At 37.7% G+C, this 144,179-nt stretch overlaps 6 protein-coding genes and 4 pseudogenes across 7 annotated transcripts; 6 read left to right on the forward strand and 4 right to left on the reverse strand.

Moving 5' to 3' along the window:
- Positions 1–11,198: 11,198 nt before the first annotated feature.
- Positions 11,199–11,711, reverse strand: LOC143534834 (monothiol glutaredoxin-S1 pseudogene; annotated as a pseudogene).
- Positions 11,712–12,330: 619 nt separating this feature from the next.
- LOC143534835 (monothiol glutaredoxin-S1 pseudogene) lies at positions 12,331–12,882 on the reverse strand (annotated as a pseudogene).
- A 24,796-nt stretch (positions 12,883–37,678) lies between these two features.
- Positions 37,679–40,935, forward strand: LOC143534859 (serine/threonine-protein kinase 12-like). Its single transcript, XM_077029236.1, has 12 exons — positions 37,679–38,142; positions 38,778–38,852; positions 38,931–39,026; positions 39,145–39,230; positions 39,327–39,447; positions 39,519–39,598; positions 39,673–39,735; positions 39,823–39,941; positions 40,011–40,096; positions 40,202–40,323; positions 40,422–40,533; positions 40,609–40,935. Exons 1-12 carry the CDS (start codon positions 37,951–37,953, stop codon positions 40,699–40,701), a joined length of 1,245 nt encoding a protein of 414 aa, XP_076885351.1. The 5' UTR covers positions 37,679–37,950; the 3' UTR covers positions 40,702–40,935.
- A 3,394-nt stretch (positions 40,936–44,329) lies between these two features.
- On the forward strand, positions 44,330–47,310 carry LOC143534860 (floral homeotic protein AGAMOUS-like). Its single transcript, XM_077029237.1, has 7 exons — positions 44,330–44,616; positions 46,049–46,130; positions 46,297–46,358; positions 46,450–46,561; positions 46,640–46,681; positions 47,069–47,110; positions 47,191–47,310. The coding sequence occupies exons 1-7, from the start codon at positions 44,330–44,332 to the stop codon at positions 47,308–47,310; spliced, it is 747 nt and encodes a 248-aa protein (XP_076885352.1).
- Positions 47,311–49,686: 2,376 nt separating this feature from the next.
- Positions 49,687–52,438, reverse strand: LOC143534836 (GDSL esterase/lipase At5g45950-like). Its single transcript, XM_077029226.1, has 5 exons — positions 52,183–52,438; positions 51,627–51,757; positions 51,304–51,537; positions 50,162–50,408; positions 49,687–50,088 (listed from the first exon to the last, which is right to left on the reverse strand). Exons 1-5 carry the CDS (start codon positions 52,436–52,438, stop codon positions 49,904–49,906), a joined length of 1,053 nt encoding a protein of 350 aa, XP_076885341.1. The 3' UTR covers positions 49,687–49,903.
- An 8,657-nt stretch (positions 52,439–61,095) lies between these two features.
- Positions 61,096–78,296, forward strand: LOC143534837 (alpha,alpha-trehalose-phosphate synthase [UDP-forming] 1-like; annotated as a pseudogene). Its single transcript, XR_013135614.1, has 18 exons — positions 61,096–61,146; positions 61,380–61,779; positions 61,842–61,939; positions 62,013–62,401; positions 62,488–62,602; positions 62,683–62,784; positions 62,885–63,035; positions 63,117–63,205; positions 75,546–75,594; positions 75,675–75,775; positions 75,873–76,060; positions 76,142–76,259; positions 76,423–76,596; positions 76,679–76,801; positions 76,906–76,993; positions 77,084–77,214; positions 77,309–77,407; positions 77,783–78,296. The product of XR_013135614.1 is annotated as an alpha,alpha-trehalose-phosphate synthase [UDP-forming] 1-like (transcript).
- An 8,779-nt stretch (positions 78,297–87,075) lies between these two features.
- On the forward strand, positions 87,076–92,395 carry LOC143534861 (subtilisin-like protease SBT5.6). The gene is made up of 9 exons (XM_077029238.1): positions 87,076–87,321; positions 87,391–87,592; positions 88,228–88,407; positions 88,726–88,837; positions 90,321–90,882; positions 90,972–91,072; positions 91,160–91,517; positions 91,592–91,805; positions 91,876–92,395. The coding sequence occupies exons 1-9, from the start codon at positions 87,247–87,249 to the stop codon at positions 92,388–92,390; spliced, it is 2,319 nt and encodes a 772-aa protein (XP_076885353.1). The 5' UTR covers positions 87,076–87,246; the 3' UTR covers positions 92,391–92,395.
- Positions 92,396–98,239: 5,844 nt separating this feature from the next.
- Positions 98,240–98,620, forward strand: LOC143534882 (protein S40-3 pseudogene; annotated as a pseudogene).
- A 34,446-nt stretch (positions 98,621–133,066) lies between these two features.
- LOC143534884 (exonuclease 1-like) lies at positions 133,067–138,178 on the reverse strand. Its single transcript, XM_077029259.1, has 11 exons — positions 138,018–138,178; positions 136,848–136,967; positions 136,430–136,553; positions 136,221–136,358; positions 135,918–136,127; positions 134,774–134,949; positions 134,564–134,636; positions 134,353–134,476; positions 133,770–134,254; positions 133,603–133,654; positions 133,067–133,526 (listed from the first exon to the last, which is right to left on the reverse strand). The coding sequence occupies exons 1-11, from the start codon at positions 138,176–138,178 to the stop codon at positions 133,234–133,236; spliced, it is 1,956 nt and encodes a 651-aa protein (XP_076885374.1). The 3' UTR covers positions 133,067–133,233.
- A 1,530-nt stretch (positions 138,179–139,708) lies between these two features.
- LOC143534862 (protein TORMOZ EMBRYO DEFECTIVE-like) lies at positions 139,709–143,877 on the forward strand. The gene is made up of 13 exons (XM_077029239.1): positions 139,709–140,049; positions 140,532–140,717; positions 140,798–140,947; positions 141,024–141,223; positions 141,327–141,615; positions 141,700–141,834; positions 141,925–142,043; positions 142,137–142,540; positions 142,686–142,762; positions 142,858–142,977; positions 143,064–143,194; positions 143,282–143,456; positions 143,541–143,877. The coding sequence occupies exons 1-13, from the start codon at positions 139,747–139,749 to the stop codon at positions 143,865–143,867; spliced, it is 2,616 nt and encodes an 871-aa protein (XP_076885354.1). The 5' UTR covers positions 139,709–139,746; the 3' UTR covers positions 143,868–143,877.
- Positions 143,878–144,179: the final 302 nt, after the last annotated feature.

Below are 144,179 nucleotides of genomic sequence, written 5' to 3' on the forward strand. Positions count from 1 at the left end.
TAATCACATAATTTACAAGCATTATGATATGAAACAAATACATACGAGACATATATGTGAATTTTGGTTGACAACATGAAACATGAAACATGAAAATAAAAATTTGTAACGTGCTACACCCCAAAACGTGTAAAAGTAAAAAGGGGTTATGAAAACTCACTTGGTGATGATGTCGAGATCGAGAAAAAAACAATAGAATGTTTAAGTGAGTCGCACGAAGCGGAAAACCCGATGAATTATCCTATTGTGTAAGAATGCTAAATTAATAAAGATATAATTTTAAAAACAATAAATAAACGATAAACGAAATTTAGAGTTCGCGTTTAAACTTGGGGTTTTATGCAATTGAAATAAACAATAAACGAGCTTAGGTCCAATAATAATAATAATAATAATAATAAATGAGACTTTGGAAAATAAGCAGTTCGGAAAAAAAAGAATCTCTCTTTAGGAAGGGTTTATTTATTATAATAATATTTGTAGTTATTTAAATACGGTGAGTTTGTTTGCCTTTTTCTTTTTTTTTTCTTTTTTTACGAGTTGTAAGAAAGGTTCGGCTTTTCGAAAAAAACTCAATTATAACTTTAATATATTTACAAAGGCACTCAATTTTTAAGTTGGCTCAAAAACGTTTGATAGTAAATCTATATGTGTTAAAAGAATGAATAACGAGTTTAATGTGGGTGAGTGCGGGACTTGAACCCAAGTGGTCGGTCCACACTCACATATGTTAATTGGAAGTTTCAAGTTATGATATTGATTAATAAAGCTATTGAGTTTGTATTAATAAAAATCCCCAATTTTAAACTTATAAATCACCCATGATAAAAGTAACATAGTAGGTTGTGCTTACCTTGATGCAGAAAAAAAATAAACACAGAAAAATCATAATCTTGATGTTACAACTAGGGAGCCTCTTGTAGAACACATATTGATTTGAGTGTTTGAGGCCGGAGGCTTGAACCAAATGACTAGATGGAATTTATATATATATATATATATATATATATATATATATAAAATGTGAAATACGCATCACATCTAAAATTTTATTATTACTCATAATTGTCACCAATAAGCATTAATGTGAAATTGCAAATAATTAGAAATTACGCTATATAAAATGAAACGTAAAAGGAATTGGTTGTAGGTTCCAATTGGAGGGTTGACCACATAAAATTTGTACTAATTTCTATATCACTACAAAACTTATTAAATTAACATTTACCTTCAAACAATAAAAGAGGTATTATAATATTTCTAAATACATAACGGATTTGTCATTCTCTATTAAATAGTTTTTATCATTGTTAAAACTTCCTATAAATTTGCAAACACTATTTTGATTACCGACAGTTACTAAAACAAGTAAAAGAGGTTCACACATTGGCAACTCAATTTTAATTTAGTTTAGCCTCCATTAAAAACTAATAATAAAAAAAATTCATCATTTGTGTTAAATAACGAATATTTGGAAATTTATAATGGGTTGGATTTTCGGGTTTGAAAATTAACGAATGTTACATCAGTGATATATCGTGATATATCGACCATATACAACGAACCCATTTTCTTTCCACGAGCAACCACAATATTCCCTTTTACTACCTTCCACTGCCCATTCCCGAACTTAACATCGTGCCCCTGGTCATCTAACTGCCCAACTGAAATCAAACGTTTCTTCAAACTTGGAATAATACTCACGTTTTCAAAGTCCAAGAAGTACCGGCTGAAGTTATCAAATCAACATCTCCCATACCCGTAACCTCTAAAATATCATCTTTCGCTAGTCGAAGCTTTCCAAAATCCCCAAACTTTAGATTCTTCATCGTTTCACTACAGTGAGTGGCATGAAACGATGCACCGGAATCCAGCACCCAAGAATCAACGTTACTCTCAACACTAAGAACTAAATACTCATCACTACTGACCCAGTTATGTGTGTCGTCTTCTGTAACGTTCAACTCTTTCTTACCATTCGGACACTGATTCCTGAAGTGTCCCTTCTCTTTACAACCACAACATTCAATATCTTTACGAGTCTTAGACTGACTCCTCTTCCTGCTCCCATTGCCTCGTTGTTTTCCCCTACCTCTGCCTTCTTTGACTAATATATTTGTCACACCCCCTTCCAGGGCCTAGGAGTGTGACCCACAACTTGGTATCGTGTTTGTAAATAAATCAGAGTTGCGTTAGTTTGCGGAAGTCTCATATAACTTTAAGGATCGAAAATGTAACATTTATATATATTCAAAAGAAGGGATTATAAACACCCGTTTAAGTTAACAAAAGGTTATTTGTTTATATTTACAAAACCACCACCTTAAAATATTAAGTTCACAAAAAGAATCCGAGCCATCGGATATCATAGTACTTCGTCATGCCAAGCTCTAACTTTGTTCACCTGCAAAATGTAATAGAATACGTTAGCAACGAATGATGGTGAACACGCTGACGCAAAAATATTTCTTTTACTTTATTACCCCTCGAGACTACGCCTGCCTCGGCCCTACGTGGCTTAGGAATAATAAAGTCAAATAACACATTATAAATATGAGCCTCTATGCTAGGTCACCTCAGCAAACACCGCAACGTTCGACTTAGTTAAGTACCCGTAAATATACACATAAGGTCGTACTCCCTGCAGGAGAGCATCCTACGACCAAGGGTGGTGAGATCATGCCCATACATCGCATAGTACCACCTATGTAAGGATCCAGACATACGTATACCACAGCCTGAGAGCTAGGTTTATACCCTTATTCATAACGGTTTTAGGAACACATAGTTCCTTGTAAACAATTTCAAATAACAAGTTTGACTCATTTTAAATAAGTAAAAGTTTGGGGGCGTATTCACCTTGTCTCTTTAGGATCGGCTTCACTCACCGTCCAAGGGTCTTTCCCTTTTCTTTATCTCGCACCTTAAGTGGCGTATAGAAACCCGAGAGAATTGAGCAGCACTCCGACGCCGCTTTACTTTTCTCGATCAACTTTGATATGCCAACTTCAACACACGTCGGCACGTCTTTCGGGACCCATTTCCATAACAACCCCTTCTTGATGATTGAGGGTGGAGGGTGTCACAAACTTCGAGGAAACGGTGTACACAAACAAAGGATCGGGGCACGCTTATCGAGGCAAATCGTTTATATGATTGTCGGGACTTAGAGAGATGTTAGAGAGAGAGTGGAATACTGAATTTGGATGTGAGAAAATGAAATCCCGGATTTGCTATTTATAGACTTGGAATTGGTTCCTATCGCGATACGCGATAGGTTCCTCAGCAGACCTATCGCGTATCGCGATATAGGTCTGCTGATTCACAGCGCAGACCTGCCACGTGTTGACACGTGGCAGGCACCGCTACACGTGGCAGCAGTGTTGCCACGTGGTGACGCGTGGCGATAACCAGTGCCACCGTGTGCCATGTGGCACACGTGTCACGTTGTGTCAGGTACCCCATCGCGATACGCGATGGGGCTCTCCTCTGACTCATCGCGTAGCGCGATGGGTCAGGAAATCAGAATCTTCAAATTAAACCCTCAACTTTGGAATTTGGCAATTTTAGTCCCTAGACTTTGGAAAGTTGATACTTTGAACTCGAAATTTTCACGTTGTTACATCCCCCCACCTTGAAACAAATCTCGTCCTCGAGATTGCTTTACTCGAACAAGTGGGGGTATTTCTTTCTCATTTCCGATTCGAGTTCCCAAGTATATTCGGGCCCTCTACGCGAGTCCCATTTTACTTTCACAATTTTCAGCGTTCTTTTCTTTAGCTTCTTTGTTTTCGAATCTTCAATTTGAATTGGACGTTCTATGAATTTTAAGTTCTCATTTATTTCAACGTCTTTTAATGGCATAGCCAACGATTCATCGGTCAAACACTTACGCAGATTCGAGACGTGGAATACATCGTGTATCCCTTGCATTTCCTCAGGCAGTCGCAACCGGTATGCAACAGTGCCGATTCGTTCGAGTACCTCAAAAGGTCCAACGAATCGAGGACTTAATTTTCCTTTCTTACCGAAGCGAACAACGCCTTTCCAAGGCGAGACTTTCAATAACACTTTGTCGCCGACATTGAACTCTAACGGCTTACGACGGACATCGGCGTAACTCTTTTGGCGATCACGTGCCGTCTTAAGTCGTTCTCGGATTTAAATGACTTTGTCGGTTGTTTCTTGAACTATCTCGGGTCCAGACAATTGATTATCTCCGGTTTCAGACCAACACACGGGCGTTCTACACTTTCGACCATATAACGCCTCGAACGGTGCGGTTTGAATACTTTCGTGATAACTATTATTGTATGAAAATTCCATTAGGGGCAAGTGGTCGTCCCAACTTCCACCTAGATCAATCACACAAGCACGAAGCATATCTCCCAATGTTTGAATCGTCCTTTCGCTTTGTCCATCGGTTTGCGGATGATAGGCAGTGCTAAGGTTACATCCACACGTTCATAACATAAAAATTAGTGAATGTCGCTTCTCATTTATCATCAACTCTCTCTGCCAGTAATGTTATTCTTTTAGCACTACATAATCATTGGGGTGATATTATTAAGGGATGTGTTATTCAGACATCCTTTATAGGGTGTATATAAAGATAATATGTGTGTTAAAAGGGTGTGTGAATATCCAAAAAGGGTGTATGAATAACCAAGCCATTATTAAGTTTCTATTTCTCATAGAACGAATAAATGTTTATGGTTGAAATCCTCTAAAATTTTACTAATAGAAGTCCAATGATGATGTTGCGTGCACCTTTCATTAGAAGTTGCGAATTTAGTAGACTCCAAGCTAACAGTTTAATTACTATTTTTTCCCGCCCCATTTAACTTGACCCGTTATAACCTAACTCATTTTGATTTGACCGTTCAAGGGTGACACGTATTTTTGCCTCAGTGATGAAAAATCCTAGATTTGCCTTCGAACATAATTCTCTATATACATGTACTAATTCAATCTCATAAACGGTTATAAACAGTTAGAAGCATAATGTAAGACTAACAAGAGAACTAACCTCTAATATCTCTAATTTATGGGAAACTTAAATATCTTATATCTCAACACTAACTTTCCTCTAGAGATTTAACCAAATCCGGTACTTTCACGCTCGCGATTGATCTGTGAGAAGATGAACCCTTTTATTTCGATATTAATGATATTACGCACTTGTTTATTTATATGAATTCACTTGTAAAATTATGTAAGACTCTTGGTGACCTGTGGGGATTAATGGGGAACCTTTGTTTGACATTTTAAGATGCCTTATAGTTATCCACATACCAATTATTTCCAAAAACTGAATAAAAAGTGGAACTGCAATCTAAACAGGATTCTTATCATGTTTTCTTTCTGTATGCCTTTTGAGAGTGGCTGATATTCGTATCTTAAAAGATATGAAACGGCATGCAGCAAGCCATGCACTGGATTCCATGTGGGTATATATGTCTACTAAATTGGTAGGAGTTAGATATGAAATTTGGGAATTGTTTGGGATCGAGTTTGAAAACAAGTTATTGACTTTGTGGTTTTAAAAAGCTAGGATTTATGGCTTTTGAAATCAACTACTTAACCTTATCAAAAACTTAAAATAAAAAACATTTGTGATTGCCAAATATTTTTTTTAAATCATCGCCTTTTGCAAAAAACAATAAGTCAATAAGTTGTTTTTAAACTCAGTCTTAACTATGTAGCTATCTGTTTTGGACCTGGAATATATGCTCATGGTATGATGAGCATTCATTCGTTTTGTTTTTGTTCCAAAGGCTAGTCGCCTTTTTAAGCATCATTTGATGTATTAAATAAATAGAATCGATATGGTAGTGTTTGACACGCAAAAATGACAAACAAAATGGAATGGGTCATGATGAAGGAATGGAAAAAAAAATGTATTTTGTTGGTCAACTGAATAGAATAATCAATTATATAAGCAATCGCATTCTATTAAAATCATTTCTTTACACCGTCCCCCTGGTTTTTCCATTTCATTCATCTTTCATCATACTTGCTTGACCCCACCACCTGGAGGACCACCATCTACATCGCCACCTAACCACCATTGTCATCACCGCCGCTACCACCACCATCGTTGGTCCGTTGCCACCGCCGCCGCCGCCATCGTCCCCGTCAAGTCCATTGTCGCCATTGCCATTTTTTTTCTAATAATTTTTCTTTATTTTGAGGTAGTGGTATTTTTGTCATTTCTATTTCCATATATTAACCAAACAAGAAAATGAAATGGTCATGATCTGTTTCATTCCCCTTTTCATTTCATCCCATTCCATTACATCATGCCAACAAACACTATGTGTTGTAGACGATATAATGTAAAGAGATAGAATCAATGCGTTGTAGATACAATGTTATAGATTAATCAATGTGTTGTATTTATATCATCAATAAACTAAGACATGACACTTCTGTTTATAGAAGGGTTATTCGTAAGTTTAACAACGTTTTGATTCGAATGTGCAGTTTAAATCTAGGACTAACGAACTTAGTAGAGGACAATATTTTGAGAAGGATTTCTACAAGTTGATGTGGGATCGTAAAGTCACAGGCAAACATACCCTTTAGAGAGAGGTCATTCGTCCACCTTTTTTTTAGTGTATTCGTATTTGAAAATGATCACCCCTCTTAAAATTAGTTTTAGGCCCTATTATCGCCCCCATAAAAGAAATTATTGAATGCAATTCTAAGATAGAAAATGTTACATTTAAGTTAAAATATATATACCAATTAAAATGTATCAATCTTGCCATCTCAAAGAGTAGATTCTAAGGATGATATAGTAGTATCTAAAAGTGATGCACTATCATCGAGTGCTTTGTCTACTGTTGTATTTTGTTTTGTGTTGTCCAAGAATACTAGGGCGTCGTCTTTTTTATGGTGATTTTATACTGTTTTTTATATTTTATTCCGTTATATCTACAACCACAAGTGTTAATAGATTCGTTCCTCGTACGTAATTACGTACAAACATATGTAAAATGTAAATGACTCTTCATAGTTTCAATGGTTAGGTTCTCTATATTATTCTGTTTGTCTTTATCTTCAAGGCTAATTTGGTTTGGTTGTTTCTTCTATAAATATAACCTTTCTTAACAGTCAAACGGCAAGTAGAAATTATTCTACGCTAGTTGTGAATATTTAATCAACAAAGAATTGCAATATATACTTTTTGCCTTCTTAATCAAAAGAAAATGCTTTAACTTTATATGAACATTAGCAAAGAAACGTAATAAAAACGGATTTTATGTAGGGTAATATGTGCAACAATTCTTGACATACAAGATACGAACACATCACAAATAAATAGGTTTACGGTCGGTCAATATAACATGTTTTATTAAATGTGCATGTTAACCTGAGTACAACCGGTTTAATTAATAAATGGATTAAACAAAACAAGACTTGTTTAACAAGTGAGTTAACCTATTAACCCATTAGAAGTTTTAGTTTATAGAAAGTGTCATTTATAAATGTTAAAAGTTTTTATTTACTTGATTTCCCTTTAATAATGATAATATTTTTCAAGAGTGAAATTAGTTTCCTGTTTTAAAATCTTGAACAACTTAGTTTTCAAAAACTTTATTTGTTATTAGTGTTAAGTGTGAATTCTCCAATCATGTTCCTTTTAGTTTTTCCAATCTCAAGCTAAATATATAAAGTTGAGTTTGTTGATTATCAATGCGAAATGCAAAACTAAAAACAATTGAAATGACTCCAATTATAAAAAACAAAAAAGTTTGATTGATACATATTACGCGTATTCATAAATATATATTAACATAGTCGATCTAATACACAGCCAAAACTCCAAATCTGAAACAAATAAATTAAATAAGTCAAGTTCGTGTTGATTGAACCCGCTAACTTGTTAACCTGAAACCATCATCGACACAATTGACAAATGTATACTATTAATATCCGATTTTTAAAAGGAAACAGTTTACTATGCATTATCAATTCTACCGAGAGACCACAATTGTTACGAGTAAACACTTAAATGATGAGAAAAGTGTTTTTTTATACTACTAGTACTTGTTCTTGCTCTGTTATTTTGCCCTATCCTGACATAGGAAAAGTTACGAGTGCCTAAAACATAAAAATACGCTGATAAGAGACGGACATACAATAAACCTTACCAACCCTTGACATATGAACAAGAGAACATGTCCTTGAGACTCAAATTAGTAATTTTAAGTTAAATAAAACATTAAGATATTTAACAAATCATTGGTGAATTTAAATACATAAACGTTTAGAGTTATCTTAACTCATCATTACTGAAATCGTGACATTTGTTTTCCTTTTCATTTTATATTCATCACAATACATACCGATGTTAGTTTATATAAGCATCAAACAACACCCAAATTAACGACTTACGAAGAAATGAATTGTCTTATTTTTATGAGAAATCATAAACGTAATTATATGCCATTTAAAAAACCATTAAAAATCATAAGATGCATTCTTTTAAGAGGAAAAATCAAATCAAATAGTACAATAAAGTGTCATGAGAAGCTAAGATAAAGGATTCTCGTTTTCATGTTGCCGCGACATGTGTAGTATCTTCCCCAAATTCCTTTGATGTACGGTATGACTTTTCAATGAAATATATATAATTATGAATATATTTTTATGGTTGTACCTAGCACACATGTACGTGCTGTTTAACATAATAACATATACATTAACTTTTAAAAAAACAAGAAAACTAACGTGCTATTATTAAAATATCAGTTTATAAAATTTAGAGTGATGTATGGTCCAATAATATTAGTTTATAGTTTATGACATTTAATAGTTTATTGTATATTCCAAAAATTAGCTATCATTAATCCAAAACCCATTTTTGTTTTGTAAGTTTTTAATCATCACTTCATTTATAACTAATTTTAGAAATAATAAATGTGGCCTATATAATGCTTTTTTCTGAAAATTGGGAGAATTATTGCACTAAAATTAGATGTGTTATTGTTATATTAATATATAGAAATTAATATCAATGTGTGTAGATGTATGTCATGAAAAGTAAAGTTTTTTTAAAAAAATTTGATATATATGTCGTGCTCTAATAAAAACAAGTGTTTTAATCACTTAAATATATATAACTAATACGAGTAAGTAAAGTCGTCTCCACAGGGAATCAGTGGAAAGTGCAATTTTGACTGATTACTTAAAAACTAATTAACTAGACGAACAGACGATGTCAAGCAATTTCAAAAGAAGATTTAATGCAACACGTTTACTTTTATGATTTGTAAGCAATTTAGAAAAAGAGTGACACACTTCAAGTTTCGGGTTGTGCAATCCGCTGAACACTATGAATCCTATCATTTGAATAAACACATAGACATGTATCTTTAGTTAAGATTGGTATGCAATTACTAGACACAATAGTTTGATCGTGCTGATACACATAACCTAATCCGATTAATTGACATAATTGAACGTGATTTACCTGATTACCAGTTTATTAATATAAGATTTTAGGTAAATTAATGATCGATGGTAATAGCTCAATGCCCATAAAAAAAATTAATCGTAGTAGTTGATGAACACACTATATCGATTGATGATAAACCCTAGACCCAGATAAACAACTGTTTAAACAATCACAACTAACATAAAGAAAGATCAATTATCATTAATCAAACTTCAATCCAATCAAGATCAATAGAAAACAAAGTTAATATTATGTTTCATACAAAACCCTATACCAAAAATGATCACAATGGGTTTAGCCTAGCATCTGCATGATGATTTGCTCGCTTATCTGTTGAATGGATGAGAACATGGATTGATTTAACAAACTGGGAGCTCTGAGATGATGCAAAATCGCCATCTAGGTCGTTTATGGTTGCTGAAAGAGAAGATATGTTGATTGGGGGCTGAAAACTGATTTTATCATAATTAGGTTTAATTTGTCGTCTTGGTATTTCTTTGCGTCGCGCGAAGATCTCCATCTAGGTCCTTCGCGTAGCGCGGAGGACGATATAGTCAGGTTTTTAACTTTGGTTCCTTCAAGTAGCGTGAAGGAACACTTTTCCACCCGTCACGTAGCGCGATGTGCCTTCTTGGCAGGAAATTTTGATTTTATTTTATGCATGGGAACGTGTGTCGATCAATTCCACTCCTCTCAAACGTCAATCCAAGCTCGTATATTGCATCAATAAACATCCTTAGCATCCAACGTACTGAAATACAGAAACATGCTTGATATACCAAAGTTCATAGTATAATTTAATTAAAACTAACTACTTAATACGCTAAAATATACGTAATCTACCCGACCATCAGATGAATTTCATGAATAGTAAAGTTTTCTTTAAAAATTTTATCTATTAAATTTGTCCATATAGAGTTTTTTTTTCAAAAAAATTATTAGTTTTCAATTTATTATAAATTGTTCACAAAATTTTTGTGTTTTGAAATTTGTTCATGTGTAGATTCAATAAAAACTTTGAAATAGTATAATTTTAATTTTCTATAACTTGATTACAAAATTTTTGTACTTTGATGTTTAGTTAAAAAGTGTTTGTTCATTTTCTTTATTTATTTTTTTTTAAAAAAAAGCTAGATACATATGTGTGTTTTTTTCTTGATGTTATGGTATAAATTTTGCAACCAACCGAAGCGATATCGGCCGGCATTTGTATCGGTATTCGTTTTTATGGTTTTGATATATTTTAAAACATGTGTTGGTATTCATTTGATTATATAACAACATTATTTGTTTATATGATTTTCGATCGTTGTAAAACGTGCGTCAGTATCTTTTTAGACATATCACAACTAGATTTATTTGGTTTTTTCATTTGGTTGTTAAAACTGAATTCCAGCCGCATATCACAGGGGTATTCAACTACTTAACCTCAAATTATTAAAACCAAAGGGTTTCCATAGAATGTCATAATGGATTCACATAGTTCACTCTGTAGGCTAAACTAATATTATTCAAGATTGTATATAATGAAAGAGTATAAATACACGCATATATTTTACACCATGGATTCACATAGTTCACTCTGTAGGCTAAACTAATATTATTCAAGATTGTATATAATAAAGAAAGAGTATGAATACAAGCATATATTTTACACCATGGCATGTGCTGCCTTGTTTGATCTACTATATATATGTTAAGACTCAATGGTTAACCTTGCTTATTACTTTGAGGGCTTCAAACTAGCTAGAACCATATAGCTTTAGCCTCTTTTAACTAGAGCCAAATTGCCTTAGCTTCAATCAGCATTGGCTTTAACATGCTTCTCATATTGAGGCTCATCACCTCATTAGAACCACCAACGAGTTTCTTCCCTATATAAACAGCCGGCACACTCGGACTACAACCTAACTCTTTTAACTCCCTTTCCACCACTTCCCCATTCGAAATCTCGTCAAGTTCGTATACAGTCGGGTTAGCCCCAAAGTTTCTTATGAGTGATTTGATGGAATGACTTATTGAGCAAGACGTTTTGCTAAAGATCACCAACGGGTTATCGGCTACCAGTGTTGTCACCGTGCTCATTGCTGTGTTTAGGGTTTTGTTTTTGGAGATCTTTGCACTCTTTTTCATGGTATATATACAGACAAAAGTGGACTTCTAAAGAGATTCCGACCAAGGGCTTCAAAACACGTGGAATTGCAATACTTAGGGTGTGTGGTTTTAAAGAAATGAAAATTTTCAAGGATTTGGAATTTAAATTTGCCAAAAAGAAGTAAAAATATTTTAAATAATTTGTAGTAAATGATGTCACAATGACTGTCAAGTAACCGTCAATGATATGGTTTTCAAAGGGAACGGTCAAGCCAAACTCTGAAACCCAGATGAGCCTGGTTAAGACTACATAGTCTGATCAGATTGGGAGCAGCGGGGCTCTTAAAATTTAAAGAGTGCGATAGTATCTTTTTAGACATATCACAACTAGATTTATTTGGTTTTTTCATTTGGTTGTTAAAACTGAATTCCAGCCGCATATCACAGGGGTATTCAACTACTTAACCTCAAATTATTAAAACCAAAGGGTTTCCATAGAATGTCATAATGGATTCACATAGTTCACTCTGTAGGCTAAACTAATATTATTCAAGATTGTATATAATGAAAGAGTATAAATACACGCATATATTTTACACCATGGATTCACATAGTTCACTCTGTAGGCTAAACTAATATTATTCAAGATTGTATATAATAAAGAAAGAGTATGAATACAAGCATATATTTTACACCATGGCATGTGCTGCCTTGTTTGATCTACTATATATATGTTAAGACTCAATGGTTAACCTTGCTTATTACTTTGAGGGCTTCAAACTAGCTAGAACCATATAGCTTTAGCCTCTTTTAACTAGAGCCAAATTGCCTTAGCTTCAATCAGCATTGGCTTTAACATGCTTCTCATATTGAGGCTCATCACCTCATTAGAACCACCAACGAGTTTCTTCCCTATATAAACAGCCGGCACACTCGGACTACAACCTAACTCTTTTAACTCCCTTTCCACCACTTCCCCATTCGAAATCTCGTCAAGTTCGTATACAGTCGGGTTAGCCCCAAAGTTTCTTATGAGTGATTTGATGGAATGACTTATTGAGCAAGACGTTTTGCTAAAGATCACCAACGGGTTATCGGCTACCAGTGTTGTCACCGTGCTCATTGCTGTGTTTAGGGTTTTGTTTTTGGAGATCTTTGCACTCTTTTTCATGGTATATATACAGACAAAAGTGGACTTCTAAAGAGATTCCGACCAAGGGCTTCAAAACACGTGGAATTGCAATACTTAGGGTGTGTGGTTTTAAAGAAATGAAAATTTTCAAGGATTTGGAATTTAAATTTGCCAAAAAGAAGTAAAAATATTTTAAATAATTTGTAGTAAATGATGTCACAATGACTGTCAAGTAACCGTCAATGATATGGTTTTCAAAGGGAACGGTCAAGCCAAACTCTGAAACCCAGATGAGCCTGGTTAAGACTACATAGTCTGATCAGATTGGGAGCAGCGGGGCTCTTAAAATTTAAAGAGTGCGATAGCCTAAATACAAGAAAGTTGTCGTTCTAAAAAGGTAATTTGTAGTAAGTACGACTAATAAAACAAAAGGAGAGGAATTTAAAATGCATGTGGGTCCATCACCTTATACTACCGCGCCATGGCCTTGTTAAGATATGGAATTCAGATTTCAAATCCATTGATTCCGTGAACAGGTGCATGAATTCATCATGGTGTAACTTATGGCATATGTGTTGTTAAGCGACATATATACGTTTTAGTCACATAGAATATTGATTTGATATGTCGAATAAAGGCAAAGTGAAGTATCTTATAGTACGGTCAATGTTGTTCTATACAAGCATTTAGTTGAAATTCTGATGGTTTATGATTTCTAACTCTTCTAGGTATTCCTAGTTTTGATTGAATGCATATGCCACGTAAACTCGTCTATATGCATGGCCAGGTTGTACACACTTATTAACAAGACTTAATTAACAGCCTCATCAAAACAAGTATACATTCACATATTAACAAGCTATGTACATATATGGGAAGTTTAGCGCACAAATGAATTTAGCATGCTAAACGTGAGAATCAAGTAGAGTAACTATATATAAGTAGAGTAATTATGTAATTACTCTATGATATAATTTAATAATTATTCTATTTGATTCTCACGTTTAACACGTTAATTTCATTTGTATATTTGATCGAAACCCATATATTATTGAAATCATAAACAATATTATCTTGTAGTTTAAGTGTCGGTTAATTATCAGCAAACTTAGTTTGCTTTTGTATCAATATTTATATCATAAAACTAGTTCGTTACATAATGGTTTTGAATTTATATATCTATTTTAAAACCATCATGTAATTAACTAGTTTTATGATATATATATATATATATATATATTTTGATACAAAAGGAAACCAAGTTTGCATAGTATATGAAAAGAGCATGCATATTTGAGTGGAATATTGGATTAATATTAAGATTTCATGAATATAAATGTTTGTGAATTGGATGCCATAATGATATATTTGATTTTTTTTAACAATCAAAGTTCTTTTCCACTTATTTTACTGCATGTCTCAAGTAAAAGTAAAACTCACAACTATTTGGTTGTTGTCATATATCTAATATCTATGTCATTAGACCAAGCAAGTGTCATATCTTAAAGAACTTTTTATTTAGGTAAAATTACCAAAATACCCATTTTTTACCAAGTCTTTCAATTCTAGCTCAAGACCAAAACTAATTCCCCAAATAACCAGATTATACAGTCGAAACCGACGGAAATAATTCTTGATCCGACTGAATTTTTAGCATATCCGGACGCGCCACGTAGAATGCTAGTCCGTAGGAACCGACGTTTTAAGGTTTTGGTCGACCGATTAGCCGGACGAACCGTCAGATGAAAAGACAGTCGGATCTGACAGTTCAGTTTATGCTTCCGTCGGATCCGTCTATATAATTTTTTTCGATGATCCCTAGATTTTTCAATTCGAGGGTTTTTTATTTTGAGTTATAGAGTGAAATTGAACACCATGATTGTGTTCTTCTCAAAAAAACTAAGTGATTTGCACTATTAATTTGCTTGCTTTTGTGAAAAAGTAAAAAAGATGGAGATAAAGGTTGATTATGAAGGTTAGGGTTTAAGAGGTAGAAGATGAAGAATTCAGTTGGACCCACTAAAATTTAATCGGATCCGACGGAATTGGAATTTTAAGGAATTCTGTTGGATCCATTAAAACGTTGACATGTGGCGCGATTTTAAATATTCAAAAATTTCGTCTGACTTCATTAATATTCAGCCGGATCCTAAGAAAAAAATTAGTTATTTTTGGGATATTTGTAAACCTAAACTATATTTGAAATAAATTGATTAAATATGGCTATTTTGAGAAATTTTCATTTTATTTAACTACCAAATAAAGTGTGTGTATAATATAATTGCATTTTTTTATAACAAGAAATCTATCTTATAAAATCCTTCAAACCTTAAATTTGTAAGGAGTTAAACTCACCACCTTATTTATGAAAACACTATTTAACTAAACCAATGCATCTTTAGAAGAATATAGTAATTATCAGAAACTAGTGTTTACCCGGCACGTTACGTTGGGCAGGTTGGTAAAACCTATGTGGTGATAAAACCCAAGCGTTGTCGGTCTCGACTTTAAGACGGTAAGTTGACGCAAATTCACTCAGTTTTGATTACGTGAGTTATGGTATAAGATCTAAAGAACAAAAAATAAGACAAAAACAATATAAAAACTGAGGTTGGCCAATAGGGTGGCGTCGGTCAGTAAAACTCGGACGTTAGTAACAACTCAAACGGTGTCGATCCCAAGCGTTGAGGCGATGAGTATATGCAAATTTGGTCGGTTTCTGTCATGTTTGTTATGGTACCGAAACTAAAATACAAACAAAACAAAATTGACATTCAGTCGATTTTCGTTACGATACCGAAAATAAAACAAAAAATACGGTGATCTACGCGAATTCGGTCAATTTCATTTAACAACAAAACTATCCAGCCCACACCAAAGTTAATGTTGAAAAACAAGCATTTTCACATATAAAAAAACATAATTAATATGCTTAACAATAAAACACCAAATGTTTGAAACGTCCAAGATTCAAACTCGGGTCCCAAACAATTACCTTTATCAACAAAACCATCAAGCCAACACTTATATTTATGATAAAAAAAGGCAAAATCATTATTTATATAATAATAAAAGTGGGAAAAACATGCATTAGTGTTTTATACATTATGCATCCAAGTTTGTATAATGTAATATTCATGTTTATAAAACTTTCATTTTTTTATTTTTGGTCCTTACATTTTTTCATAGTTTACAAGTATGTCACAAAATATATTTTTCCAATTTCAACTTTGGTGCCCTATACTTTACATCTTTTACATTTTTTTTTGTTTAATGTTTACGTTTGAATTTAACGAGTTAACGCGCTGCAACACATGTGTGTGGTTGAACTTTATGTCTATTTTTCCGTTTAATAGCCCCATCGCAACGCGTAGATGTTAAGTTGACATAGTTATTTTTTTATATTTTATGTTTCGGTCTAATTTTTGTGTGTTAACACGATGCAATGAGCGTGTGTGGTTTAACGTTCTTACGTCTACTTTTTATTTAGTTTTCTTAATGGTTAACGTTAGTTACTGACTGCGGGAGAGGAGATGGCGAACGAAGGCGGTGGTGGTGATAACTTCATGCTTTCGAGTTGAGTGGATAATAAATACAAGGTTTTACACCTCCGCCGCAACGCGGGGCTGTAAATACTAATTACATATAAAAAACAAAAATAACACTTTGTAACACCAAAAATTGAATTATACTAATTGAAGAAACACGGATCCAATCCCCGGGTATGGGTCCTGGATCCAATGAGTCCACAGGGTAAGACACGATAATTGCGACTAATGATATGAGTATAATTCCCCAAAGTCCAATGACCGGAACCTGCAAAACAGACACCGTGAGTCTCGTTACAAGAAGGACAAGAGGGGGGGTCTTCCTGTAACCACCCTCCGGCGTGAGAATCAGTAACGTTCGTAAATGGAGAAAGTACTGAAGTAAACGGACTAAGTATAGTCAGAATGCAAGTGAGTGAATGAATACCTCATACCGTTTGACAAGGTATTTATAGCCGAAGGACGTAGGAAGGTGATTGAGCCAACTGTCCTCTTCTAGAAGATCTTCAATAACCGTCTGGACGCGTGTCCTTTTATGACAGGTTGAGCTATACGTCCCATGTGCATGGGTATAACAACCTGGACACGTGTCGCCCAATGATAGGATAGGTCGCACCCTGGCCATGTGCACGGTTATAACAACCTGGCCAGGTGTCCTTTATTCATTGGTCGGTAAGTCACGTATTCCTCAAGTAACAATCGTGGATATCCTTCTAGATGGTAATTGGTTGGTGACAGCTGTCCCGCTGGCATTTCCTCTCGGTCGTTTGGGCGGACTGATGTCTTATCCTGCGGACGACTTTCGAGGGTGCAAGGATGCTTCCGCGCGTGTTATGAGGACGTTCTTCCTCTACCGTGATATGCGGGTGATCCGTATGTCTCGCGGGTGGTCTATTGGAGGTTCCTCTGTGACCCGCAGGTGGTACTTAAGAGTATTTGGGTCTTTTTGGTACACTACCTCTATAAGTCCCCCCAGTCCAGTGTTTCTTCTGCGTGAAGTCTTTATGCGGGTGAAATTTTGGACTCTAATGAGTTTTGGGGATATTTGAATTTTGAAGTTTAAAAAATATCTTCTGTTGGTATGGATAATCATGAAAGAATGACAAGTTGACCACTCGCAGGCGCATGAATAGATGATGGGACGTTTTTGACGGCTGTCACTGTACCCGACTGTGCAACTTTTTCTCTTTTTCGAATTTCCCGCGTGACGTGGTAATCGCTAATTGGGGGATGATTTTCTCTCTCCACTGTTCATATCCCATCGCATTAATTGCGATGGGTATAAATAGAGAGAGATATCTTCTAGTTGAAGTTTTATCGCCTTTATTCCCTGATCATCCTTTTGCTTTTTCTCTGATAAAGCACTGAACTTTCTTATAATCCTTTTACTAAATTCGTCTGTAATGTCGAATGTTCAGACTGAAGTTGATGAGATAGAAATTTCTTGGGACCATTCAGAATATGAGAAGCTGCTAAAGACGTATGGCATTCCACCGGAATGGGAACCAGAGTTTCCTTCACCGGGTTCGATAGCCAGTCTATCTCCACCTGGGAAAATGGCTGTCTATGCCGATTACTTTACCTGCGGGAATTTCCGTCTTCCTTTGACGAAATTCCTTATGACTTTTTAACCGCTTATGGGATTCATTTATCCCAACTACATCCTCGTGCTATGATGCGAATTCGACACTATGAATTTTCTGTATAGCACGGGACCTGGTGCCACATGTTGACCGATTCCCGGTTTTCTACCGTCTTGCCATCCGCGATGGTTGGTATTCCTGCCAGGGATTTTCTGACCGAAGTATTGGATATGAGGTCGAGAAGGTGCCTTCCGACTGGCGTTGTAAATTTTTTTGGATTTCTGAGGACGTGGTACCCGTTGCCATGGTCCGTCTTCCAGTCAACCCTCGTCTTCCGGACGTTTCTACAGCTGCTCACGAAGGTCGTGACTGTTTCCGTACTCTAACGATGGAACCAACATCGATGCAGGCACTACCAGAAGAAGCCTTGGTGTGGGCAGGCATGAGTAACTTATGGGCCTCAGAATTTATGGAGCCTATTTTTGTTGACTTATATGAACGTAAGTGATCCTTACTGTTTTTTCCTTCTTTTGCGATGTATTAAATTCTTTATCTCTTCAGGTCGAGGTTCTATGTTCAATGCCCTTTTTGAGTACAGAGGTTGTGTCCGTCATGGAATCCGGGATGCCGGTGACACGCCTATTCTTGAGAAGACTAAGTCCCGCTTCCTTTTTCCAAAGAAGGTGCGGGCTGAACCTATTGTCTCGAACGCCACCTTTGAGACAGGTGCGTATGTTCTAAACCCTCATCCGCTTTTTGCTATTACTTCTGACGGGACGATCGCCACTTTATTGTTGAGTGATGATGACGGCGATGGTTCTGACTTCTCGATCTCCCAAGGGGAGAGGGAATCTGATGACGATATACCTGAACTTTCTTCTATCTCCCATTTGTTGGCAGAGTTAGAAAAGAAGAGAGCTTTTATGGCATTTCAAGCAGGACAAGCGGGCGTCAAGACTGCGGATGTTGAGGTGGGACCTTTGAAGAAGAAACGAAAAACCCATCGTCCTAAGAAGCCACAGTACAGTCTTGCCAATCGTATTGACACGGTGGAAGGTATGTATTAATCTTTTAAAGTATTATACTTTCATAAGATGTGTAGCTAAAAATAGTTTTTGTTTTTGTAGATCCACTAATCTTTGGTGAAGATGTCTCTGAGAAGTTGCCTACACCAACTCCTCAAACTGAACAGCAACCATCTCCTTCTCTAGAGAAGAATGTGGAGAATAAGCCTCCGACTCCTCCTAGCAATATTAACACGGAGGATCAACCATCCTCACCTTTGGTTGAGGTTGTCGTAGAAGAAAGAGTGTCATCCCCTCCGATTGATACTGCCACTGTGGAGGGAGCTAACGTCCAGTCTGAAACTGATACTCGCTTTGACTATCTTTTCCAGGCTGGGGGTGGTACTGGTGGTCAGCAGGACAACCCTGCTGTTAATGAAGAAGGTTTTAGGAATGCGGAATCTCCTCCTCGTCCTCCTCCACAACAACCTTTTTCTACCCCGTTTCGCCATAAGCCTTCGAGTTCCCGCTATTTTGGAGATATGAACCTGGGTGACAGTCATGATTTGTTTGTCCCTTCATGGGACATTACAAATGGGTCCCGGTTTTCTCACCCTAGGACTTGCATGGATTTTGTTGAACATTGTACGCCATCTACTGAGATGGCATATCAACATGTAACATCCCAAATTTTAAAGAATAATATTTTACATATTATGTTAGGGAAAAGTTTACTTGGGTTAGTAAATAATAATAATAAGAGAGAGAGATAAGTAAGTAGATTAAATGGATTAACCATGGACTAAAAGAGAAAGATGGGCCTTAGGTCCATGGGCTTAAGGGAGTATAAATACCCCTTAAACCCTAAATCTTTCCATTTCCATCCATAACATCCATCTTATTCTCTCTCTAAGCCTAAAACCCTCACCCAACCTTTCCTTAATCGGCCGCCATATAGATCAAAGAAACAAGACTGAAATCCAACCTCTTTTTAGTAGATCCTTGGAATACAAGCTAGATACAAGACCAATACTCCATAATCAAGCTTGCCGTGACCTTAGAACCATCAAAAGGTATGTTCTTCAACCTTAAAGGTTACATTTTTACGAACCATTTCCCATGAAACTTGACCCTAGAGAAGATTGGATCTAGATACATCATAAAAATACAAACTTGATGATTAAAATTGAACCTAATGGCCTTATGATAGTATCCGACTCAAAGATAAACCCTAGATCTAGCTTAGAACGTTTTAAACTTATAAAGGTCCAAACTTTATGCCTAAAACGGGATAGATCTTGAAGCCATGATAGTAATGGGTGTAATCTAGTATGAACGATCATCATCATCATCATCATCGTACTCAGTATATCCCACCAATAGCAAAGCTATGGTAGGGTCTGAGGAGGGTAAGATGTAGACAGCCTTACCTCTACCCCATGGGGATAGAGAGGCTGCTTCTGGTGAGACCCCCGGCTCGATAGTAGTTTTGCATCAAGCCGTGGACATATTACATAAGGCACATAGCACTCAATCATCGGGACGCCGGCTGATTGGTGCATGTACCCTTGTCTTTCGGCTATCAACGCCACCACATGATGCCTGATTAACCTTCCATCACTTTTAACGTTATTTTCACAAAATTAGTAAAATAACGTCAAAATTAGTGCAATTTTACTTTTGCCCACCCGAGGGTTCACACATATATACATTATATGCACGCACCGCAAGCAGGGCACCTAGTATGAACGATGATGATATAGAAATTGAAAGTGCATGAATTAACCTTAGAACAGTTACTTGGCTGTGATAGAAATGAAAAGGATAAAAGGATGAACTGAGCTGAGGGTTTTCGGCCAAGATTGAGAATTCTTGGTCAAATCCCATGGTTCTCGGCCAAAGGAGAGTTCTCGGCCAGGACCAGTTCTCGGCTAGGACCAGTTCTCGGTTAGACCTGAGAGTTCTCGGTCAAACTGATGTTCCCGGTCAACATGATGTTCTTGGTAAACCCAGTGTTCTCGGCTAGTTCTCTATTTGGACTTGGACCTGAGTTCAGTTGGACCACTTCTGAATAATAAGGAATCCTATCTCCTTTTTTATTTTTACCAGAAAAATACGAACTAAAAAATTTGTGTCTCGCTTGATTATTAGTTACTGAGGGGTTAGAAATGTATTTTCGCTTAACAAAAAGAAAATAAGCGTTCATTTGATCTTGATCCTTGTGGATCGAACAGGGGCCTAGACTAGCTCTCCAGGGCTCCCCTAATAATATCCATAAATGACTTGTTTTTGGTAAGAGATGAATATTACCATATGTAAATTCAGGGGCATGGTACACATCAGTATTCCAGTGCATTTCGCCCTCTAAGTCAGAATAAATATGTTTTCGAACCTTCTCTTTCAAATTCAAAGTGTCAGTTGGGCCTGAGCAGTAGGCCTGATCTGACTAATTGGCCCATATGTAAGAGTTAAGACAAATAAGCCCAACTTAGAAAATAACTAAAAATGTTAATGAGAAATGTGTTAAGACAGTTAATGAAAATAATATTTTTCCAAGCTGACCTGGCAGCTTAACCCCAGCCAGGGGCTGCCGCCCCTAGAAACCCGCTTCCAGGGGCGCTGCCCCCAGACCCCCGTTCGTTGTGGGTTATATAAAGATAGATGTGCGATATGAGTAACAATAGTTAATTGATGCATGTAATTATTATACAGTTAGCCGTGTCCAACTGAAGAAAGGAATAACTATTAACGGTGAACATAACCGCATTCAGGTGAGTTTCTAGCCCCATTTTCTTGTTATGTTTTCGGGGCTGTGTGCATACTCGATGTGATTAGTTAATACACTTACCTTGAGTGTTAAGTGTATGTCTTATGTGATTTATGTATGAATGAATGCTTGACGATGCATGAACGATCTTCGGATATTGCATGTGTCGTCAAAGGATAGTATAAAGTTATGACTGACATATATATGATGTATAGATAATGTATGGACGTATGAAAGTTATAACTATGAATGTATAGAAAGGTACAAAAGGTATAGATAGAACAAGGGAACCGACCCTAATAATGTCGGCGAATGTAGGGAACCGACCCTAATAATGTCGGCGAATTTAGGGAACCGACCCTAATAATGTCGGCGAATGTAGGGAACCGACCCTAATAATATCGGCGAATGTAGGGAACCGACCCTAATAATGTCGGTGAATGTAGGGAACCGACCCTAATAATATCGGCGAATGTAGGGAACCGACCCTAATAATATCGTCGAATGTAGGGAACCGACCCTAATAGTACCGACGAAGGTTATAGGGCGGAAGGCTCTTTAAAATGTATGTGTATGAATGAGAGTATGTATGTTAATACAAAAGAAAGAATGAAAGTACGTAAGTATGTAAGACAATAGAAAGGTAAGTACCCTCGGGTGCATATGTGAATGTGTGAATGTATTGTACGTCGCCTGATTAACTAGAACTCACTCAACGTAGCTGACTTTTAGTATGCACGCAGGCTAATCGACCGAGACAGCTGGCTTGAGGGAGACACATGGCAATACTGAAGAGGCTGGCATATGAAGATTTTTCGTGATGTTTTGACACTATGTTTTATGTTATGTTTTAAAAAGACAAATTATGGATGATTGTATCGAATGGTTGACTATTTTATTATTCCGCGAAAATTTTTAATTAACTCTGATTTTAGAACTGCGTTTAAAAGTAAATCCAACACCAAAGTAGGGCTACCGGTAACGGGGCCTTACACAACGTGATCTTTCCCGCCATGACCTGCATACCAACGTGGCCTACCACCTAGCTAATGCTTTAGCCGGTAGCCAAGAAGTCCTAAGTGAGTGGCGTACCTTAGGCGGGAAAGTGGGAGAGGCCCGGCAGGCCACTGAGGCTGCCAAGAAAGAGGCTGAGGAGCATCGTATTGCTGCCTAAACTGCTAAGTGGAAGCAGACTGATGCGGAAAATGCCCTCAAGAGTGAGCAAGATCGTAATGCTAGTGGAGCACGCCGATGTAAAGAAGCTTGTGAGAGGCAAAATGCCATTCGTGAAGCTGATCGGGCAAAGGCTCAAAAGGATAAAGACGATTTAGCCCGTGCTCAAGAAGTCAATTCCTCGTTGGAAAATCAAGTGTCCCTTCAGGGTGCCCGAATTCATGATCTTGAAGCGGAGCTAAAGTTGCAGAAGGAGCGAGGCGAACTCAAAGACCATAGTGCTGCTGAAATTCAGACTGCCTATAACTCTCTCCTTCAAGCCCATGAGGAAACCACCACGGAATCAAAGGAGTTCCGAGCGCGGGCAGAACGTGCGGAGCAGGACCGTCAATGGTTCCTTACTCGGGGCGTTGATGTTGTAAGTTATTCTTTATTACTTTATCTTTTACTCTCACTGTTTTGTTACTGGGAACTTATGTTTTTGTCCTAACAGGTCGTCAGCCATATCAAAGGAAGTAAGGAGCTGAATGACAGTTTTGCCAATGTGATGGCTGCTTCTTCATCACTTGGGCGTGTTATGGGTTTTCACGAAGGAATGAGTTATGCTCGAAGCGACCGCACATTTAAAGATCATCCGCTTCATGGTGTGAATGTTAAACAAGATCGGGCTAACCGAGTTAGAGAGCATAATACCTTGGCCTTTCCTTTGCAAGATATGCTTCCGGAGTTTGCTTCCGGAGTTTGCTTCCGCAGGCGACGGCTTACAACTTTTGAAGAACTATCTTGGTGAAGAATCCGAGGACGATTCTTCGAAAGATACGTCATTGAAGGCTTCGGAAGACCCATCGGCCTCAAATCCTTAGGATATACTTAAATGTTTTATAACTTGTAATTTTTTCTTTCTCCTTTTGTAATTATTGTTTGGATGATTAATGAGAAAGATCTCCTTGTCTTTTGTGAATAATCTTTTTTTCAAAGAAAATATCTTTTAGGAGATATTTTTGAAATTTACAACATTTTGAAATGTTTAATAGTTTGGATAACTATGATGACGTGGTGGAGAGAGAAGCTCGTTGAGGACAACTGATAAGACGTGTCTGGCGCCTTTTGACAGACAGTTTTCATTATCTTGAATTTCCCGCCTGACGTGTCAGCCATCTAGCGGTCTGCGTTTCTCTCTCCTCTTACACTTTATTTATCACATTAATTGCGATGAGTATAAATAGAACCCTTGTGACTTCCATTTAAGCTTTATTACTTTCAGATTTCTCTTAGACATTTGAGATTTTTCAATACTCTCCGAGATTTCTTACCCTTTCTGAAATATCTTTATCTTTCTGTTATTCACATGGCTAAAGAAAAGAAAAGTACCCCCACCATCGATGAGGTTGTCGTCTTCCTTAAAGAAGAAGATTATAATGATGTTGTCAACGTATACGGATTGACAACGGAGTGGGAACCGGAACGCCCTGCTAGTGGTTCTATTGCTACGAGTCCGCCTCCGAAGAAAATGGATGTATATATAGACCACTTTACAACAGGGAACTTCCGGATTCCGGTGACCAAGTTTGTCGAATCGATCTTAACGAATTATGGGATCCATCTCTCCCAGATCCATCCTTTTGGGATGTTAAGGATTCGGCATTTCGAGTTCTGTTGCCAATCTCGCAACCTTGAACCGACTGTTGGCATGTTTGCCGTGTTTTATAAGATGACCTTTCGTGATGGGTGGTGCAGTTTTGCATCCATCTAAAAGAGGACCATTGGTACGGAGTGGCTCCGTAGTCTTCATGGCTGGAAACCAAAATTCTTCTGGATCCGAGAAGACGTCATTCCTTTCAGGATGACGAAACGTAAGTCGGATGCTCCCATGCCCGTGGTTCTTGCCAGTGCTCATGAGGGTCAGGCGTGGTATAAAACGCTAATTTCCACGCCAACTCCTCTACACCCAATTCATGAAGGGGCGATGGTAAGCGCCAAGATGAGCCGTCTATAGGCATTCCCCAAGTTAGAACCGTACTACGAAATGACCAACAAAAGTAAGCTTCGTGTTATATCTCTTTTTTTTTTTATAAACGCCCAATTTCTGACTTGTTCTATTGTTTATATAGGTGAGGGTTCCGCCTTCAGCACGTTGTTGGATCATGAAGGGGGGATGATGGTGCGTCGTCCTATCGATAAAAGGGATGCACCCTTTCTTGAACGCACCGGTTCTAACTTTGTGTTTCACACGGCGTTTCGTTCGGAACCCAAAGTTTCCAAAGCGATGTATGCCAAAGGTGAGGCATACGTTAAAGATTGCATCCAAAAAGGTGAGGGCATTTTGAAACCCCGACCTGTGACTGCCGTTACTTCTAGCGGAGTGATCGTACTCTTTTCTTCTAGCGAGGAGTCATCACTTTGTGAAGAAGTTTGTTCAACTGATGCTAATAGAACTGCAGGTTCAACTGCAGGTCTTACCCGTCAACGAGCCACTTCTAGCCAGGCGGCGGGTCAAGATGACGTTGATACTGCTGCGGACGTTAAGGGTCCGGAAACTGATGATGTTACCGCTGAGGGTACACGTCCGGTCGTTGATGCTGGCACTTCTAAGGTGGCGGGCAAGCGTACGGTTAACCCGGTAAATATTTTCTTAAAGAAGAAAAAATCCAAAAAGACAAATCCAAACGCCTTGGAAGCGCGTTTGGAGCAACTTGATGCTAAAGACCCTTCGTTAGGTATGCAAAACCTTTCTTTACTTTGTTATCTTATTTGGATTGGAGTATTCCTAACCCTCCATTAATGGTTTTCAGTGAACCTGGATAATCTTTCAGAAGGTAATTCGGGTTTGAAAGACTCTCCACTTCGTCCGCCACCACCGCCTCCTAACACTGCCAAGGACCCGGTCATTGTGGCGGATGATTCTCCCTTGAAGGATAAGGGGGTCGACACAACTGATCATGCCAAGGTGTCGCCCTCTTATAATGTTTACCGTTTCAGGGATCAAGGGGGGTGTGAGCACGTTCCCTTATGCTCCCCAAACTTCTCCTACTCCTGAAGAGGAAGACCCTACCCCGCATCAGCCAAATTGGTCCTTACGTCGGGATTCGACATTCCGTAACGTGGACGTATGTTATGAATTTCTGCGGGAGAGTCTTACGCACGGTGAAAAGGAGAGACGTCGCCTCAGTATCTGCCAGGAATTGCTGAACTCCCACTCTTACTATGTGGCAAATTCTATTTCCACTACCCGGGAAATAACCAGAGACTGGCTGGCGATGAATGAGGAATGGGACGAACTGGCAGCCTCTGCTTCTGATGCCAAAGAAGAAGCCCTTAGGGCTATCAACGATGCTAGGGAAGCCAACCAGACCCTGGAGGCGGAGAGGGTTGCTCGATCCGCTGCTGAGGAAGCGAGGGGTGTTCTCCAGAAACAATTGGACGAACAAGCCAAATTGATGAATGAACAAGCCAAGTCGATGGAGACCCTTCAAGCTGAATCAGCTTCTAAGGACAAGCGTTTACTTGACCTTAATGCCAAGAACCGTGCGCAGGCCTTGGAATGCGCTGGTCATAAATTGGAACTTGTCCAAGCCAAAGCGGATCGAAAATGGCTACTGTCGGAAGCCATCCCCAAGGTATATATTTTATTCTTATCACAAATAATCTAAGTGTTTTGGAGTTACTCATGTATGATTGTTTCAACAGGTCATCGCCGATGTTCGGGCTAGTGATGAGCTTGGACACTGCGTTGCTATCCTTCTGAAAGCTTCTAAACAAGTTGGTCGCCAACTGGGTTTCCAAGAAGGTTACCATTTTGGCTCAACTTCCAAGCGTCCGGAAGAGTATGTCTTAGCTGGTCAAGACACTGTTGCCATCTTTAAGCAGAAATCAAAGGATTTCGATTAGTTGAAATTCTCTTTGACGGATCAAATATTCGAGCTTGCTGATAAGGAAGATAGCATTCAGCAGTTAAAGACTCTTCTTGAGCTTGATGGAGAAGATGAAGAAGAGGAAGGTGCGGGAGACAACGAAGCGGAACACGAAGATGCATAGATAGATCTTTTTCTTTCTTTTTAATTAGGCTTCTCCACATCTTGTAATCCCTTTTTGTATAAATAAAGAAGGCTTATTATTATATCTAGCACACTTTGTTTATTTTTTATAATATAAGTGTCTTCCGAGGATCTTCTTTGTGTACGAATAAAGGATTATATAATAGTACAAGTCTCAAATGACTGAAATGAAAATTTTTCATAACTGAGGCATAAGCCGAATTACAAGAAATGAAATTACAAAGGTTTTCAACATCTAGTTAGACGCGCAGGCCAAATGAAAAACCAACTAAATATAGCATTTCCTCAGTTGGGCCCCATTCCAGGTTCTAGAGATCTCTGCCCCGTCCAACCTTTCTAATTTGTAAGCACCTTTAGATAGAACTTTCTGAATTTTATAAGGTCCTTCCCAAGTAGGGGCCAACTTGCCCGGAGGCTTCATTACTGCGAAAGACGAAGTCTCCTGCGTCGAATTCACATCTTTGGATCCGCGAGTTATAATATTTTTGCAACTGGCGTTTATAATTATGCTCGCGGATCGATGCCAATTCCCTTCTTTCCTCAAGGAGGTCAAGGTTCATCCAAAGTTCATGATTAGTATCCTTAATCATAAGGACTCTGGCGGATGGGATACCAATCTCGGCGGGAATCATGGCTTCTGTGCAATATGTCAAACTGAAGGGGGTTTCGGAATTACTGGAATTCTTTTGAGTGCGGAAGGCCCATAGCACATGGGGCAATTCGTCCACCCATCCCGTTCATTTCATTCCTAATCTCGTTTTGATTCCTTCTTTGATCGTCCGGTTGGTACTTTCGACTTGAACATTCTCTTGCGGGTGAGCTACAGAGGTAAAGATTTGAGAAATGTGTAATTCTTTTAACCATTCTTGTAACCCACTGTCCGCAAATTGTGTTCCGTTGTCACTGATGAGCTCTAGGGGGAGGCCAAAACGACATATGATGAATTCCCACAAGAATTTTTTAACGCTAGCTGCTGTTATAGAAGCAACTGGTTTGGCCTCCACCCATTTTGTAAAGTAATCGATGGCTATTATTAAGAATTTGACCCGTCCAGGGGCTTCAGGGAAAGGTCCCATGATATCAATAGCCCATTTTTGGAATGGCCAAGCTGAAGTGACTAGAACTAACGGTCGTAACGTGTTAGGGGCATGCCGTTGATAAGAATCGCACTTTCTGATTTCATTCGCAGCATCCAAGTGCATCCCCGGCCAATAGTATCCAGCATTCATTAATTTCGCCATGACCATGCGCGGGCCAGCATGAAGACCACAAATGCCTTTGTGAACCTCTCTGATTAGGTAGTTCGCGTCCTCGGCGTCCACACATCGTAATAATGGTCCGAGGAAGGAACGTCGGTACAAAACACCGTCAAGTATCTGATAGTTCAAGGCTTTGTGCTTTATCTTCCGGGCCACTACATTTCCTTCCGGAAGTGCTCCGGATGACAAGTATGTTATAATGGGTGTCATCTAAGATTCTACTCCCGTTTGGATCACTAAAACTTGATGCTGCGGAACAGACGAGGGTCTAATATTTCGATGCGGATGTCTTTGGCAAAATGTTCAAAGTTTGTTGAAGCCAATTTACTGAGAGCATCCGTTGATTTGTTCTCGCTTCTTTTTATATGAATGACTTTGCAACAAGAGAATTGGAGCATCAGATTGTGACACATATGAAGCCATGATATCATTTTTTGCTTCGTACGTGCTATTGATATGTCCCGCGATCAACATGGAATCCACTCGGGCTTCCAAATGTTTAACCCCAAGCTTTTTGGCTATCCGTAAGCCCGCCAAGAAAGCTTCATATTCTGCCTCGTTATTGGTACTTTTGAAGTCCAACTTTATAGCATATGTAAACTCATGGCCTTCGGGATTGACTAGCCTGAGGCCTGCGCCACATCCCTCACCGCTTGAAGCTCCATCCATAAATAAGGACCAAATCTGTCCTGATTCCGGAGGTGCTTGGGGTTGTTGCTCGATCAAACATTCTTTTTCTTTGTGATGCGGGACCTCAGTCACGAAGTCCGCCAACATTTGCCCTTTGATTGCTGGCCTAGGTTTGTATTCTATTGCGTGTTCACCTAGCTCGATGGCCCATTTAGCCAATCGCCCAGATAATTCTGGTTTACTGAGAACGTTTTTGAGCTTGTATCCAGTTAAAACATTGATGGGGTGCCTTTGAAAGTACCTACGAAGGCGTCGGGAAGCATAGACCAGTGCTAAAACAAGTTTCTCAAGAATGGAGTATCTCGTTTCCGGGTCCGATAACGTTCTGCTGACATAATAGATCGGCGTTTGGACGTTCTTTCGATCTGTCAGAAGGACAGCTCCGATGGCAATGTCTGAAGCCGATAGGTATAACGTTAAAGGTTCTCCCGCTTGGGGTGCTGTTAACGTGGGCAATTCCATCAAACATTTTTTAACCTCCACAAAAGCTTGCTCAGCTTCCGCAGTCCAATTGAAACGTACTTTCTTAAGGCAATTTCTTAGTGTTGAGATAAAAGGATGAGATTTGGCTGCATGGTTTGCCAAGAAATGATTCAAAGCAACCAATCGACCATTGAGTGTTTGAACTTCCTTGAGGGAAGAAGGAGAAGGCATAAGAGCTATAGCTTGAACTTTATCCGGATTAGCTTTGAAGCCCGCATCCGTGACAATCACTCCAAGAAACTTTCCTTCTTTCATTCCGAATTAGCACTTAGCAGGATTCAGCTTCATGTTAATACCTTTCAAGGTTTCGAAAGTCTCTTCAATATCTCTCAACATCTGGTCTTCCTCAACACTTTTAATTACGATATCATCCATATACACCTCTAAATTCCGACCAATTTGATCTTTGAACGCTATGTCCATTAATCGTTGATATGTGGCTCTCGCATTCTTTAGTCCGAAAGGCATCATTTTGTAGCAAAAGGTGCCTTGATCAGTACGGAATGTTGTTTTGTCTTCATCGCCCGCTGCCATGCAGATCTGATGGTAGCCCTTGTAGGCATCCAGGAAGGATTTGAATTTGAATGGTGCCACAACATCAACCTTGAGGTCTATTTCGGGTAATGGATAACAATCTTTGGGACATGCTTTATTTAGATCTTTGAAATCAATACACATCCGCCATGACCCATTTCTTTTGGGGACAATAACTGGATTAGCAACCCAGGTCTGATAACGAATTGGTCGGATGATTCCAGCTTATAAGAAGTCCTGGACTTGCTCGTTCATTGCTTTTGTTTGTTCTGGACCCATCTTACGTTGTTTCTGAACAATTTGTGTAAACAACAGGTTTACCCTTAATTTGTGTTCCGCAATGTTCCGCGGGACACCGGTCATATCCGTGGGTTGCCACGCGAAAACATCAATATTCTTCGATAATAACTGTTTCAAGAAGGTTCGTACTATCTCGGAAATAGCAGGTCCTATTGTTACAGTTTGATCAGGAAATTTTTTGTTCAAAACCCATTTCTCTGGTTCAGTCTTCACAGTTTGTTTTTGAATCTTGCTAGGTTTTGAGCTCTCGGTTGCAAAGCAGTGCCGATTAACATGAATTATTGCTATGCCAGTGCAAGTTGGAACTCCTACTTCACCGTGTGCCGTGGACGGATGAGCATTAAAGTCACCAATCGCTTCTCGTCCAAGAATAATGTCATGTTTTGATGTTGTTGGCAGAACCAAAAATTCGACCTCTTCGGTCCTAGAATGAATTCCGTCACTTAAGGTGACTAGAAATGAAATTACACCTCCCGGATGCATTATTTCCCCTCCGAACCCCGACACTGGAGCGTGGATGGGTTTTAATCTTTCTTATCTTCCTCGTCAAACTGTTCAAAACATTGTTCATACATAATGTCCGAAGTACTACTGGTGTCGAAAAAGACGTATTGGGAACGGTAGTGTCCGAATAGGGCAGTGATGATCAAAGGATTTTTGTTATTCGGGCCCCCCTTGATTCGAGGAAAGATCACTGGCTCATTATTCCATTCCTCATCATCAGATTCCTTCCTCTTTTTCCCTGTATCGTATCCGCTTTGTATCATATGGGCGTTTAAATCTCTGACTTGCTTTTTACTCGGACCCTGGATATCCCGTGCGGGAGCTTTACCATTGTCAGGTTTCCCTCCTTGTACCAGGTGTCCAAGTTTTCTAGACTTTACAGCCGCTTCAATTTCATTTTTTAATGTTCTGCACTCATTCGTATTATGACCAATGTCATCATGATACGAACAACGCTTTTTCGGGTCAAGGAATGACCTTCTCGTCAGTGGCTGAGGTTTTCTAAAATTCACATTCTCCGTGGTGAGAATTTCGGCGGGAGTCTTTGAAAGAGGATTCCAATTATTGGGACCTCGGTTCGAGGTCCCGCTTTGTTTTTGTTACCTATGAGGGATCGTGCATCAAATGGTTTTGGTGCTTCCGTACTTGGCTAAAGTCTTGACCAGATAGGGCCTTTCGCCTGTCTATTTGGTCTCGGGTTTTGAAACTCGACTTTAAATTTTTGCTTTGAGTTACCACTTCTCAATGTTTTCTCAGTGTTCGCATACACCTTTGCTGCAGTCATGAGATCGTCCCACTCTTTTGGCATTCCATCTCTACCGGTAAGTGTGCGGACTAAATCATCACATTTGACATTTTTGCGGAAGGCACCACGAAGCATGTCTGTACTAATTCCACCGATGTCCAAGCTCTCCTCATTGAACCTGGTGATAAAATCTTCTATAGACTCGTTATCGCGACGAACGACATCTAAAATTTCTGATTGGTCTCGCGTATGTTTCTTCTGCTGACTGAACTGTTGAGAAAATTTTTTCACCAAATCGTCCCAGCTAGAAATTTCACCGTCAGGTAACTTTTCAAACCACTCTCTTGCTGCCCCTGTAAGTGTCAACGTGAACATGTGACACCAATAGGGAAGCGTCCAACCACTAACACCACCTACCGCCACAAAGTTCTGGAGATGATCACTTGGATCAGTCATACCATTGTATTTACCTACCGATTTAGGTATTTTAGCATTAACAGGAAAGGGTGCTGTGGCAATGCTTGCTATGAACTTTGATTTTTCGGCGAAAGCCGCGGGGCGATATGGTTTGGTGAAGTCTCGTTCAGCATTGCTATGGTACTCGGTGTGGCGGACTATGTCATGCGGACGACTACTTCTCGCATGTGAGCTCATCCTACTATCCCCGGTAAACATACTGTAATCTCCCGGGTGATAAGATGATCGTAACTATCAAACTCGTCCAAATAAGATGGTATCCGCATGTCTATGCGAGGACGAGGGCGTAGCCTCGGTAATTCGCCAAACTCTGGCTCCGCCTGTTGGCTGTAACGAATCTGACTTCCTCTCACTATTGGTAGAGGGGAAGGAGATCCCCTAGGGGATTCCTCATAATCCAAAGTGCGAGCGTGAAGTCGTTCGTTACGTTTTCTACGCTCGTATTCAGCCACCAAACTTTGTTGTTGCACGTGGAGCCACTCTTCAGGAGTTAATGCTCCTCTGGATCTAGAATTACGTTAATGAGATCTCGCCATATCAGAATCACCTGAATCATTTTCCAGATCCAATTCTGGCCGTTTCCGGCGAGTCTCTTCCTAATTTGTTTTTGATTACCCAAATTGGAACCTTCCGGTGCTGTAACATTTTCTAGGGTAAAACCCCCAGGTGTTACCTCAGTGATTCGTGACCCTGGAGCAGTGACACGTTCAAGAGCATGGCCACTTGGAGTCGTGATACGTGCAAAAACACTAAGACCCGGAGGTGCTTCTGTGTTAGTTACACGTGAATCGGGTGCAGGAGTTCCCGTCGGCCCTTCAGGAAGTTTACTCATATCAAATGAACAAAAAAACCAACGGAGACAAAATTATGCAGTTCTAACACCAACATGGATGGCGCCAATGAAGAAACATGGATCCAATCCCCGGGTATGGGTCCTGGATCCAATGAGTCCACATGGTAAGATACGATAATTGCGACTAATGATATGAGTATAATTCCCCAAATTCTAATGACCGGAACCTGCAAAGCAGACACTGTGAGTCTCGTTACAGGAAGGACAAGAGGGGGGGTTCTTCCTGTAACCACCCTCCGGCGTGAGAATTTTTCAATGATAATAAAAAAAGAAGAATGTTATCAGAACCTTAAACTTATGTCTTTGTATACATTTTATTTTTTCACATGTAAATTGGTTAGAAATTAGACTGTTCTTATAAATGAACAGTGACCATATTGAAACACGCTGATTATTTGAATCCAAATCAATAAGAAATTAGACGGTTCTCAAATGAAAATATTATTATAGAAACACACTAATAATTTGAATCCAAATCAATATTTACATGTGAAACGTTGGTAGTAGTTCGTTGGAAAGATGGATGTAAGAGCATTACCAATACGTATCTTATTCTCATATCAATAATTATTCTCCCATTCAATGTTCTAAAAGTAGGTCTACAAGGCCGAGGACTCCCCGAGTATTCGTTACAAGGCATGACATCGAGGCGAGTTTCTTTTGCTCCGCCTAGTTGCTAAGAATTGGTCAAAGTTGGTCAACCGTAGCCAGAATCATATATAGTCGGTCAACTTTGGCCGATTTTTTGACTTAAATAAATAAAACATAATTCGTATTTCTATATTATTAAATAAATGAAATCATTTTTCAATAAATAATTAGCAATTTTAAGAATTATTTAATATTTAAAAATATATTTCTCTTATTTATATTAATATTCACTTATTTTGTTATAAATATTAGTAAACTTATGGTATTTGACATATATATAATATTCAATAGATTATTTGCTTTATATTTACAATTTCTGAGTACTCCCCAAGTACTCCGAGTACACCCAACTCCCTCGTCGGCCGCCTAGGGTCCGCCTAGTGACTTTTGTAACCTTGCTCTAATTTATTTGAATAATAATTTTTATATATTATCATTATAGTTTCTCTCTCATATTTTGTTTTGTCTAAATCAGGTCACTCAACTTTCAGTTTGTTTCAAATAGATCACTTAAAATTCAATTTTTGTTCTAAATTGAGAGGAACAACTGCAATATTATCGTAAGTGATATATTATTTGATAAAAAAATGAAAAAATGTTGGTTTTGATGAGATTTTAGTTATTTATGAACATATAATATGAAGGTAAAAAAAGATAGTATTAGAACATTTATTGAAAGTTAAGTGACCTAATTGAGCTAAAATTGAAAGTTGAGTGACCTAATTAAAACACATTGAAAGTTGAGTGACCTAATTGAAACAAAATTTAAAGTTAAGTGACCTAATTGAGATAAAATAAAATATGAGTGACTTAATTGGAACAAATTTGAAAATTGGTTATTATTTCACAGAGTTGCCCCAAAAATAAATGATGGTAAACAACATTTTCCCAAATTTACCAAAAATCATTAATTTTCTCTCTACTTCACTCCCAATCACTCTTAAACTTATCCTATAATTTACAAAAACCGACTATCTTTTTGACTTACGAAATTTCCGGATTTTAAAATACAAAGAATACCTTTTACCGGATAATTAAAAATTTAATTTTCTCACATATTTCTCTTGTTCTAGTTGTTTTGGTTAAAAATTACTTAAGATAATCTAGTAATCAAACTTGATTGTGAGGTGGGATGCTTGTAAAGTATGAAGGAAAGTAATGAAACTGACACGACAATATGGCAAGGAAAAAACCATGATCCATTAAGAATCTCTGACAAAAAAAAATCGGGAGGAAAAACTATCCCACTACCTCATAATTTATTAAGTAAAAATGATTATACAATGTTGGAAGTCTTTATGATCACTGCTCTAGTTACAAGTGTGAGTAATTGGTTAGTGAAGATGTGTTCTATGCGATCATATCACCTCTATATATAGTAACAATAGTCACAATGCATAATAAATGCACTGTGAGGATCCTGGAACCGTTACTGAATATCATATCATCATTAATAGCTTGTGGTAATTGCCCTCAACGTCCTAATATTCATTGATTGAGCGGGTCTGTAGCTGGTAAAGAAACACTATTTAATCCTCGGCCCTAATCATTTAGTAGTCCTTAGGTTAATGTTTTAGTATTTCCTACGGGGGTTGAGTGTACTCCGGCAAATCCGAGTAGCTTCACTCTAAAAACAGAACACCGTGAGCTCGTTATGAGAAGGAAATGGACGGTATTATCATAACCACCCTCTAACATAAATCAGTCTACCTTGACATGCTTTGAGGTGTTAGAATTAAGTACATTCATTTTTTTAAATAACTATTGGTTTTGGGATCTAACGCTAACATGTGCTTTTGATTACCTAAGTTCAATGTCAGATTCACATGAGCGTACTCAATGTGCTATGTGATGGTCCACAATGCGACCTTATCAAATTTAACAAACATATAATTAACTCTATACGAAATTTAACTTCTTATTGTTATTGTAAACAAATTTCACTTACTCACACGTCAACTAGCCATAATTCTAATTCTATACCACTATTATCTATCATACTCGAACCGTTCACTTCATAGAAATAGACACACACAAAAAAAGAACTGCAACACAGGCAGTGACGGATTTAGACCAAAATCTAAGAGGTAACGTTCAAAAAATATTTTTAACCATATTTCATACAATGTAAACAAATTTTTATTTCTGCCGTATTTTATACAATGACCGATTTTTTTTATCTTATCTCATACAATAAATTCTTTTTTTTTTGAACGAAATTGGTGTTGGACCAATATCATCATTTTCTTGGAATGTTTATTTAAAAAAATTGCTAATATGTCTTGTCGTTTTATATTCCAAGTTCTCTAATTTTAGAAAAACCAAAATTTAAACCTTAGATCCATAATCAATTTCAATTCACACACAAACCCTAAATTCCTAATCAATTTCAATTTAAACATAAACCCTAAATCCTTAATCAATTATCATTTTCAATTTACATTATCCAAATATCCAATAAAACATAACCAATCATTCAAGCTTAGCAGTAGGAGGCTTGGGTTCTCGTATGGAGACTCAAGTTCGAACCTCACTTGTTGCATTTTGGGTGGAAATTGGCAATAAAGGATTTGAGCTAGGCCTTGTGAGGTTGTCAGTTCGAATTCTGAGCCCACCTGAGTTTTAGTCCCACCATGTGTTACGCTAGAGAGTTCTGCACTTGTGGTGACACAACGACTGTCAAGTGACAGCCGGTAGTATGGTTTCCCTTGGGGAACGCCTAAGCCAAACTCTGAAACTAGCATGAGCATGGTTAAAACAATATAGTCTGGCTAGAGTGGAGTCAACATGAATCTCCAAATTGGATAGTGTGGTGGTCTACCACACAAGAAAGTCGTTGTTCGAAAAAAATACATTCAATTACTCATAAACAATTCCAAATTAATAATTTATATAAACAACTTAATTAACAATTACAACTTCAGATAAAAATAGAATAATACCTCAATTGAACAAGTAGAAGCCAAACAGTGGAGGAGGGACTGAGGAAACACCGGCCATTAGCAATTTGGTTGCAGCGTGGCGTTGACCCCAGGAAAAACGAATAATAGTTTTATTTTGTTTGGGCTTTAATTTGGTTGTGCTTTATATTTTTGTTGGACTTTAATTGGTTTTAGCTTTTAATTTGGTTGGACTTTAAACAAATAGGGGTAACGTTATATTTTTTCAGGGGTAACGAAATAAAAAAACGACCAAATAAAAGTAAATTTGCACTACTGATCCGCTACCCCTAGTAACTAAGTATGTCCGCCCCTGAACACAGGATTGATGACTTATTTATTAGCCATAAGAACACGACTTCTTTGATCATCTCCATCATTCTAACGTCTCGCCCTATTTTGTAACGAGAAATAAAATCATTTATGCATCTCCAAATATTCCAAAGGATTACCATAAACATCAGTTGAACTACATTTCCTCTTTCTTTACCAGCTGATCGAGCACCATAATCCAACATGACTCTCAACGACTCGATATCCCCCAGGAGGGGAATCTTAGGTCACATGCAGACTTAGTTCAAGATTATTTTCACCACCGAGCACTTAATCTGTAGATGGTTAACCTCAACATCATAAATATTTTGGTTGGTCAACTCCTCTATACATCAATGCTTCCCTTGTAGGGATTCTATCCAACACCGTTATCCACTCAAAATAATTAACCTTAATGGGCACACAATAATTCCACGGGAATATCTATAATGATTGTGTTGCCATTTGAGATTTCCAAGTCTAACCTCAACGCTTTGTGTTAAATCCGTTCTCCTTATCATTTCTAACCTATCACCAAGTATCCTCACCTTATTCAAACATGTAATTATCGCACCCGTCTCCAACCACTCTTGTGCTGAGATTGGATCTCTAGTCTCTACACCACATCCACGACCATTATCTAATAGAGTCAGATTTCACATAACAATCCTATACTTTTACCAAAGGGAAAGACACACACTAACCCATGCCCGAACCAATTACCAACCATCAACTCACAGTATAACCATCACCCACATTATTTCAATTTGTTATGAATATTTACTTTTTGTATCGTCGACACCTTTTTCATTCTATAAATATCTTTCAACAAAAACCCTCTTGATAAGGTAACATAGCTTGTTCAACGATTCTAGATGGCTTTACCTTATAAGTTTTTAGTCGTCGAAAATTAAATTCAATGTGAATAGACCCAATGTTGAAAAGTACGTTTATTAATTATTAATATATTAAATATTATTTCGACTTTTGAGACTATACTTACAAGTTACAAGGGACCAAATATGTCAACTTCCCATTTCTATATTTCATCTCTATATACTCGCGACCATTTCGTCACTAATAACTCAACTTCTTCATACAATACACGACGAAACAAAACCCCTAATACCCAAATAAATTCTCATCGTGCATTCAACAATTCACTCAACAAACCCAATAATCAAACACCCTTTTGACCCAATTGCACGTAACTGATCACCAATCGGGCCAATTTCGGGTCAAACCAAAAATGGATTCACCCCCTCAAGTTCGGTTTACGTTAGGAAGACAATCATCAATGGCACCGGATCGGGTATCCGGGTAGGATTCTGAAGACGAAGAGGTTGATGGGTTGGATCTGATTGACCCAAGAGTGAGGTTAATGTTCTTTTCAAGTGAAGGTAATATTGATGGGATTAAGGAGTTGTTGGATTCAGGAACTGATGTGAATTTTAAGGATATTGATAATCGGACTGCGTTACATGTGGCTGCTTGCCAAGGGTTTTGTGATGTTGCTGAGCTGTTATTGCAAGCCGGTGCTGAAGTTGATCCCAAAGATCGGTGGGGTAGCACGGTACGATTCGTTTAATAATAATAATAATATTGTTTGTTTAGTCTCGGGTTTAGTGATTGCGTTGATGATGGTTATTGATCGTTTTTAGATATTTTAGTGTAATTGGATTGAATTATTGACCGATGTGAATCATAATATTCAATTAGACAAGTCATGATGTGCGGGCCCCTGGCTGCGGTTGAAAATTGGGCACGTTTCTTAATGCAATTCAAAATTCGAATGAATCTCGGGTTCACAAAATCACACAAATTGACATACTTGTGGTTGCGGGATTAGTTTTCGAACACTAATTCCGTACATACGATTTCGTCAACGTTTTTGGTCGTTTATAAAAATTTATGCTTCGCGAATACAACACAAATTCACATGAAAGATTCGGGAGACCAACAAATCATTTCCATCTGATAGTGTCACGACTCTCGGATTATGCAAGCGTTGGATTTTACGAATTCCAAGCACATATTTCTTCTTTTCTATATTAGTGTTTGGATTTGTAATTTTTAAGTGGTTAGTGCTATTAGAGCAATTGAAACTGGATAATTGTTTAATTAGATGATCAATATGTAATAAAGGAATCCTAATAAAGTATATGTTATGATATTCTATAATATTGTAAGTTTATTTCTTTTGAACAGCCTCTTGCAGATGCAATCCATTACAAGAACCATGATATGATCAAACTTTTGGAGAAAAATGGTGCCAAACCTCTTGTAAGTTGTTATGTTTAATATGCATTATATAAACTTCATATTGTCGGCTATTAATTCTCTTGATTTTTTGTATTTTAGATGGCTCCAATGCATGTAAAAAATGCCCGTGAAGTTCCAGAATATGAAATTGATGCTAAAGAGCTTGATTTTACCAACAGTGTGGACATTACTAAGGTAAATTATTATTATTTAGTTATTTACAAATGTGGAGACATTTTGTTAATTCATGATACTTCTTAATTTTTGTTGGAATGTTAAGAAATTTTTAAATTTTTTTTGTTGAATGTTGCAGGGTACGTTCACAATAGCTTCATGGCGTGGAACTAAAGTCGCGGTGAAAAAACTTGGAGACGAGCTTTTTACCGATAAGGAAAAAGTGTGGGTTGTTTGATTCCCGACAATATGTTATTATCTGGTTTTCAGTTAATAGTATAATACGTTATTTACTTTTTTTAATTCTTGGGTTATAAACAGGAGGGCGTTTAGAGGTGAACTTGAATTACTGCAGAAGATACGACATCCGAATGTGGTTCAGTTTCTTGGTGCTGTTACTCAAAGTAGTCCAATGATGATAATAACTGAGTATCTACCAAAGGTGGTTACTTTCTACTTTAATGTCCTAATTTGACATTATCTTTATTTATATAAGTTTTGTGTTTTTTTCAGGGGGATTTTCGATTATTTTTAAAGAGGAAAGGAGCATTAAAGCCGATAACAGCTTTGAAATTTGCCATGGATATAGCAAGGTACTTATAAATTCTCATGTTTACTTAGTATCTAGACAGAATTAGAATTGAACTCACGAGTCTTATTTTGGTAGGGGAATGAACTATTTGCATGAGAATAAACCAGAACCAATTATTCACAGGGATCTAGAGCCTTCGTAAGTTCTACAAAATTTGAAGTAGTGAACTCCGTATATTCATCATATTATTAACTGTTTTCTTTTGTTATGCGAGTAAGAAAACAGGAATATTTTGCGGGCTGATTCTGGACATCTAAAAGTTGCGGACTTTGGAATTAGCGAGCTGCTGAAGGTGACCAAGAAAGTCAAACAAGAAAAACTCATGTCCTATCATGACACCACGTGTAAGTGTTATAACGTCACTTAGTATTAAACTAGTTTTCACAATTTGAATATGTCGTTTGATGGAACAGGGAGATACGTTGCTCCTGAGGTGTTTAGAAATGAAGATTATGATACAAAAGTGGATGTTTTCTCATTTGCTCTGATTTTACAAGAGGTATGACTTTAAAATGATAATCTTTTTGAGTTTTTTCATATTAATTAAACATGCTTGTAATTTGGCCCGGCCTGTGACCCGTGTTATCTACTTTTGCTTTGTTAGATGATTGAAGGCCAACAACCATTTTTTAATAAGAATGAAGATGATGTTCCAAAAGCATATGTTTCAAAAGAACGCCCTCCGTTTAATGCTCCATCAAAGAGTTACGCACATGGGCTTAAGGAGTATGTGCTTTGTTTTGTTTTAATTTTGGATATATCTTTATAGTTATATGTTAATGTATTAAGTTATCTCTAATCTTTATGATTGATTTATCTCACAGATTGATTGAAGAGTGTTGGGATGCGGATCCAGCCAAGAGACCGACATTCAGAAAGATAATCTCTCGGTTGGAATCAATTTATAATTCTTTTAATAGAAGGAGGCGTTGGAAGGTAACACTTTTCTTTTTCGTTAGCAAACTTGTTCATCTGTAGAACTCACATTCATGGTGTAAAATTGTCGTTCAGGTTAAGCCATTGAAGTTGTTTAAGAAAATGGAGACAATATGGAAGAAAGAAGATTCTGTAAGAAGCAGCTGTGACCGGTCATCTCACATCTAAGATGATCAACGGCATAAAATGATGCACGTCTTTTTCGGCTCTAAGTCACCTTCACAGATGGTTAAAAAAGCTGGAGAAGGCAGTTTCTTGTTCAATAGGTGTTGTGAAAACACATTATTGTCTACATATCATTTTTCTGCTGTTAATTTCTAGTGTCATCTTTACCTTTTGATTTGTTGTTTCAAAACTTCATGCTGGTATAATGCTCAAATATGTCACAAGTTGTCAGATTCATATATAGTACCTGAGGTTCATTGTCGAACGTGTGATATTATATTATAAAAACCACTTCGATCATCTAGACCACAATTTTACGCCATGTTCATATGTTAATACAAGTACTTTAAGCTAATGAATTAGTCACACATGTCGATATTTGTGGTTTTTATAAGGTATAAATGAGTCTCATTTGACAAGAAAAATAAGAAACACCCTCCTGTTATTAATTAACTGTGGTCAGTTCTTTGTTACAACTAACATTCAACTGACATGTTCTCACTGATTGGGTTGGTGAGCTAATTGGAATTCAATAATACTTCAAAGTGATGTCTTAATAGGAACTCAGATTAGTCAAACCTAATGAAGTTGTGGTCTCAAAGGGTTCCTATGACCTTTCAAAATTTGTGGATGAAATGATGAGTGATGAGCCATCCATTTGACACTAGAAAAGGCCTAGAAGCTTTGTCCACGTACACCAACCTTACTTATAATAAAAGCTCTTGTTTATCGTTAACAACAAGCAACCTTAACTTCCTTTCATATAGTTATTGTACAAGAGTGCGAACTCTTTTGACTATATGGTCAAAGGCTAACTTTAGCGGTTGCTTTAATTGTGGTTTGATCATAAATTGATTTTATAGTATTGAGGCAACTTGAATTTTATAGTCGTCGCTTTCCAGTGTTAATATTCTCGTTCACCGGATGGGTAAAGCACTAGTTTTATAATTAGGATGAGTAAATATTATATTGTTGCCACTCCTTTATAATTATCTTTATATTACTCATATATATTGTTCATTATAGATACATAATCATCACGGAATTTTCATTGTGACACATATTAGACCATGCGTAGTCAAATGTTACCCTTGGGCGTTATGCGTCACGTGACGTCCGGTCAGAGTTATGATTTTTTTTTTACAAAAAGAGGGTGTAATCATAATGCCCCATCCCTAGGAGTTATGCGCCACGTGGCGCCCAATCACTTTTACACTTTTTTTGTTTTTTAAATAATAATTCATTACATTTTTAAATATATAATTAAATTAAAATAACATAAACCCTCAAAACGCGCGTTATATAGGAAACACCTTGTTTAAAAAGCCATCCATAATGCCTAGGGGGCGGTGTTCTCGGACATTATGACACCAAAACGCCACCATAAAGCCACCACTATGGATGGTCTTATAATAGTTTTTGGCCACCGCGTACATATATACGCTCTCTCTCTTTAGAAAGAACCAGTCATGTACGTTCTATCACGCATTACTCACCTAGACCTAGATCCACCACGAATCCGTTTACACCACCACGTCCAAAACACTCTTAGTCTAGTTCTTGTGATCATAGACGTGGCTTTTGTTTTCATCATCAAATCAGCCTTTACATGACGCATCTCCTTTTCCTTTTTTTCATAGTCAACTGCTTCGTTTGACTCACAAATTAAGTAATGTGGTTTCATTTTGTATTAGGGCTGTCATAACATGTCGGACACGACACGATAAGACACAACACGATAAAACATGATGACCTGTTGTATTAAACACGAACACGACACGATAACTAATCGTGTCATTTTTTCCAAACACGAACACGGACCTGTTTAATAACAGGTTAACCTGTTAACACCGGTTAAGAGACATGTTTAAACATACAATAAATAATACATGTGTAATGAAAACAAAATTTTTAAAACAAGCATAAAAGTCTTAGTTATTACAAAATACATAGCATATTTGAAACAAAAAACCACAATCCTTAACATATATGAAACAAAAAACCACAAATCCATGACATACTTGAAACAAAAAACCATATAACCAAATCATAACATCTATTAAAAATATAATAGCGGGTCCTAACATACATAAGTGAAATGCCGTATATAAGTATGACTTTAGGTTTAGGACTTTAGGAGTGTATATTTAATATATTATTTTAAATTAAAAATCTACACAGGTTACTAACATGTTAACTAGTCTTTAATCTGTTAGGACACGAATTTTAACATGTATTAAACAGGTCGACCTGTTTAAGACACGAAACCTGTTAAGCTCAAATCCAAACATATTAAAACCCGTGTCGTGTCGTGTCGTGTTAACAGGTTCGTATCATAAATTGACAGCCCTATTTTTTATATCTTATTTTATTTTGTTTTTTGTATTTCATTCTACTTTAAAAAAATATCTTATTTATTTGGTATTATTGAAACAAATGACGCCAAGTCGTAGCTCTTGTCACCATTCCAAGCCGTCGCTAGCTTATTTGCATGTGTTGCCTGCGGTAGCTTTTATCACCATGCCTAGGTGCCTAACCACGGTCAAGCTATTGTCATCAATGATTTTTTGAAATTGCACCAATCATGTATTTTTACAACCTTTTGTTTCAGCTTAAGCGTCCAATTTCCTCCCATTTCGACCGCAAAGGAATATTAAAGAATGTATTATTAATTACGTTTAGTGTTACTCCGTACATTTTTGTCATAATCTTCACAAGGTTTTCATTGTACTACAAAAATAATTCCTTTAAAAATTAATTAAAATAAGAAAGCTTGTTTAATATTTTGCATTTACAAACTCAAGATATTTGAATTGAACTATTTAACCTAACTTTCGCGAACAAAAATAGTATTTATAACTCAAACATGTTGCCTATTAGGCATTGTGTAGTGGGGCGATATGGACAAAAATCGTCCCTATGTTATCCCTCCACACCGCCCAGACGATTTGGGGGGGGGGGGCTGACAAATACATGTCGCCCAACCTTTTTTTTAAGTATTATGTGTGTAATATACACACACACACGTGTGTGTGTATATATGATGAGGCAATATTGGGCTACAAAACACTACACCCTCAAATGAAAATCATTCCCCAAGTGATACCACGTGTTAATTGTTTTCCGGTGTAGCTCTTTCATTACATATAACCTTCTTTCAAAAAAAGTATAGATTGAGTGTTATTTTAAACAAAGTTCATTCACCCATCATAGATTAACTTCAGGGTTCAAAGGTCTCTCTCTCTCTCTCTCCTTATAATAGTTATAGCACATGAGTGATTCTCAAAGATTGAAGATGATCAAGCAAAAACATATATAGAAATAATTATAGTTTTCTTGTAATAAATCCACAACTATAATATACCAAAATTATGAACAAGATTTTTGGTATTTTGAGGAGTGATCAAGATTAAATGAGTTTGTTAATTTCATGATAAAGGGTCATTATCCACTTTATAAAAACCCATCTTCAACTCTACCCACATCCCCTTCCAATTTTTGTATCTTTCCTGTTTAGGTTTGTAGGAAGGCCCTCAAAAGGCAAGAAAAAGAAACAAATTTTTGAAACTTAATTGATTAGTTTCATCCCTCAACATCACCCATTATTTCTTTTGAGTTTGATCTAGAATTCATGGAAAATTCTGATGCTTTTGAGCTTGATTTCAGCTGTGCCGACCGATCCATGTCGTTTCCAAATGACTCGGGAGACATATCTCCTCCACATGAGAATAAGCTTGGGAAGGGAATTAAGACCGAGATCAAGCGGATCGAGAACACCACAAACCGACAGGTGACTTTTTGTAAGCGTCGCAATGGGTTGCTCAAAAAGGCGTATGAGTTGTCCGTTCTTTGTGACGCCGAGGTTGCTCTTGTCGTGTTTTCAAGCCGCGGTCGTCTTTATGAGTATGGTAACAGCAGGTATAAGTACTTTTGCTGATTAATTAATTTGAATGTCATTGAGGGTGTTGTTTTATTTAAAAGATGCAAAAAGTAGGTCAAATTTTATTAATCTTTTAGGGTTTGAAGAAAAAGTATATAAATAAATTGTGACTTTGGAGAAGATTGAGAACAAAGTGAACAAAAGCTTTTATTATTATAAGTTATTTGTGAGATTTTTAGTTTTCTTGAGGGTTTTATAGCTTCTTGTAACAAAGATTTACTTGTCTTTTACATTTTGTATTTGTTTCTTTTCCTCAAAGAGATTATGTTTATTTTATCTTCTTACATATCATGGTACCTATTGTTAAAGATGTCAATATAGAAGTCACAAGTGGACATGTTGAAAGCCAGTAGGCAGAGATTTAGGAAGTTTATTTGCAGGCCTCTTAGATCAGCTTACTTTCATTGATGTTTTACCTCTCTCTCTCTCTCACACACACACACACACACACACACAAACACAATATGTTGTCAAGTTCCTATTTGCTCAACACTTCCATCATATTGGCACTTCCTTAATAAGCATACGTCAGTTAAGCATCATAAAAGCAAAGTGAAAGAACTCTGAAAATAGATGTCTTGTAAAGAATAATATAAAAAATAATAAGAGATCAAATTTCAAATTTTTTAAAGTTGTTTTGATCACTTGTTCTTGTTTTTCTAGCTAGTTGCTACAATATTTTATGTCAAGATGAACCAAATTAGACCAAATTAAGTTTATATAAGAAAGAATTCATTAGTTCATTTTTCATTTGTATTCTTAGAAATTAGGGTTTTCACTCTCTAGATTATCTCATAGTGGCATGAAATGGACGGCTCTGATTTACTCATAGATTACAGTGTAATGAGATCCATGACACGTGGCAGCAATGCACGCCTTAGGAATAGATGTGTTGACAACGTGGCAGAGAGAACCAGTCAGTAGCTTCGACCAAATTGAGGTGATATATATACAGTGTGTGTATATATTTGGTTTCCTTAAGATCTCCGAGAAAAGTGAGATTTTATTCAATTAGTACATGTTCTGTTTCCTTAAAATCATAGACATGTCATACTGTTTCAAAGGCTTTAAGAATTAAGATTGCGTGTGGAAAATATCCACTTCTTTGTGTCTGAACATCAATTTATCCTATAGGCAAAACCAAGAAACATATTTATAACAAAAGCAAAAAATGTTATTTTCCGTCTTGGTTAATAACATTTTTCGACCTAGTAATATCAAATAATTACTGTTACTTATAGATTAGGATTTAGTCCTATGTTTCTAATTATGTTTAATTTTCTTTATAACATATAAGTTGAACCTAGAATGGTTCATCCCTAAGTCCCAAAAATAAACGATAAAAGTTAATAATGTTGTTACACAAATCTACGTACGTTGATGGTCTAATTTGTTTTCTTGCTGTTTCAGTGTTAAAGGGACGATCGATAGGTACAAAAAAACATGTTTAGACCCATCTAGCAATGGTTCGGTTGCTGAAGCCAATGCTCAGGTACTCTTTCATATTTTATGCTACTAATTAATTAAACCCACAACAACAAACAACTTAAAATAAATGTTCACATTTTCGTCCGATGTTTTTATAACACGTTAATTTTTGAGCGTTTGATATGCATTATTCATGTGTTCTAATGAAACATGTCGGTGTGAAACTACAGTTTTATCAACAGGAAGCTACGAAACTGCGTCATCAAATTGCAAACCTTCAGAACCAAAACAAGTAGCTAGCTCAAGAACCTTGAAACTTCATAATTAAATATATACTTATGAAAACACATTAATAACTTCTATTTTTTTTTTTGTATATAAAGGCAATTTTACAGGAACATAATGGGTGAATCTTTGACAGACATGCCTGTGAAGGACCTCAAGAACCTTGAAACTAAGTTAGAGAAAGCAATTAGCCGAATTCGGTCGAAAAAGGTAGCTTCTTTATATCTCCACAATTTTCATTTTCATTGATTTGGATACTATTTTCCTCTCTATGTTTAAAAACTGCAGAATGAACTTTTATTTGCTGAAGTTGAGTACATGCAAAAAAGGGTAAGCAATTAAGTACCTCTATTTCACTTTTAAACTATGGAAAAAATTTACATCAGGGTCCATTTTATTGCTAAATCTTCGAAATCTAATACCGTTAATTGATGAAATTAAAAAGCATAAATGAACACATAAATATAGACAAGTATTTGTTTTCGTGTTTTTATAAAAAACGGAATCATTGGAAATTGCAAATTTTGGTGAAATCTTGAGTGATAAAAACCAGAATCCAAAATAATGGAATTCGTGTTCGGAAACTGGGGATATGCGCGCATATGGCTCGTTAAAACATTTCTGGCCAATATGCTTATGGGCTCAGTAGCTTCACTCATAGCCCAAGTTATGTCCTTTTTTATATATATGTTAATTCATGTTAACGGTCTAACGCAGGAACTTGAGCTGCACAACAACAATCGATTCCTTAGAGCAAAGGTATACTTATATATCCATTTCAAGCTCTAAAAAAACAATCCATTTTTATAAATTTATACGTTTAAATGTTTAATATTTAGATAGCTGAAAACGAAAGAGCTCAGCAGCAGCAACACATGAGCTTGATGCCTGGAAGTTCTGATTACCAGCTCGCACCACATCAGTCCTTCGATGGTCGATACTTCCATTCAAACAATTGAGTTGCAACCTAATAGTAATTACTCTTGCCATGATCAAACCCCCCTCAAGTTGGTGTAAGTAAACACATACGCATACGTATTCATGAATTTGCTTGTTGATTAGTAGCTTATTTGTGATTATGTGCTTTTGCAGGTAGTAATGATGACAGGCGTGGTGTGTTATTCGATTCGTCATTTCAACTAGATCAAGCTGTGATAAACTTATAATTATTAATTAACTAGGACTACCAGGATATGTGCTTGCTATAAAATTGATTAACTAGTTATTTAAAAACGAATAACTCTAGATGAACACGATATATAATTGTCTTATGTACGTATGCAGTCTATTATGTTGTGACGCAGCTTATGTGTTACTTGGAATAATCATTTCTTCTATGTGTTGAGATTAGGCCCCTTAGATTAATTGAATAATGAAAACTAATAAACGGTATAGAGACTGATTTGGTGTTATTTTATATTTCTTGATGATAATACAAAGCACTTCTTTACAATTTATACATGAAGGAAATAACTTAAGCAAGGAAACAAAATCAATCTTGGCTGTAATTGTGATTGTGGTTGTAAGCTTGAAAAGCTAAAATACAAATGGAGACAAAAATAAGAAGTGTCGGAAAAATTTATGATCACATAAAAAACTCCTTAAAAATAAATTTAAAATAATAATAAAAAAATCATAGCTCAAAATATAAATAAAAGACAAAAAAAATTGAAAAACTAAAATGTTTCCCCCGTCATTCCGTTCAAAAAAAATCAACGAAAAGACATAATGTCAAGATCAAATACATAATGACGAAAATGAACAAAAGACACAATTTTAACTAATAAAAAACATAATAAATCATAAACTATAACACAATGCCGAACAAAATGTAACACAATGGTGAGTAATATAACACAATATCAAAAAAGAAAAAAAAACAATGTCAATGGAAAAAGATATAATAAATGACGAAAATAAACACGATATACAATGATAAATAAAAAGACAAAATGATCTTTTTCACTCACTACTGTTTCTTTTTTTTTGTTTTTTGTTATTTTTTTTTTGAACGAGAAAGACGGTGGAAACATTTTGTGTTTTTTACTTTTATTTGTTTTTTTATTAAATTTTTGAGTTATGATTTTGTTATTAATTTTTTTTTTTGGTGGCTACAAATCATTTTCGTCCTTCTCATTCTTGTTCCCATTTGTTGAATAACTTAACCTTGTGTTACTAATCTCGTTTATTTTTCTGTGTTAAAAACCATCTATTCACTAGCCACTGGGGATTTTCTCTTGGATCCAGTAAAAGCCTAGAGGTGCACAAATCGGGTTTTTCCTAATACCCGGGTTCGGGTATAAACTGGTTTCAGGTATGATCGGGTATTGGAAAATCGGGTATTGAGATAAATCGGGTAGGGTATTGAGGAGAAAAACTCAACCTTATGTACCCGGGTAGGGTATGATCGGGTTCAGATATTGGAACCGGGTATGACCGGGTATTAATACCCGGTTTTGAATTTTTAATTTTTTTATACATTTTTTAATTTGTTTAAAATTTAAATTTGCTTTGTAATGAATTAAACTACATTACAAAAACAATAAATCCACTTAATTACAAATTATTTACTTAGTAATATGCATTTTACAAAAAACTTAAACATAAAAGTTGTGAGTAAACATATAAAAACTCATGTATTAGAAAATTGGTATCGGGTATAACTGGTATCGGGTATAGGGTACGACCGGGTCCGAGTATTTACGGGTATAAATTGGGTACGGTTCCGGGTACGGGTATTGACCTCAAAATGCATACCCTATCCATACCCTACGGGTAGGGTCCGTTCCGGTTTCGGTTATAGAATACCCGGGTATAATAAAAACCGGTTTCGAGTATTTTTTTCGGGTCCGGTTCCAGGCTACGGGTTTTTTTTCACCTCTATAAAAGCCTACTATAATACTAATTCACTTACTTTGAATCTCGTTCTCAGCCCACAAATTAATTCGATGGGCCTTCTTTTTCCAAATTATATTAGCTTTGATTTGACCTTGTTTGCCCGTAAACATACTCTCTTTTTTAATCTCATGTTAATTTCATCTCGTTTAAGCTCGCAAATACAGATTAAAGTATTATAATTCGTAATTATATTGGCAAGAATGACCTATTCATGAGTTTACGTGGGCCAAAGGCCCAAAAATGAGTCAGGTAAAACATGTAGGGTCAGGATAAGAAAAAAAAAACTAAATAATGATAAAACACAATGAAAAATTTTGATAAAACCTAAGTTAGTTTTATTAAATATGATAAAGCATAATGGGTATTAAAACTTATTACCTAGTGAGTCTAATAACAAGTTTTTATGATTTTACATAAAGTAGACTTTAATGCACAAAATCACATTTATTGAACATATCCCCATTACATTACATAGTATATATTATAGTACACTACAACAAAGACTCCTTAAGACCTTAACCATAACTAATTAAATTTATTGAACATATCCCCATTACATATTATTTTATAGTACACTACAACAAAGACTCCTGAACCATAACTAATTAAATAGATATAGATTACATATAGAGGGGGTAAGGGGTTGATGCAAAGTTAGCCCAAACTCTTCACAAGAGTTTTAAGAGCTTCATCAGAAATAATTTTGTACATTTCCTCGGTGAAGTGAACAGCGTCCCAATAAACGTATTTGCTTCTATCGGCACAAGTGGACAGCCCTTTACAGCTTGGCCCGAACTCTAATCCTGATCCACAACAGCCCTTTGACGCCTCTACAAAGCCTGTCGTTTATATATCATGTTATGTATGTGCAAATAAGAATAAATATAACTATATAATGATTAATGCTCTTACCGTATTTTCCTGGGTTATGAATTGTGTCGTATACAAGGCCATAAATATCTGTGTAGAAATATTCTATCCCTAATGATGGTCCAAGAGTAGCCATGAGGGATTTGATCTTGGAGTTAAAGGAAAGAGCAACCTTGTTGTAGTCATCAGCGCAACCAATGGTGCCTTTAAGCGCTCTTACGAGTGGAGTACATCCAAATGGCTCCATGCCCACCATTATCAATCTCCTTGCACCTTCGGCGTGCATTGCCTATATACGATGGATACACACATATATTTGTTATGAGAGTACAATGACTACGTGCAAATCTACAAGGTATATATATAATGAACAACCTAGTATGATTGTAGAATACTAGAATTGTCCATGATGATGTATGTACGGATCATGAATAATATTTGGGCTTTGGCCTGGATACAATCCAGCCCGTTCGGCGTAAACTAGCCCACACACTTAAGAAAAGCCTAACACTCTCATTAAAGAGCCCTCTCTATCACGTCTCTCTTTACATTTACTCTATCTAAATAAATATACTATAGCTTATGTGTATATACACTTGTTATACATTTACATATACCGATACTGACTTGACCGTCAAATAGTAGTGTTCCTAAGACCCCGGTCTCATCAACGAGGTTATAACTTATAACTTATAAGGGTTATGAATCCTATTTACCTCGGTTTGATCCCACCTAGGCCAGTTACCCAGCTTTGAGCGTGATTTACTTATCCTTGGACCAGTTAGTATGGTATTGACGGGACCAGACTTTATAGGATAACTAGGTTCCCCCGGTTATCAAAAGTTAAATAAGACAGTAATATTAGTATATTTATTGCGCAAAACTTAAAGTTAAAAATAAACTTATTTTATAATATATTCTATAGTGTAAGACATATAAGTAGTACACGTATCATTTCCCATTTTGTATCCAAAGTTAAAATCCAATATTTTCTGGTTTAGTAAATAATTACGTGTTGGTGGTGATTTTGTTTTTTTTTTAACATTTTGAATTACCCCCAATATTTTATTGAGTCTTCCTGACACGTTTATGGTTTGCAGGCGTTTGTTAATCAATAAAAAGTGCTTAAGTACGCCATTTGATCACTTTGACCAGCATATTTTTCAAGTTCTTACTATTATTACCTTAATGTATTTGGCCATGGCAGAAATCAAAAAATCTTGATACTTGTCGATGGTATATTGTTTAGAACGAGTAGGCTCCACATAATAATTTTGTAGGAAATCATTAGTACCCATGCTTAATAAAAACACAGCATTTGTGACGATTTTTTGAGCTCTTGTCTTCCCCACCACCCTTCCTAGTCTTGTCTTGTATTCCCGAAAATACTCCAATTGTTTTGACAATGATATCACATTCTATTTCATGCAAAAAAAAAAAAAAAAAAACAATATAGTGACCCATTTTCCATAAAAAACGAGCTATTAAAAATGGTGTACATAATTACCGATAGTTGTGGTGTAAGATCATCGAAACCAGAACCACCAGATGCAAAACTAACACCCTTAGGAAGTTGTGCATTTGTCAAATTCGGATCAAGATATGCGGGTATGAATTTCGTGTGACCCAATGCATCCGCTGAAATATAAACAAAAATACCTCACAATAAATATATATTTATTAGGATTAAATACAAACAATTCTTAACGTGAGAAGATTACATATAACTAGAGTGATTATGCTAATAATAGAGGAATTATTACTCCGCGTACTTCATGTTTTGTATTGTAATGATCTATTTTAAAGTTGTAGAGTAATAATATTTACTTCGGTTATTTGTATGTCAATTTGTAGTAATTTTATTTGTATCAAATCTCACCCCTTACACACACACATATAGAAAGTTAAATGAATTGGAGGATGCAGAGACCTAATAACATACAAGAAAGTCGTCGTTCAAAAAAAAATTATGAAAAAGAGTGTCGACACACTATAAAACGAATGAGTATAGCGTAGAACCGGTACTCATTTGTTTAGTACTGAAATGGTATGGTAATTAGTACCAATGAGATCAGTGGCTAGTCTTCCGTTGCAAAACCGTCCAGTGGGGTGGCTATCATAGAAGTCTTTCCCGTAGGGCAAGAAATTAACCTTTTGGTCAGTCTCAAGGTTATTGTTGTTGCCAGGATCGACGCTAGAGTCGCCAAACACGTAAATGCAAGACAGATTATGCTTGGATGCAACAAGCCGTAGTTTTGCTATGTCTAGAGCATGTGCATGTACAACTAGCAAAGCTAGGAGTATCATAAAAGCCTGCATTGTGAAAGCTTCTTTGCTTATAGTTGAATTTGAGCATGAATGATTTATCTCTCTTCTTGATTATATAAAGAAGTAAAGTACAGAGGTATTTAATTCTGTTAGGTGGTGAATTCAATGACTTTATCAGATAATTGATTAAATTTATTATTTTCACCAACCAGGCATCACGAGCTAGGCAGCTAGCTCGGGTGATCAAGAGGTTTTTCATAAGTTTTTTCTCCTAGGAAGTTTTCGATTTGAACTCAAGTAAGAAACGGTTAATATAGAAGGTTTCTCTTTTAAGACCTGCTAGCCGGACTAACGTCACTAAAAAATATTAATCAAATTTTGGTGCTTCTCTATCAATTATAGATTGCTTTTTTTCTCAATATAAGTCGATAGAGACGTGTAAATTTAACTGGTAGGTGTCATTTACTTTGTACTAGTTCATCGACTGATGAGCCACAATAATTCACTAGTCAAGTCAATGTATGATAACTATAAATTTAATAGAAGCAAGAATAAATAATGAATATATAGCCATATAGGTAATGTTTTTTTTTAAAGAGGTATTATATTTCTTTTTCTAAAGGCAAAATTTATATCGAACACCCTACCCTTTGCCACTTAAACATTCTCCTGTACATCATACCCATCTAAGGAGCTGTTTGTTTACATCTGAATGAAACTATTCAGATATAAACATCTGATTCATTCAGATTTCAGACTGTTTGGTTCCAAACAGAAAAACATCTGAATGCCTGGACAGAGGCTCATTCAGATCTGATTCATTCAGATCTGAATGAACCAAACAGCCCCTAACTTATTGATGTTATTCTCTCTTCTAGTGCCAATAACACCACCATTGATCCCTTTACTAGCCTTACCTTGGCTTTCCCATTCTTTAAACTAATGGCTTAGCCCTAACTTTCAAAATTTCCTTGTGAGATCAATTTGTTAGTTAATTTTAGGAATGTACCTAACATTGGATAACTCCACCTTAGATCCATTATATAACTTCAACATAACTAATTCGTAGCCTTTTACAGCACATTGCCTATCATCTCCGAGTTTAACAGTGCCTAGATCTTTATTTTTAAACATTTGAACAAATCTTTATTAGGGGTCATATAGTACGAACACCCTAAGTCCATGATCCAACCATCACCATAACTTTTCAGGCAATCTGCACTAGCTAGCATAGTCTTCATTAGACTTATCCGGAGAAGAGTTACCTTGGCTGTTTGAAGTACTAACTTCGGGCTTCTTTTTCTTTTTTCTTTCTGAACATCAAATCTTCAAGTGTTTATCAGACACCGAAAGAAGTGGGAATCGGACCTAGAACGCCTTATGAACGCCTTCTGTCGGTTGATCAATCATCAAGTAGCATTCCAAAACTCAAAGTTTAAAAATTCAAAAATGAATGTTTGATTTTTTTTAGTTATTTAGTTATAATCCAAATTTAGTTTATTTCAATGTTTAGTTTGACTACTTTTCTTTGATTTAGCAAATTTATTCGAGTAGGGTTTTAGAAGTTTAGCTTATGCGAGTATACTTTTAAAATTGTTAGTATGTTGATTGATTTAAACTTTTAATGTATTATGTATATTTAAGAAGAAATATGAATGGAATGATTTTTTTTTTATAAATAAATGTCAAGGATCGTCTTCTAAGACTCCCGAATTATTTTACTTACATAATCTTTCTCCAAATCCCGTTGAAATAAAACAATTTCTTATTTTCACCTGAGTCCACGAGATGAAATTAGAAGAGCATACTTAATTAGAGAACCGTGTTAACCAAGAGGTATGATATTTCATAAAGAATACTAAATTTGTTGACATGATTCTTTTTTTTATATAATCTGGCCTGAACGTCTAAACCGAAAAAAAATACATATACAAGTGATAATCAAGTTACTCCAACAATTTCTGACCTCTTGAAATAGTTTATGGGCCCGCATTTATTGTAATCTTGTCCAATTTCATTACGTATTTCGCTAGCTCCATGCTAGTCTAATTTATTTTTTAATAAAATTCACTCATCCATCATTAAAAAAAAACGAAATAAATATATATAAATAGTTTAAAAAGATAAAAAGACAGAAGTTTTCAGTAAGACACATTGAGAATAAATAATCTCACCTTTTATATATTGGCCGATAATAAGCTTACATTAAAAAATCACTACCAACGGTCTAACATTTCAGCTATTTTTGTATCAACTGACCTCCGTTAAAAAACACTTAACGTTGTTAGGTTTTTTTCCAATTTTCAAACTGATGTTTTGAGGTTTTTGATCAGAAGAATGATATGAGTCGATTAATGTAAAATTTATCTTGAAACGTTAATCCAAACAACGAAACAGTGTTTCAACTCGGGTGTTTGAATTTCCAATTAACAAAATTCAAGTCATCTGAATCACCATTTCGAGATAAGTTTTACATCAGTCGACTCGTATACTTCCTCTTAACTAAAAGCCCTAAAACATCGGTTTGAAACACGAAAAAAAAACTTAATGACGTTAAGTGTATTTTAGGATGTCCATTGAGACAAAAATAGTTGGACCGTTGATAGTTTTTTTTTTAAGATGAAATTATTATCGGCTAATACACAAAAACTGAGATTATTTATTTCGAACTTGCCTCATAGTAATACCAACTTTAGAGCATTTACGTTCTTATTCTTATTTCCAAATTCAAAATTACACTAAAAAAATATCACATTTTATCTTATATTTTCAATTAAATAATATTTTTTAATACATTTATCATTATATTTTTTTCTCTTATTTACTCACAAATACTTTAAAAAGTATTAAATAAATTATAAGGTACTACAGGAACTTCTCATCTATACACAAAAGAGAGAGAGAGAGATTGTATTTTCTTTCTCCTCCGCTAACGATACCTTAAATCATTTTTTAAATTATAAAAACGCGGGAAAATGGTTTCTTGTTAGTTGGTGACATTTAATAGGTTGTATTCATTGTAATAATAACTTGGGACATTTATTCAACAGAGCCCTTGAATATTTAGTCTATTTTTCTATATAACTTATTCAACAGGGCCCTTGTTAAGTGAAATGTTCATGAAATATACAACTTAAATAAACTAAATAATGAACAACATTTTATAAAATGTATAGATGTTCAAGATTTACATGATTATGTCTTTTTTGTTCTACAATATTTAATGTTGCTTAAATATTTTACCTTGTAACTAGAGTTCTGCAACAATCATTCCATTGCTTTGATACAAACAAAAAAAAACCAAAAAAAAAACAAAACAAAACAGATTCAGTTCCGGTTCGATTTGTGCCGAAATTTTTCGTTGATTCTAGGGTTACAAGAATAAGATTTACTATAGATAATGTATATATAATGAATGAAGCAAGTTGGAGGGTCATAAAATTATACGTAACATGTATTAATGTTGTGTAACTTAGGCTTGTTACTGTTTGGAGTCTTGTCTCATGAAAGTGTACCGCTGGCAAGAGACATTCAATTCAAATGGTGAACGAGACATTAGATATGGTAGCAACTAATATACATGAGTTGTCAATGTTGTGTCCTCATTAGCGGACATTTGACACACTTATGGTGCACTTAGTTATTCAAATAATATGTATCACGTCACAACACCTTTTAATGTTAAAGACAAGCATCAAGCGACCTAAAAATATATAAGGTGATAAAGACAATTTGAATTACCCGATGACATGATGCGGCTAGCTCTTATCTTTTAAATGTTTTATGTCTCTATTTTCATGTCTTTTATTATGGCATGAATGCTTTGTAAAATTTTCTGGATAAGATTGAAATTGAAATATCATTTCTTTTGGTTTAGACATAGAAGTAATCAGAATTATGCAACAACAAACTAGCAGGATTAGCTAAAAGACAGATTGTGCACCATTACAAATTATATATACACAATCAAAACTTTCTTATATCGTAATCTCTCTTTCTTGATATTTTTGTGATGGAGCTAATTTTTGTAGCTAAAAAGGTTTCGGTGTTAAAATAGTATCTCAAAAAAGTGTTATTAAGAATAAATATTAAATTAGTTATTTGCATTTAACTTTAATTTATTAATAACTTAATTGTCAATATTCGTGTTTAGAGTAATCATAAATTCATAAGTACGCCCATACAAATCTTGCCTTTGAAGTCCGCTACATATTACATCATTCTATGCCAAATGGGCCTTGTACTATTTAGTATTTACATAATCCAAAGTCTAAAAACCTTTTATTTTCATTAGTATTTTATCAAAGAAAAATGACAAATATGTAACGGCCTTCAAAAAAAGTTACATTTTATCAAAACTAGAATTGTCACTTGAACTAACATTGTTACGGAATCAACGGAAGCAATTAATGAGTAGATAACTCGCGATAGATTATATATCAAAAACTTAAAAAACCTTAAGATTTGTTAGTAAATAAATTTCAATCTTCAAAAAAATTTCATCTCCCATTCCACACGTAAAGCATCATATTTAAAAAGATAAGCAAAGAAAAAACATATTCAGAAAAAAAAAAACAAATAGAAGATTGATCGACCATGTTCATGTGGTGGTTTCCCTTTATAAAAGCTAATCGTAGAACAATTTGCCCAAATCGATTAATCGCTTACCACCCTAAATGATGCATTAGTATCCTCAACCGATTCAGTGATTTGCTATTACTTGTTCTTGATGAACTTGCTAGGATTTCGATAATGCAAACACACACTTACATACAATCAAACTGCATAAAATTACACAATCACGATACGCAAGAATTTTGCGTGGTTTGGTTTAAGTAACCTACGTGCAAATGTTGCAACCAGGGGTTTATTATTGTTTTTTGTTCTCAAAACCTGTGAGGAATTGTCATTCTCACTTTAATGGGGGGTGTTAAGGTTGTTTTTGTGTGAAATTGAAGATCAAGAGTTCAATTCTCATAGTATGCAAAAATTAGTTGTTCAAAAGAAACGTGAGAAATTACAAATACAAGAAGACATTAACTAAAGATACACTATACTTTCTAGTTTAGAAAAAAAAAGCATAAACAAGTACTAATATATATGGAGCCGGCCCAAAGACCTCCCATATATTCAATATTCATTAACCCCAGTAAAACAACATGTATTCGATGTAAAAATAACCAAAACCCTAAGTGTAAGAATTTTATGTTGGCATTGTGTTTTAAATTTTAAAAATTATTTTGAAATTCTTTTGGCATTGTAGTATATAGAAAAATGTCATATGTGGCCAGTTAAATCACAATAAAATATATTTTCTGCATGATTTTTAACACGTCGATAAATATAAAATAATATCGTACTAAAATGAATCAAAAAAACATGCTTATACTAAATGTGTTATGTATATTATAGATATAATACTAAAAAAACACTTTTTAGTTGTAATAAACAATTTAAAAAGCAAAGAGTGATATATATGGAGTGTAAATGCACTAAAGAAAAGACAAAAATAGAAAGAGAAGAAAATAAATAGAAAGAATACAAAAAGATGAGAATTGCCTTTCTTGCATTACATCACGTCTTAAAATTGAAGTCAAGAGGCAACCAAAATAGTAAAAAGACGAGACATGCTAAATTTGTAGAGACAAATTATTTATGCACCGCTAAAATAAACTAAAAGTTATATGTGTACACAACTAATACTTTCTTAAATATTATTACGTCTTTAAAAGGCATTTTTCTAAGAATATATAAAAAAGGTACCTATATACATTTTACTTCGATTTTTTTAATTATCATAGTCTAAAAGTATCTTGGTGTTTATTCATTTAAATGTCTAAAATTCGAGGCATATATAAGCATTGGTGTAACATTTAGGAATAATTTAGATTGTAATGAAAAAAAAAACATTTTAAATTGTATTCTTACTAAGGTATCTCGTCTATATCAAAAGTTCAAATCCTAAGATGTACTATTATACATATATAGGTTTATATGAATATTTAGGAGTAAATTATATGGTCATTCAAAAAACATATAATATATAGAATTTGATTTGAAAATATGACATTTAATTCATTTGTAATGATATATATGAATTTTCCTCACATTAAATTAAATTCAATTAAAGAAAACGATGAAAAACTATACATCTATCTTTCTACCCGAGTACTAATTTCTTTCTTTTATTTATTCTTTTTTTTATGAAAAACATATACTTAGTATATGTTTGAGATTAAGTTTGAAAACAACTTGTATTTTTTGAAAAAATCAATAAGTTAAAAAAAATATATGACGAATATGATAATCACAAAAGTTATTTTTATTTTAGACTTTTGACAAAGTAAAAAAAAATCAAAGAGGCACAAATTTTGGCTTTTTGAAAAAGCCAAAAAGATAATAAATTGTTTTCAAACTTAATCTCAGACATGTATATAATATAAGAACATCTTCAACGCTCTCGTCCGTAGCTGACGCGGAGCTAGGCGACTAGAGCCAACCAAACCTCCAGCATTGTGGAGATCAGTCCAGATTGGAAGTTTGGGATTGAAAAAGAGCACAACGGGGTGAGTCTCTCACTCTCTCTCTCTCTCTCTCTCTCACATTATATATACAATTTTAATAGTTTTTTAATGAGAACCGTATAGGTTTGTTGTTGTAGAAGAAATTAAATATCTTTTAAAAAAATTAGAAATCTGATGTTGCATGCTAATTTGGAAGTTTGCCTTATACTTTTTACCCTATCATTTGAGTCTTTAACAACGTCAACATTTGAGTCTTCAAACATCGTTAAATACATAAATAGAATGTATATACATACCTACGTGCCTACCGTGTGACCCAAATATTGGTTGTAGAAAGAAAACTTAAATATATAAGGAATGTGAATATATTGCTAGTGCGTAATAGATTTTATGAGGGGAAGTTGCTAAACAGCTGGGTTATGATTTTCATATACACCTTTAAAAGATAAATAAATTAAATTTGTCTTTATCATACATGCAAGCAGCCCCGGATCATGCGTAAGTATAATCAGACGGCTGCTTTGGGCCACCAATTGTAAAAGGCCTCCAAAAACTTTAATTCATTATATATACACATATTAATTAGTTCAGGACTTAAGAATCAATAATATGTTTTGTCTAATTTGTCTATTGTTGAAGAGTTGAATACTTGAAGGCACCCTTTTTTTCTTAAATTTATCCCACTTTTGTTCTATTAACCTTTTTTACAATCCTTTTTCTTGCTTATTTTTCTTTTGCTAAACTGTGATATATATGTAATACACTTAATAATTTTGTGTAAGTTTTTAGAAAGGCCTCAATATAAATTCTAGCTTGAGGCCTCTAATTACGTTAAGATGGCCCTGAATACAAGAATGTATAATTTCTGAAAGAGGGTGTATGAAACTACAACAATAACATTATCAATAAGACTTCATGATTAATTAATTATTCATTTTAAACACGGGAGGTGATTTATATACTATACCCCTAGATATAATAATAGAAGGTGCGGCATTAATACTATAACATTACCTGTGCATTAACTAAATTTGATGAACTTTATATAAATACACAAAAAAACTAAAACGAGAAAAAAAGAAAATAGAGTTATAAATAAGGATGGGCAAAGCAACCTAAATGATTATATATATTCATGTATAAAACTAGGTAAGAGATTAGTATAAGAAGATTTATTCGCGTATAGGATGAGTATGGCATTCCCAACCCGATTACATGAAACATGCGAACTTGTTAATTTTACATTTTTTATTTCTTTGGGTAATAAAATTATATAAAGATTAAAATAGTAAAAAATATATTTGGAAATCCCAACACGTAATTTTTAACAAACTAACAGTACCCGAAACCATACATGTAATGGGCTAGATACAAACGAGCATTTAACCAAGATTATCAATATAAAGTTACACACCCACTAGTTAATAATGCTTGTAGCATATCTTATTGATACCAAGGTCATGTGTTGCTATGTGTTTATTCCTAATTAATTGAGGGTACGTTCTAGCCACAATAAATGTGCAAAATCAATACCTGACTTAGAATTAATCTATTTAAGTTGTATATTTCTAAACCTGTTTCATCCAGAACTTATAATAATATATTTTTTTTAAATATCTTCTTAGTATAGTTACTTAAAAAAAATAAAAAAATAAGAAAAAGAAAAGAAACTTAATGGCACATTGATACCTATTTTCATCACCCAAATCAATAAAGAAAATTGTTGTTATTATTATTATTATTATTATTATTATTATTATTATTAATGAGCAACAACTTTTGGGTATAATCCTTTGACCCAAAAAGAGCCATTTTTTATTAATTAATAAAATTCCATCATCCCCTATTCTGCATGGCTTAACTTAATACCTTGTAGCGAACCGTCAGCTGTAATCCGCTATTACTATAACCCTTACCCCTTCATCTCTGTGTATATACATATACATATATATGGATATATTATATAGAACATATATATATGGAAGAAGAATAATCTGTTCAGTGTAGAACAACCGTTTCATTTACAACAAAGGGTTTTCATTTTATTTTCAGTGCTTATTACTTTCATAATTCAAATAATAATAATCTTTAACCACTTTCTCTTGTTATATATATATATAAATAAATGGAGGATACATTCATTATCATTACCATTACTAGGGTTTTGTTTTTTGAAGCAAAACAATGCAGAAGTTAAACTCTTCCGAAGAGATCAGCCTTCTTGAACACCATTTGGTACAGTATTATTCAAGATTCATCTTTTCTTCATACCCACTTCATTTCCTTATCTGGGTCTGTTTTATTTTTGCGTTTTGATTCGAGTTTCCGAATAATGATTCGGTTTCTTGAAACTGTTTGTTCTTGATCAGTTATTTCTTAATTGTGTATATGTTTAGTTAAGAACTTAATATACATATGTTGTGATATCGATATTGATATGAAACTTGTTGTTTATTTTTTTGCTGCAGGATGAATTGAAGAAATCACATAAGTTTGCAGATGATGACTACAACAATACTTCTACTATACTTAGGACTAGGCTTGAAAGACTGCTAAAAGAAAGAGAATTAAGAAAATCTTTGAAATCGAATAATGAAGATAATATTGTTGAAATTACTAATGATGTCGATAATCAAATAGTTACTTCGAGGACCGAAAGTTTACCTACTGAAGAAGAATTAGCGAATGGAATCCGTCTAAGCAAGTTAGTTAGCAACGAATGCGAGACACAAGATAAACAAGTTAAACGGCATTCCAAACATAGGTTATTGGTTGTGGCCAATCGGCTTCCTGTGTCTGCGGTCAGGAAGGGTGAGGCTTGTTGGCAACTTGAAGTAAGTGCTGGCGGTCTAGTCAGCGCGCTTTTGGGTACGTTTATTTTTTTTATAATGTTTTCGTGACGAATACTAAATGTTGTAAAATAATTGAAGGGATAATGGAATTTGAAACTCGATGGATTGGATGGCCTGGTGTAAATGTACCCGATGAAATTGGACGGGAATCGCTTACTGAATCTTTAGCCAAAAAGGTTGAATCATTAGTTTTTATAAAGGTTGCATCTTTTAGTCATTTTGTTAATAATTTAATATCTTGATATGCAGAGATGTTTTCCTGTTTTTCTTGATGAGGATCTTGTGCATTTATATTACAACGGTTACAGTAACAACATATTGTGGCCACTTTTTCATTATTATGGACTTCCTCAAGAAGACTGGCTTGCAACTATTTGTAACTTTCAATCATAATTCGACGCGTACAAAAAGGCGAACCAAATGTTTGCAGATGTGATTGAAAAACATTATGAAGAAGGAGATGTTGTTTGGTGTCATGATTACCATCTTATGTTTGTTCCAAAATGTTTGAAAGAAAAGAATCCTCATATGAAAGTCGGTTGGTTTCTGCATACTCCATTTCCATCTTCCGAGATTCATAGGACAATGCCGTCTCGTTCAGAGCTGTTAACAGCTGTTCTTGCAGCTGATTTAGTCGGGTAATTATATTTATAATCTTTAGTTTGTTAAGGATTTATACATTATAAATTATTACTCGAGAATTGATTTTTTTTTATGTTTTTAGTTTTCATACGTATGATTACGCGAGGCATTTTGTGAGTGCATGCACGCGTATACTTGGGCTTGAGGGGACCCCTGTAGGGGTGGAAGATCAAGGGAGACTTACTCGTGTAGCTGCGGTATATATATTTATTAATTATCTCTCTTTTTTTACTAGTTTTACCTGTCATGTGATTTTTTTTATTTTTTCAAACCTCAGTTTCCTATTGGGATAGATGCTGATAGATTTGTAAGAGCTATTGAACTCCCACAAGTCAAGAATCATATCAAAGAATTCGAGGGGAGATTCGGTGGTCGAAAGGTGAGTTAAAAGCTGTCTTTTGCATGTGATTTGATTAAATACAGTATTTTTATATTACCCTTTTCGTCCAGTAACGTATCATGCAAATTATATTTGACAGATAATGCTAGGAGTCGATCGCCTTGACATGATTAAGGGAATTCCACAGAAGTTGCTGGCATTTGAAAAGTTCCTTGAAGAAAATCCAAGTTGGTGTGATAAAGTTGTTCTGCTGCAGATTGCAGTGCCAACAAGAACCGATGTCCCCGAGTGTATGTTTGACCATGTTGACCATTTTCTTCCCATATTCTGTTGGTTCATTAATCTAATGGAGTTTTTGTTTTTCTTGACAGATCAAAAGCTTACATGTCAAGTTCATGAAATTGTCGGACGGATTAATGGAAGATTTGGGACGCTTACATCCGTTCCAATTCATCATTTGGTGCGTCTCTTTGATACGATTAAAATACGTCTTTTAATAAATATGAAGAAACACTAAGTGACCCCGGGCAGATTACGGATAATCTGGGGGTTAAGTAATGTTTCCCACGAGGATGAGGTCCAGCAAAGAAAGTTGTTCTTCAGGTGACCTGCAAAACAGACACCGTAAGCTCGTCACTGAGAAGGGGGGGTTCCTCCTTGTGACCACCCTCCGGCGTGAGAATCAGACTAGATTGCTCTGAATATAAGTGTATATTAAGAGATTGCTAGAGAAGATAAGATAATGAGATATCAGATGATGTCCTTACCATTCCAAGGTGTTGGAGTATTTATAGCCGAAGGTAGGTTTCCAAGAAGGTACAGCCGGCTGAATAGTATTCCTGTTCTACCAACAGTGGGCTACGCACAAGCCATGCTGGTTGGTGGATAGGCAGCGGCTGATAGTGACAAGGCCGGCTGTATACTGTTCCACCAACTGTAGGCTACGCACGTCCCACAGTGAGGGTTGGTGAGTAGGCAGCGGCTAATAGTGACAAACAGTACTAGAGGGTGCTCCTCGTACTGTTGTCGGTGAGCTGTCACCCTGTGATTGGTTCATGGGCTGTTTTGGTCAGATCGTCTATTTTGCCCATACCTTGGCAGGTATAGTACAAAAGATCTTCCAGAAGCATACGGACTGGCTCATTTGGGCGGGAGTATTCCCGCTTTGCTCATTCCTTCAGGTGACATTACTGAAGTATCAAGAGTTAGTGCCTTGTGCGTGTAGCCTTGCTATTAGTGCGGGTAGCCTTCCCTGATGGCTTGTATCCGCAGCTGCGGGAACAAGCGGGGTACTTCACCATTGGGAGGCTTTCACTGCGGGAACAGCTGGCGTACTGCGCGTAAGGTCTTCATCTCTGAGCATGGTGGGTCCTGCGGAAGCAGTTGGTCCTTGCGCAGACGTCCCTCTTCAAGGTGAGTCTTGCGGGTCCAACTGGGCTCTGCTGGGACCTACCTCTTCAAGTCCCCCCAGTCCAATGTTCTTCTCATGAGTTATTAATAAGTGAGGTGAACTTTTGGACTTTAGCAAGGGGTTTTGAAAAGGGTTTTTAGTTTTAAGGTTTTCCGTGGGGATTCTTCCCGCGGTTTTCCTAATGCCACGCAGAAATTCCCGACTTTTCTGCTTGATCTTTGGGTATGATGCGGGTAGGTCTGTAACCTCCTCGCAAGTCAGGAGCGTTGAGTCCCACTTGTGTGGATTCTCCATGAGGTTTTGGTAGTTTTGAACATAGTGATCAATTATTTTAAAACCACCAATTCCATCTTGGAGTTTCAAACAATATGGTTCTCGACGTTCCCGCTATGCGGGGATGTTATTCCCGTTTCCGCAAGCATGGTCCAGAAGATCCTTCTTGGTTTCAATTCCCTGAGGAGCGCTAGGTATGTGAAGGGTTTTGCCTTGACACTGTACCCGCACTCGTTTTACGGTTACTTTACTTCCAAGGTATTCCTGGCGTCAATTCCTTGCGGGTGCTAAGTATGTGAAGGGTTTTGCCTTAACACTGTACTCGCACCTGTCTTATAGTTACTTGGTTGCCAAGGTAAGGGGTATTTTCCCGCTTTTGAATCTTTTTGAAATTTTGAAATTCGAAGAGTTGGTGAAAGGATAAGAACAGTCCAAACTATTGAAACGTCGTCCGACGGTTTCTTCTGACAGTGTCAGGACGTGCAGGAAGTTATGGCGACGTGACAGTATATGGTCATTCCAGGCGCTTTTTCAGGCGCGTGGGCGCGAATTTTCGGGCGCGTGGCCGCGAAATTAATGGCACGCGTCCTTTCAACAGCTGTTGCCAGCTTGCTTATTGCCACGTGTCATAGTTTCATTGCACCTGCGATTTCTCTCTCTTCCGCATTAAATTCATCGCATTAATTGCGATTAGTATATAAAGGGGGAGAGGGTCCTTTGCAATCCACACTTTCACTTTTCTCTTCATCTTCAAAACGATTTCCGGCGAATACTCACCTTTTCAGTCGAGCATTCTCTTGAAATCGTTCTCTTTTTCACACCTGCAAGATGTCTTCTGCTTACGATCTTGAGGCTACAGCCCAGGAGGCTGGGTGTACGCCGAGAACCCGTCATCCACGTCCGACAAGGATGACAAGAGTACTGCTGGCGAGTGCCAGCGTGCTCTGCCTGTCGATCTATATCAGTACATCGTCAGGAAGTTCATGCTCGAATCTCTCGAGCCTGAGTTTCCTGAACCTCACCAGACGGTGTATGATGCCCCCAGAGGCAAGATCGGGGTATATGCCGCATTCTTTGTCTATGGGAATCTTAGGTTCCCCTTGACGAAGTTTGTGTACCGTGTTCTGGAGAGGCACGGTGTACACCTGACCGAGGTACACCCGATGGCGATCGCAAAGATTCGCCACTTCGAGTGGGTGTGCCGGATTCTGGGCGTTGAGCCCTTCGTCGACCGCCTGATGACCTTCTACTCTTGGAGGTGCATCCAGGGGTGGTATACTCTGATAACCCGGATCAAGGGTTTGAAGATTTGCGCAACCGAGCGCAGTCTTCGTTCATGGAAGCGGGAGTTCTTTTATATCTCCCCTCGCGCCATCCCCCTTGCCATGAAGTTCAAGAATGGGCAAGCACTCCCCAGCCTTCACGCCTCCAACTACCAGGAGGCGGAATGGTTCTCAAAGATATCCCGAGTCCAATCTCCGGTTTACCGCTTTGCGGAGTCCGGGATGGTGATGCTCGGGATGAGCCGGGCGTGGAAGGATGCGGAGGCGCAAAAGATCCCGATCGTCCTTGAATACGGTTTGAACTCTGTCCCTTACGGTATGCTCTGTCTACTTTGTTTATATAGGTTTGTCTTCTAACTGATTTTCTTTTATTTCAGAGGGGAACGACTTGCAGTCGCTCCTCTATCCGCGGGAGGCTGATAGTCCCGCTCGGATGGGTACTCGTGCTCTAGATAAGAACGAGTTGCCCATCCTTGAACAGACGGCGGATCGGTTCGTGGAGGTCTACCCGCCAGGCCAAGAGATCCTGAGCGCCAGGCGGCCAGGTAAGGCGTTATTCAACCCTCGACCCCTCAATGCTGAAACCTCTGCTGGAATTCCTCTAATCTTGTGTTCTGATGAGGAATCCGCAGATGGTCCTCCGTTGGTGCGGAAGAAGAAAGCTGCCGGCGGGAAGGGGAAGGCGAAGGTGGCCTCCACTGCCGATCCGGTGCCTCGGTCTGATTCAGAGACCGAGAGCGAGGAGGTGGCGGGGAACCCTGGTGGTGATAAGACCACTGCTCCGGAGGCTGCGACGACTGTCACCTCCGGAGAGCCCAGGATGACGACGGTGAGCGGCGCAAAGAGGCCGGCTCCATCGGGTTCGTCCCCGCCTGTCCGCACTTTTAGGCTCAAGAAAACCCGTAAGTACAAACTTCATTTTTAACTTCATAGCTTTCCATCATTAATACTTATCTCCTTTGTGCAGGCGTGGATGCTACCGCATTCTAGGGTGGAGCGGGGAGGAGTACCTCCGGACCCATGACGGTAGGCTTGGTCAGCCTACCTGAGGCGACGACCCAGGCGGCTGCGCCTGTTTCCGTTGGTTCAGTTGCTCACCCCGTTGAGCCAACTGTTCCAACTGTGATGACATCACCGCCGGCTGTCAGGGCCATATTTACTGAATCTTTCACTGAGCCGGCGGTGACTTTTTCTGCGGACTCCTCCGCAGCGGCGACCACGGTTGTGAGTTCACCTACGGTGAGTTCACCTCCGCTGGTTTCTACTACCGCGGCGGCCTTCACCATGCCTCCTCCGTCATCGGCAACGATGACCGATCCTTCAGGTATGCTTGGGGCTTCTCGCCAACCTCTGCCTTCTTCCCATCTGCCTGACCTCTTGGACGGATTTCCCTTGGGTTCAGGTGATGGGTTTGGCGGCTATCGGCCTGTTGTCAACCCTACAGCCTACAGGTGCGTAGGGTTCTTTTGGCCTTTTTTTTTTTATATATATATATCATCTTTTCCTAACTGCTTTTTGTTTTTTGCAGTGTCGGATTCCAATGAAGTGTATGTTCCACGATGGAACATCCGCCGAGGAACAACCCTTCGCGCGCCTGTGGAGTGCGTGGAATGGGCTCGTCACGCAGCTCCCAGTGGTGCGTTGGGGGAAGCCATGGCTAGCTACCAAGAGGGTAGGCTAACCAATGAGCTTCGGGTTCTCCTGGCCCGGATGCAGCCGCGCGTCGAGCTGCTTTGTCGTGAAAACGACAAGTTAAAAGCAGCTCGCATCCAAGAAGTAGCTCAGGCGCGGGCTGTCCGGGAGGAGAATAGGAGGCTTACCGCAGTGGATGCGGAAAAGGAGAAGGCCTTCAAGGCCCTCGAGGTTGAAGTTCAGGCCCGGCTCGAGGCCCGTTCCAAGGCTGCCCAAGCTGTTAACGAACAGCTTCGGCTGGCTAAGGAAACTGCACGGAACGCAACCGAGAGGGCCACCAAGGCTGAAGCTGTTGCTGAGCCTCTACGCCTCGAGAATGAGGAACTTAAAGCCAAATTAGAGGCGCTCCAACAGGCTCATGATGCCTTGGCGATGGAAGACGCCAAGAAGCTCCAAGAGATCTTGGACCAGAGGGGCGTGCTTGACCACACTGAGCGGAAGCTAAAGGGTGTTGAAGAGGCTGCTGCAAAGGAAGTGTTGCTTGCCAACCTCAATAAAAGTGAAGCCGAACGCGCCCGTAACCAAGCTAAAGCCGCCCTCCAAGAGGCTCTGGTTGCCAATGAATGGCTTCTTCGAGAAGCGTTGTCTCAGGTAAGTTTAACTTCATAATGTCTTTACGCTTTTCTTTGTAAATAGAAAGGTTTTGATACCTGTATTTTTTCTTGTAGGTTGTGCATCGAGTCTTTACGGACACATCATACTACGATGCCATGAGCGCAGCCCTCAACGCTTCTCATGAGGATGGGGAAAAGGCCGGCTTCCTGCTTGGTCTAGGGTTTGTTGAGAAAGGCATCCCGCCTTCCAACTTCCCTTTGTATGATGTGGATACTGAAGCTGTTATGACCAAGCAGTGAATCAGTATGCCGCCTTCCCGCATCCGGTGGTGGAGAAGGTGAACGAAGTCGCTGCTGCTGATGATGGGCTAGCTATCCTTAAAGCTTTTCTTGAACCGCCACGCTCTACTGATGGTGCGGGTCCAAGTGGAAGTGGTCCTGAAGCTTGATCCTGAAGATCCCTTTCCACCATTAGAGTAGATTTTTATTTTTGTATAGCTTCTTTTGTATGCGGGTATGCACCCAGCAATCTTTGTAATATTTGAATTTGATGGAATAAAGATTGTGTTAATTCCTTGCCTTGTTTATTTTACGCATGTTTTGATTTAACTTAGCAATTTCTTTAGTACTTAGATAAGTTAACTTTTTAACGTGGCAAATTATAAGTTTGTTTCGCTTCCTCTTTCATGATTGTGCGGGTATGACCGTCACTTACACTTAGTAGGATGGCTTAACTTTACTTATATCTGACCTGCGTGGAAGTTTTCCTCATCTTTTCCTTTGAAATTTTCTAAGTGTTTTAGAATAAGTTAACCTTTGAACGTGGTAGATAATAGGTTGAAATTTTGCCTCCTTTTTCGTGATTGTGCGGGTAAGACCGTCACTTGCACTTAGTAGGATGGCTAAACTTTGCCTACATCTGACCTGCGTGGAGGTTTTCCTTAAACTTTTGAAATTTTTACCGTTTTGTGTTTATGCGGGTTTTGCCGCCTTCCACACGTAACGACTTACTTCTTCCCATATTTATGCGGTGAATACCGGCACATCAGTGTGGGAAGTTCATAAGTATAAAGGTAAGGCTATCAACACATTGTTAAAGGAGAATCATTTCCATTAGAAGTGGCTCTAGGCCTTTTCTTTACAAGTTTGGAATTGATCTACATGTAACATTTGCGTAATTGAGCTCCATTCCATGTTCTTGGGATGGGAGTGCCATCGAGCCTTTCGAGCCGGTACGCGCCCTTTCCCAGAACTTCTTTGATAATGTATGGCCCTTCCCAGACCGGGGGCAGTTTTCCTGGGCGTTGTTGGTTCGAAGCCTCGTTGTTACGCAGTATGTAGTCTCCTATATTGAAGTTGCAGAGTTTTACCCGCGTGTTGTAGTACTTTTGCATTTGTCGCTTGTAGTTCTCTTCACGCACTGCGGCTAAGTCTCTGCGTTCCTCGGTTAGCATAAGGTCTAACCGTCTTTCCGCATCATTGTCATCTGGCTGAATCAAGACCCTTGGTGAGGGTAAACCAATTTCGACCGGGACCATGGCTTCAGTGCCATAAGTGAGACTGAACGGGGTTTCTCCCGTACTGGCCTTTTTCAGCGTTCTGTTTGCCCAAAGGACGTGCGGAAGCTCGTCCACCCAGCCGGATCTGTGTTCCAAGTGTCTTTTCTTTATGCCTTCGACGATGCTAATATTTTCTTTTTCTACCTCACCATTACCTTGCGGGTGCGCCACTGAGGTAAAAGTGTGGGTGATTTGGAGTTCTTCCAGCCACTTTTGCAGCTTCTTGTCAGCAAAGTTGGTGCCGTTATCGCTCACCAAATTCTGTGGAAGTCCAAAACGACAAATAATAAATTCAAATAAATTTTTTGATATGTTTCGCGGTTGTTTGGGCTAAGGGTTTTGCTTCTATCCACTTGGTGAAGTAGTCGATGGCTACCACTAGGAACTGAACATTTCCTGCTGCTGTAGGAAATGGGCCTGTCATATCGATGGCCCACTTCTGAAATGGCCATGCAGAGGTGACTGGAACAAGTTCATTCTTCGGGCGATGCGTGTTGGGTGCGTAGAGCTGACAAGACCTGCACTTTCTGATGTATGCCAGCGCATCTGTATGCATCCCCGGCCAAAAGTATCCCGCGTTGTTTAGCTTAGCTACAACAGCGCGTGGACCTGCGTGTACTCCACAGATGCCTTCGTGTACTTCCCTTAGGAGGTAGTTAGCATCTTGGTTGTCCACACATCTTAAGAGTGGGCCAAGAAAGTTACGTCTGTAAAGGATGTCATCGATGAGTTGATAATTCAGTGCTTTACAGCGTAGTTTTCTTGCCTGTGTTTTTGACTCTGGTAGTGTACCTGCCGCAAGGTAATTTATTATTGGTGTCATCCACGTTTCTGTGTTGGTTTGGATGACACAAATTTCCTTGTGCGGGACTGAAGCTGCCTCGAGGAGTTCAATGCGGATGTCCTTTCCCAAGTGGGTGAAGGCTAATGATGCAAGCTTGCTTAACGCATCCGCAGATTTGTTTTCACTACGCTTGACATGTATGACTTTGCAATCGTTAAAATCGTGCATAAGGGTTTTTGCTTGTGCGAGGTACAGAGCCATTGTGTCGTTCACGGCCGTGTACGTCCCGTTGATTTGGTTGGCTACTAACACGGAATCCACGTGGGCTTCCAAGTGTTTCACTCCCATCTTACGCGCAATTCTCAGCCCGGCCAAGAATGCTTCATACTCGGCTTCGTTATTCGTACTTGGAAAATCCAGTCGAATAGCGTAAGTGTATTCTTGGCCTGCTGGGTTGGTTAGTTTCAGCCCTGCGCCTGAACCCTCGTTACTGGCTGCTCCATCAGTGTAGAGTCGCCAGACATCATTGATGTCCTGTGCTGGAGAGGGTTGAGCCTCTTCCTAGCACTCTTTTTCCCGCGATGCAGGCACTTCCGCAATAAAGTCGGCCAAAACCTGGCCTTTTATGGCTGGTCTTGGCTTATACTTTATTGCGTATTCCCCCAACTCAATTGCCCATTTAGCTAGGCGTCCCGATAACTCGGGTTTGCGTAGAACGTTTGCAAGTTTGAAGTTGGAGAGAATGGTGATTGGGTGACCCTGGAAATATCGTCTTAACCTACGTGAAGCGTGTATAAGTGCTAAGACTAATTTTTCGAGGGTAGAGTACCGGGTTTCTACGTCTGTTAGGATACGGCTGACATAATAGATTGGCATCTGGATGCTTTTACGTTCAACTAGTAGGACCGCCCCGGTTGCTCTATCTGTTGCGGAAAGGTATAGGATTAACTCCTCCCCCGCTTTTGGTGCTGTGAGCGTTGGGAATTCGATCAAGCGTGACCGAATCTCTTGAAAAGCTGCTTCCGCTTCTGGTGTCCAGCGGAAGTGCGTTTTCTTTAAACAGTTTCTCAACGTTGACACGAAAGGAAACGACTTATCCGCGTGGTTTGCCAAAAAGCGATTAAGTGCGACTAGTCGTCCATTCAGTGTCTGAGCCTGTTTGATGGTAGTAGGTGATTCCATTTTGATAATGGCTTCGACCTTTTCAGGGTTCGCTCTGAAGCCATCTTTAGTGACGATGACCCCCAAGAACTTCCCTTCTTCCATTCCAAAGGCACACTTGCTCGGGTTGAGCTTCATGTTTATCTTCCTGAGCGTGTTGAAAGTTTCTTCGATGTCTTTCAACATCGCTTCTGCGTCAGGGCTTTTGATGACCAAGTCATCCATGTAGACTTCCAAGTTCCTCCCAATTTGGGCATGAAACTAGTTGTCCATCAGGCGTTGGTATGTGGACCCGGCATTCTTAAGTCCAAATGGCATCATTTGATAACAAAATGTGCCATCGGGCGTCCGAAAAGCGGTTTTGTCCTGATCATCAACGGCCATGTGGATTTGATGGTACCCCTTATACGCATCCAGGAAGCATTTAAGGCGAAACGGTGCTAACGAATCCACCTTAAGATCAATTTCGGGTAACGGATAACAATCTTTGGGGCATGCTTTGTTTAAGTCCTTGAAATCTATGCACATGCGCCATTGTTTGTTATTCTTCGGTACCATAACGGGATTTGCAACCCATGTTTGATATCTGCTAACGCGTACGATGCCTGCGTCAAGGAGTTCCTTGACTTGGGTTCTACACGCGTTAGTTTGTTCTGGCCCCATTACTCTGCGCTTTTGTACGACTGGCGTAACAGCCGGATCGCACTTGAGCTTATGCTCTGCCTTACTTCGGGGTACACCAGTCATGTCAGCTGGTGTCCACGCGAAGATGTCAGCGTTTTTCTGTAGTAAGCGTTTGAGTAAGGTGCGTGTGGGATCAACAACTGTTGGGCCAATGGTAACGGCCTGGTCAGGGTATTTGCCGTTGAAGGCCCATCTTTCCGGTTCGGTGATGGTTGGTTTAGCCATCTTTGGTTTGGGTTTAGATGAGACAGATGCGATGCATACCTGGGGAATGCCGGTGATCATCGCTACACCCTCAGCTGTTGGCCATCCCATCATGCCGTGGACTGAAGATACCACGGCTTTGAATCTTGCCATCCCGTTTCTTTCGAAGAGAATGTCGTATGTGTGGTGTGGCTTCCTCATCACGACAAAATCCACGTCTTCTGTGCGTGAGTGATTCCCGTCCGTAAGAGTGACGGGGAAAGATAGGATACCCAGGGGGGTGTTTGTGCTGCCGTCGAACCCTTCCATCGAGGCGTAGATCGTTTCCAGGCGTTCATTGTCTTCGTCATCTAGCTTGTCGAAGAACTGCCTGTACATCACCGTTGACGAGGCGCCGTTGTCAGCAAGAGTGCGAGAAGTGATGTAGTGCCCCAGCTGGCTTTTGATGACGATAGGGCCTTCTTTGCTGGGTCCTCCTGGCACTCGCGGGAAGCTCACCTCAGCTTCCTTCCACGCGCATGGTTCTGTCGCTCGCCTTTTTCTTCCTCTGATGTTGCCATGAACCATGTTGATGCTGATGTCAACGGGCTTTCGTCCGTTGCCTCTGTACCGGTTATCATTCCTTCCTCCCTTCTTGATTGATGCCACAAGGTGTGCAAGTCTTCCATCCTTGACACGAATGTTTCAACAATATCCTTCAAGGATGTACACTCCTCCGTACTATGACCTTTTGTCTCGTGGAAGTCACAGGATTTGCTTTGATCCATATTAGGTCGCTGCCGGATCATTGGAGCTTTTGGCCATGGTAGTTTTTCGGTGGCAAATATCTCCGTGACGCTTTTGGTGAGTGGCGTCCACCGGTGTTTTCGGCTTGAAGGGTGTGTGTTATCTCTTCCGCCAACAAGAGGGTGAGAGCTGGATGAGGTGTCAAAGTTTACCCTTGACTGCCAAATACCTAGCTTCCTCTTTTTGTTCTGCCGGGCGATCCGAACATTGTTTCTCTAGTCCTTTGCGTGTAGAGGTGTGTACTCTGGGGAAGATCCCTTCCCAGTTGCTTCTCCGTCTCGGCAAAGCGCTTGGCCGCCGTCATGATGGCATCCCATGTGGATGGCATGCCGTCCTTACCCGTCAATGTGCGGATAAGCTCTGGGTATTCGGCGCCCTGGATGAAAGCGGCGCGAACAAGATCTTCACTTATGTTGCCCAGACTCAGCTTTTTGGAGTTGAAGCGAGTGATGAAGTCTAGTAAAGATTCATCCTCCTCTCTAACGCAGTTGAGGATCGTCCACTGTTCTTCAGTATATTTCCTCTGTTGGCTGAAGTGTTGGCTGTACTTGTTCTGAAAGTCAGCCCAATCATAGATGTGGTGGATCAGTAAACGATCGAACCATGCCCTAGCCGCTCCAACCAGAGTCATCTGGAACATATAACACCACGTGGGTTCCGTCCAGTTATTGACGGTTGCCCCCGCAATGAATCTGTTCAAGTGGTCGTCTGGGTCGGATAGACCATCATAAGTGCCGATGTTGGACATTTGTTTGGCACTTCTCGGGGCGATTGCTTCCGCAATGTCCCTTGCAAACTTGGACTTTCCTGCATTTGCAGCAGTTGGTCTAAAGGTTTTGGAGAAGTCACGTGGGTTTCTCCCCGCGTTCGTTGGTTTAAAGGTTTCTCCAAAATTCCTTGTCGGTTGGAAGTCCGTTTCCTTACGCTTCCCTTTTGCCTTATGGCGAGGGTTTGCGTCGGTATCGGATTCTTCCCGCTCATCGTCCGAGTACTCGCACTCACTGTTCATGTTGAGATGTTGGCGAGTACTGCCGAATTCGTCAGCCTGTTGAAGTGAACGCAAGCGTTCATCCAACTCAGCTTGGAATTCTTTCTGACGTGCTTCGGCCCACGCCTTAACTTGATCAAGTGTTTGGCGAGGGACCCTCGTCCGTTTCTCCAACTGGGCATCAGTGAACCCCAGTGAAATATTGTTTACTGCACTTGTCCCGGCTTGGGTAACCGGGGTAGTGTTCGTAAAATTTGTATAACCGCCGGTGTTCCCCCCAGTTGCTGGGGTTGTGGTTACCGGGGTTTCTTGGTCACTTACTGGCTTTGGGACCGGAGTAACGTTAACCATTTCTTCAGAAATTTTGAAAAAAACTAAGAATTAGTTCTAGCTTTTATGCACCGATGGCGCCAATGAAGAAACACTAAGTGACCCCGGGCAGATTACGGATAATCTGGGGGTTAATTAATGTTTCCCACGAGGATGAGGTCCAGCAAAGAAAGTTGTTCTTCAGGTGACCTGCAAAACAGACACCGTAAGCTCGTCACTGAGAAGGGGGGGTTCCTCCTTGTGACCACCCTCCGGCGTGAGAATCAGACTAGATTGCTCTGAATATAAGTGTATATTAAGAGATTGCTAGAGAAGATAAGATAATGAGATATCAGATGATGTCCTTACCATTCCAAGGTGTTGGAGTATTTATAGCCGAAGGTAGGTTTCCAAGAAGGTACAGCCGGCTGAATAGTATTCATGTTCTACCAACAGTGGGCTACGCACAAGCCATGCTGGTTGGTGGATAGGCAGCGGCTGATAGTGACAAGGCCGGCTGTATACTGTTCCACCAACTGTAGGCTACGCACGTCCCACAGTGAGGGTTGGTGAGTAGGCAGCGGCTAATAGTGACAAACAGTACTAGAGGGTGCTCCTCGTACTGTTGTCGGTGAGCTGTCACCCTGTGATTGGTTCATGGGCTGTTTTGGTCAGATCGTCTATTTTGCCCATACCTTGGCAGGTATAGTACAAAAGATCTTCCAGAAGCATACGGACTGGCTCATTTGGGCGGGAGTATTCCCGCTTTGCTCATTCCTTCAGGTGACATTACTGAAGTATCAAGAGTTAGTGCCTTGTGCGTGTAGCCTTGCTATTAGTGCGGGTAGCCTTCCCTGATGGCTTGTATCCGCAGCTGCGGGAACAAGCGGGGTACTTCACCATTGGGAGGCTTTCCCTGCGGGAACAGCTGGCGTACTGCGCGTAAGGTCTTCATCTCTGAGCATGGTGGGTCCTGCGGAAGCAGTTGGTCCTTGCGCAGACGTCCCTCTTCAAGGTGAGTCTTGCGGGTCCAACTGGGCTCTGCTGGGACCTACCTCTTCAAAATATCTTCCTTTTTAAAGATTTGGCTCACTTTCTTCTGCATTATACAGGACCGGTCTTTTGACTTTCATGCCTTATGTGCGCTATACGCCATGACTGGTATCATTTTGATCTTACTATGTTATTTTATATAGCTTTCAATAAATTCCAATTAACACTCATAACTTGTGTGAGATTAGATGTCGCGCTCGTTACATCTTTAAGGGACGGAATGAATCTTGTGAGTTATGAATTTGTGGCCTGCCAAGCTTCAAAGAAAGGCGTTCTGATTCTAAGCGAGGTACTCAACTACTCATACATCTTTTAGTGATCACACATTTTTTTTAATATTATTTTAATGTTCGTATTTAACCATTTTCCATGTTACATTTACATAGTTTGCAGGAGCAGCGCAGTCTCTCGGCGCAGGGGCACTTTTGGTAAATCCATGGAATGTCACGGAAGTCGCGTCTTCAATTGCTTATGCTCTTAATATGCCTTCTGAAGAAAGGGAAAAAAGACACCAGTATAACTACATGCATGTCACTACTCATACATCTCAAGAATGGGCTGGAACATTTGTTAGGTTTGTGTTTTCTTAATTTGTGTTTTATTTATCTATTTATTTTTATTTTTCGGTTTTCGTTAATAGTGTTCTTTCGTATAGCGAACTTAATGATACAGTTGTGGAGGCTCAACTGAGAACCAAACAGATTCCACCTCAGCTTCAAACCGAACATGCTGTTGACCGCTATCGGTGTTCCAATAACTGTCTAATCATATTGGTATGCTGACTATTACCTAGAATGACATTTTTGAGATTATATGATATTACATAATATGAAATGTTATGCCAAATTCTGATTATTACCTAAAATGACATTTTTGTGTTAAAGAAATAAGACAGTAAGTTTAAATAAGGGGTAAATGAGTAATTTTGTTTTATAGGGGTTCAATGCAACATTGACTAAACCAATGAATGCTGATGGAAGAAGTGACCAATTTAAAGAAATGGAACTTAACCTGCATCCTGAGCTAGAAGAGGCTTTAAAGAAGCTTTGTGATGATCCAAGATCAACGGTTGTGATTGTAAGCGGGAGCCCCCGAAACGTACTCGATAAGGTAGCAAACTGTTTTTTGCAAACGCATTTAATTTTTTTTTCTTTTTCTCAGTTTGACTTTTGCTGACTCGATGATTCTGCAGAACTTTGAAGATCACAGCATTTGGCTTGCAGCTGAACATGGCGTATTTTTAAGAACCCCTAACAAGAAATGGTTTCAAAACATGACTGATAATATACATATGGATTGGATCGAGAGTGTTAAGGTGTGTGCATGCTTATGCTTGTTTATGGTCAAACGGGCCAGTTTGACCTGTTAAAGTTTCTTGAAATTTTCTGACTTGTTCTTGAAATTTGATACTGGTTGCAGCATGTTTTCGAGTACTTCACTGAACGAACTCCACGATCTTACTATGAGCTTCGCGAGACATCAATCATTTGGAATTATAAGTATTCAGGTTAGTACCCAACTTCACATTTCACATTTATAAAGTTTTCGTAACCACGATTAATCATTTTTTCTTCTTTTTGTTGATTTTTAACAAAAGATTTTGAGTTTGGAAGACTTCAAGCGAAGGACATGTTGCAGCATTTGTGTACCGGGCCCATATCAAACGCTTCAGTAGAAGTGGTTCAAGGTGGACGGTCTGTTGAGGTTCGAGCCAATGGGGTGTCAAAGGTTTGACCTTTTTTGAAATCCTTTCACGTGACGTGTTATAGCACGAAACCTGCGTTGACTTTGACTCTATTTTTTTATGTGAATTTCTATTTAGGGTGTGAGCATAAGTGGCATTTTGGGTCAAGTTATACATGACAAAGATATGAAGGCTCCTATTGACTATGTACTGTGTGTTGGCCATTTCCTTCCTAAGGTAAATATTCAGTTGACCTTTTATAAAGATTAAAATTGTTGACTTTTAGTCAACTTAAGGAGTCTAATGCTGAATCAGGGGCAATTTGTCTTTTTGCCTTTTGCTCAAAGACGGGATATTTTTTCATTTTCTTGCAATTTTGATAATTGGTGGATTTTGTTTATATTTTTATATCTATCTAACGAGTTAAAGGATTAGTTTAAAGGGAAACGGGTCAAATGAGCAAAAAGATAACCTTTTTGACCGAAAGATAATCTTTTGATGATCGAGTGGATCCGGTTTATGTTTGATATCAACCAAAAAATATCCTTTTTGACCCATTACTCGACCCGCTTGTATATGTTGACCATGTGCTTATTAATATTATTATTTCAGGATGAAGATATATACATGTTTTTTGAGCCGGAACTTCCTGCGATAACTGCAAGCCCGGCCCACTCAAGTTTCGGGATTCCAACGAACGGGTTGTCTCCAAATCTTTCAGAAGAAAGAACCAAATCCGGCGACCATTCAGTTAATGACAACAATAGCTGCTCCTGCTCTACAAATGGAAACATGACCATAAATGCATCAGGCCCAACGGGCCATGGTTCATCAGTGCTTGATCTTCAAGGTGACAACTACTTCTCGTGTGCAGTTGGAAGAAAGCGGTCAACGGCAAGGTATCTGTTGAACTCTTCTGTTGATGTGGTGGCTTTGTTGAAAAAACTGGCAGATTGATCATATTGCAGATATGCAAAATTCTATGTTGGAGGTCACAAACTTAGGTTACATAAGTGTTTTTTAGTTGTGTTTTTGTTAGATTGTTCGGTTTTGACAACGACGGAGACGATCATAATGTCCAAATTTTACTAGTTTGAGTTTCTTATAGATTTTTGGTTTCCATTGTAATAATGTTTGTTTAGTTTCATTTCTCGGTGTTGGCTATATTGTGATTTGTAGAATTGTAGAAAATATCAAGTTTTGGTTTAAGATTAAAGAAAGAACCGTTTTGTTTAAATAAAAACCGGAAACTAAGGTTTTAGTTTTGTATGAGTAGAATTTCACATACCCATAATTTTTTGTACAAATATACAATGAATATGATATAATAATAATTTGTATATTTAATTATGAAATAAATAAATAAATTGTATATTAGTGTATATGTATATATGTGAAGTTGGGGGAAAAGATCCAATACAATAATGCCTTAACGTACAATACGTGCGCGAGTCCATTTTTTACGAATCGATCCATAAAATCACATCCAAACATCTCGGAATCGTCAATACATATATCCAATCAATCATTGGTTCACCGAAAAAATAGTTTTGGATGGTTAATCGATCAATTTTTCACTTTTTGTTCACAAAGACCATTTTTGAGCGTTTAATGAGCGTTTAAGTTTTCTGAGCGTTTTAGGTTTTTGCCTTTAAACGTCTCGCGTAACTACCGTACGTTAAGACATTAGCATACAGTAATCGCACCCTATAATTATATATATATATAGGGGTGAGTTAACGTACAATAATGGCTTATCGTACATTAGGTACGCGACATTCCAGAACGTTTGATTAAAAAACGCGTGGTGACAATTTCGTAAATAACCCAACAGTAGTTCGCGATCAAAATTCGTCGATTACAAATCAACTCTGATTCAAATTCGGAACTTGTCGCTCAATCTAATCCAATTTCTAAACTCTAATCACAGCTTACAATATGAAATCTCAAAAGTCAAAAACCAAAATTGAAATAGAACGTCATTGAACATAAAAAATCTTCAAATTGATCAAAAATTGATGATTTAATCAATCGAATTGATTTGTAAGAGGCTTTGGAATCATCAATCGATTATTAAAATACAGATTAAAACACTTAATTGAGCTATGATTAGGGTTCATGTTTAAACGTTATGCTCAAAGTTTATACGTTCTGACCAAAATAAACACCAAACTGATGATTTTAATCAATCGAATTGATGTGTAGAAGTATTTAGAATCATCAATCGATTATAGGATTGCAGAAATAACGCACTCAATCGAGCTCTGATTAGGGTTCAACATGTTATGTTTAAACGTTCTGAAACAAAACTGAAGACCTATAAACGTTCTGATACGTTCAATGAAGTTTTGGGTGTTAAAAAAATGAACATCTTTAAACGTTCTAATACTTTCAATGAAATTCTGGATGTTCAAATACGTTCTATTTAAACGTTCAGAACAAAATCAATTAAACTTTAAAAAGTTCTGTACAAAAAGTTTATACGTTCTGTTTATACGTTTTTAAATAATGTTGTTTATAAGTTCAGTACAAATATTATGTTTAAACGTTCTGAAACAAAACTGAATACCTTTAAACGTTCTGACCAAAAAAGAACATCTTTAAACGTTCTAATACATTCAAAGAAGATCTGGGTGTTAAAAAAATGAACATCTTTAAACATTCTAATACGTTCTAAGAAGTTCAAGTTGTTAAAAAAAGTTTAGAAGTTCTGATAAAGTTTAGAAGTTCTGGGTGTTCAGAACTTCTAAAGCTAACCAAAAAAAAAAATTAAACACCTGTAAATATGAAATTGAACACTGAAATCACTTCATATAATCTCATAATTATCAAACAATCGTCAATCAACCGTTAATTTGATCATTGATTCGGTTATATGAACAAAATATAGAGCGTCTGCAACTGGGTTTCTCCAAAACTCAAAATTGATTAATTGAAACTTCAAATTGATGATTAATTGGACCAATTTTAAAGTTTAATTGATCAATTAGTTCAACAATTTCAAGTTCAATTGGGCAATTTTATCAACTGACATGCTAGCAACGATTGATGGTTGTGTCGGAAGAAGATGGTGGTCGCGAAGGTGGATGGTGGACGGAATCTTTGAACGGCGATGGTGAAGGTGGACGGATTCGACGGGAGAAGAGGTTGACGGAAGCCAGCTCGCGTAATTGTGATTTTAGGATTAGGATGATTATTGAAGATGGATGTTCCAGATGGTCACGTACCTATTGTACGATAAAGAATTTGCATATTCTATCCTTTATCTATATATATATATATATATTTATATAGTTAAAACAACGGAAACTATAATTTAGAAGTAATAAACAAAGTGAACCATATAATTAAACGAGTCAAACTTGATATTAGACGAGGTCGGCTCATGAATTTGACTCAGTTTAGACTTTAGAGCATCTACAACAGGCTACGTAGCCCGAGGTCTAGATGATGTGGCAAAGGAATGGACTTTTAGGTGACAAACTTTACTTGTGGAGCTAGTTTGTGAAGGTGGGGCTTGTGATTACAAGCCTGCAACAAACTTCTGACGTGGCACATTTGTGGGGCCACCCTCGCTCTCTCTATCTAATGGATATATTATATTTATACTGCTATAATATTTTCAATGTGATTTATGAAGATTTGTTATTGTAGAAAAGTTAAAGGTTTTTTAAAAAAGTTTGAAATATGATGTGACGTTTATATAACGGTTTGTAAAGATTTGTTGTTGTGGATGCTCTTAGTTGGTTGAAGTTTGAGAGGTGTAGGTGCATAGGAGTTTGAATCTTGCAAAATGGACCTAGACTTGGTCCCCAAAAGGACCGCTCGATCATGGTAAGTTGTGTCACACTTTGATTCTATGTTATCTATTGTCTTTATATGCTTGTTTTTAGATGAAAATTTTCTTTCTTCTATTTGACTTGAGAGTCATAGATCCTTAGGTATCGTTTACTTTTGTGGTATGAGAGATTGCGCATATGTATGACAAAGACCGTCACTAGAGATCCTATCACGCGATCAAGATAGGTAGCAGTTGACCATGTTATCATCATCACTTTAAACACCACGGATGTTTACTATATTCTCTCGAACACTTATTCAATGAGCATGTTCGTCTTCATTGTTGGTCCACTTAACCTTATTAATAGCGAGTCAAAAATAGAAAGTAAAGGCTTATAGAAACGTTAAAGAAAATATGCAAAAATGACCACATATGATCCTTTTCTTTGGCCCACTTTGACCTCTTTAAGATCTTAGTTATATAAAAAATTGAAGCCTACTAGAATTACGCCATGACCCAGAGGTCATCCAAAAATGGCATGCAAGACTAGGGGTGGGGTGAGGTGGGCATCTAAGTTCCCAAAAAAAAATATGTTTACTTTTTGAAAATTTTAAAAGTTTATAAGAACTATTTTCAAAATTGTTCTAACTCTTATTATTTATATTATCAAAACCAAGAAAAAAATCGTGTCAGTAAGGCTACCCGCTATGGGGCGGGGTTGGCTGAGTTGGCCGGCGCCATTGGGCGCTCAACACCACCAAGGGGCGCCCTTGGTGGTGGGGCGCTGGTGCTCAGGGTGGTTGCAAAGCTGGGCGCGGAAGATGGGTTTTTAGTGGGCCCTCTCTCTCTATCTCTCACACAAACATACATACATATGTATATATATATATATATAATGAGCGCGGAAGAGGGGTTTTTACCATAGCGGGGATGGGGTTTCGATACCCCCGGTGGTTACGTGGCACTGACGTGGCACGGTGGAGGGGCTTCGAAGCCCCCCACCATAAAGGACAGCCTAAGGAGAGAAAGTAGTGTGAAATATTTAAAAAATTTATGAACAAATCATGTAACAACATTTGCATTCAGTTCCCTATCATATATTCATATATATCTTATCATCATATAATTATACTAAAAAAAATCAATACAGTTTCTCTCTACTTTTCAATTAACACATTTTATACTTTTATCATTATCATTTCTATCTTTTTCACTCACAACTACTTTTAAAAAATATTAAAATATTATACGGTGTAAATAGTGAAACCCCAAATTTATCAATCCCGTATAACATTTTCTCTCTCCTCTACTCACAACCACTTAGAGCATTCCCGGCATGTTCTCTATCCCCATATCTATAATTTCGTTAAAAAACATTACATTTCTCTCTTATGTTTAATAAAATATTATTATTTTTATACATTTATCATTACAGTTTTCTCTCTTCTTTACTCACAACCAACTCAACAAATATTAAAAACTAAATAGGGGCAAATAAAGTTTCCCCAAATTTACAAAAAAAACCACTACATTTTCTTTATTCACCTTATAATTTACACTCACAACTACTTATAACCTCACTCTATAATTTGCAAACTCCCTTCACATAATTTTAAAGGACGTGTTTGAGAATGCTCTTATGATATTTGTAAAAATATAAAAACCTTAAATATTTTTACAAATCAATTAATGTGAGGGGCATGTTTACACCACTATGGCTTCCTTAAGCTTTAAAGTTTAAATAATTCAAATTCTTTCCCTATGGTAGATCTGATCTTAAGTTGCTTCTCTTATATTTTTGCAAAAGTTTCATCCTTCTTCAATCCAAAATTAATTGAGCCTTAATTATTTGATTCTTGTAGGGTATACCTTGTTTTTATGAAATTGAAGGTTAGGTATCCGTATAGTATATGAGTTACACAATTTAAATTATGTGAGTAAAACTTTTTTACATAATTAGTTTCTAATCACTAATTTTGTTATATCATTTTGCCAATAACATACAAAAAATTAACAAAAAGATATAACATAATAGTGTGCCTAGTAAGAATAGAATTCATATTTTGGTAAATGTTTTGAAAATGACATAAGTAAATTGGGTTTAAACAATTTTTTTTACTCGTAATACAATTCAAGCATAATAATACCAAAAATATAATAATGTCTAATCATCTAACCTATTAACTTAACATGTCATTTAATTAGACTCTTCACATAGGTTATATGCCGTCAAGTGTACAAGTTTTCAATTTTACAATTCCCCCTTCATGATTGATAAAATGAAAAATATATTGTTGGTGAGAATCGAATCCACTACATTGCTTTTAAAATATTTGTGGTTTACCAACTCAACAAGGATGAATTGATGTTAGTCTTCTTTTTTTCTTAACTGGTATAGATTCACAATCTTCCATTTGATTTCTTTTAAAATATATACAAATTATTCTTACTAATCTATGTATTATAGGAAATTATTTATATCTTATTATTATGAATCCATAAGATATATTATTATGTATATTATTAAATTTAACTTTTTTTTTATTTTTTTAAACACACGTGTTTCTTTTATCTAGTTTAACATTTAAGCATTGTTGAGATGGACACCCTAAATATGGGACATGTGCCAATTAAAGGTTTGTATAAAACCTAACCAAAATTGAAAAACCCAAAAAAAAAATCAAATTAAAAGTGACAGTTTAGTTTTGGACTTTAGGAAAAATCAAAATATTGGTTTTGGTTTGGGTTTGTGAAGAGCCGAAAAACAAAACCAAACCAAACCAAATCAAAATAACGAGAAACCGTAATAACCGAACTTTGACCATTAAAATCGAAACATACCGATAACCGAATGTTATTGAATTTATGACTTTTTTGTTTTTAATTTTGAACGTATTAGCTTAAGATATTCTATACCTTAATGTTCAAAATTCTATTAACCATAAACCTTTTTTATAAAAATAAAATATATTACGCCAAGTATCAATATCTTGGGTCAATTATTTTGGGTTGATTAGGGAAACCGTAAAAATTGAATCCGTTACAGAATTGAACCTGAAAACAAAAAACCAACAAAGCTGAAACGAAATTGTTTTGAAAAATCAAAAAACCACAAAATTGATTTTTGATTCGATTTTAACCTATAACCACACCGAATCGCACAACACACCAAATCGCACAACACACGTTAACAAGTAGGTAGATACGCCATACAAATTTTAATGGGGTGATTGTAATAACAAAAGGTTTAAAGTATAATAATGTTGCATCCGATCCTCACATCACCAATATTGTCTGTTTTGTCCACAAATAGTTCACGGATTTGTTTTAGGTTGCCCATGTAGAGACTTCCTAGGAGGTTACTCATCATGATACTACTCCATCTGATCACACTTAACTGTAGAGCCCCGCCCTCATCCAGTAGCATTAAGTCTAAAACCAATAGGTGATTTAAGAGACATAACATTACTTATGAACCAAAAATCTCTTATGTTCACGGCTGATATGGGATTGGCCTAGGGTGTTACAAATACCCACCTTTTGGACTCATCATCCTCAATGATGTTTGCTCCACAATCCAATTAAGGATGTGGGATTTGCCTAATGTGTACCTCACGACATCTCCGGGGACTCACCATCCTTGATGAGGTTTGCCTCACAATCCCGAGCGACACAGGAGTGGCTCTTATACAGCTTGTAACATCCAACCCCTCGTACCACTAATGTTGTTTGCTTTGCCCAAGAAGAGCTCACACGTTTGTTTTTAGTTGCCCATGTGACGACTTCTCAAGAAGTCACTCGTCCCGCCACGCTCTCACATGGGCATGCTTAACTTTGGAGCTCTCTTTTCGTCCATTTGAATTAAGCTTAAACGTGTCGGTGATTTAAGAGGTAAGACATTTACTTATGAACCAACAATCTCTTCTATCCATAGCCGATATGGGATTGGCCTAAGATGTTAAAAATATTATTATTATTGTTATTATTATTATTATTATTATTATTATTATAAAGGCAAATGCAAAAATAATCAAATTTTAAAATGCTAGCAATGATAATGATCCTTATAAAAAATGTAAGATGTAACTATCTATTCTAATAAAAGCCTACTATTTTTGCCACTTGTCAATACCATAGCCATTCTCACCTTTTTTTCAACCAATTTTTATATATGGTTCTTATTTTTTAAGTAATTTCAATATATGACATTAGATTATAGGTTTATTCCAACTAAATTCATTACTACCTATAATAAGTATTCTCCATATGGAACGACAATAGACGGTTAGTGAATTTGAAGTGTTAATTAAAGTGTTTTATTATAGTTTATATTTAAAATAATAAACAATAAACATTCGATTCATAATATGTGGAATGAGAACAATCGATTTGAACTAAATTCTGATAACGTCAGCGGCTAAGGCTTGACCTTTAATACCTAAAAATACATATGATTTTAAAACTAAAAGTTTTCGGGTTGACCCGAAACCTAAAATTCGGACCCAAGAACCAACCCGAATTACTTCGGTTCAGGTTTGGGTTATAATTTTATTGAGTTCGAGTTTCTCGGGTCAGGTTGGTTTGGGTCCAGGTACAGGTTTTCTTGGGTTGGGTTTCATGTTACGTGTAAAAGTGGCAGCCATAATTTCAACGATTATAAATAAGAATCAATACATTCATTTTATGCAACTTTAAATCTTCTAATATTATTTTACCTCAGAATAATCATTATTATTTGAATATGGTTTTAATGTTAGTATGTATTTTTCATTTTTCTGGCAATTACATTCATATGAAATTAACAAATCATTTTGTTATATTATATATTTTCGGTTTTTATCTTGCGTGATTATATAATTTTTAATTGTAAAATATAAAATCAATTAATATTTTGTCATACACAGAATATTAATGACAACAAATTTATCATGATCAATAAATTTCAAATTGTAAAGTTTCTAAGGATAATTATATCATCAAAGTTCAGGTATATGGATTTTGGGATAATCATGTTTTTTTTGTAAACATGAGAGGATGTTCTCAAATGACATTATATTAATTGATTAAAAGCTATGATATTTTATGTGTATGATTATTTTTTTATTTAGTATTATGGATATATATTATCATTTATCTAGAGTTGGTATGTACTTGGAGAACCTTTTTTGTCACACGGACAACTATTTATAGCTATTATCAAGAAAATAAGCAGGCCTATATGTTACTTTATTAAATGTTACAAGCAGACATGGATTAAAAAATTTGATTTTTGATAAAACAATGTATACCTGCTAATACAATCACAAATGTAGTGTAAAAGAAAGTTTTTACCTATTTGTAACATATTTGTGTAATCTTAGTTATGTAATTTATGTAACAATTGTAATTGTATTAACAATATATGATCAATTTGTTGACTGTATTTCACTTAATGGTCAAAGTTTAAAATTTTCAACAATTATTCGTGTAATACACGGGCCTCTAACTAGTATATCTATAAAAATAAGTGATAATGTTTTTATCTAAATCTAACTACTCAATTCAGCGTTATCCTAACTAATATATCGTGTATTCTTCTTATCTTCTAGTTAATACCTTTTTAATTAGCGGGTCATCTGGCAAAATGTTTTCAAAGAAATTTGATTGTATATTTGTATACCTGCTTTGAAAAATAATTATAACTACAAAACTGTAATCATTCAAATTCATTATGTTGTTAAAGAACAATAAAAATCCTCATAATATGTGCATCAATTATTAGTCAATTGATTTGAAAGGTATCATAATTAGAATAATTATAAAAAGAAACCTAATCAAAATATAAATCCTAGTAATGATAAGATATCGTAACAAATCGTAGTTATCTACATAATAAATTACAATTAATATATATTCTAATTCAAATTAACATATATGCTAAGAAGATTATATAAGACAGCTACTATACGGGTGGTCATGTATAAAAAGGGTAAAATATTTACTTTACTTTAATTTTTTAACCTTATTTTCTTTTGTGTTTTGTGATCTTATATCTTATAACATAAAGTAAACATATAAACCAATATTATATTCAAATTAAAATAGTCAAATTTGACAGGAATTTAAAAGCTTTTATATATCATTTGTTTTTTCTTATTTGTTTCTATACATACCCTAGATTCAAGATTGATTTGTTGATAAAACCCCTAGATTCTATGGCACACCATTTATTCTTATAAATACCCTTTTCAAATCACTCCAATATTCATAATAATATTCATATTCACATCAATTGCCTTTGAAGTGTTAGACAACCATGAACACTTCTCTTATATATCTTCTACTACTTCTTCTTCTTCTACCTCTCTTAACTTCATGTGTTGACACCAAGGTTAATATATAATGCATCCTACAATTGGTTTTTGCATGTGTATAATTTGTTTTTATTATTAATGGGCAGGTGTACATAGTTTACTTAAGGCATGATGATGATCACAATGGAAAGAAAACATTGGATGAAATTGAGGAAACTCATGCTTCTTACCTATTTTCAGTCAAAAAGTTTGAAGAGGAAGCAAGATCATCCCTTCTTTATAGCTATAAACATAGCATTAACGGCTTCGCCGCGTTACTTACCGTTGAAGAGGCGTCTCAACTTGCCGGTAAATCACTATCACCAACCACTTTGTACCTCATGTGAAGTAGTACCCAATTTGTCACCACTTGCAAGTTGACAGTTTTATACCATAGTAAATTACAAAAGAAATAAAGAAAGATATGTAGATTTGCTTTATACAAAAGTCTACCATGTCTCTTTCTTATGAAACAAAAAAATTACCATGTGAATATTGGGTTCTCGTTACTTAGTCATAAATAGTATTGTTTTGACCCCACGTTCTATAACTTTTATTTTTAATAGACTTAGTTTTGCTCTCTAAAAAGGGTTAATCACGTCCTTCATCCCAATGAATTTTTAGTCTAAGTTTAGAAAAATAAATTGTTTCTCTTTACAACTATTATTCGACTTCTGATAGTGTAAATGTTAAGCAAGAATAAGCATGGTTATGGTTATTATATTGATACTAGTTTAATGATAAGTTGAAATTAGAACTACTATATACATAGAAATCATTTTAAGCAAACTAGTAATTATAGTTTTTAATATTTCATTTAATACTCTTAAATGAAAACAATATTTCTTATAAATATTTATTGATTTTAATCTAGAATAGACTTTTTATTTTATATGATCATGAAATCATGACTAATATAATATGAATATGTTATATATGGTTAGATATGGAAGAGGTAGTGAAGGTGATACCAAGTGATGAAAGGGAATATTCATTGCATACAACAAGATCATGGGAATTTTCAGGATTAGAAGAAGAATTAAAGCCAAATAAATTGGATAGACAAGACTTATTATTCAAATCTCAATATGGCAAAGATGTCATTGTTGGCATGATGGATAGTGGTATCTTTCTTTTCCTTTTTTTAAATCTTATCAAACTTTTCGAAAAATATATTGTCAAAACGGTTCTCCATTAACGTCAACGAACAAACATGACATGGACCCCGCTTTCATATGGATGTCAAAAATATTCGACTACGCTAAGATACAATAGATTTGACTAGTACTTATATATGTTCTTCTTGTTAGCATAAATCTTACTAGAACTCAAAATACTAAAATGTTCAAAAGTAATTATTCTTAATTAGTTAATTAAACTTATATTATGTACTTATGTATTATTTAAACTATTTAATATGATAAATTTGTGTATTGGTGAAGGAGTGTGGCCAGAATCAGAGAGTTTTAGTGATGAAGGAATGGGACCCATTCCAGAGTCTTGGAAAGGTATCTGCCAAACTGGGCCCAGTTTCAAATCCACACATTGTAATAGGTCAGTTCACCCAATATTTTTCTTCTCCTTTTATTTTGGTTTATTAAAATATAATAATTCCTATTCATTTTTCGTTACCAGCGGTTTTAAATTTAAAACAATTGGTCTCAATGGTTTCCTGTTGAAAAGGACTTAACATGTCGGTAGAATGATACATGTCGATTGATGTAAAACTTAGTTTAAAACGGTGATTCAAACGGCTTAATTTTTGTTAATTGTATGTTCAAACACCCGAATTGAAACATTGTTTTGTCGTATTGGAGCACCGTTTCGAACTAAGTTTTACATCAATTGACACGTATCCTCCTTCCGATCAAAAGCCCTAAAATATTAGTTTAAAATTCGGAAAAAAAGTATAGCAGCGTAGAGTCCTTTTTAACGGGTGACCATTGGGGGCAACTTTTTAAAATTTGGGACCGCCAATGACGATAAAATGAATAGAGATTATTATCGACCAATACCATATTAAAATCCAATAAACCTTTTTTTTTTTTTTTGCTTACTGTTCCTATTTTACAAGTCATATTTAAAAACAATGTAAGGATTTTAATCTTTTATAATAGAATGGACCAATGATGATGATGGTGTCCCAACATGCAATGCATGGCTGGAGTTGAATTGGATTAAGAATATGTTTGTGTGATTGGAAAGCAAAGATTGTCCATTTCATATAATACAAAATGTCTGACCTAATATACAAGACACTAGTGTTTACTTCATTTGGCTCTGAGTTGAATTGGATTAAGAATATGTTTGTGTGATTGGAAAGCAAAGATTGTCCATTTCATATAATACAAAATGTCTGACCTAATATACAAGACACTAGTGTTTACTTCATTTGGCTCTGAGTTGAATTGGATTAAGAATATGTTTGTGTGATTGGAAAGCAAAGATTGTCCATTTCATATAATACAAAATGTCTGACCTAATATACAAGACACTAGTGTTTACTTCATTTGGCTCTGAGTTGAATTGGATTAAGAATATGTTTGTGTGATTGGAAAGCAAAGATTGTCCATTTCATATAATACAAAATGTCTGACCTAATATACAAGACACTAGTGTTTACTTCATTTGGCTCTGAGTTGAATTGGATTAAGAATATGTTTGTGTGATTGGAAAGCAAAGATTGTCCATTTCATATAATACAAAATGTCTGACCTAATATACAAGACACTAGTGTTTACTTCATTTGGCTCTGAGTTGAATTGGATTAAGAATATGTTTGTGTGATTGGAAAGCAAAGATTGTCCATTTCATATAATACAAAATGTCTGACCTAATATACAAGACACTAGTGTTTACTTCATTTGGCTCTTTCTTAGCCATCTTGTGACCTATGCTTCTTTCATTTGTACCTTAGACCACTATGTTTGGTCCCTCACAATAATCACATGACATAACCATCAAATAATACATTGTTTGAAGTTGAATAATATTTAAAAAACCAAGTATAGTGAATGTGAGTCTTATATTGTGACAGGAAACTTATAGGAGCTAGGTATTATCTCAAAGGTTACGAAGCACGATACGGGCCTCTAAATGCCACAGCTGATATCCGGTCCCCACGTGACGTGGACGGGCACGGGACCCACACTGCTTCCACAGTTGGAGGCCGTGGGGTACCCAATGCCTCATCCCTTGGAGGGTTTTCCCGTGGGACCGCTTATGGTGGGGCCCCACAGGCCCGTTTGGCCATCTACAAAGTCTGTTGGGCCGTACCTAATAAAGGTAAAGAAGACGGGAACACTTGCCTGTTTGAAGATATGTTAGCCGCTTTTGACGATGCTATTCGTGACGGTGTACATATACTTAGTATTTCCATCGGGTCATCTAGCCCGATTAATTTTACTGAAGATGGGCTTGCAGTTGGGGCCTTGCAGGCAACTAAGAATAACATTTTGGTGGTTTGTAGTGGTGGGAATGAAGGCCCGGCCCAATCGACAGTGGTTAATAACGCCCCGTGGATTCTAACGGTTGCTGCTAGTTCCATTGACCGGGCTTTTATCGCCACGGTTAAATTAGGAAATGGTCAAAGAATCAAGGTTAATAGTTCATTACCTAAATAATAACTATACTTATCGCCTAACCGAAAAGTCAAACTAAAAAGTCAAGACTATGTTTTTTTTAACAGGGTCAGTCAGTAGCTCCATACAAGTTACGTAAGAAAATGTATCCACTTGTTTATGCAGCAGAGGTTGTGAATGCAAATGTACCAAACACATACATAGCAGGGTAATTAATTAATTAATTAATTATTAACTATTTAATATTTTAACACAAAACATTACTATATAATCTTGATATGAATAAATGATGCAGTCAATGTTTACCTGGCTCACTATCCCCTGAAAAAACCAAGGGTAAAATAGTCTTTTGCTTGCGAGGGAACGGGACGAGAGTTGGAAAAGGGATGGAAGTGAAACGGGCCGGTGGGATCGGTTACATTTTAGGAAACAGCCCGGCCCAAGGAGCTGAGTTGATCGTAGACGCTCACGTTCTTCCAGCAACTGCAGTTACATCAGATGATGCAATACGGATTCTTGAATACATAAACTCGACAAAAACCCGAACTGCGTATATTTATCCTGGAAAAACCGTGGTAAATGTCAAGCCCGCTCCATCAATTGCTGCATTCTCAAGTAGAGGCCCAAATGCAATCGCACCCGAGATCCTCAAGGTTTATAACATTTATTAATTTAAAAAAAAAACTTTTTAACTAATTTAGGTAATAACTTTGGTTTATTTCAACAGCCCGATATAGCTGCACCGGGCTTGAACATATTAGCAGCATGGACTGGTGGCAATGCACCTACAAAGATAGCGGATGACCCGAGAAGAGTTAAATACAATCTCCTTTCAGGAACTTCAATGGCCTGCCCGCACGTGGCGGCTGCAGCTGCACTGCTTAAAGCAATCCATCCCGATTGGAGCAGTGCAGCGATCAAATCCGCACTTATAACCACAGGTAACATTAATGTTTACTTATGTAAAAATTAATAATATTATTTGAATATGAATATGAATTTGAATTGCAGCTGGGACAGTAAACAACGCTGGGACGCAAATAACCGATGCATCAGGGAATCAAGCCGACCCGTTTCAATACGGGTCGGGCCATTTCAGGCCCGAACAGGCAGCTGATCCCGGGCTTGTCTATGATGCATCATACAATGATTACATTTCATTTCTTTGCAACCGTGGTGACTTGAAATCCAACCCGACTGTCACATGCCCGAAAACTACACAAGACTTAAACTACCCGACTTTTAGTTTCCCGGGAATAAAAGGCAAAGTTACCGTTAAAAGGACGGTTACAAATGTTGGTGGTAAAGGGAGTGTTTACTTTGCTAGTGTAGGGTCACCAATGGGGATTGCGGTTAAGGTGACTCCTCCGGTTTTGCATTTTGAACGTGTCGGTGAGACGAAGGATTTTGAGCTAACGGTTGAAGGAAGTTCGATGGTGGAGAAAGGCGTGTATTCGTTCGGGTATCTTGCTTGGAGTGATGGGATGCATGTTGTTAGAAGTCCCATTGCGGTGTCTATGATGTAGTGATCAATGTTCATGTTGTTACATGATGGTTACATGTATTTATTAGAATGCTCTTGTAAAATACAAGTGCACAGATGAATGATTAAAGTAAACATATGAACAGGATGTCACAACTTGCCATGTTATTGTTATCATAATTCAATAAACTAACCTTTTAACAAACTGTTAGTTATACATATACACATTGAAGAAAGTATTCAAGTTTTGAATAAAAATGCAATACTTATGGTTATGTTTTATTTTTTTAAGCAGTTTAATTGTGATTTTTTTAAAACATGAAATATATTTAATGTATTGGGCTTGTCAATGTGGGTAACTTTTCAAAGTTGGAACGATTGTAATCTCTTTTGGGCCACTAATAAGCCCACTTATTTAAGGCCCATTTGGTTTGGTAGGTTTTGGGAGTTAACTTATCTAGGGGACATTTAGAGGTTCAATCAAACAACACTACTAGATTAGCTACCCAGTCAAGTTTTACTAACTTGACGTTTATATTGAAACAGAGATTACCAAACAGTCCCTAAGTTTCATTCAAAGTATCGTCCCCTTTAAAAAAGAAAAGACCAGCGGAATTAAAGAGCCACAATTGTGCCAATTGTTAACAATTAAACAATTTAAATTTACTAGTAAACATGTCAAACTTTTTTATCTTTCTAATCTATATATATAAATACTAATCAAAATACAACATCCAAAACTTTTATAAGATTGTATGGTTTAGGAATTGTGCATCTAAGGCTGTCCTCTATGGTGAGGGGCTTCGAAGCCCCTCCACCGTGCCACGTCAGCGTTACGTAAGCACCGAGGGCTTCGAAGCCCCATACCAAAGATGCCCCGCTATGGTTAAGGGCGCCCATATTATATATATATATATATATATATATGCAATGTATGTATGTGTGGGAGAGAGATGGAGAGAGCTGCTGAAAGGGGCCCACCAAAAATCCTTAACCGCACCGGCCGTTTGAACCACCAAATCATCGGCGCCCATGGTTGGTCCGCGCCCCACCATGGTGTTGCCCGCCCACCGCGCCCCAAAAACCCACCCAACCCCACCCCATAGCGAATAGTCTAAGTAGTTTTTGAAGACCATGTCTTTGCTATAAAATTTAAACTAGGTCTTTTGCTATGTAAGCAAATTCACTTTGTAAGGCAAGATTTTATTGAAAACCAAGTTGAATTTTTAGTACTTTAATATCTTTAATATTAAAATAATATGTATTAAATGAAACTCTACTTTCAGTAAAATCCGGCAACTTTTAAGTGGTGTAATATCCCGCAATTTGATGTTGGCTCGGTTCAAGAAATTCTCAATGTCCATAAGAAAGTTCCGATGATTGAGCACAAGGGGAGCATGGTGCGGTCTATAATAATGGTCTCTTGATGGTGTCTTTTGAGAGCTCATAACGAGTTGATCTTTGAAAACAAGCTCTTAAGGATTGACAAAGTGATTGAAGAAATCAAGGTGTTAAGTTATTTGTGGATAAAACATTGATCGCATTGTTTATATATAGATTGGGCTAAATGGAAGTGCTTGACCATTTAATGTGTTTGGTCGTTTGTTTTCCCATCCCCTGGTAGCTCCTCGGTGGTGTTTTTTTCTAAAGAAATTTGCAGTTAAAAAAAAAGTGAAATTATATAAAAAAAATTATAACTAAAAGTTAACACAAAATTATGTAGTTTAGTTTTTTTTTTCGAATTATAAATGATCTAATAATGACCAAATGTTAATTATTTTTTAAAATTTTCTTTGCTATCAAATCCTTTTCTTTATTTTAGGTATGGCTTGTTTAATAGTTCTTTTTATTCACTGATGTAATACATGAGCTTCTAAAATAGTTATATTTAAAATAACTTTTTAAAAATTCGTTTTAGAAAAGAAGAATTTGGCTGTCATGGATCCAAATTCAAAACACAAACTAATTAATGGTTTATAACTTTATTTTAACGGCTTCTAAATATAATGAACCGGCAAGAACTAGAAAAAGAAAAAAAGTAATTATTGATTGAACTTGCTTATATTTTAATTTTAAAAGCGATAATATGAAATCTAGTAAATTCATGTATTCACTTATCTATATTATATAAGGACCTCTTAAATTTTTAGAGATACTAAACTCATTGCTTTATATACAACACACATTGCATCTAAAATATAGTTATTAGGGGCAATTAAGTATTTACTCATAAGTATTACCTAAACTCATAATACACTTACAACTTTGGTCCCTCAACTTCACTATTTTTTTGTTAATTTTAAAAATAGTTACACACATACGCCTTAATTCAAAACCAACTATCTCACGACTCTTTAACGACCATAACTTTTTCACACGTTATTATTTTTTCAAAAAAATTACATAATAAAAACGAGAATTTTATTCTCTTTAATTTGAATATGATATTACTGTTGTTTTTTAGTTTTAAAAAAATTAACATGTTACGTGATTAATATTTAGAACTGGCAACATGTCGATTGGCGAGCTCGGGTTATTTATAAAACCAGATATGGGTCGGAAGAGTCAATACAAAAAAAGGGTGAATAAGGTTCAGGTAGGTACAAGTTCAAGTAAAATGGGGCCAGGTCAGAATGTTGTCGAGACGGAAGGGTTTTGGGGCCAAAACAAGTTGGTTTAAAAAATGATTTATTTGAAATTATTGTATAGTTCAGATTTGGTTCTTGATATTCGTCATTCGTTACGCACATAGTCCAATCTTGGTAAGCACTCAACCCAGCGCCCCGCGCCGGTAATCGGCATGAATTACACACCTGGAGTTGGTTAAGCATGTTTAAATCTCGGTAACGTGCTTTCCGGTCTGGTTACGCGTGTTCAATCTTTAGTTACGGCGACCGGCCTTGCATTAGCTACGCGTCAAATTTCGGTTTACATGCGCACTATCATCAGATGACTTGTGTACCAACAATGACTATACATTCAACGTATATCTTGTGAATAAAGGAATAAGTATCATATAAAATAACAGAAGACATTAATTGATTCCTTGTATAAGTTGGTTGTGGCTCAATGATAGAGCACTCACTTTATAAGTGAGAGGTAGGGGGGTCAAACCTCACTACCACCAACTTATATGGAAGATATGAGGGATGACCCTGGCTTGCCAGGGTTCGAGTCCTGATCTCACCCGGTTTTACCGGCTCCTTGCTGTCGTGCCGTTTGGCGAGCGTGGGGGTCGGGTTTTTTCCGGTGAATCCCTCAACAGGTGGACCGCTAGGGGCTCCGTCCGTCCGGACTAGTGGCCGGCTCGGGCTACCTTTAGCCAATGGAGGCCGCGTACGGGGTACCCGGCGTTACTTAGTTGGCCCTTCAAAAAAAATTGATTCCTTGTATCCCAAGAATGGCCAGACAAGCTTATCTAAGTTATTAAAAACTTATAATAGTACTGCACGAAAGAGAGGCAACGTGTCTTCGAAGATGACGGTACTTTCGAGATTCCATTCTGCCACGTGTCATTTGACATGGGCAGGCCCTTATGCACCATAACTGTTAAACACCTGCTAATTATATCTTAGCTGCAATTATTGGAGTAATCGGGGGATGTATATCGGTTTATGTCATTTCAGCGGTTACAATATGTTTGGATGATTTGAAAATTGAAAAATGATATGACTTTCAAAACCAATCCGTTTTTATTGACCAGGGTGATTAAAGCTATTTCATTACTATCAGCGAATCACACGAACAAAAGATTTATCTTGGAGTGAACGGAGAGGTGCAAGTTTAATTTCGTTAATTTTCTTTTGTAATGCTTGATGCTATTATTTGTTTTGTCTTGTAGTTCTTTTTTTTTCTCTTGTACGTATGAACTTCTTGCTTCTTGTGAGTTGTCCTCTTTTACTTTCTTAATGATATTGGCCTTTAAAAAAAGTTACAATTGTTTGTTGTATGTCTTCTAATTGTTTTAGTTTCTTTACCCGTATAGCACACTATTCGTGTACGAGTTATATACACGTATTATATACTATGTTAGTTGACAAGTTCTTTTACTACAAAACATCACCAACACCATCAAATGTTGAAATTATTGTTTACATTTGGCCTCCATTCACAAGCTATTATATATGAGGTCTATGATCAAGATAGTGTAAAGGCATAAGACGGATATAAACCTTGGAGACGCTACTTAAAGTTCTTTACAAAGGGTAATAAACCTCGACGATTTTACACGAGCAACAAAGTGGACACAATAAAACCTTAAATTTTCCATTAGATATCATGAATACCTACGGCTATGAAGTGTCATTATTTGTGTTTTAGCATTTTGATAAGTTGATAGTGTTACACAACTACTTGCATATTTGAATTTACGACTTACGAGCCAACTAGAACTGAGCCAACTGATTATCGATCTTGTTATTCGTAAAGAGCTTTACTATGCTAGAATCCGTCTTTGATAAAATACTATCGTTCATACTTCATAGTGACCTTTCTATTGTTTAGACTAGTGTTAATGCGTTGAAATTTGTTTGTAAATATGTATAATCCATTCCATGCATTAAATCAAAATACCAACATCACTATGCACGATACTTGAAGGTTATTTGTGTAAAGTCTTAATTTCATGAGTAAAAGGTAGATTTTTCTAATGGTGTGTTAATACTTAATCATTTAAACTAAACAGCATGATAGTCACGTATTCACATGTGATTTTATATTAATTTTATATTAGTAGACTTGAGATTATATGACAAAGTTTTAAAAATACACCTCATGCATCTAAAAGGATGTATAACATGAGTATTATTATTAAAAGTGATAATAAAAAAGAAAAATACAATGGTCTAATTGTCAATAATGGGCCTTTCTTAAACTGTTGAAACATGTTGGGTATCTTACAGTTGGGTCCCATAACCTTTTCATAACGTGTCATCCACAAAATTGTTAAAATCATATACAAACAAATTAATAAGCTAAAACACGATAATATGTTTGAACTACTCGGCGTTATCTGTGATCGTGAATGTATGGGGTCGCCTTTTAATTATTGAGTTACTTTAAATAGCCAACCTTTATTTGTTAGTCGTTCAAAATAATAATAATAATAACCATGAAGATCGAGTACAACTTTTTTTACATTATTTTATCTAAGTATTTCTTCTTTATTCGAACCTTTCCTAATTTTAGAAAAACAAAACCGGTTAAAATAGCATGTGCCTAAAAATGTTTAATTTCTAGTGATAGACATATCCATTTAGTTACGTAATTCCATCTTTCATTATGAAAAATGATTGCATACTCGTTACGTAGTTTTTCTTTTTCTCTTTTCCACATTTACGTAGAAGAAAACATTATACATTAATTACAGTCGTGACATCTAACGTATAAACTTAAATACTTTTATAAAATATAATTTTGCCAAGTTTCCATCTATATTCATAGGATGACAATTACTACATAAAAAAATGTTGTTATCATTTAATTTTATGATATTAATGGTGTAATAAATAACAATTAACACAATTAACTTAAGTTATACACCATGCAACATTACTTGTACAAACACAGATAAAAACAAATAAAACTTGCACAACGTAATCCATAGGACATCGCGTATGATGCAAGTTTGGTTGTACAGAGTTACGTGAGCCGCAAGTAAGCCGGTTATAGTGAGCTGTATAATTTAGGCAGCTTCAATAACTTTAGCCGGAACCACACTCAAACGACAGAGAATGATTGAGTACTTAGTACGACATTGATTCCAATCCCTATAAATCTCCTTGTTCCAATTCAATTTTCAGATCAAACACTCGGGGTTTTATTATTAATTTTTCTCGCCCTGTCTATTTTTTTCCCAGATGAATTTATTTGTTTGAATAAAATATTTGTCTGATGGCGGAAGAATTTCAAGAATCTGAAGTCATGTTTAATGTAAACAATGTCGTCGTCGACGATTATTGCTTAAATTATTTTCCAGATTCGGATGCTGACGAGTCACGAAGAACGAAACGAAAAAAAGTCGAGAAAAAGACGAAGGCGAAGTCTGTTACCATACCGGTTAATTTAACTTGGTGTCGATATGTGGACCCGAGTTTGTATGATTATGAAGAGGAAAGCGGGGAAATGGTGCCGCCTCACGTGATGGTGCGGCGACGATTAGCGGATAAAATGACGTTTTTGGTTTGTTCCGGGATTGGAAGGACTTTGAAAGGAAGAGATTTGAGTGAAATGCGGAATTCGGTTCTAAGGATGACTGGGTTTCTGGAGACGTGATGACTGGAACCGGTACTGGTACCGGAATCGGAATCGACATTTTTAGTTGAAGAATTAATTCGACGGTGATTTCGTGTTTGAAATAACGTTGTATAGTTAATTAATTTGTTATTGAAGTTCGTTTGAAAACAAATGAATTTAAGTTATTTTAATCAATCAACTTATTTTTCTATAAATTTATATGGTTTTATTTAAATTCCATGGAACCGAAATTTAAATGTATGTGGTGTATAGTGTGTACATGTGTGTAAAATAATTTCGTGAAGAAAAAACATAAATAGCTTTAAATGTTTATTTAAGGTATGAAACTTAAATGTAAATATAGTAATTATGTATATATTAGTAGAATGTATATATTACATCACCATGTCTTTAATTTTATGGAGAAAAACAAATTGTATATGCATTTTTTTTATTTTTTTAGGAGACAAGTGTATTGTGTATATGTGTAGGTTTTGAAGTAAAAAGTTTTTATATGTAAATTTCTAACACACGGTCGAATGCAAATGGGATAGGTGCATAGCGTATATCATGCAGACGTGTTAGATACATCCATATTATGTAAATAAGTTAGACGTGTCATTGTATTATGTGTAAATTAGTCAGACGTGTTGTATTATGTGTAAATGAGTTAGACGCGCCATTGTATTATGTTAAACACATGTTTTATTGTATAGTGAATTAGACCTTATTAATAATTGTCATTTAAAAGAACTATGTTCAAATTAAAAACACAAACAAAAAAAAACAAAATGTTGTTGATTTTATAATATTAACAAAAATAAAGTACATAAAACCGATTTGAGCTTTATAAAGTCGGAATGATTATGAAAATGTTAATGTTTTAATTAAATGTTAGTCATTACATTTTTCCTATGCTTTATTAAGAAATACGAGTTTTTGTTTAATCAAACAACTTATGATATATAAATCCATATGAAAAATCTTAATAAAACAAAAATAAAAAGTCAATACTTTTTTCTTGGAATACATTTTTCTTAGTAGGTGTTAAGTTTTGGAAGCTAAGAGAAACCCATAGAATTCATTCTCTAATAAACAAATATTTGATATCAGAATATGTAACTTGTGGTAGTCTATAAGAGTGTTCTAGGAGAAATTCAATTCTTTCCTTCAAACTGCTTACTAAACATGAAATACGGCTTTGCATTGTATAAAAATCGTATCGGATTAAGTTGATGAGACTGGAAAAACAAAACAAACACAGTTAGACGTAACTCATTACCTATTGGTGTAGTGGTATAATATATCATGTTGATCCTATGAAAGTAAGCATCGAATTTTGTTGTTAAAAAAGATACACGGTAGAGTTGACTGCTAAGAGATTGGTTGGTTAAAAAAACATTTTATAAGTAATAACATAAATGAAACTAAATTAATAATCTTCAAAAGTAAGAGGCAAATATTAATTGTTGACCAATTTTATTCCATTTCTTAGACATCACATGCTTTGGAAGTTGAAAGAAGAATATAATCTTTGGAGTTTTATGAGGGCATACCAAAAAATATATCAATATGTCGTGAATATATTTTTGTGTATACTCTGAAGTTTGATGACCAAGATCGATAAACACAAAACGAATTTAGATCATAAGCTTGATCCTTGTAACTTTCATTAGCTCGAAAGATTACAATACATAAAACTCTCTTCTCACTTAATGATATAACCCACAAGCTCGGGTATATATACTAGTTTAAACATGAAAACCTAATTAGACTAGAATACAAACTCCTTATCATATTCAAATACTAATTAGTAAAAACATATTTAAATAATAATTAATAAATAAATTCCTTGTTGTTCAAGTCATTTGCTCGACTTGTTCACCAAGTAATTTATTCCATGTAAATCAAGTCACGTGCTCAACTTGATAAACAAGACACGAACTCATCATAGGCTCGATGAGTCGGCCCAACCCGCCTCATTGACTTGAGGACGGAAATTAAGTCCAACAATCACCCCTCTAATTTCGGACTCGAAAGTTGGTGGATCTTTAACTCCAAGCATATCTCTTTTGCTTAGATTCTCTACTCCAAGTAGTTTTTCCCTTTCTTTAACTCCAGATGTCTCGACATAACTCGCCGGTTCACCATCTTGAGTTAAAAGTAATTTTGGGTCATCAAAAATGACTTCTCTTCCTCGATCGAAACAAACCTTTCTATCCAACATAAAATCATTAATTATCTTTGGAGAAATGGTGGTTCGAGTCAACCGTCTCATGGTTGATGGACCCGGATCAGTTTGCATACCAGACAAAGAAAGAACCGGACCTTTAGCTTGGACTGCAACATTCTTTGCAACCTTACTCGGGCTACTCTGAATCAAATTTACTCGGTTTTTAGGATTCTTATCAACCCGGTCCCACCTTCTTTTCTCATAAAAAATTACATCTCGAGAAACATGCATTTGGTTCTTAACCGAGTCATGCTTCCGGTATGCCTTTTTACCAGGTTCGGTACCGAGATTAACCATAGGGGTACTTCGGTCATCAAACTTTTTAACCGAAGTAATTGATAGCAAACACATCGATGTTTCAACCCGGATCGGTGTTTCAACCCGAAGCCTAACCTTGTACAACCGATTTCTTGATCTAATCGACTTCATAATCACCTTTCTCGATTTGTCAAGAACTAAAAGTTGGTCATCCTTCATAATCACCTTGCACCCATGTTCGGTTGCTTGTCCCAAACTTAAAATATTGCTCGTTAAGTTCGGGATAAAATAAACGTTTGAGATAATTCTCCCAACATCATCATCACAAATAATTGTAATGGAACCTTTTCCCTTGATGTCGACACACGAACTATCACCAAAACACACCTGCCCAACAACAGTTTCATCTAATTCAGAAAAATAAGATTTCATACCCGTCATATGATTATTCGCCCTGTTATCGAGGTACCAAAAACCATCCTCCATCGGTTCCGACTTGTACCGCTTAGGATGCACATTTTCTTCATTCAACATGACTTCTTTATTGATACTTATTTTCATCAAAACTTCCTTTGTTGTTGGTTCGTTTGATTCGGTTAAGTACGCTTCGGCTCGTTTTCCTTTTCTTTCCGGGCATGCCGAAGCATAGTGACCCATCTCGTCACAACGAAAACATTGAACCCCCGAATAATCTATTTTCTTCCACGAATTACCTTCTTTGTTTCGGACACCTTTTGAGTTATCATGGGATTGCTCAGATTCTGCTTTGCCCTTCCCTTTAAACTTTCCAGTCTTAGCCCTATTGAACAGTAACTTCCCATTATTCTCGGGTTCGTCATCAACACTGTTCACACGATCTTCAAAAGCTTTAAGACGCCCAACTATTTCTTCAAACTTGAGTGTCTTGAGATCTACCATCTGCTCGATAGAAGCTACAATATTTATGAATCTTTTAGGCATGCCAGTTAAAAACTTTCTCACCAATCTTGTTTCATCTATGGCGGAACCAAGTGCTGCGAATTTAGTTGCTAAACCGGATAATCTCCAGAATCGTCTATAGACTCGGAATCCTTCATCTTCGTTTCTTCAAATTCGGTTATAAGGGTATGTAGACGTGCTTCTATAACCCTCTCCGATCCGACATACCGGGCTTTTATGGCATTCCAAATCTCTTTAGCCGACTTGTATTGGGCTACTTGCATGATTTGATCTTCCGGTATGGATTGAAAGAAAAGAGCGATGGCGGCACCATTCTTCTTCTCGTCCGCACTTCCCGGCTCAATTACATCCCATATTCCGTGGTACCGGACCACCGCTTTGATCCGGACAGCCCACATGGTGTAATTCGTTCTGGTTAGCATCGGACATTGCAAAGAAATAGTTGTCTGATTACTAGGGTTAGATTGGCTTGTCATGATTCGTCTCCGACTATAGGTTTGCAAGAATCTTGGATTTGCCATCGTAAAAAACCCAAAATATATAAACGATTCACACGTCGTAAAACAAACTGAATATAACTAGCCTAGTGGTGGAATAAAGAAATTAATTCCACTTAGAATTAAATCGTGAAGCAGAGAATAAATTCCAAAAGGATAGTTGTTTTGAAATTTGCGTTGGTCTTCAAGATAGGCACCTGTTGAAGTTTGAAACAATAATAAACTTATATAAAATAAGTCTTCCACCACCGCCAATTAATCCATTAGTGTCGATCTTGGAAAACAGGATACGTAATTGAAAAGTTCAATGTCTTGTGGGTTTTTCAAGTTCGAAGAAAAGAACCCCTCGTCTTTCTTGGCTCACGTCAATCTTCAAACGTGACCACCGGCAACAGAAAAAACTAAAGAACTCGATTGTAAACTGAGCTCTGATACAAATTGAAGTTTGGTGACCAAGATCAATAAACACAAAACGAATTTAGATCATAAGCTCGATCCTTGTAACTTTCATTAGCTCGAAAGATTACAATACATAAAACTCTCTTCTCACTTAATGATATAACCCACAAGCTCGGGTATATATACTAGTTTAAACATGAAAACCTAATTAGACTAGAATACAAACTCCTTATCATACTCAAATACTAATTAGTAAAAACATATTTAAATAATAATTAATAAATAAATTCCTTGTTGTCCAAGTCATTTGCTCGACTTGTTCACCAAGTAATTTATTCCATGTAAATCAAGTCACGTGCTCAACTTGATAAACAAGACACGAACTCATCATAGGCTCGATGAGTCGGCCCAACCCGCCTCATTGACTCGAGGACGGAAATTAAGTCCAACATACTCTAAGAAATACCATTTAGTCAATTAGACACGTATAAATGTCGTGATGAATCATTTAGTCAATCGATATTTTATTATACGTATTCTAAGCTATCAAAGTAACACATTACACATCATAGCCTTCTTTAGAGAAGGATATGATAGGTTCAAACAAATTGTTAAGGCCTACAAGTCATTGTAAAAGAGAATAATGTCATGATGAATATGATGAGATTGGTGTGCATCAAATTAAGCTTAAGTTACGAATTTCATTATGTGATATTTTTTTTCATCCTGTACTTTTTTTCAACTTTTTCTTGCTAAGCGGAATCTTGAAGCGTGATCATGATCATCCCCACCGCACATCTGCCTACGATGTGATATGGAATCGTCGAAGCCACCTTCGTCGTGTCAACTATTAATTTAGGGTTTATGTGATGTTAAGATAATAATTTCTATTAATTTCTTATGCAAGCATATACATGCATGTTTTTTAGCTATTAACACATAAAAGGTATGATCATTTTATTGTTGTCTTCCTTCTGATTAGTGATTACTTCAACAATCAACACCACGACCTGCAAATGTTGACTTATAGGAATTAAACAACAAAAGAAACTGAAGAAGCGTGGATCGACTTACTTGTATTCGATCTACGTTTCTCGGGTATGAGTGTGCTATATCACCGATGGTTTTCCGAGATACGAGTTCTTCCACCTACAAAACGAACAGCACCATGAGCTTATCCCTCAGAAAGGGACAGAGGGGTCCTCTTTGGGGTAACCCTCCGGTGTGAGAATAAGATATTGCAGAAGATAAGAATGTGAAAATGAGTAAAGGATTCAGAATGTATTTCTTGCTTGCCACCAACTGTGGAGGTGGTGTGGTATTAGGGTTTCCAATGATTGGGCTCAGACCCAATTAGGGCCTTTTTGGCCTCCTCCTACTGCTGCGCGCCACGTGTACTTGGGACACCTGGTGCTTTTTCATTGATTATTCTCTGACCAATGTATTTTACCTGACCCATGTGCCATCACGTGGTGGCACATGGGTTTTGCTGAGTTGTCCACCCTTCATTGGCAGCTGTCAACATCAGCACATTCTTTATTCCTTAAAAGATACCTTCTGGAAGGTTGTCTGGTGAGTACAATCATGGTTGTCCTTATCCTGATTTGGATTAGACTATTGTCTCATTTGTTGTTTTGTCCTTTATGCGCCTATCCCGGGGATGTGCAAGATCTTCTCTTTATTCTCATGCGCAGATGTTTCATACGCAGATGTGATATGCGTGAGCATGTGGTGCGCAAGCATATGTGATATGCGCCACGCGCAGATGTGATATGCGTGAGCATATGTGATGCGTGAGCATATGTGATGCGTGAGCATATGTGATATGCGTCACGCGCATAGGTTTTGGCTTTGTGTCTTCATGACATTCTGATTTCAAGCCTCTTGTCTATATCTTGTGGGTTGACCCGCCCCGCTCGATGTTAAGGTGGGTGCATACCCCTTCAAGCCCCCCCCCCAAGTCTAATGTGTGTCTTGTCTCGCGCGAGCGAGGTAAGATAGATATTAGACTTAATAGTTTGCTCTTTTAACAGGGTCTGTCTTTTATTTTTCATTTCTCATATGTGTGTTGCGCGAAATTCTATCCCTTTGGTTAAAACGAATCGTCAATGCACGTGGTTGGTTGATGCTGACATGCATCAGAGATGGAGACGTTATGTGTCAGACCCTTCGCGTGCTCGAGGTGCTACAGTTTCCTTTCACGTCTCCTCATACAGTGTCAGGAACACGTGTCGCGCTTATGTTGGCCTACGCCTGCGAGTGGGGGCGCGTGAGCGTAGATCTGATTATTACTTTTTCCTTTCTCTCTCCCCTGGGCCTATAAAACCAAACCTTTTGAATGGTTTTTTCTTCATCTTCATTGTCATTTTCAGAGTTCTTGCCTCTTCAGTTTACAATCCGACTAAGAGCCTTCGTCTTTGTCCCTGAATCCGTCCTTACAGTGACCATACTTGTTCAATTTGCAATTGTATGTCTGATAACCCAGACATCACAATTTCTCCTAGTAAACGCCGTGTAAAATCAGTGGTTATGTCTACTTTGAAGAAGACTGGCAAGGGTAAACGGGTTGCCGAGGCCTCGTCGGAGGAGGGAGGGAAAAACAAGGCAGTGAAGAGATGGGATGAGATTCCCTGTAAGCTGAAACAATCTGATTTTGATAGTCTCCTTGCTTTTCAGGGTTTTCTCCCTGAGTATGGTTGTCTGCTTCCGGCAGCCGGGCAGACGGCGGCAGATCCTCCTGCCGGCTACATCTCTCTATATTCTCATTTTTTTATTCACTGTAACCTTCGAATTCCGATGACAAGGTTTATAGGTGCGCTCCTTCAGTTTTATGGGATTCACATATCCCAAGTCCATCCCTGTGGATTAGTGCGCATGACTCATTTTGAGTTCATGTGCAAAGCTCAGCGCGAGGAGCCCACCCCTCGGCGCTTTCAATATTTTTATAAGCCAAAGATCCAAGATTCTTGGTTCTCATTCACACCGCGCAGTCAGAAGGTTAAGTGCTGCACTGTTTCTTTCAAAAGCCTTCATGACTGGGCTGAAAAATTCTTTTTCATCAAGGCTGGTGTTATCCCAATTCGCATGACTATGCGCGCAATCACTTCTGCGCCCGCGGATGATAATGTCCTTAGGAACCCAACGGGCGCGTGGGTTAAGAAGTTATCTGCTGAATCATCCCCCGCCAGGAAAATTTGCGAGGAAGCGTTGGTGGGGGTTGGCATGAGCAAGAGGTGGATTGACAGCGGGACTGAGCCTGTCATCCAAGTTGATGGCTCAGGTGGGTTGTTTGTTCATTGCGTTAATTTTGCGCGAGTATAATTCGTTTTGCTGATATCATTTGTCTTGTTTTATGCAGAAAGCAAGGAATACATCCACGTCGCCTATGCCGAGCATATGGAGGGTGGCTCTGTCGCGCTGAGCGCTGGGGAAGTTGCTTTCCCTGATCGCTTCGATGATATGTTCATCCCTGTCGATTTAGAATTTTGTTTTGACAGCGATGCGCCTGGTAAGCCTTTGTATTTGTGCTTAGGCCCTTAGAATACCTGCGCTTCGTTTTACCATTTCTGTTGCGCGTATTGTAGATGCGCTCGAGAATTATGAGTTGGGGCTTGTGGAAGAGGAAGTGGAGGAGGAAGAAGCTGAAGTGCCGCAACTCAAACGCAAGGCTAAAGGCAAAACTGGCGCAGGGGCCAGTAAAAAACAGAAAAAAGGTGATGCCTCTGTTGCCCAGGATCTTCCTCCTACTCAAGCGAAGGGACTTGAGAAAACCAAGGGTTTTACATCCAAGTTTTCCTCGTCTTCTGTGCCTCGAGGTGTGGGCAGTCCCCCCGTCCACACGAGGTATGGTGCCGCCACCTCATCTCTTCGCGCGGCGGACAAGGGAAGCGGCGCTGCGCCTGCTGTTCCGTCTTCTCCAACAGGTATACTTTGTTTATATTTTGTGGTTTTATGAGCGTGATTCTGATAGTTATTAATAAAGCTTTGTTCACTCAAATGTTTGTAGAGCCGGCAACGTTGGTGGCTCAACCTCAGGCGCAGCAAGGTGCCCAGGCTATGCCGAAGGTTGTCTTGAAGTCCTCTGCTTTGCCCTCAAAAAGGGGGAAAATGGACTTCATGGCGATGCTTAATTCGCGGACTGCGGTGCGCCAAGGTATTTATTGCGCTTTGATTGTCTGATTTTTTCCTTTAGTTCAAGTCATGAATCACTTCTTATTGTTGGTTTTTTCATAGGTATTATAGCTGGCATACAAGCTGCTGGTGGTACCACTAACGCTGGCGCCGCTAGTTCTGCTCCTGCTCCCACAAGTACTGAATCTCCCCTCATTGGGATCACTAAGGAGCAGGAGACTATTTTTCGCGCTACTCTAACAGCGTCAAGACCTCCCTCACCTCCTCCTGCGCGCAGCCCTCGTGTGACTATTTTTGATTCTTCCCAGTGGCAGGAGAAGAGACCTGTTGTAGAGGATGATGAGGTTAATTCTGAAGGTTCTGATGGTGGCCGCGCAAGCCCTATAGCGCCACGAGATTTCGTTGCGCAGCCTTCTTCTCGTGGGGCAGGCAGGAGCTTATCAGCTGGCGCTAATCTTTCCGCCGATTCTCCTCAGGTATAAGTTTGTTTTGCTCCGCTGTGCAGACTTCCGAATTAGTGTTTAGATAACTAAAACGTTTCTTTGCGTTGCTTTGTGTTTGCAGGAAGCCGATCACATATACCGCCCGAGCTGGAATATTACTGAAGATAGCTCATTTCAATCCATGGGCGTATGTGAAGACTTCTGGGCTCACTTTGTTCCTCCGGCTGAAAGGAGGTTTCAAGAGGACCGCGCTCGCGTGGACTTGCTTAATGACCACCTATTTGCTGGGTCTGCGTTCTTTGCTGCCTCCCAAGAGCTTCGCAATGATTATATAAAGGTACGTGATGCCCTTGCGGAGGCCAAGCAAAAGGCTAAGATTTCTGCTTGGAATCTTTCTGATGCCCGAGAGAGGGCTGAGAAACTCCAAGCAGAACTTAGCGAGAACCGGGCAAGTGCCAACGCTGCTTTTGTGAAGCGCGGGCTTGAGCTGCAAGCTGCGCGGGAGAAGCTGCAAGTGGCAGAGGCAGACGTGGCCAAGTACGCGCGTCGAGCGCGTGACCTGGAGTTGGAAGCAGTGGCGCGTGACCAAACTATTGCGCAGGTTAATACTGACAAATCCTTATTGGAGAGTGAGGTTGCGCGCCTGAAGAAAGAGCTCGATGCTGCGCGAGCGGAAAAGAATGAAGCCTTAGCGGCAGCGGCGTCTGACAAAGAAGAGCTAAAACAAGCCAAGGAAACTGTTGAGTTGTTAAACTCTCAGATCCCTGCTCTTGAGACGTCTGTTTCTTCCCTCGCGCAGGACCGTCAATGGCTGATTTCACAGGGTGTGACTCGTTGCGCTTATGCGATGAAATACTCAGACGAGTTTCAGACCCTTGTGATGGATTGTAATGCAGCGTCGCGCTTGGTGGGTCGAGCTGAAGGGTTTAAGGATGGCTATGAATATGGCATGCTAAAGAAGAATCCATCCGACTATCCTTATCAGCTCGACGTTGTCTGCGCTGACATGGCTGAGGTGGGGGAGAAGTACCTGAATACTCCAATTCCCATCCTTGAGCAGGTATTTTAACCTTAATGAGTTTACTTGACTTATTTTCATAATCTTTTGTACTCATACTTTTCCTTGTGACTTTGCAGATAGCCGCGCTTGCTGACCAGCCCGATCTTGGCGCTTTAAAGAAATTACTTGATGAATGTGAAGGGACTGGTGGCAATGATGATGGCGCGGGCAACGCTACCTTTGCTAGCGGCTCTGGCGTGGCCAAAGGACCTACTCCTGACGCTATCATAATAGAAGACGACTATATTCAAGACGAACAGCTTGATTATGGTAAGTTTGGAGATGAGGAGCGAGCTGCGCCAGATGCTGAGGGAGGAAGTAATGATGAGGACGATGAAGAGGCTGATATTGATATAGAGACTTGAAAAGCCCTTCTTGTTTTTTTTTTTTTTTTTTTTTTTTTTTTTTTTTTTTGTAGTTTGTACCTCATCGTTTGTAAATTTGTAAACTTCTATGTTTATGGAATGAAATTTTGTTTTTCCCTTATTCGCATCTTGCGCATTCCCAATTCGTCTCTTTATATTGCATGTTTGTGCTCGTTGAATATAAGGTATGCTTACTCATTGAAACTTGGACAAGGCTGTAAGGAAATTATTTTATTTAATCCTTAACAGTTGTCATATTTCAAGTTATTTTGCAATAGTCTGAATATGCTGACACGTGCCTTAGCATTTCATTGTTCCTCTTTTGCGCGACGTTATCGTGCATTTTTTATGGGAATTATGAATGAGTTTTTTAGCCTTTACGTGTCAGTGTGTTACTCTGCTTATATCCATTATAACCCCATGCGCGGCCCCGACCTGAGACCTTAACAACTATGCTTTGGCATGTGCTTTTGCCTTAGTTGTGCTTAGGTATTTTTATGGTCCAGCTGCGCAATACGTAGGATGAATGCTATGAGTAATTTGAGCTAAGGCTCATATTATTGGGCTAAGGCCCTGAGCTAAGGCTCATATTATTGGGCTAAGGCCCTGACGTTTTAGAGTTAAAACTCGTTAACGCGTTTGAGCTTGAAGCTCGCGCATGTATGTTTTACTTCGTTTTATTTTTAGTTTGACGTCAATACAATGTTGTCATATTGCTCGAAATTAATAAAGGGAAGTGTGAAACATGTTTGCAAAAGGTAATAAAACGCATATTAAGAGAAAATAGCGCGTATCATTATTCATAATGGCTTAAAAAGCCTTTATTACAAACTTGACAACTTTTACATGAAACATTTTCTAAGTTGTGCTGCGTTCTATGTGCGCGGGATCTTCTTTCCATTTAAATCTTTTAAAGCGTATGCGCCTTTTCCCAATTCTTCCGAGATTTAATAAGGTCCCTCCCAGTTGGGAGACATCTTTCCTGGGGGTATTGCGCGACTAGCTTCATTGTTTCGAAGGACAAAATCATTCTTCTTGAAGTGGCATTCTTTCACGCGCTGATTGTAATATTTTTCTAGTTTTTTCTTGTATTTGGTTTCACTGATAATAGCCGCCTCTCTGCGCCCTTCAAGTAAATTGAGATCCAACCTCCTTTCTTGCTCATTATCTGTCTTACTCATCATGAGCACTCTATCGGATGGGCATCCAATTTCTGCTGGAATCATAGCCTCCGTTCCATAGGTTAGGCTGAACGGGGACTCGCCATTGCTGGTTTTGCTTAATGTCCTGTGCGCCCACAGGACATTAGGTAACTCCTCAACCCATGCATGGGACTCTCCCTCTAACCTTTTCTTCAGCCCATTTAGCAAGCTTTGGTTCGCGCATTCCACTTGGCCATTCCCTTGAGGGTGGTATACTGAAGTGAGGACCTGGTTGATGCGCAGTTCCTTGAGCCAACTGGATATCTTCCTGTCAGTGAATTGTTTGCCATTGTCGCTCACGATTTCCATGGGCAGGCCAAAACGGCATACGATGTGGCTCCAAATAAACTGCTTCATTGCCTCAGCTGTGATTTTTGCCAGTGGCTTGGCTTCAACCCATTTTGTGAAATAGTCTACTGCCACTACCAAAAACTTTACTCGCCCTGGCGCTTGCGATAAGGGACCCACAATATCGATTGCCCACTTGTGGAAAGGCCATGCAGAGGTCACCGGAATCAAGTTGTTCTTTGGCCGCATGGTGTTTGGCGCATAGCTCTGACACGCTTTGCATTTTTGGATTTCTTTTAACGCGTCCAAGTACATGCCTGGCCAATAGTAACCTGCGTTCATTGCCTTAGCAACCCCCATGCGCGGGCCAGCATGTATTCCACAGATTCCTTCGTGTATCTCTCTGATCACATAGCTTGCTCCTTCAGCGTCTAGGCATTTCATGAGCGGTCCAAGATAAGAGTGTCGATATAACGTACCATCAAGCAGTTCGTAGTTCTGCGACTTATGTCTTATCTTCCTCGCCTGTGCGCGATCGTCTGGTACCTTTCCCTCCTTCAAGAATTCCATTATTGGAGTTATCCATGATGAAGGTGTTGTATGAATTACAAGGACAGACTTCGCTCCCACTGACGGGTTGCTCATTACTTCCACCCTGACATCTTTGCCAAAATGATCGAAGATGGTTGATGCCATTTTGCTTAGCGCGTCGGCGGACTTATTTTCACTGCGCGGAATGTGTATGATTCTGAAAAGGTCAAATTGTTCAGTGAGTTTCTTCGCCTGCTCTAGATACAGAGGCAAGGTGTTTTCCTTGGCATCATAAAGGCCATTGACTTGTGCTGCTACCAGGTATGAATCTACATGAGCCTCTAGCTTTTTAACTCCGAACTTGTGCGCGATGCGCAAACCAGCCAGCAGGGCTTCATACTCAGCTTCATTGTTGGTGCTCTTGAAATCCAACCTAATTGCGTAGGTGTATTCATGATTTTCTGGATCCACCAGTTTGAGGCCTGCGCCGGACCCTTCGTTGTTTGAAGCTCCATCAGTGAATAATCTCCAAATGTTTTCTTCATTATTGGCTTGCGGAGGGTCTACTTCGCGCTGAGCCTCTTCAACTTTTCCTTCAGGGATTTCTGCGATGAAATCAGCTAAGACTTGTCCCTTGATTGCTGGACGAGGCTTATAGGTGATCCTGTGCTCCCCTAATTCCAGCGCCCATTTTGTCAGCCTTCCTGAGAGCGCGGGACGCCGCAAGACTTGCTGGATGTTGTAATCAGTCAGGACTTCAATAGGATGACCATTGAAATATCTGTGAAGCTTGCGCGACGCATGCGTTAGTGATAAAACTAACTTTTCTATGATGGTGTAGCGCGTCTCAGGATCTGTCAGCACCCGACTTACATAATAAATTGGTGTTTGGATTCCCTTGCGATCCACCAACAATACTGCGCCAATGGCGCATTCTCCTGCTGACAGGTATAATGTTAAAGTTTCACCAGGTAGTGGAGCTGTGAGCGCAGGCAGATTTATCAGACATTCTTTTATCTCACTGAAAGCTTGCTCGGCCTCAGTCGTCCACTTGAATTGGCTTTTCTTTAAGTAATTTCTCAATGTGTTAATGAATGGAGTAGATTTGCTTGCATGGTTTGCTAGGAACCTGTTAATTGATACCAATCTACCATTCAACTTCTGAACTTCCTTCATGGTGGATGGGGAGGGCATGTTGAGGATAGCCTCCACCTTCTCTGGGTTCACCTTGAAACCATCCTTGGTGACCATTACGCCGAGAAATTTCCCTTCTTCCACGCCGAATGTGCATTTGCTCGGGTTGAGCTTCATGTTTACTTCCTTTAGGCGCCGAAGGGTTTCGTCGATGTCTTTGAGCATTTGTTTTTCCTCCCTGCTTTTAATCACCTAATCATCCACGTAGACTTCTAAGTTTTTCCCAATCTGCTCGTTGAAAATTGTATCCATGAGTCTTTGGTAAGTGGCTCCTGCATTCTTCAAACCAAAGGGCATTTTTGTGTAACAGAAAACACCCTTGTCAGTTCTGAAAGCAGTCTTGTCTTCATCCTGCGGTGCCATTTGAATTTGGTGATATCCCTTATAGGCATCCAGGAAACATTTGAGCTTAAATGGCGCCACAGAGTCCACATTCGCGTCAATGTTTGGGAGGGGGTAACAATCTTTTGGACACGGTTTGTTGAGGTCTTTGAAATCAATGCACATTCTCCATGACCCATTGCTCTTCTTTACCATCACAGGATTGGCTACCCATGTTTGGTATCGTATTGGGCGAATGATATTCGCGCGCAGTAGATCTTCTACTTGCTCATTCATGGCCTTTGCCTTCTCGTCTCCCATGACTCTTTTCTTTTGAGCAATTGGCTCTACAGACTTGAATGTGTTGAGAGAGTGCTGAGCCAAGTCTCGCGGAACCCCAGTCATATCAGAATGTTGCCACGCGAAGACTGACGTATACGTTGTGAGCAATCTTTTCATTCTCACCCTTGTGTCATCTGATATCGTAGCTCCGATTGTGATTGTTTGTTCTGGGAATTTTGGGTTGAGAATCCATTTCTCTGGCGCGTTGTTTGCCATTGGAAGCTTCATTCTCCCTTCTCGAGGTATACTTGTTACTGCGCATAAATGATCTCGATACACAAATGTTACTCCTGTTGGTGTTGGGAACCCCAATGCGCCATGCGCTGGTGACGGTATGGCGTTGAATTGGGCAATCGTTCCACTACCCAAGATCAAACTATGGCATGAAGTAGTGGGCAAGACCAGAAAGTTGACAATTTCAGCTCGCTTGTGCTTCTCATCCCCCATAGTTAGTTCGAATTGTATCTGACCTAGGGGGTGAATAATTTCGTTTGAGACACCTGAGATTGGTGCACTCACAACTTCGAGCCTTGCTTGGTCTTCTGGATCCAACTTCCTGAAACATTGCTCATACATGATGTCTGACTCACTACCGGTGTCCACCAGGACTCTTGACACCTCATAATGAGCGATGTGTGCAGTGATGACTAGAGGACTGCTGATAGACGGGCCTCCTCTGATTCTTGGAAAGATTACTTGTTGCTCGCGCCAATCCCCTTGGATTTGCGCGCTTCTCTTCCTCGATCTTTGCCCTTGCTTTCCTCCTTCAGCTACACAGATTCTTTTGAATTTTTTACTGGCTGATGCTCCGTCTGGTTGCTCGTTCTCTGGTCTTGGGTTTTTTACTAGGTGAGCCAACCTGCCTGATTTTACATCTTTTTCGATCGCATCTTTCAAATGGTGGCATGCATCGGTGTTGTGCCCTGTGGATTTGTGAAACTCACAATATTTGCCACTGTTTGGTGGTCCCTTATGGAGTAATGGCCTGGGGCTTTTAATCTGGACATTCTCTGTGCTTAACACTTGCGAAGGAGTTTTGGTGAGGGGAGTCCATATTCTTGGTAGAGGTCTATTAGGCTCTCTGCTGCCTTCCTTCTTGTCACCCTCTCCGCGATTAAGAATGTCTTTTTGGGGCTGGGGTGAACTTTGTTGCGCTTGCTTTTCTGCGGGAGAATAATTGGTTTGTTGCAACCTGGACCATACGAAGTTTTGTTTGCCCCTCTTTTCATTGTTGCGTGGTGCTTCTGTTTGATGCCCTCTGTCACTTGCTCTGTCTTGGGCAATTTGTTTTTCATTTCGCGCCAAGACTCGCGATGCTTCCATAAGCTTAGCCCAAGTGGTTGGCATGCCTTCTCTGCTCACGAGAGCTCTGCGGAGTTGATCACTGCGCGCACCTTGTATAAAGGCAACGCGCAAGAGTTGTTCAGTGATGCCTCCAATTGCAAGAGATTCCTGATTGAAACGAGTTATGTAGTCCTCAATGGTTTCATCATTCCTGCGCACGCAGTGCATGATGTCATCGGGGTCGCGCGTGTGTCTGCGCTGCTGTACAAAGTGAGCCTGGAACTTTTCCAATAGCTCTTCGAACCCATCGATTTGTCCTGTCGGCAAGCTTTCGAACCAGACACGCGCTGCGCCCGTGAGGCAGCGAGCAAACATGTGACACCATGTTGGCATCGTCCAGCTTTCTATGTTTCCAGTGTTGTAAAAACCTTGTAAGAAATCATCTGGATCTGTTGTACCATCGTAATTGCCTAAACCACTTGGCATCTTGGTTTTGTGTTGAATGGGAGCCTTCGCAATGCGCTCAGTGAATTTTGAATGTTTTACCAAGATGGCTGGCCTATATGGTGTGGTTACGTCCACTTGCTCTTTCGCTTGTGGGTTGTATGGTGTGTATAGATCCATATCAGCTTTGGCTCCAGGTGCTATGTTCATGTGTGCGCGAAGCTATGAACCTCCTGCATGAGTGTCTCGCGTCTTCCTCATGCTGTGCACCTCTTCTTCATCACTAATATCAGCGTGTTCGGTGTGAACAGAATGACCGTCTTCCGGCGCGCGCGCCTTTTTCGTTGTTCCCTGAATGGTTTGTTTATCAAATGCGAGCCTTTGTGTTAAGTCGGCTAACTTTTTGTGTTTTACCAGCTCATTGTATTTGTCCATTAAACGCCGTTGCTCATTTATGAGCCATTCTTTAGGGTCATTGGTTTCAACTTCCGGACCCATTGGTCCTTTTTGTTTTGCACCAGTCAGATTTTGGAACGTGAGATCGTCTGGAGGAGTTTCAGTCTAGCTATGAGGTGTTGTGTTGAAGGGATGGTTACTGGTGGTGCGCGGAGTGTCACGCGGCGCCCTCAGAACCTGATGTCCCTCATTAACATCCTCAAGCTCATTATCCTCCAGAACTTGATCATTGTTTCGAACACCGGAAACCATGGTGAAGGTTTTCAGAGAGAACTGATGAAATAGTGGTTTTGTTGCCATTGTAACAGGTGATGGCGCCAAAGAAGAAGCGTGGATCGACTTACTTGTATTCGATCTACGTTCCTCGGGTATGAGTGTGCTATATCACCGATGGTTTTCCGAGATACGAGTTCTTCCACCTACAAAACGAACATCACCGTGAGCTTACCCCTCAGAAAGGGACAGAGGGGTCCTCTTTGGGGTAAACCTCCGGTGTGAGAATAAGATATTGCAGAAGATAAGAATGTGAAAATGAGTAAAGGATTCAGAATGTATTTCTTGCTTGCCACCAACTGTGGAGGTGGTGTGGTATTTATTGTATTAGGGTTTCCAATGATTGGGCTCAGACCCAATTAGGGCCTTTTTGGCCTCCTCCTACTGCTGCGCGCCACGTGTACTTGGGACACATGGTGCTTTTTCATTGATTATTCTCTGACCAAGGTATTTTACCTGACCCATGTGCCATCACGTGGTGGCACATGGGTTTTGCTGAGTTGTCCACCCTTCATTGGCAGCTGTCAACATCAGCACATTCTTTATTCCTTAAAAGATACCTTCTGGAAGGTTGTCTGGTGAGTACAATCATGGTTGTCCTTATCCTGATTTGGATTAGACTATTGTCTCATTTGTTGTTTTGTCCTTTATGCGCCTATCCCGGGGATGCGCAAGGTCTTCTCTTTATTCTCACGCGCAGATGTTTCATGCGCAGATGTGATATGCGTGAGCATGTGGTGCGCAAGCATATGTGATATGCGCCACGCGCAGATGTGATATGCGTGAGCATATGTGATGCGTGAGCATATGTGATATGTGTGAGCATATGTGATGCGTGAGCATATGTGATGCGTGAGCATATGTGATATGCGTCACGCGCATAGGTTTTGGCTTTGTGTCTTCATGATATCCTGATTTCAAGCCTCTTGTCTATATCTTGTGGGTTGACCCGCCCCGCTCGATGTTAAGGCGGGTGCATACCCCTTCAGAAACATCATCCAATTAGATCATCACCGCGTGTCTATGATCAAAACCACCAAAATATTCAACTAAAATAAATTAATAAGAACCCAAAACAAAACCACAAGTTTCCAAAAACCAGAATCTAGTGGAAAAACAAAACAGAAAATCAAATATATATATATGAAGCTTGTTTTGAGAATTAGATATTAATCATTATGGTGTCTCCAAATATGGTAGAGGGGCGCATTAAGTAATTTTTTCTCGGTTAGAGGTGTAATTTTTGTAGGATAATATCATTTATAATAAAACTCGATCGATATAGAAAATGAAAGAAGCATAACAGAATAATTTGTCTAGTTACTGTAACATCCTACTTTCAGTTATTATAATAAAAATAAATTTCGTTATTTCATAGTGGGTCGTTATCGGTTTAGATAAATAGAATACGAGTTGGGCCAGTGCTGGGTAAATGAATATGGGTTATGGACTTGGGTTAGGAAAGAAAGAAGGAAAGACCATGGGCTTAAGCCCATGATCCATAAATATATAAACCCTTAATATCCATTTAATCCTCATTCACACATATTCCATACACCACCCAAAACACACAATTAAGATTTCTCTCTAGTTCTTCCTTATCTATATCCGAAATCAAGAAGGAAACCGAACACCGATCCGAGGTAACGATAGTTTAATATTGTATGAGCTTAACTCGTTAGATAAAGTTGCGAAACAACGAGCCGACACCGTTAAACCGTTTAAATCACGAGATCCGGGTGGAATCGGGTATAAACCGAACCTATGATGAGCTTAGGGATCACCCTAGCTCAGATCTGGATCGAACGGGGCGAAAAACGGTGAAAAACGAGTTAAGAATCATTTTTCCGGTGAGTTCGCGTTTTTCCGGCGGCTTTCCGGCAATGACGGCGCCGGAAAGGCGGCGCCGGAAAAGTAATACGAGGTTAAGGGTATGTCAGGGAATGTTCTGACATTCTCTGACCTAACCCTAGTTCGCTAACGGGTATTTAGCGAATTAAGGGTGATTCGTTAAGTAGATTCGCTGAGGAAAGATAACGAACTAGCCTTAGTTCGTGTCCTGATTCGTTAAGTAGATTCGCTGAGGAAAAATAACGAACTAGCCTTAGTTCGTGTCCTGATTCATTAAGGAAAAGATAATGAATTAACCCCCCCCCATTTCGTTATAGCCATTCGTTAAGGAGATAACAAATTAGAAGGTCCAATTCGTTACTTGAACTGATTCGCTATGTGGATTGGTTGGTACAAGGACGGATTCGTCAGAGGTCCAGTTCGTTAGAGGGTTCAGTTCGTTACAAATGACCAGTTCGCTAAGATAAGTCAATTCGTTAAAGACTGAATAACGAACTAGAAAGTTTAATAAAATGACAGAACAATCCCTGGACTTAGAAAAAGAATGAATTAATTACAATTCATCCCTTGAACTTTTAAGTAACATATTATTCAATGATTCAAAATGCTAATGGAAAATGTGTTACAATTCATCCCTTGAACTTTTAAGTAACATATTTCCAAGCTGACCTGGCAGCTCGACCCCAGCCAGGGGCTCTGCCCCTTGGACCCTGCTAGGGGCTGCCGCCCTTAGACCCCGCTGCCAGGGGCGCTGCCCCCGGACCCCCGTTCGTTGTGGGTTATATAAAGATAGATATACAACATGAGTAGTAGTAGTTAATTGATATATGTAAATATTATACAGTTAGCCGTGCACAACTCAAGAACGGAATAACGATTAACGAAGAGCGTAACAGGATTCAGGTGAGTTTCTAGCCCCATTTATGTGTTATGTTTTCGGGGCTGTGTGCATACTCAATATGTTTGTTAATACGCTTATCCTAAGAGATAAGTGTATGTCTTATGTGAATAATGTGAAATGTATGAATGATTGCTTGATGGTACTTGAACGATCTTCGGATATTGCACGTACTGTCGGGTTGTAACGCTATGTATGAGGTAAGTATGATATGTATGCTTATATGTATGAACGTGATAAAGTTAATAAAAGAAGGAAATGATGGCTGTATGGTTGTATGGTTACGAAAAGGGTACCGAGCCCTAATAATGCTCGAGATATGATGTATGGTTGTATGGTAACGAAGAGGGAATCGAACCCTACTAATATTCGAGAACTAGGGAACCGAACCCTACTAATATTCGAGGAAAGAGGGTACCGAGCCCTAATAATACTCGAGGAAGGAGGGTACCGAGCCTTAATAATACTCGAGGAAGGAGGGTACCGAGCCCTAATAATTCTCGAGGAATGTAGGGCGTAATGCTCTTTATAACGTAAGATATGAAAGTAAGTTAATACAAAAAAAGTATGAAAGTATGAAAGTATGAAAGTATGAATGAAAGAATATAAGTTTATGTGTATTGTATAATGTATGATTAACTAGAACTCACTCAGCGTAGCTGACTTTTAGTATGCACGTAGGTGAGTAGGATGAGGCGGCTCGCTTGAGGAGACACGTGGCATTGAATAAAAGGCTGACATCGGAAGACTCAAGACGTTTAAGTTTAATGTTTTGTTTATTTTGAAAGACAAGATGACGTTTTAAGACAAGATGTGTTTTGTTATGAAATGTTTTATGAAAGCTTTTATATTCCGCGAATGTTTTAATTAACTCTGATATTTAGAACTGCGTTTATGAGTAAATCCAACAGGAAAGTAGGGCTACCGGTAACGGGGCCTTACAGTTACGTTACAAAAGAAATAATTAAAACAAAAACGAGGAAGAAGGAAAATGGTGGAGGTGACATATTAATTTGATACAATTTTTTAACGTAGATGTCTTGTCTTTATACAAAAGTGTGCATCTCTCTCTCTCTCTCAAGGTATGATAGGTGAAACAATTAGATATATTGTAACTATTAACTATCGAGACTAAAATTTTACTTAGAAGATGTATTTTAATGTTGCTAGAATTGTTGGGTTTTTTTTTAATTTATTATTATTATTATTATTATTATTATTTGTTAAGGTAATCAAACAAAACCCCATAATCATTTAATAGTATTAAAAAATAATTAAATTGTATTAAGTTAACAAGCTAGTATCAGAAAAGCTGCGATTCGAACAAAACTCAGCCACATATATACATGAGGGTTCGGTTTTGTCATTCGTGATTAATTTCATGTTTGCACGCATGTAGTTTTTATTAAGTCATTCGAACTAAAATTTGCATCGCTATTGTGTATTTGTGTGCATAGAAATGGAATTAAACACAACTAAAAGAATCTTATCTATCTATAATATATATGAACGAAACCTTTAAAAACTTTCTGGTTGCTCCTTACTTTTTCTCAAGCCACCAGATTGTTTTATTTGTAAATGAAGGTTTCTAATGCATTCGACCTGAATTCACGGATATAGGGCAAACCAAACCCAGATAACCTTAAATGGGTTATAATGTCTCATTAACTTAAAAATTAATCTCACCAACTCTAATTAGAAGACTCATATTTTAATTATTAGAGAAGATGTGTGTAACTATTCATGGCCATTAGGGTCTGTATCAAACCGAATTAACAACCAATAACCAAGTTAACCGAACCTAACATAGAACCAATGGATATAACTAACATAGAACCAATGGGTCGTTATATATTGACTAATTTTTTTAACCGATATTAGCGAGTCAGTTTTGGTTATTCATATTTCCATAAATTGGCCCATGAGTTAGTAAACCACGTTTAACTGAACGACCCGACCCACTACTTTTAACCAATCCAAAACCGAAGATTTAATAAAAGTTTTACTTGGGTGGGACTCTTTTAAGACGTTGAATATTTGTTATTGTTGCTACAACAAAGATAAGACCAATGATAGTGAATGGGCTGGTTAGGCTAACAAGCTTCAAGGGTTCAGGTTAACCTAACGCAGGTCGTGGTGTCCCTCTACGTTTGCAAAACATAGAAGGAGGTTCACTAGTTTGTTGTTTGATTGTTGTAGTTCACCGAAGATCCAGAACCGTGATGTTTGGAATCGGTTCTCGGATGAAGCTCTTGGTGAAGCTATGATATTTGTGAAGTAAGAAAGGAATAAACAAAGTGTGTATTCTGCAAGGGAGAAGAGAAGATCAAGGAGTATATGTTAACTCCAGATCTGGTGTCTTCTTGTTTATGGCTAAGTCATCTTTATATAGAAGGAGAGACCAAGCCTTTTGTCTGGTGTACAAACTAATTCCCCTCCAGTTTGCTTAGAGAGTTGACCTTTATAGGCAGGAAGCTTTGGACCGTTGGTCCATGATTAAAATAATAATACTTTATCTGAGCATGTCCCTTGCTCAGAAGGGACAATGATGTGAATAGTGAGTTGACATTGTACTATAGCACGTGTGTACTGTTCACGTACTTGTTTACATAAATTTGGGCGGGAAACGAAGCTTTTAACCTTCTAACCTTTTTAGCGTTAATGTTTGAAAACCATTTTATTATTTCCTTGAGCTACCCCCGTCATCAGCCCCCCAAGTCAGAGGTGTTTTTGAAGTAGGCTCAAGGGCTTCTGACTTTTACACACATTTTGTTATTGCTTAAAGGATTCGAGGCTTTGTTCAGTTTTGGCTGTTTTTTGAATTCTTGACAAGACAGTTGATTTGATGGTAATTGCATGTTGCGGTTCCCAATAACTGCTTTTAATTAATAGTTATTAACAGTAATAACTATTCATTTTCTTCAGTTTTTCCTTTTAAACTTCCACCATATTCTCCAAACATATTCAAGTTTCTTTCAATCCTTCTTCAGGTTAGTTTCAATCTTTCCTCTTTCTTTCAAAATTATGGGTGCTAAGAAAGATCTATCGATTAGTTTTTCCCGATTGACCCAAGAAGAAGTTGAATCTTTCTGCCTCGATTGGGGCATAGGCTTAGATCTTAAACCGGTTGCCCTGCCGGCCGATGCGTCAATCGATCGTTGTCCGGCGAGTTTCGTTGCCCTTTATTGTCGGCATTTTGAATTCTCGAACCTTCGCAATCCGTTTTCGGTTTCTGTTTTGAATGTAGTATTACCGTGTGTCATTTCGCCAGATTCATCCCTTAGGGCTTGCTAGGGTTTTACACTTTGAGGTTTTATGTAAAGCTTTAGGATATGATCCGTCACTTTTAGGTTTTCGTCGTTTCTTTCGTTTGGCGAAAAATGGCGACTGGTACACTTTCTAACACACTCAGATTGACACATGTTTGGTTTCCTCAACGGTTACGACCCTTGATTCTTGGAAGGACCGTTTTTTCTTTGTTTCCGACTCCATTCTTCCTTTTAAATCCGTTTGGAGAAAACCCGAGGCTGTTTTAAACGAATCGGAACCGGCTGAATCAGATTTGAATGAAGCGTTTTTTAAGTCGATTAGGAAGTGTCCATCGCGTCTTCGTCCTTTTCCCGAACATCTTCTCGTGTTATTAGGAATTAGCAAGGTATGGGATAAGCCTAATCGGGATCCCGTGCTTATGAGGGATAATAAGGGTATGCGTTTGTTTATCCTGTATTTGCGTTTATTCCGTTGATATGTTTGTTAATTGGTTTTCTTTGTGTTTGTAGTTATGTCGGCTTTGGATTTCTTGAAAAGTGATGACACTTCGGACGTTGGGTTTACGGATGTTGTGGCTATTGGTGATGATGCTACAGTTCAGGGGAAAGAGGGTAGGTTCGAAGGTTCAGGGTATGTGGGAGTTCCAAACGTCAAAGGGTTTACCAAAGCTACTGCTCCTAAGGCTTGTACTCGTCGTTCCACACGACGTTTGTTGAAGTCTCCTGGCCCATCATCTTCTCACGAACCTATTGAAGTTAGCGAGGATGTTCAAGTTGTCGAAGATCAGGGACCAGGTGTGGAGGTTGAAAAGGAGCAGGGCTTGGTTGTTTCCAAGAAAAAGAAATCGACTGGCAAGAAGGTTGTGATGCCGATGGTTCAAGGGTTGGATGGCGATGCAGTTTATGTGCCGGAGTGGAATGTGAAGGTTGGTGATAGCTTCAAATAGAGGTGCTCAAATCGGGTTTTCTAAATACCCGGGTTCGGGTATAGAACCGGGTTCGGGTATATGACAGGGTACGGGTATGACCGGGTATTGGTAATAATCGGGTAGGGTTCGGGTCGGGTATTGTCTCTAAAAATCATACCCTATGCATCGGGTTCGGGTCGGGTATAGAACCGGGTATTCTAAAACCGGGTATTTGAATACCCTATTATCGGGTATTGAAAAAACTCTATTTACGGGTTTTTTCGGGTTTTTTTCCGGTATTTTTTTTATATAGATTGGATTTTTTAAAAGTTTACACTTTTTAGGGGTATTATTCGGGTATTTCTAAGGTATTTTTCGGGTATACATCGGGTAATTGAAATACCCGGTTTCGGGTATTAGAAAACCTTGGTTCCGGGTTCGGGTATTACCGGGTACAAATCGGGTTTTCGGGTATTACCGGGTACAAATCGGGTCCGGTTCGGGTTCGGGTTTTAGTGCCAAAATGCATACCCTATCCGTACCCTACGGGTAGGGTCGGGTTCGGGTTCGGGTATTAAAAACCCAGGTATTAGAAAACCGGTTCCGGGTATTTATTTCGGGTCCGGTTCCGGGTTCGGGTTTTTTGTGCACCTCTAGCTTCAAAGATCCGGAGGTTTGTGCTGATGTTTTAGCCAATTTTGCTCCTCCTGGTGTTCGTGAAACTATTTCTGGTATGAAAGGTGATTCTATGTTGTCAAGGTTGATCTTGAGTTCTTGCAACCTTTCTGCCCTTTTGGCAGATGGTGTGACTCGTTTTAGAAAGGGGATGCAGGGGTATGAGGATTTCTCCATGAAGAAGGAGGGGATGAAAACTTCTATGATTGAGATGAAGAAAGAGATTTAAGGCTTTTCGAAGAAAGAGGAGGGTTATATCAAGAAGATTGACGAGTTGTCCCGTGGCCATGAGATTGAGGTAGCAGGGTTGAAGAAAGCTTTGGAAGCTGAAAGGACTAAGTTGGATGCTGACCGGGAAGCCTTTGAGGTGCAGAGGAAGGCCTTTGAGATGGAGAAAGAAGGCTTGAAGGCTTCGGTCACCCAGACCTCTAACGACAACAAGTGGCTAATTGAGCACGGGTTTCACCAGGTTGTAACTTACTTGCTTCATTCTTCTGAATTCAACTCAGTGTTGGGCGATGTTTATACAAAGCTGCTGAGCTATGAGAAGCATTTGGGCTTTGTTTCTGGCTTTAAGCATCACGAAGCTGGTCAGCCTATGGAGCAGTCGCCCATGTTCAACCTTGAAGCTTCCAAGATCTTCTCAGAGACGGTTCTTGCAATGGAAAGGCGCACTTAGTCTTATGTGGGTGAGGTTTCGTCATGCTTTGGTAAGCCTCTTTCCGTTTTGCAGGGTTTGAAACCAGTCGGCCTTGATGAAAAAGTTTCCAAGGAGGTGCTTGAGTCCTTGTCCAAGAAGCATTCCCGTTCTGGTGATAGCGAGGAAACTTTGTCTGGGGACAGCGACCGGTCTCATGCGGCAAGCCTCGAAGGCTCGGCTGTTGCTGATGTTGGCCCTGAAGTGAAGAAGTCCAAGAAAACTAAGCGTGGTAAGGCTAATACTTCAAAGCCTGCTGTTGGTGTTTAAAACATTTTATTCGTAGCTTTCTTAGCACCCTTTGAACAATGTTATGTAATCTTTGAACAATTTAGGATTTAGCATGAAACCCTTAAGGTTTCTGCTCTTGTGGTTGTTATTGGCCTTTGTTGGCCGTTAAACATTATTATGGGAATCCTTGTGATTTCCTTTGTTTAGCCTGAATGGCATGTTGATTATAGCCTTTTAAGGCTTTGTTTATGAATCGTGATGTTCTATATATTGTGTTATGGTTGCTTGTCTTGTTAGTTTGATGTGTTTTTAGCAAACTTTCCTTAAGAAGTTTTAGTGCTGCAGTCACTTTAGCTTCAAGGCTTCATTAGGTAAAAAGCACATGTTGGCTATCCTTTGTGTCACTACTTAGTGTATGTTTTTGTTTCGTAAACTTTTTCAAAGCTTAAGGAACGAATTGGTGTAGGCTGTTCAGACCTGTCTATGAGACAAGTTTTAGTTGAAAATTTTCTAAGTCTCATGGAGTTGGATTGATATAGGAACTCACCCTTTATATAGGTTCATTTAACCCTTGAACCTATTGAGCGATGTGGCCTGGGAGCTCATCCCCTTACATGGCCATTGCCATGGAGTTTCTTACTAGGTTCTCAACCTGATTGTAGGATAATTAAGACAAGTTATGACCAAAACTTTATCATTCATTCAAGAGGTTGTTGTTCACAAAAAGGAGAATTATACATCTCTGAAATACATTATAAGACTTTGACTAGGCATTGAACCTTTTAAGGGTTTTGCCGTTCCAGTGGCTTGGAAGCTTTTTGCCTTCTATGTCGGCCAGCTTGTAGGATCCGCCCTTGTGAGCTTCGAGGATTGCATATGGTCCTTCCCAGTTTGGGCCAAGCTTTCCTTGATTTTCTTTTTTGTTGGCCTCATTGTTTCGGAGTACAAGGTCTCCAGGCTTGAAACGTTCATGTTTCACTCTTGCATTGTAATAAGCTTCCATTTTCTGCTTGTACTTAGCCTGTTGTATTGCGGCTTGATCACAAACTTCTTCGAGGAGTTGCAAATTCAACATGGTCTCATTGTTGTTTGATTCGAGATCCATGTTGAGTGTTTTTTGAGTCACAACTCCAACTTCTGCTGGGATTACAGCTTCCGATCCAAACACTAAGCTATAAGGCGTTCGTTTGTGGCTTGTCTTTTCGGTTGTTTCTTATTTCCCATAGGACATTTGGGAGTTCTTCAAGCCAATTGTTATGCCTTCCCAGCCTTGTTTTGATTCCTTCTACAATGGTCCTGTTTGTTCTTTCAACTTGGCCGTTGGATTGTGGGTAAGCAACCGAGCTGAACACTTGGGTGATTCTGAATTCCTTGCACCATGTGCTGAAAGGCTTCTCGGAAAATTGCTTCCCATTATCCGTGACCAACACTCATGGCAGCCCATAACGGCAGATGATGCTTTCCCATACAAAGTCGATGACTTATTTGCCCGTTATTTTTGCAAGTGGTTTGACTTCAGGACACTTGGTGAAGTAGTCAACGGCTACTAATAAAAATTTCACCCCACCCTTGGCTGGTGGGAATGGACCAACAATATCCATTCCCCACTTGTGGAATGGCCAAGCCGAAGAGATGGGAACTAGATCGTATTTAGGGATTTTGGGAACTGGTGCGTAAATTTTACAGGCTTCACATTTCTTGAGCTGTTCGGTTGCATCTCGGTGCATGGTGGGCCAGAAGTATCCAAGGTTCATCAATTTTGCAACCACCGTTCTTGGCCCAAAATGAGCTCCACATATCCATTCGTGAACCTCTTTGATCAGATATTGACTTTGTTCAGGGCCCACACATCTTAGTAGTGGTGCTAGGTAAGCTTTTTTATAAAGGGTTTCTCCTTGCAACACATACTGTCGGGACTTGATTCGAACCCTTTCAGCCTCTGTCTGGTCCAAAGGTAACTCACCATTTTTGAGGAACTTTTCTATTGAATTCATCCAATTGGGACCCTCTTCAGTGATTACATCTTGAACCTCCAATTCTTGGATTGAAGGAGTTTTCAACACTTCCACCAAAACTTTCTTGGTGAGGTGTGCAAATGTGAAGGATGCTAGCTTGCTCAGGGCATCGGCTCTTTTGTTTTGTGATCTTGGGACTTGCTTGATAGTGCACTCTTGAAACGTGGTCATCAACCCTTTTTCCTTTTCACAATATTTCTTCATGTTGGGCTCTTTTGCTACATAGCTATCATTGACTTGACTTGAAACAAGCAACGAGTTTGTGAAGACTTGTAGCTTTTGGATCTTCATCTCTTTGGCAATTTTCAGACCGGCGATCAATGCTTCATATTTAGCTTCGTTGTTGGTGGTCTGAAATTCAAGTCGTAGAGCATATGTAAATTCTAACTCTTCGGGGTTGATTAAAATGAGCCCAGCTCCTGACCCTTCGATGCTGGAAGCTCCTTCGGTAAAAAGCTTCCAGGATTCAGGGTCAGAAGGTTCAGTGGCAGTTGTATGTACTTCAGGAGTGACTTGCTTCGGGATTTCTACAATGAAATCCGCCAAGACTTGGGCTTTGACAGCTTTTCTTGGAACATAGGTGATGTTATGCTCACCTAGCTCCACAACCCATTTGGCCAATCGGCCTGAGTTTTCTGATTTTTCAAGCACACTCTTGATGGGTTGGTCCGTGACCACTTGTATAGGGTGTGCTTGAAAGTACCTTCGAAGCCTTCTGGCCGTTTGAATTAAGGCCAGAGCAAGTTTTTCCAAATGAGGATATTTGATCTCTGCCATTTTTAATGTTTTACTAAAGAAATAAACGGGTACCTGAACTTTGTTTCGTTCGATGGTTAGCACCGCGCTTAGTGCTTCTTCAGCCACTGAGAGATAGACAGAGATCAGTTCTCCTGTTTCAGGGGATGCAATAGCTGGAAGTGAAGCCAAGTGTTGCTTCATTTGGTTGAAGGCTTCCTCCGCTTCTTCATTCCACCTGAAATCTTTCTTGTTGGTGCAACCCTTTAACGTTTTGAAAAAGGGTAGGGATTTCTCAACAAGCTTGGAGGTAAAACGCTTCAAGGCTGCAAGCCTTCCGTTTAGGCTTTCCACTTATTTTTTGCTTTGTGGAGATTTAGTTCCAAGAACAACCCTGACTTTGTTGGGATTGGCTTTTATGCTTTGTTTCCCCACAATGTGCCCCAAAAACTTGCCTTCTTCAAACCCAAATGAGCATTTTCTAGGGTTGAGCTTCATATTGATCTTCCTCAAGTTTTGGAAGGTTTCTTCTATGTCTTCAAGCATTTGATGCTCGGTTTTACTTTTGATTACCAGGTCATCGACATAAGCTTCCAGGTTTCTGCTAATTTGGCTAGCGAATGCTTTGTCGATCAAACGTTGGTAGGTTGCACCGGCATTTCATAGGCCAAAAGGCATCTTTTGATAGCAGAAAATACCCTTGTCCGTGTGGAATGCGGTTTTTTCTTCATCTTCCACTTTCATAAGGATTTGATGATAACCCTTGTAAGCATCAAGAAAACACTTGAAGGGATGGCCGGTTAAAGAGTCAACCTTGAGGTCCATCTCGGGTAAGTGATAGCAATCCTTTGGGCATGCTTTGTTAAAGTCTTTGAAGTCGATGCACATCCTCCAAGACTTGTGAGGCTTTCGAACCATGACTGGATTAGCCACCCAAGATTGATACTTGACCTCACGTAGATCCCAGCTTGTACAAGATTTTCGACCTCTTGACATGCTGCCAAGCTTCTTTTAGGAGCTAGGCTCCATTTCTTTTGGACAACAGGCTTGACATCGGGAGGTATTTTCATCTCATGCTCTGCAATGCTTCGAGGGATGCCGGTCATGTCTTCCGGGCACCAAGCAAAGACATCGTTGTATCATATCAACAGCTTCTCAAGGTGTGAGAGAGTTTCTATAGAAAGGCTTGTGTCTACCCGTACCTTTTGTTCAGGGTATTTTGTGTTTATGATCAAGCCTCGATCTTCGTTTTCACTTTTTGAACTTTCCCATTCAACCGTGTAAACCTCTCGGGTAGGTTGAAGGGTTGCAATTCCCCTGCCAGTTGGAACTTCACAGCACCTTAACCAACTGAGACAACCATGTTGAACGCGCACTGTCCTGGCCTTCTTATGATCACATCATAGTTGGAAGGTATGTTGATAACCACAAAAGTGAGTGGTTTGGTTTTCTTCATCTTGCCTTCACTAAAACAGACATCAAGGGTTAGTTGGCCTAAAGGCTTCAAGGGTATATCGGCGATACCTTTTATAGAGGACCCGAAGGGTTGAAGCCTTGAACGCTCTTCCTTACGCAGCCGGTTGAAGAACCTTTCATGCATGATCTCTGTGGCCGCCCTTGTGTCGATGTAGGCTTTGCTTGTCTTGAGTGTTCCCACGACCGCTGCTACTACCAAAGGATTTGAGAGTAAGTTACCTTGAGGTGGTGGGAAGAAGACGCATTGAAGCTCCCAAGCCTCCAAGCGTTGTCGTTTGTGGGGAACACCTTGGTCTGTATTCACCATATTCACTTCTTTGCTTTTTCTTTCAGCCATCTTGTCTTTGACCCCTTTTACCAAATGAGCCAATTCTTCAGACTTGACAGCTTCCTCAATTCTTCTCTTGAGTTGAAAGCAATCGTTCGTGTGGTGACCTTTTTCTTCGTGGAACTGCAGAACTGGGTGGAGCTTTCGTTCTTCTTGCTCTTGGGCAAGGGTCTAGGAGGTCGAAAGTTGTGTTTCACTTCTTCGGTGGCAAGGATCTCTTGAGGGGTTTTGGTTAAGGTTGTGAAGTTCACAGTCCTTTCCCTGCTTGGAGGGTTCCGACCTTCATGCCTTCGTTGATCTGAGCTCCTTGGATATTTATCATAGGGATTGTAGTTCCCTTTCTTTCGGTTGGGGCTGTTGCCTCGCCAACTAGGAGCTCTTTTTCTTTGCTCTTTGAAATCAACGGCCTCCTCGCCTCGGATATGAGCGTCAGCTCGTTCGAGAGCTTCTTCAAAGGTTTTAGGTAGGCATTTGTTAAAATCCCTTGTGAGGTATTTGGAGGTGATGGCGTTCATGAAGCCTGCCACCCTCATTTTTTCGTCAACCCCCACATATGTCAACCTTTATTTCTTGTACCTTTCGATGAAGTATCGAAGGCTCTCGTCATCCTTTTGTTTTATCTAAAAATGACCGTGGCATCCTTGACGTACCTTCTTTGTTGTGAAAAGTTGGCCAAGAATCCTTTGCTCAGATCGTCGAAGCTTCGAACTCTTTGAGCATGAAGGTCATTGAACCATATCCTGGCTGATCCAACTAATGTTTGCATGAACATCAAGCAACATTCAGTGTGGGACCATTTTTTGATTCTGGCCGCCCCGGTGAAGTGGTCTTCGGGATCTTCGGTCCCATCATATGTTTTTATATGGGGTGGCATCTTGATTTTTGTTTGAGAGTCATAATCGGCGATTTGTTGAGAGAAACAAGACAGGTTGCCAGGCTTGTAAGGTTTCAGAAGGTCTTCCTCTACCCTTGTAGTGAGATTATGACTCGTTGTTCCCTGGTGAGTACCCAGTGCTTGGTTGATGAGTTGGGTCCATGGGAAATGTGCCATCATTTGAGGCATGAGGTTAAAGCCTTGAAGGCTTTCAGGGGTTGCTGTTGCTTGGCTTGTTCCTATGGGGGTGCTCATTGCAACACTCCGAGCCAAGGGCAAGACCGTCACGGCCTGCTCCCACGTAGTGGCTGTAGGATGAACACTTGAAGCTGGTGACTGCCATATTTGGTCGAGAGTGGTCTCGTGCCCAAGGGGTTGTGAAGTATATAAAGGGAAAGCCTTTGGGCTTGATCTCCCATAGGTATAAAGAGATGGGTTAAAGGGTTGGCAGGTTACACTTGGACCAGCTTCTAAATGAGAAGCAGCAGGTCGTGAGCTGGTTAAAGGGGGAGGCGGACGTCCAAGTGACAGTGAGGGTTCTTCGTCGTCATACTCCAGCCTTAGTCTTATCCCCTTTTCTCTTTCTTGGCTCACGTGTTGGTTAAGAAGATGTCTTAGTTGCAATAAATGCCATGATACCCCTTCCATTGTCAAGTCAACACGCTCCGGGGTGTTCGTGACTCTGGCATGGGGAGAAGTAACACCAGATCGTGAAGGGGTTGGAGTTTGGTAGGGTGAAAACTCGAAGAACAAAGGTTCCGTCGGAGTTCCTCCCGGGGTGGAAAAAGATATGGTGGCGGCCGGAGTTTCATGGCCGGCACTTGGTGTCGGTGTTCTTGACACTTGGTCGACTTCTTCGGGAGATCCACCTTCCGACATGGTGATTTTGATGAATATGGAGCTACACTACTGGTCTTTAAGATAAAGTAAGCGGCGTAGCCCCACGTTGGGCGCCAACTTGTTGCTACAACAAAGATAAGACCAATGATAGTGAATGGGCTGGTTAGGCTAACAAGCTTCAAGGGTTCAAGTTAACCTAACGCAGGTCGTGGTGTCCCTCTACGTTTGCAAAACGTAGAAGGAGGTTCACTAGTTTGTTGTTTGATTGTTGTAGTTCACCGAAGATCCAGAACCGTGATGTTTGGAATCAGTTCTCGGATGAAGCTCTTGGTGAAGCTATGATATTTGTGAAGTAAGAAATGAATAAACAAAGTGTGTATTCCTCAATGGAGAAGAGAAGATCCAGGAGTATATGTTAACTCCTGGTGTCCTCTTGTTTATGGCTAAGTCATCTTTATATAGAAGGAGAGACCAAGCCTTTTGTCTGGTGTACAAACTAATTCCCCTCCAGTTTGTTTAGAGAGTTGACCTTTATGGGCGGGAAGCTTTGGACCGTTGGTCCATGATTAAAATAATAATACTTTATCTGAGCATGTCCCTTGCTCAGAAGGGATAGTGATGTGAATAGTGAGTTGACATTGTACTATAGCACGTAGGTACTGTTCACGTACTTGTTTACATAAATTTGGGCGGGAAACGAAGCTTTTAACCTTCTAACCTTTTTAGCGTTAATGTGTGAAAACCATTTTATTATTTCCTTGAGCTACCCCCGTCATCAGTTATTAATACATGGACTATAGAATTATTTATGCTACGTGATATATACAAAATGTCAAAAGTTAAAGCTCAAATTATTTGATCAAGCTTAAACGTCTCATGACCAGATCCAATTCATGGTTAACCGATCCATAATCAAAGCAAATCAACTTGTAAAACCTATTAGCCATAACTGACTATCCATACCCAACAGTTATCATTCTCCGATTAACCATAACCCGGTTATGATTATCATTATAGGCCAAAATCGCAAAAACTGACCTATACACAGCCCTAATCGTCACATACGATATAACTTTTCAAAAAAAAAAAAAGAGTCATGACACACAATGAATCCGTGTGGGTGCTGCAACATGTGAATATGAAGTTATCAAAGTTGACAAGAACCCAATGATGAGAAGATGTGATCTTCATACGTGCAATATTCTTCTTTTACTTGATCCAACAATTCTTAACGGGTGATAATGGATGGAGTTAGCTTAAAGGGTCAAGACCGCAAATAAATTTAAATGTCATTTATTCGTTCAGAACTTTAATTTTAGACTGAAAGAGCTATGAGACGTAAATGATATGGCCCAAGAAAACCATTTACCCGGAAAGAAAACAAAATGCCTAACTTTGCCTAAGTACTCGATGACATTAAATAATTTAAATTAGATCTACGGTCATTGTCAACTTTTATGGCCCCTAAAGCTTGGACCACCGATGAGTTTGATTAACCATCAACCAATGATGAATTCAATAATCTTTTAAGTTCTGAATTTACCTATGATTACAAAACTCTAAATAATATTCTAAAAATGAAGTTAACCCTTCAAACTTATCCAAAACTTAAATCATAATGTCACAAAGGAACATCAATTGGAACCACCTTTGAGGTATAGATATAAAAAAATAACCATGATTTCCAAAACCGAGACAGATTTGTCATTTTTTTGCAGAATCAAAACCCACCAGAATAACATCTTCATGGTTTGATTTCATATGTGTTCTAACGATTCTGGTTCTGGGGTTCTGTTGTGGCTTTGACTAGCCATCTTTGCGGAACCAGAACTGACCCAAGAACCATTTTGATGTGAAACTCATAACGGACCCTAATTAGCAAACATGTTGGTCTATACAATTTTTAAGGTTCAGTTCCTAGGTTCTCACGGTTCGAACCATGTTTTGCTCACTCGTGTAATAAAATACTAACAAATTATCTTTATGTTTATATTTCGTTTCATGTTTAAGTTTGGAATTATTTAATTATGACTTTCTGTTGGAGATTTGGATTATGACTTCTTATTAATTACATTATCTTAATTACGTAGTTTTCTAATCACTTAAAAAGCTAAGTTGAGGTTATTATATAGTTTTTTTGTGGTTAAAAGTTGTTGCTAAGAAATCATTACGTATATTAATTCTTAGTGGTCCAAGCAAGTGATCAAGCAACATAACATGTGTCATATGGCCAAAAAGGTCCTTTTCATTTGTATAATATTCTTTCTGTCAATTTATAGGTTAAATAGTTGATGAATCATATTGAAGATAACTTTATGGTAAAAAACAAGTTGATATATGTTTATTATTTTTATAATTAACTAAAGAGAGAAATAAAATAAGAGTTGATATTATTAAAAAAAAAAGCCAATATATTTTTCTCATAGTTGTGCATTATCAAAGTCTCTAAACATGTAAAAAAACACAAAAGAAGCCACACAACCCATTTTTTTTTAATTTAAAAGCCTGTACGCTTGCATAAAGTGTGTGTAGTTGTAAAAAATATTTAAAATAAAGACTTGTTACATCTAGAATAGGTCAAAACTCAAAATAGATTATATAAGTTGTGTGCGTAAAAAAGTTGATTGCCACTTCATTAAATTTTGACCGGTTGGAGAATATGAAATTATTTTAAATGCTTTTCACAAGTGCGCCATGAAATCAAGACGTGTGTAGAGATTTTCATATTACAAAATTAATGCGAGTGATTTTTTTTTTAATATTTTTTTTGAATTTTGGACATGCTTAAGGTCTTTATCTTTAGTATGTCACAATCATATTAATGGACTCATTTTGTTTTACAAAATAATGAGAAAGTGTGTTGAACTTTATGATATTAACATATAAATTAATTAGATTATTTTTAAGCGTGATAATTATGACATGTTAATATCACAATGAAAGGATATAACATAAACTGAAACTAGTGACATAAAACAGAAGATTTAAAGAACATTTTTTTCTTCTTTATATAGCCCCTGAGGTACTGTTGATACCGTTAATAACGAACACGCCCAAATAACTTGATAAACAGTAACTCGTACAAAAATAACTACAAAGGTTAACCTTTTCCCTTTACATTCAATGAAAAGGCGTTAAAATTCGCTCATTTTGCCTACAAATAATTCGACAACACATGTTTCAAGTACAGATGATTTATGGTCTTTGTGATGGTAATCGCTTAGTTGGTTTGTAAGCAAACTTGCTTAAGTCATCAATGTGAGATGAGCTTTTTGTGAATGTGTTTCGTACGTCCTTAAGTGGGGCCTGTAGACCGCTAGCCCGAGAACCAGTTGAATTGCATTTGAAAGATGATATAACAGACATAAACTTCTCCATTGATTTCTCTGCTATTTCTGAATATTTTCCCAAATGCAAAATATTACATCCAAATTTCTCTTCGTCTATTGTTTCTTGTATTTCATCATCAACGTCAAAATCGCATACACCTAAGTTAAAAAAAGAACAATTTAATATTAAATCCATAACATAATATTTAACAAATACTATTTATAAAAAAAATACCTTGATTAGCAGGATATTGATCTGCCCTCATGTATTTTTGGTTCAGATTCTCCTGTGAAGATAACCATGAAAGTAATTAGTAATGCTATAACTCAAACAACACACTTTGACTTTTTAAGTCAAACCCGATACTTGAATCAATATGTCACGTATTATAATATATGAACGGAGAAAAAAATGCTTACATTCTGAACACTTTCATCAACATTGGAAAACTTCCTTTTCATGGTTAACCCTTCATTCGTGTTTTCTTGATTTTCATGCGTAAAGTAATGACTTTTATGTGACTTTGTGTTCTCTACTCTCGCTTTGACCTCAACTGGACCCGAAACAGATACGGGTTCACAGCTAGCAGATTTGTTCTCGCTTGCAATGTTGACTTCATCGCTTTCTTCTGAACTTTTGTGCTGAAAGTAACGACTTCTCACCACAACGGGCTTCTTTTGCACTCTTGTTTTGATTTCACTCCCATCTAATAAAGAATCAGGTTCCGACTCCTTTTGTAAAGCGACACAGGCGTGTATCGTATGCTTTGCGTGTCGTACATTTTCTTCACTCGAGTCAATTTGAGGAATTTCATTTGTGGGACTTGGGCACTTTGGTGAAACTCGAGGAGCCTTGAATTTTCTCTTTGCTTCAAGAGATGCAAAACCTTTAAGCATTAAGGATAACAAGAATAAATACTTTTAATTCAAGCATTTTAATGTCAAATGTATTGGATTTAAACAAAAGCAATATATTTTAGGATACAAAAGTAGTTGGTCAAAAGATTTTTCTGTGCGGGCAAATCCAGTTTCTTCTTTGCAGCCTCGGGTTTGAAGCTTTTAAGATTGTATGTTTCATCAAGCACGGGTCCGTCTGTAACACACTCTCCCTGTTTGTCAAGCAAAGATAAACAAAATACACAAGTTGGTACCCAAAAAAAAAAAAGAAATAAAAAAGAAAATAACACTAAAAGTACCTGGATTGGTAATTTGGTAAAAGGATTAATATCTCCACTTGCTATGCCTTTGGCTAGATTTTGAGGTATCAATGTGTGTTTCGGTTAAGGAACAATAAAGAAAACATATATTTAACATATTCTGACTAAAACCTTTCATATGGTATTAGTATCTATAAAGTTAATGTAAACTTAGAAAGACATAATATGATAATAGTAATGCAAGGATATGGTCCTAAGAAATCTAAATCTTCTTCAATATTGTCAGAAAAATTTGACAAATAAACAATATCTTCTGTGACTGGATCGTAAACACGTTGATGTTGGAAAGTCATTATTGCTTTCCTAAATGATTCTTCGTAGATCGGTGGAACAATAATGCCGCTAAACTTCAAGTGCTTAATCACCTGCATTTTAGATATTTAAATTTTGAGCTTATAATCTTCTAAATGAAAAAACCAATACAGGTTAACATTAAAAAAAATAAACTTAAAATCAGAACTTTCATATGACACAACTAGAGATAGCAATTTAACTAGGGTTGTAAACGAACTGACTCGAGCCAAGTTGAGCTTGAGCTAGAGCTCGAACTTGAACGAGCCGGCTGAGCATGTTTATTTTATCGAGCTGAAAAGTTGAGCTTGAACTCGGATCATCAAAAGAGCTCGAGCCAGCTCGTGGCTCGTCAAGCCAGCTCATTGATTTTTTACACACATTGATATATTATAAACAAATTCTTTTTTAACATACACATACTACAAAATTTATAAACTAAAGAATATATAGCATTCTATGTATTGTTTTTGTTTTGATTTTAATTTTTTAAAGATCGAGAAACAAATTCGAAAAATTATATGTATTATTTTTTTGATATATTTATACGCTATTATCATATATACATTTAGATTTGGGGTTTAAATTAAACAAGCCAATCAAGCGAGCCACAAGTCAACCCTGGCTTAGGCTCGACTTGTTTACAAACAAGCTTTTCTAAAGTGCGCCACAAGGTTCTTGAACAGCCCCACATTCAGGCCATTTACTTTTAAATAGTTTGATTCTAGGTTGCTACGTTTTATCTGTAATGAGTGGAAACAGATTAAGAGTTGTGCAATTTTAATGCATAAAACCTACTAAGACATTTTATTCTTTACTCTTTAAAAAAAATGTTCACAAACTGAGACACCAATTATTTGTAAACAATTTTTTTACACAAAGTGTTTCAAGTCAGCCCAACATGGCCCATACAAATAAATAACCGTTTTTGGCATAACCCATTTCAGCCCATCACGCAAACCGCTCATTTTTCACAATAAAATAGTAAACAGTCAGATTAAGAATGCACATTTCAAGATAAAAACATTTATCTGTAACGCACCTTGTCGTAGCCTTTGAATTTCTTTATTAACGCATGAGCTTTTTTCAAGCCCATTCCAGGCAACGATTGCAAATAGTCACAGCCACTAAGAATGCACATTTCAAGAATCATTTGCTTGGTAAAACCAGTGAAATTAAGTTCTTTGTTATTTTGTAGTTTTGAGTACTGAAATTCAACACCTTGCCCGTATTTGTCCATCTTGTAGATGATCTGTGTGAAAGAATTTGATGAAAGTGTCACACTCTAAATATAAGAATTTTAAAAACAATTAAAAAGATTTGTTAAAGCAAATTATGAACATACTCTAGGGCAACCAAATGGTATTAAATCTGAGTCTTCGGTAATGACAGCATCAACATGCTTGCTAATGGCCAAAAATGTCATTTGAGCATCAGCCTCATATGGAGCAACAATGTATGATATATTTTCTTTTTTCAACACCTTCAAAATAAAAAATAAAAACATTTAATAATATGTAGGTAATTGCAAATGTGGTTTGATGAATAACTTACCTGAATTAGTTCATATGCAATTTCAGGTGATATATCCACTGCTTTTTGATAACATTCATAAGCTGCTGATGCGTTTCCACATGATTCATGTTCGATTGCACGAGCAAGATTTTCCTTTCTTGACCTGTGTTTGAAGCACACACACATGATGACACCATTGTAAGCCTCATAAAAACAATAAACGCCATGCATGTTTAAAAAAATAGTAATGAGCTTGATTATTATTAGTAGTAAACAGAAAATGTGTTTTCCTTCTCAAACGAGCTGGTTTTCAGCTCTAAAACTATTATGAATTCGAAAAAATTTAAAACAAGTTAAATAATATAGCAGGTATGCCAGATTGAGATCCATACAAATGACTCATCAAATTAACACAAATATACGATTAGAGGCTGATATTATTGTTTAAAAAGTATACCTTGCACGTTTAATCTCTTGCTCGTTCTTCATTGGCAAATGACCTCCATCAAAGACTAAAATAGGTTTAACACCATAATGCCGCAACAAGTTCACTCGGTGCATACAATAGTTGACATGCCTAAAAAGTTCAAGACAGATCATCAATTCAGATAAAAATCTCCCAAGTCCGACAAACGTTAAGTAACGTCATAGAAAATGTTCTTCCAAGTTTTTTAAAAAAAATGTTGAAAAGTTGGCTTTTGATTATATTGTTTCTATGCATCAAATAGGAACTGATCATATTGCAATCAAATGCAAAACTCACCTTCTTAAATGCATTTATTTGAGAAATGCTTGTAGCATTTACATGATTGCGATATTATCACATTATCCCAAAATACATTCAAATTCCAGAGCATATTGAAAAACAGTAAATGATGAACTTTTGTTTCATTCATTGAAGTATCATTATATCAAATCGAAATGCTTACGCCCACAATACAATGACTCACAAAACGCTAAAAAAAATAAGAACACAACCCTAAAAATGTATTTCTAAATTCCAATCGTCGACATTTGCATAAACAAATGAAATCAAATCCTTCAAAATTTCTTCAAAAAGTGAAATGCAGAACTAATATCAGGTAAACACAGAAATGTATTGAAAACTAGAAGCCTAATTAAAGCTTCTAAGGCTGATTGCTTGCAAACCCTTGTAAACCTAGTACCTTACGTTTCATATTAAAATACAGCAAACGATGAACTTTTGATTCATTTATTGAAATACTCATGAAAACAAATTAACTTCATTGGTTAATATATCATTAAAACAAACCGAAACCCTAAACTGCATCTCTAAATTCCAATCGTCATTCATTCGCATAAAAAAATGAAATCAGATCCTTCAAAATTTCTTCGAAATGTAACACGCAGAACTAATATGAAGCTAACCTAGTACCTTATGTTTCATATTAAAAATGCAGTAAATTATCAACTTTTGATCATTTCTTGAAACACCCATTAAAAGATTAAAACAAATTAACAACAATGATTAAAATGTGACTAAAACAGCCTAAAACACTTACACCCACAATACAAATATCAACAAAACCCTAAAAATGCATTACTTGACGAAATTACACAAAACAAACAAAACCCATTACACAAATTAACACAGGAAGAAGATTACTTGTTAGTGGGTTGAGATTTGCAGAGCTCTTTACTGCAAGAAAGTGCTCCTTTGTGGAGCCAAGAGTACGTGTCAACGGCGACTGAACAGCCTTCAAGATCCTTAATATGAATCGGACCCATGATTGATTTCAGTAGAGGAAGAAGACCCTGAATCCCCATTCGATTAATTGATTGATTGATTCAAGAACAAAGTAAAAGTAAAACCCTAATTTGTCGTAAGAAATGAGTGATTGAATTATTTATCCCCAATTTTAGAGGGAGAAAGATGGCGGGAATAATTTGTTGGGGGTTAAAGTTAATTGAATATCATGATATTGCAGTTATGCTCCTTTAGGCTATTGGAAATTATGTTTGCGGTCCTTGTCGTTGATGTACAAAACTAATAATCGAGTCGTGGACAACGAACGGAGAAAACCGATGGCTATGTGTAACCGACGGTTTGGTTTTAATATTATCGAATATTTTAGTTCGGCTGTGTTTATTATCATTTGAAAAGCTGATTTAATTAAACCGAACTAATCAAGTATGTAACTGACGGTCGAATAACTAGGTTACATATGTTAATATGTAAGAAAATTATATGTACTATAAGAGTTATCAAGGGGATTTTTTATCTCTTTTAAAAAGTCTCAAGTTCCAAATCAAACATGGTGGGCTGGTTGGGTTGATAGAAGTGGTCGTTTTTCACAACTGAGTATTGTCAGTTCAATTTCTTTCTTTCTTTTTATTAACAATTTAGCCATGCATTAAAATTTAAGATATATTCTTAAACATAATAAGTATACATAACTTTTTACAACAAAAAAAAATAAATGAGAAACATCCAGTTTCAGTTTCAAAATTCTAAACTCAACCATAAACTGATAATTTATGAATTGAATTTCAAACTAGCTAATTGGTTGACTTTTTCGGTTTAGATGGTTTGTTAAATTTTGACGAAGAAGTGTAGATAATATAATGTACACATGTGTTGCTAAGTAGATGATAAGCCATGGATAAAAATGACCTTATTTAACTAAGGGTCGTTATAGTCAAACACCACCCCTATAGTGTGTTAACAACTATATATGGTTCGTATAACCCTTACATGACTAACTAATATACAAATGACAACTTTTCTAGTCTATACGGGTCGTATAGCCCCTATACGAGCCGTATAGACATATATGGTTTCCAAATAGCCTATATGGTGTGGGAATAACCTATGCCTTAACTGAAAAGTTGTATATGGATTAGAACGAAGGACCAAACCGTTACCGAGTTTTTGAACCTCAGGCTTTAATTTGTTAACGACGGCAAATCACAGGGACCGAAACAGTAATTTACTATTTAAATTTCTTTTAGAATTTTTGTTTTTTAAGTCAAAATAATAACGATTTGACTTTTCAAACGACATAGTTAAACCCTAGCCGCTATTAGCCTCCATCTTCTCGTTATTCTAGCGACTGCACCGACCACGTTGTCGGCTAGACAAGCTTAAGGTTAAGGTTAAGGTTATTTGATGTTTCTTATGTAATATGTTGATACTTGTTTCATAATCTTATTAATACGTTTTCTGTTCACCAAATTTATTGCAATTTTGAAACCAAATTTTTACGTTTTTGCCATTAGGGTTATACTATATTGCTAACTGTAAGATGAATATTATTCATTTGTTGAAGTTAATTGATAAAGGTTAGATTTTTAACTTGTTTAGTTTATACAGAAACAACCAACCAACCAAAACCATGGCTTCAGTCACACTGAAAAAGAACTACCGGTGTGCCCAGTCTCTGCAACAGTTTTACTCCGGCGGGCCTTACGCGGTGTCGTCCGATGAATCGTTTATCGCTTGTGCGTGCAATGACACCATCAAGATTGTCGATTTGTTGAATGCTTCAATTAAGTTCACCATTGAAAATGCTGGTGATTCGGAGGATGTTACTGCTATTGCTCTTAGCCCCGATGATAAGTTTTTGTTTTCCGCCGGGCATAATCGTATGATCAAGGTTTGGGATTTGTCCAATCTTAGTCGCCCGCGTTCTTGGAAGGTATGTTTGCATTTTTGTTATATTGTTTTAGTTGTTACTAGGGGCGGAAATTGTCACACGGCCCGAACCCGGCACGCAAAAAAAACAGGATTTGGGTTCGGGTTGACCCGTATACAAATGGGTTGACCCGTTTACGTGTTTAGTTATTAAAAAAGGTTTTATAATTGTAATATTATTTGTGTTTTTTCTGATTTTAATTTTTCCGAAAATACACTTGTAATTTCCAATACATTTTCAAGATTTTTTAATAATTGTCATAAAAAAATAATGTTTTATCAATTTTGTTTTTAATCTTTTTTTGGTAAATGGGTTTAACGGGTCGTGTTCGGGGTCAACTCGAATTTATGTGTGCGCGGGTTAGGGCCGAAATGTCTGACACGAATAATAATATGGGTTGGTTCGGGTTGCACATTTCAACCCGTCAACCCGACACGATTGACACCCCTGGTAGTTACAATATTGAACCTTTTTGAGTTATGCAGGATCGGCAGGGTCTGGTAGTGTCGATGGCATGTCACGCATCTGGTGGTTTGCTGGCAGCTGGTGGATCTGATGGTAAAGTGCTTGTGTGGGACATTGACGGTGAATTTTGTACTCATTTTTTTAAGGGTCATAATAGCACGCCCGTGACTAGTGTTATTTTCCATCCTGACCCGACTCGTTTGCTGGTATGATTTTATGCTTTACATCTATATGCTATCAACAAACACTTTATTTGATCATTGTTAGTAATTGTTTTTTCTTTTAGCTTTTTTCTGGAAGTACCGATACTACTGTACGCGTATGGGATTTAACAAGCAAGAAATGTGTTGCGACTTTAGAAAGACATCAGTCAGATGTGACTAGCGTTGCAGTAACAGAAGATGGATGGACTCTGTTGAGCGGTGGCAGAGATCAGGTATTTTTTTTTAACTTATTATTTTCTGTTACGGATTAATTAATTATTAGCTAATGCTTATATTAATTAATTTTAGGTTGTAAACTTGTGGAACCTTCGTGACTACAGCCTAATTAGGAGTATACCTACCAGTGAAGCAATTGAAGCTTTATGTGTTATCGGTGCGAAAACTTCTTTTGCTTCATGTCTGCAAAGCAAGAAAGCTGGTGACGAGTTAGCGTTTCAGTTTCTGACTGTCGGTGAACACGGGATTGTACGGATATGGAATTCGCACGGGTAATAACTAAAAACACATATTGAAATAATATTAATAATATTAATAACATTAATAACATGAACACCATTATTTTATATTCACAATCTATGATTTTGCAAGCAGTGCAGTATGCGTGTTTCAGCAAGCATCTTCAGATGTTACGGTTATCAAAACGGATGAAAAGGGAGCCAAAAGAGGGTTCACATCGACTACGATGTTGCCTTCTGGCCGAGGGTTGCTATGTGTCACTGCTGACAGTGATTTTCTGTTATATTCTCCAAACCAATCTCAAGAAGGAAGCTTTCAGTTGAATCTCGACAAAAGATTTGTAGGATACAACGAGGAGATAGTGGATATGAAGTTTGTCGGTGAGGAAGAACAGTTTCTTGCTGTTGCTACAAGTGTTGAACAGGCAATCTACTAAACTGTTGTTAGATGTATAATTTTTAATACGAGATTTGATTGTTTCTGTATTCTAATGTTTGCGTTTTTGCAGGTACGAGTGTATGATCTTGGTTCCATGTCGTGCTCTTATGTGTTGGCGGGCCACACCGAGATTGTGCTATGTTTAGATACGTGTACAACAAGCTCTGGAAGAACGTTGATTGTAACCGGGAGCAAAGATAACACCGTAAGCTATTTTTTCATGCATTCAAGTGTAAATTTTTTATTTCTTGGTGATTTTCATTAACTCACGGTTCAAGTTTGTCATAATTGACAGGTAAGATTATGGGACTCCAACAGTCGGTCTTGCATTGGAGTTGGAAAAGGTCACATGGGTGCGATTGGAGCAGTTGCTTTTGCAAAGAAATTACAGAATTTTTTTGTTAGTGGTAGTAGGTAAAGATTAATGAATTTAAATTTGTTCATTTACATTTTTTAACGGTCGAATTGTTTTATAAATATTCTAATATATTTTCTTTTACGAATTAGTGATCAAACTCTGAAGTTATGGAGTTTAGATGACCTATCGGATGATATGAACGATGGATTTAGTTTGAAAACTAAAGCAGCGACTGCAGCCCATGATAAGGACATTAATGCACTTGCGGTTGCACCAAACGACAGTCTTATTTGTAGTGGGTCCCAGGATCGTACCGCTCGTATCTGGAAGCTTCCAGATTTAAAACCTGGTGTTGTACTTAAAGGCCACAAAAGAGGAATCTGGTCTGTAGAGTTTTCACCGGTTGATCAGTGTGTTATAACCGCCTCTGGAGACAAAACTACAAAGATTTGGGCTATATCAGACGGTTCTTGTTTAAAAACATTTGAAGGTCACACAGCTAGTGTTTTCAAAGTTCAGTTTATTTCTCGTGGTGCTCAGTTTGTTTCCTGTGGTAAGAAATCATTTTATTATGTTTTGCGAAAATCGTAACTTTTTATTTGTGGCTGTTAGGATCCATAAAGTTTATTATTATTATTATTATTATTATTATTATTTTTATTATTATTATTATTATTATTATTATTATATTTGTGTAGGTGCTGATGGTTTGCTAAAGCTCTGGACTGTTAAGACAAACGAGTGTATTGCAACTTATGATCAACACGAGGACAAGGTTATAAATTGATTTCACTTTATTTAACGTAAAATGAATCGAATTTGATATACTTTATTGCTAAATTCTCCAATCGGTCAACCATAAACGTTTAGGTGTGGGCGTTGACTGTGGGGAAGAAAACAGAAACGTTGGCGACAGGTGGCAGCGATGCTGTAATAAATCTATGGCATGATTCTACTGCTGCTGATAAAGAGGATGCATTCAAGAAAGAGGTAACATATTACATATTCGACATGTTTAATTAATCTTTAAATAATCAGATAACTATAATAACGGATTTCTTTATATGATTACGCAGGAGGAAAGTGCATTAAAAGGCCAAGAGCTAGAAAATGCTGTAGAAGATGGCGATTACACAAAAGCTATACGTCTTGCAGTTGAGCTTCGTAGACCCCACAAAGTATTCAAGTTATTCGGTGAACTTTGCAGGTTAATAATAACACGTTTCATTTTCAATTTTTCATTTTCATACGATAACATTTATTCAACGTTGTGTTAAAACATACATATTAACAGGAAGGAAGATGCCAAAAATAAAGTGAAAACAGCTCTCGATGTTCTTAGCAGTGACGAATATCGTTTATTATTAGAGTATGTCCGAGAATGGAATACAAAACCAAAGTTTTGTCACATTGCACAATTTGTGCTTCATCAGGTTTTCAGTATTCTTCCACCAACTAAGATAGTCGAGGTATTATTATTAACTAACCATATAACCGCTTCATTATATAACGGCATTTTTTTTAATTTATGTATTTTGTGTGTTTGTTTAAAGATGAAAGGCGTTGGGGAGCTTCTAGAAGGACTCATACCGTATTCTCAGAGGCATTACAGCAGGATAGACAGATTGGAAAGGAGTACGTTCTTGTTGGATTACACGCTTAACGGGATGTCGGTTGTTGAACCAGAACTGGAACTGGAACTGGAACTGGAACTGGAACCGGAAGCAGGTGTTGTAGATGACCCGAAGGACGCGTCTTTAATGGAGGTTGAGGGGCAAGATCAAGAACCAGCTGAAGAAGATGACGGTTTAAAGAAACGGTCTTTGAAGAATAGGAAATCTCATAAATCAAATGGTGGAAGTAAGAAAATTAAAGCATAGTTAATTTTAAGAAAGTGAGTTTATATTATTATGTTGTTATATTTGGTGTTCTGGAATTTTGTTAGAGCTCCAGAATGAAAATATATATTTGAGAGTAGGTTCTGTGACATGTGTTGGGAATGGTTAGAGATGATCATTTTTATATTTATCAAATTACTCATTTTGTTTTTGTCTTTGAATGGTTTGTGTTTGCAAGTATTTACTGAAACAGTGTAATGTTATAATATATAGTTAAATTTTTTGCCTGTTAGCAATCTTGAGTCTTGACCCATTGTTCGAAACATGGGTTGAATGGGCTAAAAATAAGTTGTC

Source organism: Bidens hawaiensis, unplaced genomic scaffold, assembly GCF_021521415.1.
Source record: "Bidens hawaiensis isolate Kalapana, Puna unplaced genomic scaffold, B.hawaiensis_p1.1 tig00010347_1, whole genome shotgun sequence".
NCBI lineage: Eukaryota > Viridiplantae > Streptophyta > Magnoliopsida > Asterales > Asteraceae > Bidens > Bidens hawaiensis.

Excerpts from the sequence above, each read along its gene's own strand:
- LOC143534861 (XM_077029238.1), top strand. The coding sequence starts at position 87,247 with ATGAACACTTCTCTTATATATCTTCTACTACTTCTTCTTCTTCTACCT. Across the intron at positions 88,408-88,725 it reads TGTTGGCATGATGGATAGTG|GAGTGTGGCCAGAATCAGAG; the intron begins GTATCTTTCTTT and ends GTATTGGTGAAG. Across the intron at positions 91,518-91,591 it reads TCGCACCCGAGATCCTCAAG|CCCGATATAGCTGCACCGGG; the intron begins GTTTATAACATT and ends TTATTTCAACAG.
- LOC143534862 (XM_077029239.1), top strand. The coding sequence starts at position 139,747 with ATGGCTTCAGTCACACTGAAAAAGAACTACCGGTGTGCCCAGTCTCTG. Across the intron at positions 141,616-141,699 it reads TTGCTACAAGTGTTGAACAG|GTACGAGTGTATGATCTTGG; the intron begins GCAATCTACTAA and ends GCGTTTTTGCAG. Across the intron at positions 142,541-142,685 it reads TGCTCAGTTTGTTTCCTGTG|GTGCTGATGGTTTGCTAAAG; the intron begins GTAAGAAATCAT and ends ATATTTGTGTAG.
- LOC143534884 (XM_077029259.1), bottom strand. The coding sequence starts at position 138,178 with ATGGGGATTCAGGGTCTTCTTCCTCTACTGAAATCAATCATGGGTCCG. Across the intron at positions 136,359-136,429 it reads TTGCATATGAACTAATTCAG|GTGTTGAAAAAAGAAAATAT; the intron begins GTAAGTTATTCA and ends TTTATTTTGAAG. Across the intron at positions 136,128-136,220 it reads TACCATTTGGTTGCCCTAGA|ATCATCTACAAGATGGACAA; the intron begins GTATGTTCATAA and ends TCTTTCACACAG.
- LOC143534860 (XM_077029237.1), top strand. The coding sequence starts at position 44,330 with ATGGAAAATTCTGATGCTTTTGAGCTTGATTTCAGCTGTGCCGACCGA. Across the intron at positions 44,617-46,048 it reads TATGAGTATGGTAACAGCAG|TGTTAAAGGGACGATCGATA; the intron begins GTATAAGTACTT and ends TTGCTGTTTCAG. Across the intron at positions 46,682-47,068 it reads TTGAGTACATGCAAAAAAGG|GAACTTGAGCTGCACAACAA; the intron begins GTAAGCAATTAA and ends GGTCTAACGCAG.
- LOC143534836 (XM_077029226.1), bottom strand. The coding sequence starts at position 52,438 with ATGCAGGCTTTTATGATACTCCTAGCTTTGCTAGTTGTACATGCACAT. Across the intron at positions 51,758-52,182 it reads ACTAGCCACTGATCTCATTG|CGGATGCATTGGGTCACACG; the intron begins GTACTAATTACC and ends TTTATATTTCAG. Across the intron at positions 50,089-50,161 it reads TCATAACCCAGGAAAATACG|GCTTTGTAGAGGCGTCAAAG; the intron begins GTAAGAGCATTA and ends TATAAACGACAG.
- LOC143534859 (XM_077029236.1), top strand. The coding sequence starts at position 37,951 with ATGTTCTTTTCAAGTGAAGGTAATATTGATGGGATTAAGGAGTTGTTG. Across the intron at positions 39,027-39,144 it reads ACAGTGTGGACATTACTAAG|GGTACGTTCACAATAGCTTC; the intron begins GTAAATTATTAT and ends TGAATGTTGCAG. Across the intron at positions 39,599-39,672 it reads TTTGCCATGGATATAGCAAG|GGGAATGAACTATTTGCATG; the intron begins GTACTTATAAAT and ends TTATTTTGGTAG.